Below are 107,504 nucleotides of genomic sequence, written 5' to 3'. Positions count from 1 at the left end.
AGAACTGACAGACAGCTGATTATACTTTGTACTCACTCACCAAGCCTTGTGGGAAAAAGAAAGTAAATTTATATATTTTCTAAGACATCCACTTGGTGTCAGAGAAGATTGAAGTTCCTTTAAATCTTTCTCTGGGAAACTAACATCTGAAAATACTGACTTCCCATTAGATGTTGAGATAAATCAGTTTGCTCATACCTTTAAAGGTAAAGCTTCTCATGAGTCAAGCTTGATTCCTGTTATTTTCTTGGCAGCCATATGTAAGTGTCTTGCCACTGCTTTCTTCCAGGATTTTTTTTTTTCCAATTTCTCCATCTAGTTGATAGCCTAGGCGATTTCCTGGCCTCTCCTCTACATATTAACCAGGACCTACACTTCTTGGCTTCTTTCAAATCAGCCAAAGCCAGTTAAGTGAGGTTACTTGCCATGACAAAGGAATACTATATTTCTGAGTGTAAAAAAGAGTGGGCAAACTTGCAGGCCCAGAGCCTGCATGCTTTGTTTCCCCTGATTTTAAAAGCCCTCTGGAAGCCCCATTGGTTGAGCTACTGGCAACAGCAATCTGTTTTTCCCTTGGCATCTGCAGGGTCAAGAGGGAAAAACAGAAAAGAGCTGGCAGAGGGAAAAGGACAACCCTATTCCTTGGGTGGCAACCCTACTCCCTGGCTGCTCCCACAGTTTTACAGTCTTTAACAGAAATTTTTTTCCAACTCAGACCACTTCAAAAGTGCAGAAAACACATATAATGCAATATTGTAAGGAGTGTGGAATCCATAGTCCTCAGGAGGTTGGGCATTAGGGGTATGCAAAACATTGCAAGTTCAGAATAGATTGCTTTGAGTTTGAAATACTTGTGGAATAGTCAGAAATTAAAACAACTCTTTTGAACTGTTTTCAGTTCCATTTCTATCCAGGGATAATTTGGAATGGTCAGAAGTTGGAGGAGCATTTTGTGGCAGTTTGGGTTACATTAATGAGTCGCCTTTCTATACAAGCATTGGCTCCTTTTAGACTATAAATTTAGAGCACTTTATTGAACATGTGCAGACTAAAAGTTCTTTTCAGGAATGAAAAGAAACTTCTGGAATTACTCAAAGCACTTAAAAGGATGGGCTTATGTGACTAGATATTTTGGACAATCAGACTGTGCTAATAAAAATAATAAGATGACATTTTAAAAACAGATTGGTTTTTGATAATTAAAGCTCAGATTTAGAGCCAGACTTTTATATTTTCACGAACATACCATACAAGCCTATTGCAAATATGGAGACACACCCTTCTATATTTCATGGCTCATACCACAGTATATAGTCTTTCTGAAAAGGGCCTAAATATAAAAAAGAATGAAAGAAATTCAGTTGGTAAGGTTTAAATAGCAGTTGCTTTTTATATAAATGTAAGCAGGCATCTTTGAGAATTAACTCAAGGTACTAACAAAAGTTTTAACAGCTCAAAACATTTACTTTTTCTAAATCCAAGGCGCATCCAATGATTGAATCACTTGACTTTGGACCAAGGATTGGCAACCGGGTATTGCTCAGATGCTTTAAATTACAACTCCTATAATCCCTTCCCACTGACCATGTGGTCTGAGGTTGGGGGGAGCTGAAGCTAGAACAATTGGATAGCAACTAATCATCTACCATTACTCTGTTAGTTGGTGGAGGACATATGAACGAAATATGGTAAATAGAAATTAATACCTCCTTTGAAAACTGCACCAGCTGCGCCAGAAGCAGCAGCACAGACAGCTGACAGAGAAGTCTTTGACCATGTCAAGACTGTCACTGAAGCATCCTCTTTTAGCCCCAACAATGGTGACTCTGAAGCCATACATCCATTACCCCCAAGTATGCAAAGTCATAAACTATACACACCAAGTCTGTTGTTTCTGTTTGGTCTCTCCTCTTCCATATCACTTTTGGAAGTGAGGGTTTCTTGGTTGTAATTATTATGTGCGCCTTTATCTTGAAACAAACTCTGTGCAAAAAGCAATATTTACTGTTGCATAATATTCTTCGTGGAAGTAGAGATGATTGTTTTATTTGTTGTACAAGATAAGTGAAGAATTTATTCATTGCCATCTAAAAATTAGGCTCCCTATGGTAATTAAATGTTGAGTCCATATTTACAATTGTTGCTACCCCACGGTTCCATAAATGCACATTGATGATGAAAGCCACACATTTTTCAGTGATGACAGGAAATCAAACTGCATATCCTCAGTTCTTTTTTTGTACATTTTAAATTGTTTTTACTATACACACTTATGTAAGCACATGCTAATATGTGAGCTTATGCTTGGAATCTTTTAAGTACTCAGCAATGTCCCTGTCCCAAAATGGTACTGGCAGGCATGGAGCAAACCCCTGAGTTCTGGAAGGGAGAAAAAAGGCATCTAATGGCTCCAGTTTATTTAAATAAAAAGGCAGATTAAAATATTAGAAAAAACTAAGAACCAATGGGAAAGAGAAATTGATTTCTTCCCATATGCTCCTCTATAGAAGAGGGAAGTATCCTGAATCTGGGTCAGTCTGCCATCTAGTGGTATAGCTGCCATACAAAGTCTTACTAAAATGTTATATTAAAATGCGTCAAAAGTCAATAAGAATTGTCTTAGGAATGCCCAAATTCTATCAGTTTCTATGGTATTTGTTTTAATTGTTACTTGATACACACATTGGCATAGTCTTTTTATATAACTCATGACCTCTAATTAATAGCGGGAAATTATTTCCTGTGCTGATCCCAGCATGACTTCAGCAGCCTTAATTCCTGATTTCTTTACATGATTTAGGACTTCTTTACATGATGAAGGGAAAACCTCCATGCCCCACTGTTTAGCCATGTGGATGGGTCAATGTAAACTACACACACTGCCATCAAAATACTTTTTTGCAGACAGATTTTAAAAATTAACTTGAAGCAACCCCTACTGTGGCACAATTAAGGGTGTAATCTACAGGAATCCTTAGCCTATTTTCCTTGGATCCAAGAATATAATGTTCAAAAATTGATTTTGTATTTTAACACCAAACCCTGATTATTTAAATAATATTTATTCCATCCTTCAGTAACATTCTCAGAGCGTACAATGAGGAAATAAAAGGAAATGAGATAATAGTAATAAACTTAACAATAATCCAATTGATAAAAAATGAAAAAGATACCAAAACCCCCTCCACACATTTCAGTAGAATGAATTAAAAGCAAGATTTCATACTGAATCCGCATTCCTGAACCATCTCAATAATCCCTAGAACTGAATTAAGATAAAATTATGGTTTTTACACAACAGATTAAAGAGCAAAATGGCAAGATGACCTCTAGTACACTAATGCATTGACTTTTTGGAAGGAAGGAAGGAGGAGGATTGATCGACGGTTTATGAAAGTTGAAAGTTCTTCCTAGTGCATTCTCCAGATGCAGTTGGAATTTAATCCAGAACTTTAAAATCTATATTTCATTTATGTGTGTGTATGTATGTATATGTGTCTATGTGTATGTAGAAGAACAATACATACATAGCATGAAACAGATTCATAAAAAGGAAAAGAATTGTGAGCTACAGAGGACACACGGATAGAAAAAAATTCAGCTTGGATACCATGTTGTCATTTGAGAATACCTCCTAATGTAAGGCAGCTAACCTAGGAAGTTCAGTCCTCCTGTTTTTGCCTTTTCCAAACATACCTAAAGTACACTCCCATGCAACCACACCAATGAAATAGCCTCTTAGCAAACTTGCATAAGAACAAGTTGCACAAAGCTTAAATTTTCATGAAAGACACAAGGTTTTACAATTTCTGTTCCCCTTCTGCTTGCCCCAGAAGCCTGTGTGTGCCTTCAGTGATGAGGCAAAATTTATCTGAGTCTTCCTCTCTGCTCAGCTGGAATGCTATCCACCCATCCTTGTCAACAGAAAACTACACAGACATGACATTTCTTGTCCCCCTCATTGATTCTTATCTCTATTATCTCTGTTTGAAGTCATTGCAGTTATTTAACTGCTCTCCAAGGTAACCGGTGACAAAGCCTAACAGATTTTATACACTTTGAGCCTGCCTTGGATAGTGTAAGAAAAAGGGAGAAAATACTACTTCAACACTGGTACGGCTAAGGATAACTTAAGGCTGTCTCAGTCATGGGCTGGGGACAAGATGAAGACAATAACTTGAGGACACAGCAAGAAAAAGATGTCACCAGAGTAGTTCTGCTGTTGTTAGATGCAGGTGCTGAAAGGGCACCTGTCATTAATTTGTGTTGCCCAAAGCTGAGCATGTACTGTATACCCACAGTAGATATTGCAGCCTGGGCTCCTTTTATGCTTACATTACGGCCTGCTCTTCTATATCCAGCTGTTGATACATTTTATAATTTGAGATTGCAATATGCTCTTTTGCCTAAGCAGCATCAAAGAAAATCTCACATTGGTTCTTCTGCCTTTTTTGTTCCATGTATCTGAAGGAATATATAATGAAGAAATTAGAGTGAAGCAACTGCACTGCAAAGGACTTTTATTTAATCCGATAAACTGAGAACAAGCAATGGATCCTGTTCTATCTTAAAAAACACATTTATTATAGTAAAAATATTCATAGACTAGAATTCATCAGATGCATGAAGTGTTATCCTCAGTTGGCAGTTAAACACAGGGGGAGTAATAAATAGTAGGAGTTCTCTTGAATCATATTAAAAAATTTATTATTCCAGCATCCTACTTCTTACAGGACAGATAACTTCTAGGATACCCAGGAGCAAGACCTAGTAGTCTTTTCCTTCTGTTGCCTCCACACAAATTGTCAGTAGTATAGAAACTATAGAGTCTTCTGATAATGGGATACATCCCGTTATCAAGCTAATAAATGTTGATAACTGTTAACATCTACATATTTCCCTACTCCTCTTTTAAAAGTTAATGTATCATATAGAATTGGAAGAGACAATTTAAGCCAGCAAGTTAATCCAAACTAGTGGTTGTTACCTTACCATAGGATGCATTATGTGAAAAAAGAATTCATTTTATATTCTGAATATAGTTAATCCACTTCAAGGGATAACTGAGTTCTAGCATTACAGGTGAAGAACGACAATACAAAATCAACTAATTATAAAATGTATCAAAATACATGACTATCAACTTCATGTGATAACTTCACCCAGGCCTTTGGAGAGGATGACCAATGCCCCTTTCTTCCTTTCTGTTCCACTCTGGGTTTGTCATCATTGTTCTTTTGTCTTGTGCTGTTTTGTGTTTTTTGTATTGTTCCTTGTTTTTAAATGTTTTAACAACTGTACACCACAACTGTAACAACTGTAAACCACCCAAAGTCACTGGGAGTCAGGCGGCATATAAATTTAAATAATAATAATAATAATTATTATTATTATTATTATTATTATTATTCATGGGTAACCCTACCAAGAGCAAACTGCTAGACTGAAATATAGGGAGCAGGTAACTCCTACCAACCAGAGTTCTCACTCAAGGCACAAATGACCAGGCTCAAATTATCCTACTTCGGACACCCTCTCTGGAAAACGCTCTAATGCTAGAAAAGGTGGAAGGAAAGAGAAGAAGAGGATGACAGCAACAAGGTGGATGGACTCAGTTAAGGTAGCCATGAGTGCACCGTTGGAAGACCTAAAAGATCAGGTTATGGGTAGATCATCGTGGAGAAAACCTATGTGGTCGCTAGGAGTCGAAAACGGTTTGATGGCACATAATCAATAATAATAAAAAAAACTCCTACCAAGTCCCACCTTTTCAGGAACAGCTGCAGGGGGTGCACGAACTGGGCCAGCAGAAACTTTATCAGATTTACACAATAAGCAAGGAAATCAGCTGCTTCCTTAGGCGTCGGAGGGCAAACAACATTACAGCTGGTTGTCCCCAGCATAACAGAGCATCTCATTCTCAGCGATCTCGCCCCACGGTTTCACATGAATAACAGAGCTGAAACTCTGTGGGGGTTAGATGCCGAGATTACATTACGTTGCATTGCCTACGAGCCCATAGCACACAATAAATAAAAAATTCTAGAGCAGACGAGAGAAAAAGCGAGAGGGAGCAGATCAATTAACAATCACATTATTCAGAAGTGTCTGTTTCTCATATGCACGTGATTTGTCCACATGCCTCATCAAACATCCTCTACGTTCAAGCCCTTCCGACATATTACTATCTGCCAAATTAAAATGCGCCCGGTTCGCTTTCCTTTCCACCGATGCGCGTGACTATGGCTCGTTAGTCTCCTTCGTTCCCAGCATTCTTCTCAGGCTGCCACTCCCTCCGTTCCCATTCGAGTTCTGTTTGTTTAACACCTTGCGCGCCGCTCCCTGTGCAACCTTCCATTTTTTTCCCCCACTATTCCTTGCGCACTCGTGCTTTCCGTTCGGCCCCGCCCCCTTCCTTTGCTGAGGAAGGCGAGAGTTGGGGGGCGGTTGAGCCGCCATTTTGTTCCTCGGACGGGTGGAAGCTGCACGCAGGGTTGGTTAGTTCAGTTGCTAGCTGCCCGGGGATTCTGCGAGGGAAGAGAACGGGAGGTGGGAGGGAGGGTTAAAGAAATAGGCATATCTATATTTCGGACGCTGCTTCCTGCTCCCCTGCTACTTCCGGGGACCGTTTTAACGCGCCATGTCTGGAGAAGCTCCCGCCGGCGACCAGGTGAGCGACCAGGGCCTTCCGAGCGCAGTGAGGCAGTTGGCGGGGAGCGTGGTTCGAGGAGGGGTGTGACTGGGGCTCGGCTGATTAGGGCGACTGAGGCTCCGGGAAGTGAAAATGGCGGTTTCTAGGGTGATGAGGAATAGGCCATTTCATATTAACATGCGCGTCTTTGTGTTGGGGAGGGTTGTACCTCTTTCTTTCATTTTCGCCCCCGCTCACCTCAATGCATAAATGTGGTGTGGACCTGCTATATTTACTAAACTTTATGCTCCATGATCCCAGTTGCTGTAATTATTTCCAATTAGTATAGTCTCAAAAGGCTTCCGTAGACACCAGCCCGCTGAGTTTTTCTCTCCTGCTAAGGATTCTTTAGATTAAAGTTGATCTTGCTAACTCGAGAGTCACTTTGAATTTCTCTGCACGCAGGGAAGTTAACCATAAATATGTGTAGGATCATGCTTTTAGCATGCACTCCTAGTAACTCTATTTGGAAGCTGAAGTAATATTTCTCCTTTTAAATACAAGAAGGTGGGGAACAAATGTGTGCTAAATTCTAAAATAAAACAACCTAGAGTTTTATGCATTATGCCTTCATAAGGATGGGTTAAAAGGTTTGTAAAATGTGTCATAATGTAAGTTCTGAGCCCTGTGTACTTAATTTTGTATATTAAAATTAAGGTAGATGCTTTTAGAAATCTAAAACTGATGTAACAGACTTGTTAATAAATGCATTAATGTTACATAAATAATGTGTCCTTTATGAAAGACAGTGTATTTTGTGTCTGTAGGGGTTGAACATCCAAGGAAATTATATGCAAAACCCATTAGGGTCCAAACTCATTGGACTGATGATGGAAGCTAGTTTTTTCACAGATATCCCTTGCAGTTACTTCTAAAGCTACATGTTAAAAGATGATACAACTTAAACTGTTCTGCTGAATTATTTTTACTTAATTGTAGGCAGCTTATATGTGTAAACTTAAATATCACTCTTTTTAAAGTAAACATTAAGAAATTAACATTTTACTGTTTTCTGTGGAAAGAGTGAATATCAAGGATGGCTTCCTCTTTCTGGATGTTTTGTATAATTAGTTTTGAAAATCTTACATACTTACAAAGAGATTTTAAAAACAAACTTGTTTGTCTTCTGAGTTCTCATATGTCCATTTAGTTTGGGGAACAAAAAAAGATACAGAGTTGGGAACAATAAAGTAATATGAGGTAGGGATGGGGTGCTGAAACACACATACTGACACTCAACCTGACGTCTAATTTTTTATATGGGAAGTTATATTCTTTGATCTAAGTGCAAAAAACCAGAGAACTAGATATGGTTATGGCATGCCCCATTTCACTTTCAAGGGTGGTAACAGATCCTCTGGGTGGCACACTTCCATTGTATTCTAAAAACAAAGTTCATCTAGTCCAGCTTCTTGTTTCCCACTGAAGCCAGTCAGATGTCTCCAGAAGTTCACAAGCAAAGCCTAAAGGCAAGAGATCCCAGCAACTAATATTTAATGATATTCTTCCCTAGCTTTCACTAGTTACTGAAAGATCAGAAGTAAGAATAGGCCAAGAAATTATTTCTTAGAGTACTGTTTTCTGCATAAAGATTGGAATTATTAAGCTATTATCTGCTGCCCATCTTGCTGTGGTACATTGAATATAAGCCAAAGGCTTGGCCTGATTGTTCCAGCAACAAAACAGTTTGGAGATGTCATGTTCTGCAGACATTTTTTCAAGCTGCAGTTGCCTCATTCATTACACTAGCACTGAAGAAGACCTAGACATCATCTAAAGAACAAGAGACAATTGAGTCCAATAATGCTTTGAATACTTTCCAGTCAGAGAAGTACATAAAGTTGGATATACAGAAACACATTGCTTAGCCTTATGCTTATTTCACTTTAGAGATTAGGGAAATTACCCAAAACAGGAGCTGTTTTTTGTATTATATTCTGAAAATGTTTTAGAATCAATCAGCTGGAGCTCTTTTCTCCTGAGAGAGGCACTTCTCTCCATTATACAGATGTGTTTTACGTCCACTTCATTGTAAGGTGGGCGCAGAACGTTGTGAAAGGTAGCATCTTTATACAGGAAAGAGTTTTTTTACTCTTTGGGAATATGTGTCTTGCTGAATAGAACATTTTCTTTCATTTTCAAATTAAAAAGACATGGAGAACAATTCTAAGCACGATTTTAGAGATTCAGAACTGATAGAATTCAGTGGAATGTATTTGTAATACATATCTGGAGGATTGGAGTTCTAGAGCAGCGTTTCTCAGTGTTGGCAACGTTAAGATGCTGGCTGGGGAATTCTGGGAATTGAAGTCCACACAGCTGCCAAGGTTGAGAAACACTGTTTTAGAGTAATTTATAATGAAGAAAAAGGGAGTCTTAACAGGGTTTTCTATCGTATACATGAATATGGAATCAACATTAGAGATACATCTTCATGTTTAATTCTGTAGCCCAATAACTTTTTTAAAAAGTCAAGTATTTAAATTTATTTTGAAGAAAACATAAATAGTTATTCACTGATTATGTCCAGGTATCTATTGCTGGAGTAGCATTGGTATTGTATTCCTGGATTCACATAGCATTTGATTGAATGGTATTATGAAGATGTGAATAATTGAGAAGCAAGGAAATGAAATTTCAAATTGAGGGTTTCTAAGCTTTCTCAATATGTGTCACTTCCCATGGTGAGTTTAATAATGGCTCACTTAACCAATTTTATGGGGTCACATATGGGTTTATACAAAGTTAAATGTGTTGTGCAAACTTGGAGTAGTCACCATTTCTGGTTAGCATAAACCAAAATACTTAAAACCAAGCAGAAGTGATAGTTGCTTAAGGTTTAGAGGTACACCTTCACTTTAGGCAAGTTAAAGGAGATAAGATGGCTCCATGATACAGTTTTTGAAATGTACAGAATGGCTTAGTGCATTGTTTCTTAAACAATGTTCTGCTCAGACTAGTGTTGAAAATGTTTGAGCTGATCCAAAGATCCAAGAGAAGGTTTTTAATGTGTTTGGTTCTATTCTATTCTGAAAGAAATCCCTTATCTATGAATGAAAAGGAACAGCAGATCTCTCAGGTATCAAATTGAAATAACTGGGGGAAAAATAATTTTAGATGAAATTCATAGAAAATGTAAGATTTTTAAAGGTCTTACTATCTTTCTCTTTAACATATCTTTATGAAAATGTAATTCAATATAAGTAAGATCAAATATTGAAATAGACCAAACACTGACTCTAAGACTTTTTTTAAGAGATCCCAGTCCAGAAAAATGATGAAATCATTAAGGTTTCTAATCAATATAATTAATAAAAGAGAAAATAAATATATTGAAATGATATTTTATTTTTGGACTTCTTTTTTACTTTTTTTCTTAAGGATAGGGTCATAGGTATTACTAAAACTCGGGGCTTAATATGTAAACCAGTTGATATTTTGTAACCTAGTTGGTATCGTAGCTAAGGTAAAAATTGAATTGAAAACGTACATTCCAAACATCAGTTTATATAGGCAGCAGAACTGTTCAATAGCCTTTCTTGTCTTGCCCATATCTTTTCATGGGATAGCCATACATTTCAATTCTGTAATGATAAAACACAAATGGAGTGCATACAGTATAGCAACATGATCCCTGAGCTTTGTCTCCATGACCTAAATGCCTCTTACAGTTTGAATTATATGTGCTAAGAAGTCTAACTGACTTGAAGAATACTAAAGACAAACTGAAAGGTATAAATCCTCTCAATTCCATTTATGTTCTTCTAGCCATCCTGCAGTTTCTATTGTCCTAAAATCTGCACAAGAGGATTCCCCAATTTTTCATTTCATATATATATCTGGGGGAGGGGCACATGGTTCACAAACCAATATTGTTCCATAATCAGATGGACACAATATGATTTAATCTAAAGCTTTAATTTATGCTTAATTTGAAGTAAGTCCTATTTAATTTAGAATGTTTATTTCTGAGTAAATTTGCATGAAATTATGGCATGCCATTTTAGCAATCAGAGCTGAGCTTCTAATCTGCAAGGGTTTTAGAAGCTGTAGTTTGTAGAATTCTAACATATATTCAGAATCTTAGATATTCCTGATTTTTACTAGGATTAGGGTTAGGGTTTGATATATCTCAAAACCTGTAATCAATGCTGTTCTTAAACTATAGTGTTGAAATATACGTGAAACAAATCAAGCTTGATTCTGTAATCAGAATCTTTGTTTTTAATAAGACATATCTATAAAAGATTTTGATTTGCTAAAAAGATCTGCCGTGCTTAACAGCTAAAGTAGAAGAATAATGTATGAAAATACGTTACTGTTGTAATTACTTTAATATTCAAATGGAACATAAACTATTACCATAAAATTTAATATGTTTGTTTTGTCAGAATGGTTATGTTTAGTTCAGGATCCTCTTTGCTTTTCAAATACAGTATTATTTTTAAAAACATTAACTTGCAAGATTGATGTCAGCCTTGTGGGGTAAACCAGATAGGAATCACAACCAGATGGGCTAATTCTACTTTATTGTAAAGCTGCATTGACAGAATCTTGCAAGTCTGCAAGTGCAGTTCTTTCTCCCCATCCATCCCCCTTACAGCCCAAGAAATTAGGGAGGATCTTTTCTGAGCCTCTTGCCCTACTTATCCGCTATGCTGTCTCTTAACTGACTGTTCCCTTGGCAGTGTCTCTTTGCCCAGTCTCCCAAGGTCTTTCCCACATACCATTACACTTCCAGACCTGTGAGCAGCTTTTTGATTCTATCAACCATAGTAGCCTACTAGAGAGTAGTGGTTCCAGTTCATTCTGTTGTGCCATGTCCAAAGGGTTTTCTCCCCCTGGAAGTGAGATTAACCCCATCCCTCTTAACATTCCACAAGTCCCTCAAGACCTGGATATGTGATCAGGCCTGGGGGGCCCAGGGGACTGGGGAGATTTTGTGATGGCTCCCGTACTGCGGTAAACATCTTCTCCTGTTATGTGTGCATTTATAGTTTTGATAGTTGTAATGATTGTTTTATATGTATTTATGGGTTTTGTTAATTGAGTGTTTTATGCCTCCCAGAATCAATTTTTTGTGAGATGGGCAGCTATATAAATATGCTAAATAAATAAATAAATAAATAAATAAATAAATAAGCGGCATTGATGGTGTTGTACTTTCCAGTTCCTAGGCATTGTGAAAAGGATTCCCACAGAATTCCATTCTTCATCCTATTGAACATTGACGTAAAATTTATCAGAGAGGATATGCTTATGATACCTAGGAAGCAGTTGATACCATTGACAATTTTGTTAATTTGGGCTAAATGGGAGAGAGAAGAAGTTAAAATTAAATCCAAGCATGATGGAGTTACTGTTGGTCAACAGAAAAATAGATTTCGTAATGGATGTTCCTACTGTTTTAATTGGCTTACAGTCCTGAAACAGTAGTTTTGCAGCCTAAGTGTACTCCTTGATCCTCAGTTGTCACTAATTTACAGAGCACATTTCCACAATTATGGCTAACCTTTAAAAATGTTTGGAAGTTGCAATTAGTACAAAACAAAGCAGCTAGACTGCTAACTGGTGTCACATGATGCCTGTACTAAAAAGTCTGTACTGGTTCCCAATTTCTTGAGTTCCTTCTCATTTTATTAGGTATAATTTAGGATGTTGCTGTTAAACTCTCTAAATTACTTAGGACCTGACCATCTGAGGGATCCTTTATGAACTTATCTGACCATTAAGCTTCATGGGTGAGGCCCTTTCTCTGTTGTGAAAGACTCATTTATCTGGCGTGTGGAGATGTATTGCTACTAGGCCATGAAATACACTTCTTCAGAAATTGCATTTGGTGACCCACCTCTTTTCCTTTAGCAGAATAGCCAAGGAACGTGCATTTCTTCAGATTTTTAATTATTAATTTCTTCATTGAATTTCATGTATGTCTTTGCATTTTTATTTTATTGTACATTGATTCTTAACCACTTTGGATGATCAGATTGCAGGAAAGGTGAGGTATAAATTAAATAAGCAATATAAAAAAAATTGCCAAAGAATATTTGGGCTTTTTAGTGCAGATGTAGGCAACCCCTTCTGGCCCAGGGGCTGTACTTCTTGGTTTTTGCCTGCCTTGTGAGCCACACAGAGTATGGCTGGTGATAAGGTGACATCACCTGAGTCAGCAGAACCAACATTTTTAGACTACTTTCCCCCCATTCTTGTGGGGCAGAATTGATTATTTAAGCCATGCATAGCCTAAGGCAGCTGTCGTGCCCCTTTAAATATTATCTAAACATTTGTACTCACAAGAAAGATTGCAGGTTTCAGTCCCAGCTTCTCTAGGGCCTCTGTTCAGTTGAATTTCAGAGGGTATATACAACTTGTAGTCCATGGACCATTCACCTCTTTTTAAGTATGGGCAGTCTACAAAAGGGTTTCTAAGTGCTTATTAATGGTATGGCTGCATGCTAAGTATGGTCAGTTTCATAACTGGTGAGGTCACTTCCTGTACCATTTCAAGTGCAAAGTAATCTCTACCATCTTAGTTTGCTTTTTTCTAGGCAGGTATGTAATGGTCTATAGCAATGGTCTTGGCTATAGTCACATGTTTTTAAGAACCTACATATGAATAAGAGGCATTCTTCTAAATGAAGATGATAGAAGTCAGCACTTTGCTTTGCCACATGCCAGCTTCTTCCATGTTTGGCACATTGTATGTCCTTAGGTACCAAGTTTTAGATTTATACCTGATATAGATGGGTCTTTAGCAGGAGATCCCAACCAGGGCATTCCAGAGGTGCTTTGTATCCAGATTCCTTTGTGCCTGTGAGAGGCACTTAGATATAGTCCCTCAGCTTTGCCAGCCTAGAATAAATATTCTAAATTAGTTCCTCTACATTGTTTTGTTTTTCATAATGAATATTTGCCAAATTAAAAACCCAGTTAATTATCTCCTTTCCTATCCTGCATGAGCTTGCTGAGCTTTGGAAGTAAAGACGGTCCAGTGTGCTCCCCATATTTGCAGTTTGTTTGTTTTTCTCCTTAAAGATCACTTCCTAAGTGCTGTCTCACATATATACAAACTCACGTATATACCCTTTCTTATTGTGTTGACCCACAGACTTTCCAATTCTTTCTCCTTGATTTCTGTAGCTCTCCTTATTAAAGTTAGTCTCCCCATTTCTTCTTTTTTCATTCTTGGTCATTCTGACTCCTAACCACTGTCAGTCTCTCTCTTTGTCCTGTTGCACTAATTTGATTGTGCTATTTTTTCTCGTTATGTTAGATAATCCTCAGCCTCCTCTGCTGTTCCCATGCCTCTTATCTGGCAGTTTAAAGTATTTAAATAAAATAAATTGCATGTATTTGTAAGACAGTTTGTTTATTCAGAGGATATATGCAGGTATTATGTTTCTTACCTTTCCCATTATAGAATTGTTGTAAATTATTATATGTCAGTACAATTGTAAATTGTAATTGTAATTGCTAAGTCAGTATGCTGAAGCAAAAGTTACATTCAAGTCAGTGTCAAATGTTGCTCGCTGCTTGATTTTTTCCAAAATTCTAGCTGTAGTTGATGATGATGATATTATGTGCCATCAGCTTGGTTCAACTCTTAGTGACCACACAGATTTTCATCAGGAGGATCTGTCCCCAATCTGATCCTTAAGCTACCTTAAATTTTCAAGTTTTTTTCCCTCAGAATTCCATTTTATTTGTGCTACCCATAAATGACCAAAGGCAGAAATAGATCTGTTTTAAGTTGACATCTGAATAGCTGTATATGCTTTCCTGCTCTTCTAAGTAACTAGGCAAGTGATTATCAATCAGTATGATACAAATTACATACTATACCATGTTTGAGACAGCTTATAGGAATTTTAAGCTTCTCTCTGCCCTTTTAGGAAATGGGGAAGACTTACATTTAATTGCTGTGAAATATTTGCGTCAACGTGAGGAACAGGTTATTTAAATTCTTTGAAATGGGAGAAAGGCAGCTAGGTGCTTCTATTTTAATGATTTCCTGTGCCTTCCTTTCTTCTTTAGAGGGTTTTGCCTTTTATCTGTAGCTTTATGCTTCATTTTAAAAAGTGCACCCCACCCTAACATAACTGCTCATTCTGTATAGTAGGAGTTGACAAAGGAAGCCAGATAGATAGATAGATAGATAGATAGATAGATAGATAGATAGATAGATAGATAGATAGATAGATAGATAGTCTTTCAATAGAGAAGTGGAGCAGAGGAAATAACACCTTTGTAAAGGAAACAGGTGGTAAATTCTGTAAAGCAAAATATTGAGGAGATCTATCCCAAAAAGGACAACATCCACTCTTGAACTTACATTAGCTTTAAGTTCCACACTTAGCAGCTAACACTGATTGGCTTGTTGTCACCTAAAATTGAATCACCTTGGATCATGGACAGGTTGGTTAGAGCGGTTAAAGTGACCTTTGCTGTAGAACAAGATAATCAAATTTCTGTTCTATGGCTGTTTATATTTAATATGCTTAGAAACCTCAGTTAAATGTGAACTATACTCTATGCAGCAGAAAATTGCTGTTCAGCTAGTCATTTCTATTTTCTTCCAGTTTTAGGGAATTTAATGAAAAACATAGTTTCTAGGCTCATAAAAGAATCTGCTTGAGTATATTATCTGAAATATTGCGTTCTTCAGTTTGTTTTTGGGGTCTCTGAAATACTCCATGCTTAAATAAGAAGCTAATTGTTTGGACAAGACTGTGTTCTAGGTTTCATGTACATACCTTTGTGGCATAGCCTATTCTTAAGAACGTACCATCTCAGAGTTTGAGAGGAGTCCACTTATTTAGCCCATCTTTAGTCTCTGAAATTGGATTTTTTTTAAAAAAAAAAGATTTATCTTGCCATTTAATAAGAAAAACCACTCTTATCTATGGCATCTAGTGTTCTGTACGCAGACTTCTTTTAGCCATAAATAATTTGGTAGTAGGGATTCACAAATCTAGGCCTTAATTTTTTTAAATTTTTTTAGTTTAATGTGATACTCAAACACTCCCCCCCCCAAAAAAACATGGTTTAAAACATATGGATAAATTCACACATAATAACCCCCCAAATAATCTGTATTGTGAATTATGATTTAATGTTAATGTGTGAACCATTGAAATAATTTAAAGATGCACAGAAGACATGGGAGTTAATTACGGCAGCAGAAATTAAGATATCCTTGCTTAAATTGTAAATAAAAAGGTCTTGAAAGAGTTAGTGACACTTGTAAGCCATGAAATAATGAAGAAAAGTTCATTTTAAGCAGGATATAGTTTGCAATAATTAATATCTTCTAAAGGTATTTAGAGCAGGAAAACAAGGGGTTTTGTAGATGTTTTCGTCCAAATCTATTCAGTCTTGGCATACATTATTTTTGGCATTAATTTAGAAGCATAATAGTGCTTGTTGTATTTTATTGGCTCTCAAGTTCCACTCTTTTAAAGTTATTTTCTAGTCATTTTGAATGCTGCAGTAGATTTGATTTAACACTTTAAATAGTGGCTTTAAACATTTCATCCAATGTAGTACATTATGTGTGTGTGTCATGTGTTCCTCTATGTATGTTTAAGTACCATGTGGAAAAAATCTGCCACTTGTTAATTATAGCTATGATTACATAAAGATGAAAGTTACAGGTTGGATTTATCATGTTATTTGTTGGCTCTTAACCTTCTGCTCTGTATTTTCTAGGCTGCTGAATATGTCCCAGAAAAAGTAAAGAAAGCTGAAAAGAAACTAGAAGAGAATCCATATGACCTTGACGCTTGGAGCATTCTCATTCGAGAGGCACAGGTTTAGTGACATAGGATTACATTTCCTTATCAGTGGGTCCACTCACAGTGATTGGTTCTCAAGTAAACGTGAATACATTTTACATCATAAATATTGTAAATATTATTGGTTTTTAATTTTTAGAATCAACCTATAGACAAAGCACGGAAGACCTATGAACGCCTTGTTGCCCAGTTCCCAAGTTCTGGCAGATTCTGGAAACTGTACATTGAAGCTGAGGTTAATATTTTCATATTTTTTTCTTAATCATATAAGAATTTAAGTAGGGTTGAAAAATTATTTCTTAGGTGCATACACAAATTCAGGTAAAAGAGGAGCTGAACATTTCATAATTTATGTAAAATAGGAGAAAAGGGTAATTAAAGTGAATCTAAATATTTGGGTCTATATGATCTGGTGATTGTTGCATTGTGGACTTGCAACAACATTAAAACAGTTTCAATGGTATTGGAGTGCTTTAGCCTTTTATTTACTTGTCATGTGTCAATTTATTGCCTCCTGTGTCATTTATTTAGAGCTCCTTTTTGTGCATGTAAGTTAACAAATGGTTGTATGACCTTTGGGCTCTAATAGTATTCCTAAGCTGATTTCGGTATCTGAAATGTTTATCTGGGGTGGGGGTTGGAGATGCAGGCAATTTTTATTTGGAAAAACAGTGAAATGTGTTAAGTGCAAATTTATCCAGAGTCAAATGTGTAAGTACATACATCAAAATATTTCATAACCAGAACAAGCAAGCATTTTATTCTGTTCTGTTAAAAGTCTAGGAAGACTTGAAAAACGTAAAGCAATATTCTCTGAAAAATATTTTTTTATTCTTTTCTAATTCTTTATCTGGATTTTTACGCCTTTCACTCCTGTGCAAAGGTTACATTTATATACTTTTTTTAAAAAAATGTAGATAATAGCTTATCCGTAGAATAACATTACATTAGTTTATATAATCTGTAAACTGGGTTGAAGATCTGCATTATGTCATACATATGGCATAAAATTAATAAGGTGATGTAAGCTATTTAAGAAAAAATGAGAAAGTATTTATAGAGTATTGTAAGGCATGCAGCTATGTTAAATGCATTTCAGAGAATACATTAAAAGCTATGGTTGACATTGTTGGAATAAGTATATAAAGCACATTCAAAAATAGAGATACTCAGTTACATGTTAATTTTGTAGGGATACATACCCCAACCCAGCCAGCAGCATATATGTCACTCCAGTTAAGAGAATACATTGTGATTAATATGCACTGGTGTTTGTTTATTTATTTTTAGGACTGCTTTCTATTTATGATAACCTCTCCATCCAAGACTATTTAACAGAGTATAATTGTAGTATCCAGCATTTTTGTTCTATGAATAGTAATTTCTCCCATTCCCAGGAGAAAGTGTTAGATACCATCCTATATTCTTTTGTGTACATGAATATGTATGGTTTGTCACAGGTTTAGATCAAATAGACATGCTAGTTCTTCTATTTGTCTTTAGGAGACGTGAAGAGCTGTTTACTTTTTGGCAGGGAATCAATGGGGCATGATATAGTAGATTTAAATCTTGATTACAATAGTACATTTGCCTCCTTAGATAGTATTGGTTTTTTCTTAGTGGAAATATTGGGACATCTGTAAAAGTGAATGGCAAAACTAAATCAAAGTTATATGTATTTCTTAAGTTTTACTCATTAATAACACTATTCAATTCTGAGGGTCTTTTTTTTTTAAATAAGCAGTTGCTAACTTCTGGTAGCCTACTCCAGTGCCTTGAACTTAACTTGACAGTAGAAATTAAGTTTTTTTGCCTGAGCATTTTTTCCTGTAGGTTAAGAAAAAGTTGACTTGCTTTTAATGCAAGTCAGATTTTTGTTAAAAGAGCATGATCAGAGCCTGGTAACTTTAGTTATAGAACAGTTGTAAATGCTAAGTAGGTTGTAATATGAATAGAACCTTTCAGTAAACTGCTGCATTCATCCTAATATGGCATTTGATCAAAGGCCAGGATCCAAAGTACTCTCTATTGTGGTCATCATATTTACTGCCACCTCTCTTGATCATCTTCTGTGATGCACAAAATATCCCCTGAGTCATTACATAGCAGCACTTACAGCATATGAAGGGGAAGTTAGGGTTTTTTCCCCCCCAGTTTCCATGCTTGTAAGAAAATTCTTTGCACATGAACATCTCTGTACATCTCAGGTTCTCAGCCAGTCAGGATATATGTAAGGACAAAAGTCTACCAAGCAGTAATTGAGTTTATATTTTATATCCTCCTTCTCTGATTTGAGGCCTGCCAGATTTGTGGAACTGAAACTGCCATAATTCCTGACCAACTAGATGTTGTCTCTGCTGGTTGGAAATTCTGAGAGCTATAGTCCCGCACATTAGGAAGGAGAGTATATGTATTTCTTTTTTCAATTTGGAAATAGGATTAATAGTGTAAAATCTTTATTTACATTATAGATCTTGGACTTTATCATTATTGTATGTCACCAAGTAGTTTATTGAGTTTGCAGAAATCTTTGATCTTCTTAAGTATAGCAGAAATATTGTTTGCCTTTGCTGCAGATTTCTTGAATTTTTGCACATAGCAGCTTAGCAGCTTCCTCTTTACATAATGAGCACATTGAAAGCTCTGTTGCTTTTAATAAATGTTTTAAATAATTATGACTTGGAAGCAGCTTGAATCTTGAGTTAGCAGAATTTTTAAAAATGAGTATGGTAGTATAGCAGATTGCTAGAAAGAATATTTTGAAGTGATGTGTAATGAAGAGGAGTTTTGCAGATAAGTCCTGAATTCCAGTTGTAGACCAGTTCTTGTAACAGTTCTGTTTTTGTCCTTCTGCAGCCATGATCCATGTGAAATATATTTTCACACCAGTATTTTAAAAACTCTGTGCCCATAATGGTGAGCTGCATTGTTATAAATATTGCAGAGCATAATATATTTCCAGTCTGTGCCAGTGGTTCCCAATTTCCTTCAGATTAATGGTTTAGGGATAAATGTGTCATAACTAGATCTGCAGTGTAATTTAAAATATGCTGTTAGTACAAAGCCAATGCAAATTATAGATAATTTATTTTCATGTAATCTAATATTTAAGGATCTGTTTATGACATTTGAATAGCATTTCCTTAATTCCAAGGATTTTCAATTTGCTCTGAAACCAAAATAATTAGTATACTTTTCCACTTATGAGAACACAGCTGTTGTCAGTTGGAGCAGGTCTTCTGTAAATGACAGCAGAGAGTAGTACCTTTGCCATTTTTCTTACACTGGACACTACGTTCAGAAGAGGGAAATAAAGCAGAACATCACTTCTTCCTTATCAGTCATTACAGTTTCATTGCATTCAGCGATCAGATACGTGACAAGTTCATTTTTTTCATTTTGCATAATATATTGCTAGTAATTTTTCTTTTATTTCTATAATTAAAAAGACTGGATTATGTGTTATAAGCTCCCTGATCATTTTCATTTCTTCAAGGAAGGAATGGGCTATGGCATTTTTGTTTTTTTCTGCTTTTCCATCCATACCTACAGTGGGGCAAAAAAGTATTTAGTCAGCCACCAATTGTGCATGTTTTCCCACTTAAAAAGATGAGAGAGGCCTGTAATTTTCATCATAGGTATACCTCAACTATGAGAGACAAAATGGGAAAAAAAATCCAGAAAATCACATTGTCTGATTTTTAAAGAATTTATTTGCAAATCATGGTGGAAAATAAGTATTTGGTCAATATCCAAAGTTCATCTCAATACTTTGTTATATATCCTTCGTTGGCAATGACAGAGGTCAAACGTTTTCTGTAAGTCTTCACAAGGTTTTCACACACTGTTGCTGGTATTTTGGCCCATTCCTCCATGCAGATCTCCTCTAGAGCAGTGATGTTTTGGGGCTGTCACTGGGCAACACGGACTTTCAACTCCCTCCAAAGGCTTTCCATGGGGTTGAGATCTGGAGACTGGCTAGGCCACTCCAGGACCTTGAAATGCTTCTTACGAAGCCACTCCTTCATTGCCCGGGCGGTGTGTTTGGGATCATTGTCATGCTGAAAGACCCAGCCACGTTTCATCTTCAATGCCCTTGCTGATGGAAGGAGGTGTTCACTCAAAATCTCACAATACATGGCCCCATTCATTCTTTCCTTTACACAGATCAGTCGTCCTGGCCCCTTTGCAGAAAAACAGCCCCAAAGCATGATGTTTCCACCCCCATGCTTCACAGTAGGTATGGTGTTCTTTGGATGCAACTCAGCATTCTCTCTCCTCCAAACACGACGGGTTGAGTTTAGACCAAAACGTTCTACTTTGGTTTCATCTGACCATATGACATTCTCCCAGTCCTCTTCTGGATCATCCAAATGCTCTCTAGCAAACTTCAGACGGGCCCAGACATGTACTGGCTTAAGCAGGGGGACACGTCTGGCACTGCAGGATTTGAGTCCCTGGCAGCGTAGTGTGTTACTGATGGTAGCCTTTGTTACTTTGGTCCCAGCTCTCTGCAGATCATTCACTAAGTCCCCCCGTGTGGTTCTGGGATTTTTGCTCACCATTCTTGTGATCATTTTGACCCCACAGGGTGAGATCTTGCATGGAGCCCCAGATCAGGGGAGATTATCAATGGTATGTCTTGTATGTCTTCCATTTTCTAATTCTTGCTCCCACAGTTGATTTCTTCACACCAAGCTGCTTGCCTATTGCAGATTCAGTCTTCCCAGCCTGGTGCAGGTCTACAATTTTGTTTCTGGTGTCCTTCAATAGCTCTTTGGTCTTGGCCATAGTGGAGTCTGGAGTGTGACTGTTTGAGGTTGTGGACAGGTGTCTTTTATACTGATAACAAGGTCAAACAGGTGCCATTACTACAGGTAACGAGTGGAGGAGCCTCTTAAAGAAGTAGTTACACGTCTGTGAGAGCCAGACATCTTGCTTGTTTGTAGGTGACCAAATACTTATTTTCCACCATGATTTGCAAATAAATTCTTTAAAAATCAGACAATGTAATTTTCTGGATTTTTTTTTCTCATTTTGTCTCTCATAGTTGAGGTATACCTATGATGAAAATTACAGGCCCCTCTCATCTTTTTAAGTGGGAGAACTTGCACAATTGGTGGCTGACTAAATACTTTTTTGCCCCACTGTATAATGCCAAATATGTGTGGATAAGTTGAAAGAGAGAAAGAATTGCTTCACTGAAAGAGAGAGAGAGAGAGAGAGTGTTCTAGGATTCTCTTCTCTAGTGTATCTCTCCAACTCATTTCAGGGAGTTTCTCAATTATATATATTAAAATATTCTAGACATTAAATTCTGAAGTGATAACTCTTATATTTATAAGCTGTATCATTTCTACTTCATTAGTTTGATTCCACCCCTAACCTTAAACAAAGTTGTCACTGTTCCAGATTTGAGGACATGATCAATAATAGCTCATGAGAATTTTTGGATAAGGCTTTATATTAAGAAACTGAGCCTTATTAAGAATGTGGGTAAGATAAATGCATGTCTGAGTTACTAAGGTCAGTGAAGTTGATTGCAGTGGAAAAATACTTCATTATGATTTTGCTTGAACAATAAGGTAGTATTATCTTTTTTGCCCAAGTTAATAAATTCTGTTATCCAAATAGATAGAAGCAACAATGACTGAAGCAATAACAACAGAGATCATTGTTAAAGTTGATGGGGAAGTTTATTAAGTTTGTTCTGACAAAGATTGCATTTTAATTAGCACAGATCATGAACATTATGAGCCCTTTATGCCATTGTGTGCCCATTATAAATGAGAAATTTGTCAGCAGGTCTAAAGTAATAGCCTGCAGTGTACAAACAGTTTTGTACCAAGTCACACAGTTGGTCCAGTACTTTAAATACTCATTGCCAGTGAGTTTTAAGGTTTCAGACAGAGGCTTTTCCAGCCCTACCTGCAGATACCAAGGATTGAATCAGGGATCTTTTTCATATGTATGCTTCAGAATGGAACTAGAGAGATTCTTGGCAATATGATAGGCATGTGATGGTAAAATAGGTCATAGATTTTACTGTCATATAATAAAGGGAGAGTATCTGTTCTGTAGTTTTTGCTAAGAAGTGTTAAGCATAAAGAGGATAGGGGATTAATATCGCTTGTCTTCCAGAATATTACTTCCTTTGTCTTCAGTTTTAATTGCTATCTTTGTATGCTGTCTTGTGCGTACAGTACACAATTACATTGCCTGCTGAAATCACTTTCTTCAAAAATAATGTTTTGCATTGTATCCAAAGAGATTTCTATTTTCAAAATTAATTCTGTTATTTTTCTGTCCAAAAATACTCTCTTGACTCATAACATTATCTTAATTTATAGTTGCTCAAGGTATAGAGTAATATCACTACTGCAAAATCAATTTATCTTCATCTCTTTTTCATCTTCCTCTTAGTAATTTTTACATAGTGATTCTCCAGGGTTCTGCATCTGTGCAGGCTAGGGAGTCTGCATTGGTGAGCTAATTTTCACCCATGCTGGGTAGGGAAAATACCCAGAGGCAGTAGACCCTTCTCAGCACAATAGGCAGAATCTCTTACTGATATGCTTTTACTTGCATGTACAAATGAATAAAGCAGTACAGATTATAATGAGAATAAATATATATTATCAATATGCCTTTGCGAACTAAGTTAAATCATTTCATTGCCTGCCCTCTTGAGAAGAACAAGTGGGGGCCTTTAAGGTATGGGAAGAAGGCATGCTATTCTGCATTTTGGGGTTGCTGATCCAGAAACTCTCTGAAGTAAGTATGCCTTTTTCTCAGTTGAGATGCTGATTATATTAGTAGTGACAGACTCTACATGTTGAGTTCCTGAATAAAGCTTTGTTGAATCATGGGCTCTTACTCAGCTTAGGGAAGCAAAAGAAACTGACTTTTTCTATCCTCTTTGACATACTTCTGTGAACACAACTTCATATAATAGAGCAATCAAATATTCTTGGATAAGCTTCAAAATCTTCAATATTGCTTTGTTCCATTTCTTTGATGCAAATTCCATATGTTGAGGTGTTGACCATGTGGTTGGTATTTGGAATAGGTTTAAGAACTAAATCCACCTGTAAAGGTTTGAAAATTATAATCTTATGCCAATTCATAAATTGTGCCTATTTCTATAATGTTTGAAGTACTTGTAAAAGGATTTAATTACATAAACCTGTTCTTAGAGGCTAACAGTAAGCGTTTATACAAATTCCGATCTAAAAATTAAACTTTAAAGGAAATTGAAGGTTTTTTTCATACTTAGTTTTGGTGTATTAGAGCAGTGATAGGGAAATCTAACTTTGTAAAATTATAAGAATATAAGAATTTTCAATCTGTTAAGTTTATTTTTACTTGGGGCACTATTTTTATATGTAAGGATTTTTGATAAATTGAACAAAGCTGTTAAAAAGTTGTAACATAGTTACATAATTTTATTTAAGGATAGTAACTGAAAGGGAACACTTTAAGTGCTGCTTCCACATTATACACATAACACAATACTTTCAGCTAAAGGAACATACTGAGCGTTTCGTATATCTCCCTGGGACACATGGATGGATGAACTTTCTTTTCCTTTCTCTTGTCATATGTTGTATCACTTTTGGTAAGTTTAATTAAAGTTTCTCATCTAGCAGATATTGTCACCTACCTCACAGGGTTGTTGTGAGGCTTAGTTAAATGTTTCAGGTCCTTGATCTATCTATCAATCTATGAATTTTTCATTTATTTGTGCGGATGTATTTCAAAAGGGACAATAATATATTAAATTGCAAAGCTATTGGTTTGGCTTAATTTTCTAGAATGGATAGATGAATTATTATAGTGCAACACTAAACATACTTAGGAAGTAAAATGATTTTCTACTGTGCAAACAAGTTTCAGTAAACATTCTAGTTCTGCCCCCCCCCCAGTAGCTGTGAAGAAGAAACTGGATGAATCTGAAACCTGACTTGTATTTATTAAATATTTTAAGTTTTATACCATAGAACATTTTGGTTAAACTTTTACAACTGAACATGGTAACTTCTGATCTTTGTAGAGGTGTGAAAATGAAAGACAGAAGTTCATTGGTTCATTCCCAAAGCAGGAAACTATGGTTTCCTGTAAAAATTTAAATTAATCTATATGCATTAACATTGAGAAAACAGATGTTGGTTATTCAGACACTGATACATGGTAGTTAAACTGTCTGGAGGTCTGAGTTTTTAAAATTGCTTTTATACACACACTTGTGCCTGAGTATTACTTAGTGGTAAGTTAGCTCTTTATAATTAGACCATTTAAGGAAATATATTTATTATGAACTTTTATTTGGGCATGATAACTCTTCAGCTACGCAGTAGGTAATGGAAATGAAAATTAATGGATGAAATGTGTTCTTGCTGTAGTTGGCAAGAATGGTTTTCCCTTCTTTCACTGTCCCCTCCCTGTTCATTCCAAATATGCTTTGTAAAGTTGAAAGGAAGTGGCAGTTAAAGTTGGAGAAGAAATCTTATTGTGCATGATATAAAGTAGCACTACTAAATATAATAGGTGATTGAACAGTGCAACTTAGATGAATATTTAATGAAAATCTGACATCCTCTAACTCATAAAAAAACTTTTGTACAATTACATTTAACTAAGTTGAAGTAAAATTTTAATTTTTCATCCTACATGTTAAAGATGTGCCTTTATATGTATAAACTTTTGTTAAAGAAAATGATTTTTATACTCTAGAAACTTAAATCTGATTACCTATCAATTTCAAGCTAGTACTTCAGATTTTAATATCTTTTACAGTTGGGGATATCTGTAACCAACGTTCAGATTTAGTTCAGATAGACTGGTAGGCAGATACTTTGCCAAGTGAAGACATAGTAGATGCTAGAGAAGATTTAGGACTTATGAGTTATTTTTAATTTTTCTTATTTTTTTCTTTAATCTCTTTCCATATGAAGACATTAAGAAAAATGTGAGAAATACATGATTTGGATTGCTTTGTTGTAAAATATTTTCACACTGCTAGAGGTCCTGTGAACTTACATTAATATGATCTGTAATTTACATTTGTCTTTTTAAAGTCATGTGTGGATTCTCTGTACAAAGCAGTTACTCTTCTTAGATCTTTTAAGTATTTCTTCCCTAAAATCTTTATCTTTTAAAAATTGTACCTGTCTGTTTTTTCCCTATTTGTTAATAAACGTTACTTTTTGTCTGTCTGTCATAGTTTTGCATCAGAAATCAGAAGTGATTTGGTTTGTAATGGGCCGAGGTTTTTTAACTGCTTGCTTATTAAGAAATACATGTAACAGTAACTATAATAATTAACAGGTTTATGATAAGAAAATGCTGTTTCTTTGGTTTCTAAAATATACACTACAAAAGTAATTTGTCATGTGAATTAGGGGGATTATTTAATATAATCTAATATATGAGGTAATATTTTCTTCAGGAAAATGAAAAATGTAGCATGGAAGTTGAAATGGCTGCATATAATAGAAAAAGTATTCAGTTTCATTTTTAGATCATGAAGATGTGATCACAGACATTTTTTCCTAAGCATGTCTAATTTTTTATTGTCAAAGATTTAATAAATATGTTTCTAAAAATCAGTCATACCATTGAGTTTGAAGAAACCAAGTTCTGAATTACAGAACTGTTAAATTATCCAGTTCCTTTTACTTTCACATATTACTCTATTTTGAGACTGTGTTGACCCCTGCCCAGCAACTCTTATTTAAATGTATGTAAAGATTTAGTCTTAAGGCTGTTACTTTTCCTTCTAAATATATTTCAGGTTCCTAAAGTGGCTATTAGAATATTTTAGTTGCTAAATGTTATATAAACCATCATAAAAATAACAGTACCATTGAATATATATTTCTTTACCGTTTGCAAAAAAATTTATTTTCAGAACTTCTGGTTTTGATAAACAGTTTTATGCAAGAAAGTTCTGAAGAGATAGGCAGATTGGAGCCACACATTGTTCAATGATAGAAGATGATTATATCTTGCTTTATATCTTCAGGACTATATACCCTTCACTTAACAGCCTAAATTATTTACATGTAACAAATTTGTCAAACATATAAATTAAAAATATGCATGTCCATTTTCTGTATGCAGTCTACTTCAAGAAACTATATATCTTTAAGTCCTCGCCGCCAGTTAATGGTTAACTTTGTCTTCTGAAGATTTATTCAGCATTATTTACACATTGCAAAAACTAGAATTTTGGAAAATGGCACAGAGGATTAAACAATCAGAATGATAAGTTTTAGTGCTATTAGAAAGCTCTGTAATGCCCAAGTATAGATCTAGTAATGCCAGAGAATGTAGTAGGATTTCATTTTCATACAAGTTAATTTTTAAGTAATGAAGTTTTTCAAATCCTGTGATGGAACTGTTTCTCTTTAAAAAGCAGAATCAGTTGGTGCCTTCAGCTGATACTAACAATTTCAGTAGTTTTACTTATTTTAAGAATTGGCAGGAGAGTTGCCAACTATATTTTTATATGGTAACCTACAGATTTAATTACTGAAATGTGAAGTCCTTAGAAACATGAAAACTTCAGCTGTTTCTGAATATGAGAATATTTAAAGGAGCACCTTCTTCTATATGTGTTCTTTCATTAGTGCATGAAATTAAGTTCAAATAAAACAAAGACAGGGTGGTTTCTAAAGATTGAACTTCCTTTATTAATGCCTAAATTACAGGTAGTCTCTGGATTAAGAATGCCTGGTTTACAGATTACCCATAGTAAATACGGAGCCTATTGTACACAAAATTCCAATTAAATACACAATGATTCGAGTTAAATACACAATGGTTCAAGTTAATTACACAATACTACTTATATACAATAATACTGTTCTGGCTTACATACACATTTGATTTAAGGACAGACCTTGGGAATGGAACTCATTCTTAAACTGGGGACTGCCTGTACAGAATAATGTCAGAAGATTGCTTATCTCCCCTTCCTCCATGTACTCCATTTTCAAAGAAAAGATTAACTTTTGTGAAATCATTTATGATTTAGATTTTACCTGTTCAGATAAAATTTGGCTTTATTTTAGAATAATTATTATATTTTGGAAATCTATGGTGGAGGAACATTTATATTGAACTAAATGAATATAAACGAAAGAAGAGATGGATACTTGAAGTTTTAGTGGTGCAAACTGAAAAGGTATCTAAGTCAGGTCATGGTCAAGAATACAAAATGGCACAGATATAGAAAAATAATTTATTTCATACAATTTTTTTGTTTACATAGTTAGATTCTGCAAAGCAGCAAAAGGCTGCCCTTATTTAGGCAGTACAGATTGTCTCCACTTAAGACTGAATTTTGTCCCTTGTTTTCAATATATTGTAATCCTCAATATATATTGTTGTTTTGTTATAATAAACTATTATTTATCTGCAATTATATGATATGCTGAAAGGCTCATCATGAGCTGTATGAATTTCAGATTATCTAGTTGGCCATCAATGGGAACAAAATGATGATTAAGATAATTCTTCTGATTTGGCAAGAAAGTTCTTGCAGTCTACATTCAGTATTTAGAGCCAAACCATTATATATGATTATCATGATTGATAATATGTTCATGTGCAGTTAAGTTTTATGGTCAGGCAGCCTTTTTAATTGCTCATATTCCTATGCTGTTTTTGGCAATACACTATTATTTTATCCCAAGTTTTCAGCTCTAGGCAGTTTGCTTTAGTGTTAAAGAAATTATGGATGCTTAAATATGCCTTATTTAATTGTATTAATTATGCATAGTGTTATGGATGTGATTGAACTTTTTTTCCTCAAAGAATAAAGAGACATTTAAAAAAGAGTACTTATTATTTTGTATCTACTCTTTTATGGTAATTTAGTATTCTAGGCATGAAAGTCTCAGTAATATAAAATACTACCCTGTCACAAATACTTTCCATTTATTAGTGCATACTCCACCATATGTTACTAAGCTTTCTTAGAAGACCCACACAACTCATATTCCAGTATTCTACATGCAGTAATTGAATGAAGGGCCACAGCACCACAGCTATGCTATTTTTGACACTGGGACATATATATATTGAAAATATTAAAAAACTTACGGTTTCAAGGAAGCAGAAGAAAAATTGATGCAGGGCCATAGTACACTATACCTATGCAATACATTTTCACTGAAGGTGGAAAGCTGTTGCATATATAAGACATCTAGTCTTATAACTCATCCCTAGTTAAGGAATGAGATTACCTGTACATTTTAAAAAAAATTCTTGGAATATCAGAACACTTCACTTACAGGAAGGCTATGCACTTACTATATTGTGTTTCTCAGGTATTGTTCTAGGGAAGAATAAAACGTACACTGAACGATCTTTTTCTGATACTTAATGTTTTTTTCATACATCTACAAGTGGACTTTTTATTTAAGCTCAGACATTAGCAGCATCTTCAGCCTGATTGTATCCTTTAGTGCTGTTAATAAAAATTATTCTAGATCTAGTCCCCACTCTTACATTTAAATGCTGTCTACCATTTCTGTTCATATGATTCTATCCAGAGAGGAACAGATGGAATTTCACATCTACCTTTACAACACAGTGAACTCACTTGACAGGATGATGCTTCACTACAGCACTGAGCTATTCATTATGTTAAAGAGTACTAGTCCTTTATGATATGTGAGTTTGCTATAATAAGGAATATTTTATTTCTTGAAATGTATGAGTAGAATCTTGCAAATTCTTTATAAACTATTCCTAAACATTATGCTGTTTGTATTCTTTTTCTCCTGCTTACTGAAGTTTTTGTTTTATCAAATTGTTGCTAGTGATGTGGAACTGTGAGGTTCACAAGTGAAGACAAAACTGAATATATCTGTTTGCATATATCCTTAGCTTCTAACAGAGTGTTTGTTAACCTGAAGTGAAATGTAAGGATAGAGAGCAAAACAACAACTTCCTTTATATACTACAAATTCAAGCCCCCAAATAAAAGTATTTTAAGTAGAGTTGAGGGTGATAATTACTGGAAAAGAAAAGGGTTCTTGGTTCTTTCCTGCAACATTCCTATAGAATCTGGGGGCGGGGGGGGGGGGAGGTTGAATCTCAAAACATGATTATTATTTTTTTTATGCCACTTCCCCCTCACCCCACTGTCCTCTGAAAGTTGTTAGGCCCATTTTTCTCTCACTGTATTCCAGTTTCTTTTTTATGCACAATGCTTTTACATGCTCTTTCTCAGTGTTAAGCTTGCACAATCTGTCCAGTGTTTGCCTCCTCTATATTCTTTACTTTCTCTCTAGACTCAACTACAACCAGTATTCTATATGTCAAGAATTTATCTTGATCTTATTGGGGTGTTTAAAATTATTCAGCTTGCATGCATGTAGACCTCTGTGTAGTTAGGAAGCCCCCATTTATGTAAAATATTCACTTAGACTTCAGCAAGGCCATTTTCTTTAAAGCTGGTAGGCACTGGATCATCCAAATTACTTTAGATGGGGCATTAAGTCTTTCATATATCATTCATTATAGCATTTTGCCTACAGTGTTTTCAAACTATGTTTACAGGTTAAAATAGTGTTCCAGTTAAAGTCCTGAAGATACATATTTACAAGAATGTTTGCACTTGCAATTTCAAATAATTTAGGCCAAGGTTGGGTTTTTTGGGGTCCATTTTATCTTCATCTCTTCATCGCTTATTGTCAGGTTCTTCTCAATATGTTACCAACCCCAAAATTTGTAAGCAAAATTGTGAAACTATTCTGTTTAGGTGGCATTGGTGGAAATTCTAGTTGCTCCATGCTGGCAAAGTGCAACAAATCAGATTTTTCTCTTTAATACAACTTAACATTCTGTTTTTGAGTTGGGTAGGTTTAGCAGCATCAGTGGGATTGGAAGCAGCAACTCAACCTCCTGACTTTTCCTGAGGCTCATAGGAGACCATTCTGTTAATGTCACTTGAAGGGGCATGGGTGAACTTTTTTATGGGGAGGAATTGGAAGGGGAATTAAAGATGAGGGTAAGAGGCAAAGTGCTATGATTGCATCCATTAAAACCCCCCCACCCCTGTATAAAACCGCCAGAGTGTGACTACCAAATAGCCATTTTGCTGGCGGATAGTGAAGGGGGGTGGATAGTTTGTTACATTGGCAAATGTTAACCTAGAATAACTTTGAAGATTAAATTAAGTAAATATACTATACATTTATTACATACATTTTCCAGTATATGAGAATGAGAAGAGTGAGCATTTTTGAATGAAGAGGTGATTCAGTTATTCAACTGCCTTTAATACCCTATATGTTAGTAGGTTGCTTATTCATTATTTATTTTCAATTTGATCTTCAGTGTTAATGTAGGAGTATCTCATTTGTATTAACAGGTCTAAAGAATTTACAAGAATGTATTTATATGGAGAATACAAACTAGGTACCAAATATAGTTTTTCTAATACTAATTTTAATATTTAAAAGCTAACTATAGTTATGTTTTTAAAGCAGTTAATAAGACTGGCCTTTTCTTGATCAGATTAGTTATTCTGTAAAGTCAGGAACAAAATAATTAGAATTACATTCTTGCTTTGACTTCTGTGACCTACATTAAAGGTTTAACCATTCCATATTATTTCTACACTATGGATATAATAGTATTTCACTTTTTGAAATCTTAGTACAGGTATATAATTGCTAGATAGAAACATGAGCAAAGATAACATATATGAAATCATATAGACTTAAAAGATCAAGTCTCAAAATATGAAGAATATTTTATACACAGCTGTTTTATATTGCACTAATAAATAAGATTACTGCTTTTCAGTGTATAGGTATGATGCATAGCAAGATTTCCATCTTAAGAGCTTGTAATGTTGCTTTTACATACTTTCTGTTAATCAAATGGACTGGCTGAGATTCCCCCAAAAAGTAATGCAAGCATGCACAGAAGCTTTCACAGTCATGATGTGACTTTTAATGTTATTTTACTCCCTCTGTTTTCCCAGTTACATAATTGTTTCTCTTCACGTCCTAGCCTTAGGATATTTATTCATGTTATATAAATGTCCTGAAAGTTTCTTTATGTGATTAGAGGTGGTGGTTGTACCAGATTTGGGGGTCCTGGGAAGACAATGTGAAATAATAGACCTTTAGCCTTTCACTTAGAAAAGGAAGATTCCCCCAGGATCCTTTATAAGGGAAGATGATCTTTATGAAGTCATAGGGAGTTCGAGATAGTAGCTGTTAGGATAAGTACTACCTTTATCTCATCTGCATATATAGTAACCAACATACTTCACATTTAAAAATGGTAAAAAAAACTTATGATGACAAGCATGGATTAAAGTCAAGGGGTAATGAAGATCATGCACACATGAGCTAGAGCCAACTTACATACTTCCATTATTTAACTGTTGTTTTTTTCCCCCCAAAAAATGATCTGTTCAAGATTTGGACAATTTGCTTGCCATCAAGTTTTGACTATTGGCATGCTACATATTCCAAATACCAGTATAAAACTATTCGGCTCAAAGATAGTTTAGTTTTATTTTCACTTCTGTTTATAATGAAAGTATCTTATACCCAGTGGCATGTGTGAAAGTGATAATATTTTAATCGCATATTCTGCAGTGTACAGTATTTAACTTTAATGTGAATATAGAGAGATAGCATACATTATAAACATAAAAACAATTTGTGGATTATTACATTTCAATCTATCGATTTTCTTTAGTTATTTTAATATTTAGGATTAATTTTGTGAAATTCTGTGCAACATAAATTCTTTCATTCTCTGTGGCTTTGTTTCAATTAATATTTTAATCAGTCCAAAAATTACTTGGTTAACATTTCCTATATTGAATTCTTCTTACTTAAAACCACACAGCTTATCTTTTTGTCTATTAAACATTTCCGAACAGATTTTTGTTAGGAAATAAATTCCGTACAATTACTGTAGCGTTGAGGATTTTCCATACTTTTGGGAGATCTGTTTTTTAATGAGATGGGTGGTGACAAATTTTATATCTGTATCTGGATTACTGTATCTTCAATGTATCATATGTTGTAAGTTTTGTTATTTTCTGAAAAGGAAGTCTCCATTTCAAATTACAGACCGATTTGAAAATCACAGTTGAAAATTATCTGCCATGCAGCATACAAGCTGTTGTTCAAGAAGCACAAGTTTTTATTTTACTTTATTTCTGTAGTTCCATCCAGGATGTATTGCTTTCCTGAGCAACTAAAGCTCTGGTTGCAAAGGATAATTGTGTGTGGGGAAAAAAATATGTTTTTAAAAATGAGATGCTGTTTACTCTAGTCATATAAAAAAAATATTTTAATTCATATGTAAATTGAATATGAAAGACATTCATAGTTCTTTGAAAATAATACATCTGCAACATCTAAAGGAAACAATAGAAAGAAACTAACATGAAACTTATTTTCCTCAAGGTAGCACATAAATGTAATTAAGTTGAAATTAATTTTAAAAAATTATACAAATTATTTCAAGGAGAGGAATATTCTGGTAAATTTTTACTGCCCTCAACTTAGAAATAAGACTAAGCTTAGATTTAATCCTTTTATACTGTGACAGTTTAGGTTTGGAGTGAAGAAAATGGGACCCTTCAAATATTGCTGAATTACAACTCTCAGCAGCCTATCTAGAGGGCTATATCTAATTATGGATTAAGAGTCACACTAATATTGTCTTGCTGTCTTCATGTCAAGATAACATGGTCAGCTAGTGGGAATTACCTTACCTATGAAGAAAGACCTTAATTCTCTGATCCTTATGTAGCCTAAACCACTTAAAACACCCAGTGAAATATGAGTAGTTTTTAGTGGCCATGTAATGACTGAGAAAGCAAAATCCCACCCAAAAAAAACGGACGTGGGAAGACTTCTGAACATAGTGCTGCAGGTTGCGCATATTATTTTCCTGCAACTGTGTAAGATCCCTCTATTCTGATTCAGTACTAAATGAACTATACTGAAATATATTGTGTCTATACATTGCCTTTTAGTATATGTGTTTTGTTAGTATTCATCAAATGTAAACCATTTTCTATATTTCAGTGCAAGTTTTCACTGCATTGTTAATATTGTTCTATTTAACAGGCTTAGCTTTGTTCTGATCAGTTCTATTTTATACATTTATAATATTCAAAGTAGATTTTCCATACTGCTATGCATATATGTAATCACTTTTGTAAAATGCATTTTAAAATAGAAATGTAACTGCTATGAAAAAAATCCATTAATGTTTTTCAGTTCAGTATGAGCAGCACTTTGTACTGTAAGTCAGACCTATCCTGATATGTAGTATAAATGACATGCTGTTCTACAACTAAAGCTTTTTAAATAAAGTATTTAATTTGAATGTGAGACTTATCCGCTTGGTACATTGATTTTTAATAACCAGAGCCTTAAAATCTGTAAATCCATGGTAGTCAGTTTAAAATCCCAGAAACTTGGTTCATCATCAAGCATAAGTACAAATTAAAACATTGCAGTAAAGGAAGTACTGTTAAAGCACTTCATTCACACACACAAATACCATAAAACAAAATCCACATCTTGTTTTCATTTAATGAAGAGTAAATAGTAGGCCTCACACAATTCTAGAGCAGATACACATATTCAGAATCACAATAAACTTTTTGTCTATTGTATCTCGTTACTATCTCTCTTCTTTCCTTGCCTCTTCTGTCTATATTCAGTTCAAAGGATTAGGTTGGTGCCTTTTTTTTATACTATTTTTATCCCTCTTGACTTCTGTTACTGCTAGAGATGGGGGCAATTGATTTTCTTACTACTGTATGTGAGTTCACTAGATTTACCTACATTGTTGAACTCCTTGCATTCCATGAACTGTAACATACTGTCAAACCACATTTAAATTGGTGTGGGATAAATTACAACTTTCATCTCTGTCTCCTTACACTTTCTAAATTTTAGGCACGATTTATTTATGAGTGCTTTGATGGAAAGAAACACTTGAGTATAGACTGTATTTTGCAAGCTAAAATAGAGGAACAAACAGTATACGTAGATAAAGTTCCTGCTTAACATTTGTTGTGGAAATGTGAAGGTAGAATTAGCCAAACTCTTCCATTCTGTAACTGACAATTTGATTCTAAAACTTTGACAAAAAACATGATTCTGATTCTCCATTCCATCCTTTAACCTGTCCAAAATTTGTTGGCAGTGTCTCTGTTTTATCATAATACTTTTGATGGCACTCTCATTTAGATGTAGGAAACGCTAAAGTAAGTAGTTGTAAAAATTGTGAAATAGGAGATGATTCTTCACATTTCAACCATTTAACAGATAGGGATGGTTCTTCCCATCTCAACTTTGATAGCAATTTAGCTCATGCAAAATCGTGACTTGTAACAAATGTGTTTTGATAAGTATTGGTGAATGAAAGAACTGTTTGCGTATTACATTGATTTCAGGTACAGTATTTTCACTGCCCCTTTCATCTGCTACACACATTTGGCATTGTGCAATTTACTTTTAATAAGGGATTCTCTCTTTCACCATTCATATTCATTGTGAATATTTATCTTGATTATGCCAAGCCTGCATTATTCTGATCACAGTTCTTCTAAATTCCTTAAAGTAATCACTACTGCCAGTTATCATAATTGTATTTTTTTGCTACACTGATAGTTTATAAATGCTAAAGTGCTTTTTTTGCATTTATAGAAGAGGAATTGGCAGCATGTTTTCATTAGAATTTTCTAACAGTGGGAGCAATTCAGCAGTAGAACTGATTAACTAGGGAGGTGGTGAGCTTCCCTTCATAGAAGACATTCTGTCAGAAGATGAAAAAACGTTAGCTTTAATTTAGATTCCTGCACTGAGCAGGAAGTTGGCCTTGGCCTAAATAACCCCTTCCAACTCTGGATTCTAGATACATTTACTATTGAAAACATATTTACTGTTCTATTCAATTTCCTCTGTTTATTCTAATTCTTGAGTAAATTATTTTTTAAAACTATTCTAGAATGCTAATTGGGCATTATAAAATTTTAAAATAATTTCCATACCTATTGTATGAGAAAGACAATTAAAAAGTTCATACAACTAAGTAGAGATGGTATGTAATACCATTTAATCTCTTTTCACAAAGTCATTGGAAGGAGAAAAGCCACCTCCTCCTCCATTTCAGATTATTTATTTTCTTCTGCTAATTGCAGAAAGAGCCAGCAGACTTGAGCAGGTTCACCAAAAGACGAGAGAAAGCATTTCCCCACTTCTCCTAACAAACTTGCTGCAGACTATTGAGTTGCCTTTGCCCTACATCACCCAGTGGATAGCAGCATCAAGCAGATGATCTCTGTTTCCACAAATTGTAAAAATGTAAGCTGTAGAACACTAAAAATTAGAAAATACATATTGGCAGTTATGTTGTTAAAAGGGAGGGTCTAAATTATGACTATAATGGAAGCTTGTAGTGGCAGGACACAACATTTATACATTTTAATACCTTCTGTGCATATCACACAACTCAAGAAACTTCAGTTACTCCCAGTCTTCCTAATTAACAAGGACCAGTTATCCTTTAGAGTAACATTCAGGGTAGACACCATAAATGAGATACATGAACAGAACACATCAAGAGTACTTTATATTTCTTTAATAAGAGTCTGAACGAAGATGGAACAATCACTTTATATTAGTGGCTTTGAATATATATTGACAAAACTTGAAAGATACTTATACCTACTGTTGCAGGAATTAGTCACTCTATTTGAGTATAGAACCGAACAATAACAAGCAAGTTTTCTTTCAGAGTCCAATAATTTCTACAAATTTCAACCAGCTTCTGGATGTTTTTGAAAATGAAATTCTTTAAAAGGCTGCTCTGAATTATTTATAGCCAATGTTAGAATGTTTGAAAATAGCATAAAGAACATTTCATGTAAAATGTCCTAATGTCAAGGGTTATGATCATCACTTTTTGATAGCTTCAGGAATAAATTTCCTGCATTCAACAATTTATTATATTTCTTATGCATAATCTATCTTTATTGCTAAAGATGACTATTTCCATCATGTTGAAGTTCTTAACTTCCCAAATATAATTATTGCTTAGAACGTCATTGCTGCTTGAATCAATCACATTCTACTTTTAAATTTACACACTGTCTTCATAGAGCAAACTTCTATACATTATGCAGTCTATCAGTTCACAGATAGTTTGTAAAATACTCTCTCATTCTATTATGCTAGAATTTATAGCAATTGGATTGTTATATTTGAAAATGTATCTTGGAAAAGAGGTTTCCAGATTCAGCATTGCAAAATAAAATATTAAATGACCTGCCTCAATAAATCCATAAAAAAATGAAGAATGCTAGGACAACTTTTTGTTACAGCTACCTTCACTCTGCCCCTTCTTTCCAGAATCTCAAACTGCAAAAATGAGTATTTTATGGCAATTCTGCTATAAAATCAATAACCCAAGAGAAAAGCTCATTAAAAAAAAATGCAGAAAGGAAACCTAACAATGCTTGTATTAAAATTGAAGAAGTAATGAGTATTGTGTTTATGGTAATTCAGAGCTGAAGAGATAACAGGGAAGTATGTTCTAAACTGATAAAAGAAGAAAAGTCATTAAAAATAACTTGTGCAGGAGAGCAGTATAGCCAAGAAGGAAGCATGTGAGAACATTAGCTCTAAATATAGCAAAATTCTAACTGGACTCTATTTTTACAACATGCACCATTTTTAAAAAATGAAAAAATTATGTGGAAGCTCTGAACATCCAGTTGTCTTTCCTCATGGTAGTTAAATTGTGAAATCTAAAAAAGTGTCAATGTGTCAAAGAAAGAGATCCAGGCTATATTTTATTTTCTTGCTCGCTAAACTTGAAAATACTGTTAAGTTAAATAGCTTTAACATTCAGAAGCTAGATGTATGAAGGAAATGCTATTACTTTACCTGTATTTATGTGTGGTTTATGTACAGACCCGCCAGTACTCACATAAATATGCCTATATACATAAGAACAGACCTGGATCAGGCCAAAAGACTAACCAGATCAGCAATATGTATCATACAGTGGCAATTACACACATCTTGGAAGCTAACAATATGAGAACAAAAGTCTTCATTTAGTTATTTGGAAGTTGCTACTTGACTGCCTTTGTTTATAGAGATAATACATAGTCACCAAGTCTACTAGCTGTATTTTCCATTTATTTTTCTAGTCTCCTTTCAAAATAATACCAAATACATTACATATGGTGGCTACAAATCCCATATTTTAACTAACTGTATTGAAAACTCCCTGCATTTAGTTCTGTTGTAAGAATGGGAGAAAAATGTATTTTATGTAATACATTATTTATGATTACAATTTTACCTAGCATCCTCTGGGTTTCTAGAAATCAACTTTACACGGGGATAAGAATGGTCATAGGGCAGTCTAACTGTGCCAGTCCAGACTGCTTAGATCATAACAATCATTATGTTTAATTTGCTCAAGCAGAAATCTGGTTTAGTTACTGGAGTCTTCTGTAACATGCTACTGATTATTTGCTTTAAGTCAGCAGGTGATAGTGTTTTGTTCCTCATAATGCTTACAAACCTATTAGGGCAGATCTATGTTGAGCTATAACTATCACTGAAATTGAAGAACTATAAATTATAGACACTAGATCTGAATAAGGAAGAAAATTAAGGACAAGTAAATTTGCTAGTAATTCAATCTGAGTATTAAGAAATGGAACCAAATCTTCAGGTTAGAGCATCATGATTCCCATTCATAATGAGTGTTTAAACTGTAAGAATGGCTGTTGATAAATCTGCATTCAAGTTCAATTAGTTTAAACATAGTTTCCAGATATAAGCAGCATGCAGTTTCCAAACATAAGCAGCTCCAGAAGAGAAGAGCCAAGTTTTGTCTATGGACTTTTGTCTCTATTCAATTTGCTCCAAAATCATATAAATAACTGAAGAAGCTATAGGGAGTGTGCCACTGGAATAACAAATAGTTGCCACTTGCTTGATTCTTCTTAAATGGAATGACCAGAAATACATGGAAATATGTCAGATCTTATTGTCTTGTAATCAGCACCTTTGTTAGGTCAAAACTAGGTTGCAGGTGATTAGAAATACTGTACTTGCAGTAGAAATTACAATAGGTGGGGAAATAGGATGCAGCCAGGAATCTACCTGCGGAATATAACATAACTGCTACAGTTATCAACATAATAATTGTATCATCCTTGTCAGCAAAAGGCTTAATCTCCCATAATTGACTTCCATCAATCAGGGTTCAGGGCTTGTTTTTGTACTGTCAAGCATAAGAACAACCTTTTTATTGGTGGTAAATGAGAATAAAGATGCCAAACATTAGATTAGTGTTGCCGTTAGAGCACTGACATTCTCTGGTCTTTTTAATATGTGAGCAGGTTTCAGATTTATTACTATTACAAGAGGTTAAAATACAGTAATTTCATAGAAATGTCATAGTTTTATTAGTCCATTCATCACTCCAAACAGCAAAGTTCATTGTTCATATGCAGTAACAATTAGCATTTAGAAACTACACTCATAGTAAGATCTTTAAAGTATGTAGAACTTTGCAATCTTCAGTGTGATTTAAAAATCACCTGTTTTCAGTCATAACTCAGCCCATTTTATAGCTTTAAATAGTTAATGGTGTGGAAGAGGCAGCAACTGTGATAATTGGCTTAAGACAACTTCCTATTTCATTAGCCAAGCAGGCTGTTAGCTGAAGTTGATTCATACATCTCCAATTTCTTTTTAATCTATTTAGCTGCATGAGTGTCCAGAGATTGAATCCTAATAACATAAGAATCTTTTTAATTCAAATGTGTTAATCAAACATGATTGCAAGTGTAAAGTTTTGAACTTTGGCAGTAGCCAATGAACAGGTGGGTTTCAAATAGCAAACTAAAACAGGTGCAAAGTAGTGGAGAAGAAGTGAGACATGATATACAGTAGGTGAATTAAGGGTGAGAACTATGAGATGGGGCAATTAACTAATCATTAATATCCTTCCCAAACTGATCACAGACAGTTTCTTTTCCGAACACTCAAATCTTTTATAAATAGTTTCCCACTGGTTATCAAAGTTATCTTTATCCATTAAGGAACAAGTTACCTAAGGACACGGGTCTCTAGATTCCCTCTAGATCAGACTGGACATTGGCTTTGCATCACCAAGCCAATTATAGACTTTTAGATTCTTTGATTTTGAAAGAGAGACAAATATCTTCTCACTAATTTAAAGGCTGGCTGCAAGTAATAGCCACAATCAATCAGTAATAACTTTGTAGTAAAGGAGCAATGTTGTGTGTTTCACTATAGTCACTATGCAAAACTTAACAAATACTGAATTTTCAAATAGTTGCAGTATATAGTTCTGGAACCCAAAGTTCAGCTCTTTTCCAACTCTCCATAGTAAATTCAGTGTTGATCCAGATTTTCTGTATCAAGCATCTGATAAGTATATTAATCACATTTCCTGAGAATAAAATGATATATCATCCCAATAATATCTAGGTTGCAAACATAGTTTTCATTCATGATAAATTGCACAGCTTTTAAACTTAGTTTTTAGTGTGTTTCCACAGGAAGAACGTAAGGACCCCATATTGCAGTGCAGTGTAAAAATGGGTAGTACCAAACTTCCTATCTTCTAATATCTTAAACCCTACTCAAATACCTATTTTTACAAATACCTATTTCTTTTCCTCAGCTCGGTTATTTTGTTGTAGTCACAATTTAAGGTGTCAAAAAACAGCAACAAAACCTGACCTGGAATCTCACCCAAAAGTATGAAATAGCTCAGTAATTGTTGAGGGACAGGCTAAGGCTATATTTTATCACTATTGGTATACGAAAATAAGTTTGTTTGCATCATGGCAATAACAGCAGTTTCTTGGAATGAGAAAGTTTTCCACTGGTACACCAAATATGGCTGATAAAAGTTCCAACAAACGCATATAAAAATAGGTCTAATAATTTATCACTTTTGATTTTAATTGGGAAAAAAGTTCAATAAAATATTAGAATTATTTTTTGAAATAGTTCGTTCATTCAGACCAAGTGCTTACATATCTGAACCAAAATTAAATCAGGTCTGTGAATGCAATTATTTAACTTTTAATTTTTTCCTCTTTTTGTGTGTCTGGGAATAAATCCTATCGTACTGAATGGATTTCAGTTCAGATACACTCAGATGATGCACCATAAAATTTAATAGAGCTTTTGATGCTGTTCAAGCAAGCTACTAATTCATATGTGGAAGCCTATTTATTTATAATGATTATCCCTGTAAAGAAACTTAACTGAAATCCCTTTGAATTTACTTTCTTTGGGCTGACACTGTCAATATCTGGTGCAGTTCCCTCTGGCAATGTGCTAATAATGCTTAAACTGATCATATTTATTTTGTCAGTGAATTTCTTCAGTATTCATTTGTTTTCTAATATTATTTTTATAATATTTCTGACAAAATTAGTTTCCCTGAGATCTACAAGTTCAGCTTCAATTTTACTGTTCTTGTGAAAGGAGTTTTGTGGATGTTGCAGATTTACAATTGACCATTCTTCATAAGAAGCACTTCAGTGACTATCACTTGAATATACATGTGCTGAATCTACTTTGGCAGTGTAATTTTGGGCCCACTCTGATGTTTCCTATCGTGACTAGATTCATGTGCAATTAAGTAATTTTCTCTGAGGGCAGGAAGATTACAAATTTTATTTCCCCATTCTTTCCCTTTTTTGCTATTTTCAGATGAGCTTTTTGAGCAGAAAACTACACGCTGCCCCGGCACATAGCAAGAAAACAGCAGAATATCCAGTGCTCAGATATAAATCATATTTGGCAAATGGTGGAAAGCAAACAGTACTTCTCTAGTAGCATACATCTAATGAATAATGGAATGCTAAAAACAGGGAATGAACCAGTAGTCACTATTCTCTGTTAGCCATTGTCTAGGTGCATGATATTAAGGGGCAGCTTAATTAGTAATACAAGTCTTGCTACCCTTCAGTATGTGTCTACATTAATATTCAGTAAATATTAATGTAGACACAGAATAACTTTAATAATATGAGTCATTCGTTAACAATAAAAATGAACATTGTTTGATTTTCAGGGCTTAAAGTAAAATAGAAATGATAAACCATTAAGGTCCTCAGAATCTTGTAATCAGAGGAACTTTATATTTTTTATAGTAATTATATTAAAGATTATAATTACAACAGAAAAACCTAATGCAAACTGAAAAAATAGAATAAAAAGAAAGAAGGTGCAGAAAAGAAAGAAAAAAGGGAAAAATAGGAAAGAAAAGAATATAGTAAAGAAAAAGAAAACTATATAAAGAAGTGACTTCCCACCTTCATTACAAATATAAACAATTTTAGTAATTTATCACCTTCTCTTAAAATACAAGTGATCTCTTCTTCCCATATCCCATCTCTTATCTATAAACAAATCTAAAAAGCATTGTCATTTCAGTCCTGATGTCAGCAAAAGTACACTAAGGGTTACCAGAGATAACAACATATCTATTTTTACCTTGATCAATAAAACAACCTTATATTCCTTCCTTTTACTTCTAACAATCTTGTCCTTTAGTCCCTTCAAATAATGTCCTAGAACTTGATTTCTTTTCATGTTTTCTTTATCCTGTCTCACAAAATTCTTCAAAGCTTTAACAAGTCTCTTTTGTAAATCCAATATAGGAAAGCTATCCAGGTCAGTCTTTTGGTTTGTTGTTTGTATATCCCTTTTATTATTAAGACATCAGACATTTTCTTTTGTATGTCCAGTGTATCATTTTTTCCATGTCATTCTTGTAGAAATCCACTTTCAACTCAGTCTTGCTCTTGTCAGGCAGAACTTACTCTTCTTCCACAACTTGTTTTAGACAGTCTATCTATAGAGGCAGACACCTCTAGTGTCCAATTTTTAAATCTTACTGTGTTTCAAAACAAAAGCATGTTCCCATGGAAAGGATTCTTTATAATTAATTCCAAAATTTTATTTCAAATTTATCTGGACCCTTAGTTGGTTTGTAACTCTCTAAAATCAAAGTTTTAATCACCCTTTTGCTTTTTATTGCCCCCCCCCAATTAAGTTCTTAAACTTGTAGTTAAAACTTCTTTCACTAAGGATTGAAAGAAACTCACCTGGTGCTGACACACTTGTTGATCCAAAGGTTCCTAATATCTGAAAAGCAGTTAAGCGATTTCCAAAAGTGATTAGAAAAGGAAGTATGTGAACTTAGTGCCCTTTCAAAGGCGCCAACCGCTGTTTGAGCAAGATGGCTATTATCTCCTAGAGCTCTAAACCCCTGGAGATAAATATCTTGTGGTCTCCTCGTGAGGAGCAGCTGTCTGGAGCACTTGTATGCTTACTCTTCTTCCACAACTTGTTTTAGACAGTCTATCTATAGAGGCAGACACCTCTAGTGTCCAATTTTTAAATCTTACTGTGTTTCAAAACAAAAGCATGTTCCCATGGAAAGGATTCTTTATAATTAATTCCAAAATTTTATTTCAAATTTATCTGGACCCTTAGTTGGTTTGTAACTCTCTAAAATCAAAGTTTAGACATCTCAAGTCCTCTCCTTGCCCAGAAAGGAATTACCAAGAAGAGCCAATCTACTCACCGGCCCTTCATTCTGCTGTGGTTGTCTTCAGTCTGCCATTTCTTTCCCAGAAGTTGTAATCAGAGGAACTCTATACATGGAAGGTGAATTTAGCCATTATAGCCAATAGGCCCTGATTTTAAAATTTTTCCTGAACTCTTTTTCTTAAAAAATAAATGTAAAAGACATCTGATCTGCATACCACCATTAACTCTTGTAAGTGAAGATCAAACAGAAAACGGTTTAAGTTTGTATTGTTGGGATGGAATGTGAGGGTGGCCTTGGAAGATGGGGGAAAGAGATACCACCTAGGGAACAATCAGATAAAAGAGAAAGGAGTCCACAACAGGGTAACGGTCAAAGAAACTTAGGAAAGTCCCGCCCTAACTACTCAGGCAGTAAATAGGGAGGGCGGGAGATTTGTGCTTTCAGACTTGCAAGATTCTGTTAATGTAGCCTTACAGTAAAGTAGAATTAGTTCATCTAGTCTTATTTCCTGTCTGGTTTACCTGGGAGGGCTGATAATTGTCTAATTATGCCTTAGCTTATTATATCAAGTTATAAACATATCTTTTCCACATAACCAGGCCCTTCAGTTTTCCTTTTCTGGTAAGCTATGTTAAACTAGGAAGCTTTTAACCATGGTTTCCCATTTTATTACTCCAGAAAACTATGGTTACAATTTTCAGAAAACAGCTTAAAATTATAGTTTAAGATCCCTGTTTCCTGATGTTAAGAGAATAATGAATTTTGATTGTCTGAACTGAGTAGATATATTTTTGTAAGAATTTCTCAAGTGGTATTACACAGATCTAATATATCCCTGTTAGAAATCATAGGAAAATGGGAGTAGAAAACAATCCATACTTCAAAAGAAAACCAACAAGCCTTATTTTCAAGGTCTGAATACATCCACTGACATTCTAGATGATATAGGACATGTTATGTGTTTTAATTACTATTTTATGAATCTGGGATGCAAAAATACAGATAACAATTAGATGGCAGCAAAGACTCCCACTAAACCCCAACTCTTTGCTGCCAACTAGTGGTAATCCAGCTTCTTCCATATGGTATACCTACCACTACTGGCTTCAATTTAAATACTGAGCCATTATTTTGAATTTTAAAAGAATTGGGTGTATGTGTGAAAGCCTGTTACTTAAAATTCAATTTTGTTGAATTTTAAACTGATACAATTAATGAGACAGGTAGTACAAGGAATAACAGGAACAAAACTAATCAATTTAATTTCATTTAAAATATTAAGTTTTGAATACTTCAGAATACTTCAGAATCTTAGAACACAAACTAAAAAATCAAGAAGGAAAGAAAAAATGAAAAAAGCTAAAATTGTGGGAAAAAGTTATTGATACCAAAGCATTATGCTTACACAATGAGTTAAAAACCACAAGGAGCCATAATTTTGGATGTATAAATAGCTGTATAAGGGAATAGTGCATTTTTCAAATAAATAAAAAATTACAGATTTATTTTTTTTTGGAAAGACAGTATGAATGGGTAAAAAGGAACATTCTACTAGAGTTCTTCAGTTCTCTTGAAACAGTATTGATACACTTTTAACACAATTGGCATTCATGCCAGTGGAAACAAAATGCTCTTTGGAATGTTGCCCCTATCAGTATATCATTTCCTTACATATAAAAAAAAATTGAAATCAGAGCATTTTTAATTTAGTGCCTAAAGATGTATTGGATTGCAGTTCCCGTCATTTCCCGAAAGCAGTGGAATAATCAGAGTTTCTTTTTTGCAATTGAGAAATTACTGCTCCAGGTCATTATTTACAGCATAAATAAGCAGATAGTGTTTGCAGAGGAATTGTGTTTTCTTGATGTTAGATATTATTCCTAGTTCTTTACATTGATGAGTGAAAGAACCTAATCACCCTGGTGCATACTCAGCTTTCTAAAGTGAATTTAAGTTTGAAACATGTTTTGTTTTTAAATGCCTGCAGATGATGTGGAGTATCCTGCTGCTTTAAATGCTATAGCAGGTAATTGTTTACCTTGCTGCTTAATTGTCACTGAAGCCTCAGCCATAGAACATGTGGTTTGCACGCAGAAAGACCCAGATATCCCAGCAGCTCCTTGCAACGCTAAGTGAAAGGCCTCTGTCTGCAACCCTGAAGAGCCATTGCCAGTCAGCCCAGGCAGTGCTTGGCGGAGTGAATCCGCACTCCGCCTTGCCTTCCTGCGCTCTTAACCTTCCCCAGTGGCAGCACCATTAAGGTTACTCCATCCCTTCACAGCAATGCCTTTCCATTTCATTAGCTTCTGCTATTTCACTTGTCTTTTTAGACATTCAGTATTTGCTCCTGGGAAGCCCAAGGTGGTTTAAAGATTCTGGAAGTACTCCTGTTTTCAATAGTATTCCCCCTCACGGCTTGGCCTTTAAAGATTACTGTGCTGCCCGAAATAAACAAAAACAAAAACTGCACGAGCTCCTAGGTCTTCACATTCCTTTGCAATGGTACAGCCAACTAAAGCATTTGCATTCATTTCTGCACTATTACCTTGTTCATACCAAAACCAACATTGCAGAACTCCAAGAAGTGCCATTGATAGGGCATCCTATTATTAAATTCCACAGTAATTTCCAAAGCCTGTTACTTTTATTTTGAATTGCACCATCCAAATCAAGAAACCATGTTTGAAACCAAATACTGTATGGAAAGAGTTCTCAGTTAGGATTTTTATTAAAACATTGAAACAATATGCTGAAATAACTATTCTAAAAAGATTTGAAGCCATTTGAACATTACATGGCAGAGACATTTCTGAATATTTATTTTATTTGTGTATTAGATTAATGCTGTAACTCAGCAGCTTCTTTTTTTTTAATATCTGGTTCCACGTCCTGAAATAAGCTTTGAAGGGATCTCGTTTTGTATGATGGTCATTATATTATTAATGAACATCGGAAGCTGATTTGGCTTCTGTAATACTAGCTACAATGAAATGTCTTAATCAGCTATCAGAAAGTCACTAAACAGTTACAAAACAACATAAATTTTGATCTTATATCAATATTGGAATTTAATCTAATAAAGGATTATTTTCATCTTCTATGCTAGCTGGGATCTGAATATAAATTCTGTAACTTACTGTGAAACATGACTTCTAAAATTGCCTTCCATGTTAATACAAATGTGTGTTATTTATGCTTATCAGGAGGATAACATATTCTTGAGCAAATCTTTATATGACTCTGAAGTATAACATGCCCTAATCCTCCTTGTGCTACTGAAAGTAATACTATCTTTTTCAAAAGCCTTCATTAACTTGCAAACTATTTTGCAGTTTAATAAAAAAAAGCCAAATCTATTCCAACTAAAAAATAAAGGAATACTTCTCCATATTTGATGAAAGGTTGACCAACTGTTTGAGGGTTTTGTTTTGTTTTGTTTTTCAGATAAAAGCAAAAAATTATGACAAAGTAGAAAAGGTAAGTTTTTATGTATAAATTAATTTTAAATGGATTTAAAAATCAGAATAGTAAATAATTAGAATATGTATTTTCTCCAATGTGAGAATGACAGTTATGTGCCTACCTAGAGCTAAGTTGTCCTACCATTTTTGAAGGTTCATGAATGAAATGTTCCATATGGCTGTTGGTTTGCACCAAAAAGTATGAAAGTGAGAAACAAAGGAAGATCTGTAAGGTATCCGTAGAGATGTTTAGCATGGATACAGATATAATGGGACTCTCAGGAATGCATGGGCTGTCATTGGACTTGTTACTCCTGCTATGTGTGAAATCAGTACCTCCACATGTTATATCTGATTTCCATAAGTAATGCAGTACAAAACATTGCTTGTTCAGCCAAATCAGATTATGCAATTATATCAATCAAGCTACATACATGTTCCAGTTCTCACAAATGGTGCCTCTGTATCAAAGTTGCTATCTTGCAAGCTCACATTCTAGTATGAACCCATGGCACTCCTGGAGTTACTAGCCAAATAACCAAGATGGTTATGGAAAAAGTTTTTTTTTCACTATATATCATTAAGTTGAAGAGCCTCAGTGGATTGGGAAAAAGAAATGATGGTTGACTCATAAAAGCAGTAGGCAACACAGCTTAGAATGGTCTCTGCCATTGCTTATAACAATTTGCATACAGCAGTAACTGTTAGAGAGCCAGTTTGGTGTAGTGATTAAGGCATCAGGCTAGAAACCAGGACCCCATGAGTTCTAGTCCCGCCTTAGACACAAAGCCAGCTGGGTGACCTTGGGCTAGTCACTCTGTCTCAGCCCTAGGAAAAAGAAGGCCATGGCAAGCCACTTCTGAAATCTTGCCAAGAAAACTGCAGGAACTAGTCCAGGCAGTCACCAGGAGTCAGCACTGACTCAAAGGCACCAAAAAAAAAACTTAAACACCATAGCTTTCTAGATAAATTGTCATTCTGAGACCTTTCATATGGGAGCACATGTAGTAAGAAGCTCCTCTTTTCAAACATCAAAACAGCCATGTTTTCTTCAGATCCTTGGGGCTGCATCAAAACTCGTTCCAATTGTCTGTGCACATACACCCACTTGGCTTCATGTTTTTCCCATGCATGATGGAAACAGCTGCACAAGTTGGAAAAACAAAGGTGCCTTAACAATTCAAAAAGAGATGTTTTGTATATGCTTCCTAGTTAATATGCAAGCAAAACAGAATTGGAGTTGTTTTAGCATTTTAATGGGACACTGTCAGGAAATCCCAAGAAAATAGGCTACACTGGAAAACTTAAAAAAATAGCAACAGGGGAAGGCAGTGGCAAACCACTTCCATGTTGTTCCCAATAAAACTACATATGCTTAGTCTATAATTGTGATCATTGTTCATAATAAATATAAACATTAACATAAATACAACATGCTTTAATAACATTAAAACTATTGGATAGATGAAGTTAAATGTCTGCCGCAGGGTGACATTTACCTGGCATAGAAGTAATATCAAGATTGGCTTCATATAAATCAGTCTTATAATGCATTTGATTTTTTTCTACAAATTTAGTACTGTACATTTCTGTTTTTCTACACTACTTTGAATCTAACTGGACAAATGAAAGTGCAGACATTTAAATAGAGTTCTACCACTGAGAAGGCCCTGCGTATCTGCAGCATGTACAATCTTATAGTCTAGAGAGGGGCATGAATTAGGCTCGCAAAGCCAAAATAAGGATTTTGAATTGGGCCTGGAAACTGACTGGGAGCCAGTGAAGTTGATGAAATATTTGTTTTGGCCTTTATATCACCCAGTCCCAGTTAGAGAAGACAAGAATTTTTAATGCAGTCAATGACCAGCCCATAAAACACGTTGCATACATGTAGATAATATTGATTAGCAAATTAGCTGAACTGATCAATCAAACTGCTACTCATCTTACATTGAAAAAGTTTTTAAAAAGAAAAAGTTTTAAATAAAATTGGCCAGTGTGACCAGGATATTTATTAGGTTTGTGGTTAACAGCTCGTGAGTGTTGGCATAAAATGAACAGTGCAATAAAACATGGTGGTTTCAATGGCTCCTTCACCACAAAGTCTGGAATTGAATGGGATGCCCTTGTATCTTTCCTCAAAAACTGCTGATGGAAGCGCCCTCAACTATGCCAAAGTTAAGGGCCTCCTTGATTTGCGGACAGTGTTTGGTTTAGATCAGTGTTTCTCAACCTTGGCAGCTTGAAGATGTGTGGACCATGGGGAATTCCCCATGGGGAATTCTGGGAGTTGAAGTCCACACATCTTCAAGTTGCCAAGGTTGAGAAACACTGGTTTAGATACTTGGCAGGTCTGTAAGTATGTCGGCTACTATATTTACTTAGGGTTTAGTAAATATGCAGCTGTGCTCTAAATTAGCATCTAGTTTCTGGCCTTCCTCCAAAGATATCCTTACTTATATTGTACTACAGTCATCTGAATAACAGGTACATGTGTTCTCCTGAGTGCCTCTGATGCTTTAAGATGTATAAAGTACAAGTCCAAACTGGAAGGTATTCCATTAGGGAAAGAAGAACATGTAAGGCTCCAGTACTGGATTTTGTCAATCTTTCCTCTCAAATTGCTGCAGTTTACGGTTCTAATATTTTTAACACTGGTATGAAGACACTGAGTTGTAATTCATGAGGCTTTGCCCAAGTTTCCTAAAAAGAATGTAGGGGATGACCATTATTTTTTGTTCAAACTTGAGAAGCAAGAATCTCCTCTGACCTGTTGATGGACTCCCATTTCTTTTTCCTCTCAATATAAATAGCTGTTTCAGCGGTGCCTTATGAAAGTCTTACACATTGACTTGTGGAAGTGCTACCTTTCATATGTGCGAGAAACAAAAGGGAAGCTACCCAGTTATAAGTAAGTTGATATGGTTTGTTGATAACTTCTTCTGAGCCTGTGATTTAAAGGGAGAAACAGATAACTCTGCCAAGGTCAATTGTTCACATGGACATGCCAAGACATAAATTGGTGACTCAACACTGTAGGAGGATTACTTAGAGTGTATTGGTGCTGGTCCAGAACTGGTACTTCCCTCTTCCTCCTCTTTCTCATCTCCTGCTTGCAGTTAAAAACATTGTTTTTTTCCAATGTAGAAGCAACAATAATCTTGGAACTACCCTCTTGCTCAGTGGCGTTTCTGGTATAAGGTTACCCACAGAGATAATTTGCTTGACTTAGTGGTTTAAACTGTGACAAATTGTTGTACATGGTTATTGTCTGTGAGCATCTAGCTCATCTTCACTCCAAACTACTATGAATTTTTTGCAAGTGTCTTGCTCTTTAGAGAATCAAATGTCCAGATGGCCATCAGTCTAAAGCAGTTTGAAGCTAACCTGAAGATTGTTTGAGGAGTAATCATTCTCAGTGCTTTTTTTAAAATCTTATTTCACTTTATTTTGCAGTAAGGTAGTCCTCATTTTGTGACTGCCTTGTTTAGCGACCATTTGCAGCTACGACAGTGTTGAAAAAGTAACTTTGTGATCAGTCCTCCCATTTATGACCTTCACAGGTCTGTAAAGCAAAGGAAAGCTGAAGTAAGATTGCAAGCAGTTGCAGTTTCACTTAGTGACCATTTGCTTAAAGACTGAGTTGCCAGTCCCAGTTGTAGTTGCTGAACAAGGATCACCTGTATTTTCAATTATATGACCATAATGTAATCCCAGAGTAAGGTTGCAATGAACAGCAAATTGTCTTAATACTATTAAGGCTGCTTTATTTCGCCTTCTAAAGAGGTTTAGAAGCCTCTTTCTAAACACTAAAAGAGATGCGTTATTTCCCAAAGAAGTTCAAACTTCAGTGCACTTTTAAAAAAAAAGTCCATTTAGAATGCAACATGTAGGTTCCTTGATGAGGGAATTCTCCCCAAAAGTGTAGATCCTCTTGAAGCATGCCAGACTGAAAATAGTATTTTCATATATGATAACCTGCTTGAAAGTAATTGAATTTAGAAGTATTTTTTCTGTGAGTTTAATTGTTTGTGTATTTTTTTACAGAGAAAAAATGGCTCAAGCATATGATTTTGCTCTAGATAAAATTGGCATGGAAATAATGTCATATCAGGTAGGTTTGTAAATATTTGTTTGTTAAATGTCAAACAGTTAAGTACTGAACAGTAATGACAAACTAAACTTTGACTGCTTTTTACATAGATCTGGGTGGATTACATCAATTTTTTGAAAGGCGTGTAAGTACAATAATTCTTTCTTATGTGTTAATTAATGCAATGTTGATATTCATACAGGTTGCAAAGTGTAATTGCTGACATGTTACTGTCTCGCCTCACCTATTTAGTGAAGCAGTAGGGTCCTATGCCGAAAACCAGAGGATAACAGCTGTCCGCAGGGTTTATCAGCGAGGCTGTGTGAACCCTATGATCAACATTGAACAGCTCTGGCGAGATTATAACAAGTATGAAGAGGTAAATGAAAAGATGCTAGCATTCCAACTTGAGTGACTCTAACACAGCTATTTTCTTGCCTCTGCAGCGGGGAGCTTTTTCTGATAAGACAAGGTGAATAGACTCTTGTCTCATATTGTTCAAAATTAAAATCAGTCTTCTGCATTTAAGATCAGCCATTGATATTTCTCTCCCCTTTTGTTGTTTTGTTTATCATCTCGAGTCATTAACAGTCTGGAGAATTTGAAAGCTAACACATTATTTGGTAAAGCTGAGTTAGCTTCAGAAAGGCATTCATATTTGCAAGAAAGTAAGTCCTATCCCACTGAAATCTCTGGGATCCTTGTTTGACTAGGGATTAATTTAATACCTGATCTCAATGATGCAAGATTTACATATGGAGAATATTGGATTGCAGATATAATTTTGATCATTTTGCCCACAAGGCTTATGTTATGTGATAACCCTAATTTAAGAATAGCTGATGAATCTTTTGGAGAGCAAACTTACTTTTTCACAACATAAACAGGTAGATTTTAATTTTTTTATAACATTCAGATCTGAATTAGATTGACCTCTGAATGTTTCTTCAAAGTTTATTGAACTTAAGCATTTACTATCTGGATCCCTTGATCATGGTGCTACTTCTGAAATTACTTATTTTTTAAAGACCTTGTAAGAATTAACTGATGTTCCCAAGCCAACAATTTACCTTTATTAAAAGTGGAAAGAAGTAGATGGAATTAATATGAGTTGTTTATGTAGCAGTTATAATAACAAGTATGAATACCCTGTCTTGATAAGCCAGTAGCTGGTTGTTTTAAAAACTGAAAACTGTGAAACTAATTTATTTTTCATCTAAAAATGTGGCTAATACCACAGAAATCTTCCTTCCTTCCTTCCTTCCTTCCTTCCTTCCTTCCTTCCTTCCTTCCTTCCTTCCTTCCTTCCTTCCTTCCTTCCTTCCTTCCTTCCTTCCTTCCTTCCTTCCTTCCTTCCTTCCTTCCTTCCTTCTTATTCCTCCCAAATGTTCAACGATGGTTGGTTATATTCATCTTCCTGGCTTCAAAATGTTGTTGTTGTTCAGTTGTTAAGTCGCATCCGACTCTTCGTGACCCCATGAACCATATCACGCCAGGCCTTCCTGTCCTTCACTGCCTCCCTGAGTTTGCTCAGTTCCATGCTCATTGCTTCAGTGATGCTATCTAGCCATCTCATCCTCTGTCCCCTTCTCTTATTGCCTTCAGTCTTTCCCAGCATCAGGGTCTTTTCCAAAGAGTCCTCTCTTCGTATTAGGTAACCAAAGTATCTGAGCTTGAGCTTCATTGTCAATCCTTCCAATGAGCAGTCAGGGTTGATTTCCTTTAAGATTGACTGGTTTGACCTCCTAGCAGTGCAGGAGACTCTTAAGAGTCTTCTCCAGCACCATCATCTCGTTAGTGGAGATGCAATTTAGAGGTTGATCATATGATTTGAATTTCTGCTATTGTCATATTTTGACTGAAATTCACTGAATTGTAAATATGATGTTAGAGTGTTCTTTGCTTGCCACAAGGATGCATATATTCTTCTTTACTATGCCCGTTATACTTGGAATTGATTAAGGAATCAGTAATGTGGAGCCTTCATGCATGAGAAATGGCCAAAATAATTATTACCATAGCAGTAGATTGCCAATAAGTATTGTTTGTTAACATTTAAATTAGTCTGTCTGTCTATCTGTCTCTCCCTCTCTCTCTCTCTTTTCTTTTTTGGATGGAGGAGCAAGAAATCTGGTCTGGTCAAATTTTCTGAGGATTTTTTTTTTTAATTATGTACATTTCTGGGCATTTTTCTGTTCTTTTTAATTTTTACTTCTTATAGAGTTATATATAATGTATATAACTTGTTATATAAAACACTAAAGAGGTCTCAATGAGCTCAGTGAACCTCTGCAAGTACAGGTTTTCAGAGTTTAACAGTTTGTTTTCTTCTTCCAGGGAATCAATATCCATTTAGCCAAAAAAATGATTGAAGATCGTAGTAGAGATTATATGAATGCTAGACGTGTTGCTAAGGTACGGATGTTGGTTAATTTTTGTTCTCTTATTACAAATACATTTTGGTGAAGCATTGAACTGCAATATGTGATGTGACAGAACAACTTTCAAATATTAAAAAAAAACACATTAATGAATTATTTGTCTCTTTTTAATCGTTTTAATATCTACCTGTCTTTTAGGAGTATGAGACTGTGATGAAAGGCCTGGACCGTAATGCTCCCTCTGTCCCACCACAAAATACTCCGCAAGAAGCGCAGCAGGTAGACATGTGGAAGAAATACATACAGTGGGAAAAGAGTAACCCTCTGCGTACTGAAGACCAAACCCTCATTACAAAGAGAGGTAACTCCATTTTTTGTTCTGCTTCTCAGATACTTTGATAGAGTCTAGGCTCTAAATCTAGAGCACTGGGCTGTGTGCTAACTCTTGCCTTACTGGCCAGATCACTTCCACGATGGGAATAATGCAAAGCATTTGCAGACAGAATCCAATAATTTTGGCTTTGGACAGTAAATCTAGCTTTGCTTAGAATGCAGGATACAAGGATGATTCCTTTGTGTGCTAAATACATATGATGTTGCTTGGGCTACCAACAATTTTAAATGTCGATAAAACTACTGAAAATACAAAACAACTAGTACATTTTTAGAATGCCCCCAAAATGTAGACTTATTGGTGGGCAGTAAGATGTGATTTTTCAGAGTTGTACATACATACATAAGGTGGAGCTTGAAGAAATGTTGTGTTTAGGTTTGTGAACTATTTGTTTTAAATAAGTAATGATTTGTTTTGCAAAGTGCTACATGCTACAAATAAATATTGGTTCTATGTCTTCTCCCAGTTATGTTTGCATATGAACAATGCCTCTTAGTGTTGGGTCATCATCCTGATATCTGGTATGAAGCTGCACAGTATCTTGAGCAATCTAGCAAGCTGCTAGCTGAGAAAGGGGTAAGCAAAAGGGTTAAAATATCTACATGTATACTACTTTTCATTACACATTGTTATTTCATACTAACACTGTTAATTATATTAAAATGATAGTCTGTTTATATGCAAACAGTGTTTTGGCTCAATATGTTAATTGAGCCAAATTAACATATTGCTCAATAGTTTTAAATAAATGAAAAATTTAGGAAATTAAGGAAACAAAAGTAACTGATACTGTACATAAATTTTTGCAGCCAATATATATAATAAGCTCAAATGTCTAATTAGAATTCAGTCAAATTTGCTACTTATTACGTTCTTGATATGCAGTCCAATTAAGTTTACAATGCTCTTATAAATTTTTCAGAGAGCAAGTTTAAATGGCTGAAAATTGTTTTCTGAATATATTTTCTAATTATTTTCTCTGACAAATTCTCATTATTTTTTTCATTATTTTCTCTTGTTTTAGGATATGAACAATGCTAAACTTTTCAGTGATGAAGCAGCAAATATTTATGAAAGAGCAATCAGCACTTTATTAAAAAAGAACATGCTTCTTTATTTTGCATATGCAGATTATGAAGAGGTGAATCAGCAAATTTCTTTATTCTCTCAAACTTTAATGAAATCAGCTTTTCCTCCCCTATATAACCTTGGTTAGACATCCTAATCTCCATAAAGATACAATGAGACCATTATGCTGGTCATTTTGAGCCTAAACTAATCAAAAAATTTTTGTTTAATTTGTGCAGAGTCGGATGAAGTATGAGAAAGTGCACAGCATATATAATAGACTCTTGGCTATTGAAGACATTGATCCCACTTTGGTATGTTTAATCTATAGTACTTCACCTTTCTGCCTAAAGAATAAAAGATTGCAGTTTGTCCAACTTTGGTTCTTTTAGCTCAGTTCCTAACATACTCCATTTGAAGTCAATTAGCTCTTTCAGCATAATTAACTTTTTTTTTTTTTGCCCTTTCTGTGCGCTGATTTTGTATCCCACATTTTATATAATCAATTATATGTTATGTCAGCTATTTTGTTGCTATGATAAGGATTATGTTCTTGTGCTTGTAATTATGGAAATAAGAAAAATATTATACATTGTTTCAACTTGAATTTAAGAATAGTAAGTAGAATCACTGTTAAGAGTAATTTCCTTGGCACCAATAGCATTAGGGTCATAAAGAATGCTAGAATATCCTGGCCCAAAAGAGTTCTTACCAAGAAATAAAATGAGATTTTCATAACATCTGGATCTCTTTTATTTGCACCTTTTATCATTTATTGATTTTATTATAGTGTCTTGTTGTGAGCGGCCCAAAGTCATTGAGAGTCGGGCAGCCATACAAGTTTAATATATTGTTGTTGTTGTTGTTATTTCACTTGGGGTGATACATGCATGTGTATCACAGCTGGTTGAAGAACCATACTCAAAAAGAAGATATAACTTTTTCAGCTGTTTAAATGATAAATATAGCTCATAAAGTAGTAGTGTTACATGGTGTACTGTGGTACACTCATAACTATTCATGCCACTGCATTCTGGAGAAATTATAGCTTCTGGATGGTCTTCAAGGGAAGGCCCATGTACAGCTGCAGTGGTCCAAGTGAGAGGTAACTAAGGCATGAGTGACTGTGAACAGTGCTTCCTGATCCTGGAATGGGTGCAATTGAGGCACAAGATGGAGTTGGGCAAAGGCTCTCTTACTCACAGCTGCCACCTGCTCTTCAAGCAGGAACTGCAAGTCCAATTAGGCCTCCAAATTGTGCACCATTTTTTTCTGGGAGAATGCAACCCCACTAGAACTAAAGATGGAAAATCTATAGATGCAGGGGTGGCTAAAACCCACAGCCACTCAGTCTTGCTTAGATTGAGCTGAAGCCCGTTTTTTTCCCATTCAGACTCCCCACCCTCACCCCAGTCGACAGACACTTTGAAAGAACCTTGCTACCATAATTTGGTTGGCCCAGGGTAGAACTGTAAAACTATATATCATCAGCATGCTGATGATACTTAAACCCTTGCTGATGGATGACTTGACTCCGGCTTCATGTAGAAGTTAAATAGGAGCAGAGGGAGGGTAGAGCCCTAAGGAAACCTGAAAAGCAGAAGTCTAGGGCTATATTTCTCATCAAAATGAACTGGAACTGACCTTGGAGGAAAGAGAACCAATACAGCACTGTGCCCCCCACACCCATTCCCCTAAGCCAATTCAGAAGTATACTGTGATTGATGGTATTGAAGGCTGCTGAAAGATCAAGGATGGCCATGGTGGATGCATCACCCGCATCCCAGTCCTGCTGTAGGTCATCTACAAGGGCAATTAATGCTATGTCAGTGCTATATCCCAGTCTGAAACGCAACAGAAAAGGGTCCAGATAATCTGTTTCCTCCAGGTCCTTCTGGAGCTGCAAGCCTACCACCTTCTCAAGGTTGGAGACAGGGTGAAAATCTTCCAGAACTGTTGGATCCAAGGATAGTTTCTTGAGGATGGGGTGGACCACCACCATTTTAAGGGCGGCAGAACCATCTCCTCCCTCAAGGATGCCTTCACCACTGCCTGGATCCAACCACAGGTTGTCTCCCAAGAGGCCTTAACCAGCTAGAAGGGACATGAATGTAAGTTACAGGAGGCCCCAGGTTCCTTGTCTGTGTCATTGGGACCAACAAGCTTAAACTCTTCCCAGATAACCACACTTGACTGTGCTTCAGGCAATTCTAAAGGACCTGCACAGCTGGAATCAACTCAGAATGGATTTTAGTGACTTTATATGCATCAGATATCTTTGCAGTTGTCCTGCAGATGTTCCTCAGGCCTATCTCTACCTAGGAGGGACTGGGTCACCTTTAATAGGGCCTCTAGATGGCTATCTGCAGACAGGATAAGAGAAGAAAAATAATCACATTCTTGATTGGATTCATTCTTAGTTATCCTCCAGAGGCACTCTAGGCATCTCTGCTGCTGTTTTATTTCCTGGAGCTCCTCTGAAAACTAGGGAGATTTCTGGGATCCACAAGCAGAAAGAGTTCACACATGTACATTCCAATCCAGAAGTGTTGTTGCCCCCCTCATTTCAGACAGCAGCTAAGGCCTCAGTCAAGCCATGCATCGGAGCTTCACAATCCCATCAGGTGCCTGAGGCAGACTGATCAAATGGGTCCTTCCCCCCTGTGGCAGGGAATAGCTATGGAGACCTCTAAGGACAGTAGAGGGTGATTTGACTGTAACAAGGGTCTATAGTAATATCCCCTAGCTCTTCATCATGTTGCCACTATCCTGAGACAGAAACCCAGTTTAACATGTGCATACTTCTGTAAGTCAGACTTTCAATAATCTGGGTCAGGTGCATGGTGGCCATGAACTCCCAGGCTGCTTCTGACACTGTACCCAGGGGACGCAGACTGAAGTCCTTCAATGTAAGTCTGGGAAACTCCACTGCCAATCCAGTTATGGCACTGAGCAGCTCAGAAAGGGAGGTTGATCCAGTAGCAGCAATACCAATTGATCCCTGGAGTCCAACTTGATCAATAGGGCCTCTGAGAGCGGCTAAGGTCTTTCAGGTGACAATAGCTACTCTGCTACCCCTACCTTAAAGTCATGGCTGGTGCTACACTTGAAACCCAGATGGGCACATTTCTGAGAGGGGAACTCGCCATGCTCAACCAGGTTTTAGCAATAGATGCCAGGTCCATTTCAGTAAATTGTGACAGATACCATTATTATTAACTCTGATCAGAATTATGAGATTATGAATTATCTGTTATGAAAAGAAGAAAGTCTGATTTATTTCACCTCACTTTCCATGTCTAAGTAATTTATTGGCAAAATTCATAGCCCTAAAAGATGACTGGCAATTTGAATGGCATCTGGAGAAGAAGAAAGACAAACTGGGTTATATTTCCAGCTCTAGGGCCAGTCACTTGAGCAGTATGGTAGTGGAAACTTTCGGTCAGTGAATTGTATATAAGCATTATTTGCTGTGTTGTGCTGTGCTTGACACCCAAGGAATTTGAAAGCCAATATAAGTTTAGACAATTTATGTGATGTCAGGTTTGGGATGTTTAGGAACTAAAACATGTTAAATATATATGCTCCCTTATATTTCAAAATGGAGAGAATGTGCAACAAAGCCACATTTTAATGAAGTGTTGATCTCTTAATACTGCACTGCAGCTTAAAGATTATCCCATTCTTCAGGTTTACATTCAATACATGAAGTTTGCAAGGCGAGCAGAAGGTATAAAATCAGGCCGAATGATATTCAAGAAAGCACGAGAAGATGCCCGGACCCGTCATCATGTCTATGTTACAGCTGCTCTGATGGAATATTATTGCAGCAAGGTAATTCTTCATAGTGAGTGAAATGGTTATATCAGTTTTTTAGATGTTTCATTTTTTACTTGATTAACAACATTTTTAAATTTACAGGACAAGTCAGTGGCTTTTAAGATTTTTGAGCTGGGCTTGAAGAAATATGGAGACATTCCAGAATATGTCTTGGCATATATTGATTATCTTTCTCATTTGAATGGTAAGTCCCAGGAACTCAGAGAAGTCATTGAATTGGAGGTCATAATTCACTGTCTCTTTTTTCCCATTAGAATGTTAACAGTATTCATTTATTTTATTTCTTTTTAACTACCCTGAATGCAGTGAAAACACTAGAAAGCATTTTTTTGTATAAATAAAATAAATGTTTTCCCCAAAATTGAGCATCTAATTTGTAAAGATGTGGGGAGAGGGGGAAGGTTGATAATTGTATAGGAATTCTAGTATGGTAATTGTAAAATTTAGTGTTTATTTTTTTCATAAAGTTTATTTCATCAGGATTTGTGCCAGGAAGGGTTATAATCTGACTTGGAAGAAAGTGTAGGCAAAGGCTGATGCCTTGCATAAAGGATAAGTATATAGCAGAGCACTAAGACGGTGAACTGGGAAGACTTTTGGTTAAATCTCCCCTCGTAGACAAACATACAGGTAGTCCTCACTTACCAACTGCTTCATTCAGTGATTGTTCAAAGTTACAACAGTGCTATAAAAATAGGTTTACAACTGGTCCTTGAACTTGCGGCCATCTCAGTCCCCCCATGGTCAGGTGATCGTGATTTGGGTGCTTGGCAACCAGTGCGCATTTACAACAGTTACAGTGTCCTGCAGTCACGTGATCACCACTTGTGACCTTCACAGCCAGCTTAAAAATGACAGTTCTACAGATTTATCTAGAATAGATAAACTGAATGAAAATTTCAGATGAGAATAAGGAAGGCAGAAACTAAATGAACCAAAGGTCATTGTAATCCTAACAAGAACTAAACAACTGCTTCTGTTTGGTCCTATGCATCCTGCTGCTGTCAACAATTGTAAATTGACTTTTAAATTCTTATGTTAAGATTTGGACTGTTTTAATATGATACAGTATCTCTATTTCTATCTCTCTTAAATGTTCATCTTTCAAATAATTGTAATGAATGTGTAGTTAAAAATTAAGTTTCAATAGAAGAGAATACATATAGCTCAGGGTTGAACTGTGGAGTCCTTGGTGCTCTCTGAGCTTGGTTGTTTGCTTGCAGATGTTTCATGACCCAACTAAGTAACATCATCAGTACTAATGAGTGTGGGGTTTGCTCCTCACACTCAAATGCTTCAGAAAGCATCCAAATGGGAGGCGGCAATCGCTTCAGAAAGCACATAAATGAGAGAAACAGGAAGCAAATCCCATTTTCACTAGCACTGATGATGTTACCTAGTTGGGTAATGAAAGGTCTGCAAGCAAACAACCAAGCTCAGAGAGCACCAAGGACTCCACAGTTAAAAGTTAAATTTCCATAGTTTCTTTTCAGCCTTAAGCCCCTTTTGCTGAGCTTTTATGATAGGAAAGGTAACCATTTATATCTTGTTCTATCCATAAACAACATGTGGAGTAAATAAGAATTTTCAAAGAATCAAAATGATTTTTTCTATAATTTCTGTTTTAAAAAAATAAGGCAAATATTTGAAACATGTTTTCATCTTTCTTTTAAACTCTGTTTTAAATAGAGGATAATAATACAAGAGTCCTGTTTGAACGTGTGTTGACCTCAGGGAGCCTTCCACCAGAGAAATCTGGGTAAGCCTTGCCAAAGCTCCTTTCTACAAGTGATCTCTTGTAGTTTTGTTGTAGTTGAAAGTAAGGAGATAGCTGCTAAGAGGAGCAAAGAACATAGGATATTCTGTGTATATTCATTCTCTGGTTACCTGAAAGTGCTTTGATGACATTCTGATCTGAGGAATATAGACCTGGAGTGCTTTGGCACTTTGGCCAATATGCACACACACATAGCATCAGTAACGATCCTACCTCCCCACTGGCTGTCTCCCTATGTTCTTCCCTGTATTTACTCACTGGAAACTATTCCCTTTAGCCAGTAGTTTCCACTTGGAGCCTGTACTTTGGAACCAAAGTGCTGGGGAATTATGTAAATGGTGTATTTCATATTTTGTCTGCCACTTTGCTCCCAAATGTATGTAGGTATGTACAATCTATGCATGCAACTCATTTTGTTTCCACTCTCTTCTCCACCATGGCCCCTCTTTATACATAAACTGACTGGCTGCCATTAGTTTTCAATCTGAATCAACATAAGTACAGAATCATTTTTTTTTTTTGGCCAGAGCAACATGTAGAGTGAACACTGTTGTCACTCTTTCTGGATCTAAAATAAACATTTTCAAGAAAACGGAGGCAGCTAAAACTAACCTGTGGGCAATTGTTGTGAGTTTTGATTATAGGGAAAAAAAAGGCATTTGTCTACAGTTCCTATAATTTAACATGTAGAATAGTTTCTCATGCAGTGACAGAGTTAGTTGAATAGAGTAGCAAGCCAGTGGAGAAAACAAGTAAAGGGTTATTTTTTTAGTTAGTAAACATGCAGCTGGTGAGTCTTGCAGTATATTGGACTTGAAGCCTGTTGCTTACTAAACAGTTGCAAAAGACATTGGAACTGTTTTAGACAGTGTATTTGGAATATCCTTAAATAAGTATGTTTTCTATATTTTGATTTTTCTGACTCTTGTTGAGCATATGAATTAGTTGTCATTGGAATATTTATTCTCTTTCTGTATTTTCCTATACAGAGAAATATGGGCTCGATTTTTAGCTTTTGAAAGCAATATTGGTGACCTGGCTAGTATATTAAAAGTTGAGAAACGAAGGTTTACAGCTTTCAAGGAGGAGTATGAGGGCAAAGAAACAGCTTTGTTGGTAGACAGGTATAAATTCATGGATCTGTACCCTTGTTCTGCCAGTGAACTCAAAGCCCTTGGTTATAAGGTAAGTTAGCAGAGGACATTCCACTATGTCCATGGCATACTTTGAAAATTTAATGATTATTTATTTATTTATTTATTTAATGACATGGATTCATTTACACTTTTGTTTTTAAATACAATTTCCAGGATGTTTCTCGTGCAAAGCTAGCAACCATAATTCCAGATCCTGTTGTGGCACCTTCAATAGTACCTGTGTTAAAAGATGAAGTAGACAGAAAGCCAGAATATCCGAAACCAGATACCCAGCAGATGATTCCATTTCAGCCAAGACATTTAGCACGTAAGTTCATTATTAAATTTTGTCAGAATAAAAAGAGATATTCTCTGCTATATTCTGACTGATGCTTTATTTAAAAAAATGTTTTAGTTTACCCTTACGCATATATTCGTTTAAGAGCGTGTAGCAACTTGTATAGCACAAAGTTAGAGTTAGTGTAATTTGATCTCAGATTTTTACTCATTGTGTATGGTGCTTTGTAAGGTTCATCTCCAAAATCAAAAGCATGTAATTCTAATCAAGGCTTATCTTGTTACTTTTGATGTAAGAGTGGTAATAGTTAATTGTGTTTTATTATCCACCAGCTCCTGGTTTACATCCAGTTCCTGGTGGTGTCTTTCCTGTCCCACCTGCTGCTGTAGTTCTAATGAAACTTCTCCCACCTCCTGTGTGCTTTCAGGTTAGTTGTAATATAATGAAATCTTCTTTAGACTTTGCAGTTTGGTAGTTTACTGCTTCAGTTGATTAATATTACATTTGTTTAATTATAGTGCTTATATGACCATATTCCTATTAAATAGCTAATCTTTTTTCTCTTGCAGGGTCCGTTTGTGCAAGTAGATGAACTCATGGAGATTGTTAGAAGATGCAAACTTCCAGACAGTAAGTTGTTTTTCCTCTGGCCCCCATTATGGGAATATCCAGTGGTAGTACATTATCACTTGTGTTGTCCCTGTTCCAGTTAGGAAAGCAGCTAACTGGGATAATGGGATGGGGGAGAAATACTCTTGATACGGAACAGGGACAAGGCTGGTGATGCAATAGAACTTTGCCAGGATTGCCCTGGAACAGAAGGCAGTTCTTACAGAAACTGGATGGGGGGGGTCTGCGTGCCAGAAATTGGAAACTTTTGATCTGGTTATGGTGACCACCAGTAAGGAGGTTTGACTGGGTTGGTGGCTGAGTGCGTGCAGATGTTTCATTACCCGACTAGCTAACATCATCAGTGCTAGCAAATGTGGGGTTTGCTCTCTGTTTCTCCCATCTGTGTGCTTTTTGAAGCATTTCACGCCCATATGTGGTTCCAATAGGCTGAATGGATTAAGGGTGTTGAATGCACAGGGTCATCCTTAACTTTGAGGAATGGCTGTTTGGGCAAAAATATTTGGACAGTATTCTGTTCCTTTCTCAGGAATTACTAATGAATGTGGTTCATCTATAATATCTCTGAATGTATATTAAGTATATGATCGCTATTGAGCAAACCTTTTTTCACAAAACAAACTCTTTTCTTTCCTCTTCCACAGCTGTGGATGAAGCTGTACGGATTATTACGGGAGGCTTGACTGACCTTTCAATGGAAGGGAATGGACCTTTGGAAAATAACACCCTTCTCAATAAATCTGTCAAAAGACCAAATGAAGATTCAGATGATGATGAGGAAAAAGGTTCAGTGGTCCCTCCCATTCATGACATTTACAGAGCACGACAACAGAAGCGAATCCGGTGAAACATGTTGCAAATTCAGCTGTGAAAATAATGGACTTGTAATATTTTGTCTTTCAACAAATCAAATGTTTAAAAGAAATTGGAAGTTTCTAACATGCATCTTGCAACTGAGGTTGTTTTGTTACTGTGGTGCCTCTTTTTTACCAGCTGTTTTTTCATCAGAAAAGGAAAAAGGCAGATGAACCTTAGAATGAGCAAATTTGAGCTCTGGCAGAAACTACATCTTGGAACACAAACCATGCAAAATGTTTGATATGTATTTGGTTGGTCTTCAGATGTATCCTCACGCACCAATTGAATTCTTGTGGGGATTCTGACAGTTTTATTTTTAAAAACTGGAAAGGTTATAATGGGGAAATATTTTAAATTTACATTTCTGAAAAACAAACTGTTCTCACTTTGCTCATGTAGTGTCTGTCCTGCCTTATTCTTCATTTTTATTTATGGCAGAATGAATGGAAGCTGTTTTGTAGTTTAAAATAGAAAAAAACCCAGTCCTTTCAAATAAAGGATCTCCATAAAGTTATGTCTCATGGAGTTTTGTTCTAGCTGATTCATAGATTAATCATCAGTACCTCAAAACCACTAATCATCCTAGATCCTGGAGTGAAGTTGGCTGGCTCTGCCAGTATTTCTTTTCCTTGGATCAGTGTATATTTAAAGTTTTGTCTTCAGCATTATTTTTCTAAGTGTCATTCCCTGTGCATCCATCCTTATAGAGTTGATTGTTAAATGACAAGGTGACCTGAAATAAACTCTGAAGAGAAACTGAATATTTGAAATTCAAAGATGCAATTAACGATATCACGGTATTAAGATACAAATAAGCAATTTGTCCAGAGTATGAAAATAAATACACAAAAGTATCTAGAAGGATTCTGCTAATAAATAATTTATAGAAATAGAATTATTATTCTGCAGAAATATAGAAATAGAAGAGGGTTTGAGATCCTTTTCAACTGAAAAGTTCCAACATACAATGACACTCAAATTAATGCTGGTCAGCAAATACTCTGGACACACTACACTATTCACTGATAATTTAGGGAAGATACAACTGGCTTTTTTGTCAATCACAAGATTAACATAAGTTTTGTTTCTATTATGTAAACTCTATGCAGAAAAGGTTTCTGGTATTTTTTTAAAATTATGAAATTTATTTTATTTATTTGACTTATCTCTGCCCATCTCCCCCTACTGATAACTCCTATTTCCCAGCATACAAACCAGCTTCAAAATAAGGATGATTTTAAGAAGCCACTTGCCTGATACCTTTATTTGTATGGAAGGTACTAATTACAATGTAAATCATAATTTCAAACTTAGTATTTCTGCACTCAATACAACTATTTATAGGATTTGTCTTTGCAACCTAATATTTTGCCCTTTCTCAGTACTTTTAATTCACTCAGGTAACAGTTCACATTTCAAGTTGAAGTTTGCAAAATGCAGTTTGATATGAAAAGTGACTCCCTCTATATTGCAACAGAGATCTGTGTGTGTCTTATGATAATTTAAGTAGAAGAGCTGCCACGATAACCGAAGAAGATACATACATTCCCTAGCACATGTCTTATTGGGATTTTGAGAGGAATGATAAGACCTTTGTAACTTAGCATCAGTTTCCACTTCATCTGCTCCATGCAAGAAACACACTCTTTGGTCTCTCTGGAGAGATGCTGGAGGAACCTGACCTTTGGGCCTTCCTATATTATTTGCCCTGGACTAAACTGGAAGAAAGGAAATGGCTTGGACAATTTGAGAGAACGTGCATGAAAGTCTTTATATGCACATGTACACTAAATTTTTAAAAATCCAGATTACTGTGGACATAAAACTCAGTTGTGAAAATATCAGAAAATTGTATTAGAATAATGTCATCATCACCACTACTTGTTATAGCAATTAAAGATCAATTGTAATCACACGAAGAGTTGTTTGTAGCCTCAGCATCATTAATGCATAATGCTATTTACCATCAGGGACTAGCACATTAATGCAGTAATGTGATTTAAAGATACCCTTTTCCCGTTGTTTTTTCCATCACCTTTCACTGCTTTTTAGGCAAAAGGTCAATAGACTTCAGGCTTGCAGGATTCTTCTTGTTATTACACCGAGATCAATCCACGAGCACCAGGCACACAAGGTACACTTACAGAAAGAGTTCAATTTGTTGGGCCAAACCTGAATGGAATTCCAGTTCTTCAGTACTCCTTGTCATCCCTGTTCCCTCCCCCTTTGTCACTTCATCCCACAATGTGGGGATCATTTTAGAAAACCTTGTGTTTCTTGAAGAGTTGCCAATGTTATATGCAGTGTTTTTCTTCTAGGGTGATAAAAAAAATAGGAGGAGGAAGGAGTATTAGGTATGTTTGTCACCTTGAGTTATTTATAAGGTGGGATAAAAAAAATCTAAAAAAACCCAAACCCAAAACAAAACCTACAGCAAACATTTGTGAAGTAAACAAAAGTTTAAAAATGATGAAAATAAAACAACAAAAATGGGGTAAATGCTAATTACTGGAAACCACAACATACATATAGCATAAAAATTATTGATTTATTACAGATGAATTACCATCTCATATTAAAGATGCACATACAGCATAGACGACAGCAACACTGAGGAAAAACATCGAGTTTGGAATATTAATAATTGAAGGAATCCCATAAACACAAACATGTCAGACAATTCTGCTAAAATACTGAATTTCCATTAATAAGGGTTTTTTTCCCCACTGCTTCCTAACTTAAAACAATAAAATTGGTGGATAGGTAAATCTAAAGATCAGATAACAGTTATATATCTGAAATCTTACTAATCTTAATGAAAAAGTTTTAAAGTAACGGCTAACTTTCCTAGAATTCACGAAACTGAGTGATTAAGTTTGGCTTCACTGTCTGTGACCATTTTCTTTTTAATGTTAGAAATATTAGTTTTAGACTGATACTTTACATAAAACAAAAACATTTGGATTCATATTTTTGCTTATTAAAACTCTGCAAGCATTAAATTTCAAAAGGAAGGCATTTGTGGCAGCACTCTTTAAATTAAAAACAACAAACCCTTCAAAAAGGGTTCAATGATATATATTGAACATATTGCTGGACAATAATAATAATAATAATAATAATAATAATAATAATAATATAATTTAAAAAATTAAACTTGTATGCCACCTGACTTCCAACAACTGTGGGCAGCTCACAACTATCAAAGAAATTGCAATAAAATCAATAAAACATTCCAATACAAAATAATTGATTTGGTTGCACTGAGTCAGAGCAATTACTGTTTAGTTATTTAGAATATGATCAAATATTTTGTTTTTAAGTAATTCCAATCACTAAAGGGATTATTTAAGTGAAAAAAACTGAGGTCTGCAGTCTATAATCTTTTGATGTTTGGCAACAAAGCTCAGTCCTATTTAACAGACAGCCACTAAACGTTCAGACCCCATATTGCATCTGTCTTCCCAACTGCTTTATTATTCCTGCTTCTGAATATAATTTTTATTCTAACAAATAACATTTTTTTAATTCAGCAGCCTTAACTAATACAAAAAATAAATAAATAGAATTTATTCTACTAAACTTTGACACTGGAAAGCAATCCACAGGTAATTCTGCTTCAGAAACCCAGTTATTTTGTTAAAAACTCAGGATGTTATATGTTTACAAACTCTTGAAAAAAAATTTTAAGACAGCCAAGCAGTTTCAATAAATTTCTTGGAATATAATAATTGTATAAGAAATGAACTACCTTAATAACTATCTGTAATATGTAAATCAATAAATGTTGACAAATGAGTGTGCTAAGCCCTGTATTTGCAACTATATGAAAATAGCAATTGAACCGGGAGCTTTATATTTTTATTACTGAGGATGATACAAGCTAGGAGTTTGGTCCATCTTCTCTTCTAATCCCAAGCTTTCTATATGTAACTAAAACCGAGCAATAAGATTCAGTGGATCTGTATTTATTCAACTTCTTCAGCTATAAAGGTTTGCTTGTCTTTAGCAGCATTTCATACCACACTAATAGAAAACCAAGAAACTGCTCTTTTCAAAAGAGTTCTCAGACATCAAAAGACAAACACCTCCTTGATTCTACAGGATAGCATTTTTATGAATAGAGAAATAAAGAACTGGAAAATACCCTACAAAAATATATATGATTTTGATCGACTATCTGCAGATACAGAAACAAATGCTATAGAAAACCATGGCTCACAGAAACACAAAAGAGCCTTGGCTCGCAGAATACATATAAAGTGCTTTAACTACCAATATTCAAATTCTGAATATGTGGAAATTTAAGTTGAAATTTTTAGAACAGCTTTAAGAACCATATAAAGAACCATATATATTAAGAACCTGTTAGCATGTACTTTTGCATCGTGCTAACAGGATGTTTTCCATAATTATCCTTTTATGTTGCCACAGGCCATTATGGCCAACGAAGTTAAATACTAAGCCAATATATGTTTATGTATATTTTACATAATGATATTTGATCACTGCTATTGAATTATTTGGAAACCTTTGTTGGAAAGCCTTTTTTTAAGGTTTCAGTGTTTCTACAATAGATAAAGTTAACCACAATGAGCCAACAGTAATGATCCAAGCATAGATTCAGGACATTTTCCCATGTATGAAACAGCTTGGACAGAATACAGCAAACCACTTGAAGCCAGTCGCTTGTCTGTATCGCTAAACTACTGGCTAGAATGAACAAGTGGCATGAGATGATGCAAACTAACCATACTGGGGGCTTCTAGAAAAGTCCCACGGAGCATGATCAGCACAATTCTTGATATACTGCATTTCACCCTAATACCTAAACTAATCCGTCCCACGTAATGTTTCAAAGACGCTTCTGAACAGCACTGGGCTATGCTAGAAGAGGTGACACAGAAGGGTACAGCACATGGCAGGACTGATTGTGGGGATCCTAAATGAACAACTGGTCTCTGAAGGAAGCTTCCATTTTCCAGCCCTGATAATTCTGACAAAAAAAACAAGTGTAAAAGCAGAATGAAACAGGCGTCTGTTATCTGGCCCTGGACTGAAGCCCTATTGTTGAGGGACAGCACACAAATGGGTTTGGCATTTTTCAGTTTTCTTCACAGCTAAGGAAACTCTTTATTCAGTATTTTGCTGAGAATTGCATCATAATAAGGACTGAAAACCATCTTGTTGTAGTCAACAAGGCGAATATATTTGATAGCAATCTCCTCCAGCTCTCTCTGAATAGGGCCCAGTCCACCAGGCGCAGGAGGAAGGGATTTCTGATGACCACAAGCAAGGTAATTCTCCAAAAACAACTGGATCCTTGAATCTTGAGAAGAAAAGTTAATAAGTTAATAAGACATCTTAAGAGGTCCTAATTTATCTTGTAAAAGCCAAACTAAGCTTATGTATCAAACAAGTCAAAAGATTGTGCTGCTTTCTGATTCAAGAAGCCTAGCTCAATCATAAGTAATAAAAGTTCATGCAGCATAACTGTCTTTTCACTCCAAACATCCCGATGCATCTTTGCATCTAAAGACATAAAATATAAGGGGCCATATCCTGTTTTCTATACCTCTGCAATTATCTCAGGATAAAATCCTTAATCTTTTAAAACTTTTGTTTAGTTTAACCTCCATGTTCACTCTGCTAAAATAAACTGTTTATGGATACTAAAAGATATGGTCTATACAAAGGGTATCTTTACCCAATTAATTTTCTCTCTTTTATAACATTAACATATGGCATGTTCTCAAATATGAATTTGACTTGCAGACATTGTACAATTATTAACACTGGGAAACTCTCTCCACAAGAACTCATTTTATCTACAGTACATACCTATCAGTTTGCATACAGTGTTATCAGGATTGGCAAGAGCTTGGATTTGTCCTTTAAGCACAATCACTTTTTCAGGTGTGAAAGGTGCGAAGCCATGCTGGGAAAGGCAATTGTTAACTTCGGCACAAATCTTTTCACTTATGACAGCCAAAGTTTCATTCAAGTTGAAGGAACTAAGGAAAGAAGATTAGATCATAATCATAATCCTTGCCAAAAAGCAAACACAAAAACAAAAACAGCAAGAAACCCTGCAGAGGAAAATGACATTAGTGGAAACTGTCCCAACATTTTTATTTCTTTTAAATGTAACAGGAAATTAAACTCATAAGGAAATGACAGGAAAGTAGCATTTCCGGTTCACACTAGGAGTTAATCATGATTCAGGGAAAAATATCAACCCTGCACTTTTCAGAATACACATGTGAGTTCATTCACAGCTTTAGGTTAGCTGGCTGGCAATAAAGCATCTGCAGACCCAACAGACAGACATCTAAAGACTACCAACTTGGGTAAGGTTGAGGTCAGCTGATTTTAAACAGGTTCCTTGTTCCAAGTTCAGAAATGTCTACCGAGTTATTTATAGAGAACAATATTCCCAATACTATTGTATAGTTCCAAACTTCCAGCTACTTTCCCAATAGTTCCATTTACCAATGGAAGTGGGAAAACATCTGGATCCTTTCAAATAGGTAGACCTAAGCTCCAAATTTCACATCAATACCTTTCTGCATCATACTATAAGAGACCAAAATCTGCATGGTACTCACGGAATGTGTAGCCCTGTCAGCAATACTCGTATAGCCATTTTGAGCTGGTTGGTAAAAGCTGGCAAATCTGAAAGAGCTGTGCCTGCTGCATTGAATGTTACCAGAAGAATAGCGCCAGTTAGAATAAGCTGGTCCAGTTCCAACTGCATTTCCTGGAAACGGCTCTGGTCCATTAACACAGTCTGCAAAAAATATTTTCAGCATAGAAAAAGGATCTAAGTTTGGAATATAAAGAATGACAAGGTGTGGTAAGAAAGAAATGGTGAAACCCCACAGCCTAATGCAAGTGGGTTTATTCAGAGTTCTTAATACAGTTAACTTCCAAACTCTATTCTAAGTGTCAGCCTCTCAATCCTTTTGATCTTAAGCTATACTATACATACATGGATCCTTTTCCAAAAATCTCAGTGCCATCGACTTCATAAATAGCTCTAATTAAAAACCTAGTGAATATAAAACTTCCAGAGAAATAAGAAGAAAAGCAAATATACAAATTATACAACACCCAAGGATCAAATGTAATATAATTCTTTCTGATCAATTACTATTACATCTCAATTCAAGACACTCTTCTCTAGAATGCACCACTGAGCTTCTTCAATTAAAAAATATGAGAAAGCTTGAACACTGCCAGGTTCACAGTACTATAAAAGACATTGAACCCCATCGCCTACCTCGAGGCTGTAAATCTGCTGTACTTAAGTCATTTAGTGCAAAGTACATATACCAATGAACTGAATGTTCCAGTTTTTAATTAGCTGATTTTTAAAGATACAGTATGAAAAAGAAACCAATATAGATAGCAATTTCTCATAAATCAAGACATTTCACATGTATCAAGATAAGAGAACAATCAAAACAACTAGGGAGTCATTCAAACATAATTTATTTACAGCAATTCCTGTGACTGATGCAACTCATAAATTCTGGTTTTTAACTTTAAAATCCTAGGTGGCTTGGGACCAATTTTTGGCCTACATAAACTAAACCATATTCTAAGAACTGATTCATGCATTAAGCATTGTATTTGGTTAGGCTCATATGACTAAGACAAAACATTATTTTGGTAATGGCTCAGAACTGTGGAATTCTCTTCTTCTTGATTTGTCCCATTGTTGAGGTCCCTTTTCAGTGCTGCTTTGAACTGCTCAAGTATTTTATTTATTTATTTAATTTCTATAGCCACCCATCTCAACCAAGTGACTCTGGGCAGCGAACAATTCTAAAACAATAAAAACAGTTAAAAACAATTCAAAAAATAATATATACAGCAGCCAAGAAAATTATCATAATTATCAATAGAGCCAAGAGACAGGGCCCTTAACACATTCAGGGCCCCAGGCCCGAACACAAAGCCAGGTCTTTAAAGCCTTATGAAAGGCCAACAGGGTCGGGGCCGTCCTAATCTCTGAAGGGAGGATGTTCCAAAGGGCAGGGACTACAGGAGAGAAGGCACATCTCCTGGTCCTTGCCAGCTAACGTTACTTGGCTGATGGGACCCGCAGCATGCCCAACCTGCTGGACTGGATTGGACGGGTAGAAACTATTGGAAAAAGACTGTCCCTCAGGTAACCCAGTCCCAAGCCATGCAGGGCTTTAAAGGTAACAAACCTTTACACAACAGCTTCTCAAATAGCCAGTAAGCTTACTAATACTGCTATTACATCTTTCCATTTTCTCAGATGAATACACTGCTTTGTGAAGGTACAGCTTTTTAAAAACAATCCAAGAAACATAATAAAAAAGCAATCAGTTCTTGATGAAAACAAAAGGATTCTGTATAAATGCCATCTATATGTAATTTCACATAGGTTTGCTCCCTAATGAGTACTACTACTAATATTAATAATAATTTATTTGATTTATAAGAGTGGAAAATCAGAAAGACTCAAGGCAGGGTATAGAATTAAAAACATCATAAGAACACATATCCAGAGACAGAAAAAGCAACACACTGGGGAAATACAGAAAATTCCAATCACTTATCAGCAGTCAAGTGAGATTACAAATTGATCTCTGGCCTGTTGAAAAAAACATGCTTTTAAAACTTTTCCAAAGAATGGCAGGATTGGGACCAAATTGGGGAGGGGGGGGAATAGTATTCTGGAGGGCAGGAACAGCAACAGAGAAGGCATACCTCCAGGATCCCATAACATAACACTGCTTAACTGAAGGAACTCAAAGCATGTTACCACTGTCTGATCTTTTAAGACTGGTGGAGACAACTGGAAAAATACAGTTCTGTAAATAGTAGCCAGGGCCTGAGCCATTAAGCCCTTTGTAGGTGATAATCAGCACCTTAAATTGTAACCAGAAAATAAATGATACCAAGAACAGGTGTCACATGGGCATACCGAGGTACACTCATAATTATTCACATAGGCACATTTCAGGATCATCTGTAGCTCCTGAGTGGTCTTCAAGGGCAGCGCCATATAGAGTACATTACAGTAATTCAAATGAGAAGAACCACTAAAAAACAGTGCCCCCAATTCCCAAACCCCAGAGTCAGTCCAAAATAATACCATGACTGATGACATTGAAAGCTGCCAAAAGGCCCAGAAGAGTTACATCACTCTATCATGGTCCCATCAGAAGTCATCCACAAGTATGATTACTGTTATTTCAGTGCTATATCCTCACTTGAAACCTGAATGAAAAAAGTGCTGATAAACCACTTCCTCTGGAGCTGCAGTCTAACCACCTTCTCTACACCATTCTCCAAAAAGGGGAAGCTGGAGGCTGGATGGAACTTGTCCACTAGTTAAAAAAGAATGACTCTCTGTGCAAATAACAAATCAGATTTTACATAATAGGTTGCCAGACAGTTAAAAAAAACCGCTTTCCTTCCACTGAAAAATGTATACCAATTTTTTTTTAAGTAGAAATGGATGAGATATACCAAATCATAATGTTTGCTTACACAATCAAGATTCTTATGATTTCAGGATAATTCTATTCATACACAAACGTAACTGTCTAAAAGGTTTCAGCATAATCTTCTCTCCCTAATTGCTGAATATCTTAAGTCACAGATCAAATCAAATCAGATTTATTTAATTATGGTCAATGACCAGCAAAATAAGAAAAAAAAATGTTAGAATGATCAAATACATCAAAGACAGTATAAACAATCATACAGCATTCTCACCGTTAGTGCTTCACAATCCTTCCTTTCATCCTCACAATAATTCAGTGAGATTCTTAGATTAGGGTGGACTAAGGGTAATGCCATGCCCAGGTTCAGGCAATAAGGTTCATGGTAGAGTAGGAATTTGAACCTCAATCTTCCTATCGCAGGTCCAACATGAACTCTACTGGCTCTTCAGGGACAAAATGTTCATATTACCTAATACACTTTCCAGTGATGCTGTAGCCAATCTTAAGGTTTTAGCTAGTCCAATAATCTAAATCAGCCATATAAATCAGTCCAAAAAAGTTATATGACTTTTATTAACTAATTAATTCATGTTCCCTATTTCTGTTCAAACTGAACACTCAAGGTAGTTTACATCTTTAAAATAATATATGCATATAAAATAATGTGCAAATAAAAAGTCCAGGATAAAAACAAATCAAAACACATACGGTAAATTTATTAACATTTAAAAGGTTAATAAGGGGAGTGCAAATTCAAACTCTCCCGGGAATACATATCAAATCCTAAGAGTTTGAAATGCAGGATAAGGCTGTTTCCATGTACCCCCAAATCAGGGTTCTAAAAGTAAAAAATTCTTGAGGGAAGCCAATGTAGAGGGAAGAGGGTATCGCCTTGAGGGACAGGAGGAAGAGCTGCTACAAGACAATGGTTAGATAAAAGAGGCCTGAGTCCAGGGCAGGAATGTAACCTGAATAAATGTTTCAGGCAAGCCCCTCCCTAGTTCTCATGAAGATAAAGGGAGCAAGGTGCTAAGCGCATTTAGACTTGCAAGATTCTGTTATTATAGATTTACAATAAAAATATTACTGACCTACATGACTTTGGATTCCTAGTCTGATCTACCTTGAAGGGCTGACAGCCTCTCCTATAGACCTTCATTATCTGGACAGATTTGAAAGAGGAGAGGCAGTCTCTCAGAAAGACCCAAACTAGTTAGGGCTTCAAAGAGCAACTCCTGAAATTGTGCCTGGAAAACTAACCTAAGCATATCCTTCAACAGAGACGTCATGCGATTCCAATATTTTGCACTGGTTAGCGGCCTATCAACTCACTTTTATGCCTGCTTCCCTTGTGAATAAAGAATATGTTAATTTAAAAAGAAAAAGAAAAGAAATGCAAACTCTAAAATGTAGTAGACTAGTAGAGAATATTGAGGTCACTTGGTTCCTCTGACGAAGAGTCACAGGAGGCTCTGGCACCAGCACATCCAACACAAAGAAAGCAATGGGCTTGTCTGGAAGAGGCATGGCACTTGGCCAGCTGGATGGATGTCCATCCTTGACATGGAGGAGGAACAGGGGAAGATTTACATGGAGTACAGAAACAAATTATTTTGCCTCTTCACTGCTGGCCTCCTGTTTCTAAGCTAGACATCTGGGAGATCTGTCTGGTTTTTATCAATCGCAGCAGCCTGAAGGGGAGAAAAAGCGAGGAAGGAGAGTATCTTTTCTCGACAACCACTTATGAGTATTGGTGCTCTCCTCCACAGCTATCCTAGAAATAAAATGGGCTATCAGATGAGAAATGGAGCTTTCCATGTCTCCATTGGCACAAGCAAGTAATGGATTCTCCTGTACACCCAATAAAAAAAACCACAACAATTTTCTGGAGGTAAGCACTCTTCCCCCATCATCACCCACTCACATCTAGGAGACTACCTTATTCCCTTGGGTGAAATTCTGCATTGCCTTAACAGGAGGGGCTGATTTAATAACAGCAAGGCTGATTTAAAATCTGCCTTAAGATTCCAAGCAGTTGTTGTTATCTAGACTTCAAAAATTACAGATATAGTTACTTCTGGAAAAGGTTTCTGCAGATGATTCCACTTGAGCAGTTGAATATATGCATGATTTTGGACAGCAACAGAACACAGTGCTGGAACTCCACTGGCAACATCATTATTACTAGCACAGGCAACTCTAGATTGTAGGTCAGCCATGGCTTCTTGCAGCCATTCAGTCACAAAATCTAAGGAATCTATTTGAGAGAGAGAGAGAGAGAGAGAGAGAGAGAGAGAGAGATTTTTTTCTTTCAGTCATCTCCCCAGCAATTTATTTATTTATTTAAACCAAACTTATATTGCCTTTCTCCATAACTGAGTCCAGAGTGATTTACAAAATAAATAAATGCAATACAGTATAGTATACGAAAACAGTCCTAATTTTAAAAAGTACATTTTGGAGCTTAAAAATAAATGCTGGCTTCAGGTAGATTTCCTTTGGAAGGAACTAACCAAGGCTCAATAGCTAAGAAAGCCCACTTCTTAGTCATTCTATATTCATTTCTAATGGTGCAGATACTTGAATAAGGGCATCAGAAGATAACTTAAAGGTCTGTGCTGATTGTATTTTCTAGCATTTCATCCAAGGAACTGATTTTTCTGGACTTCTAAATCAAAAGAATTTACTGGATTAATCAGTTGGCTGTTAAATTGGTTAAAATGGAAATATATGAACACATATTCTATATTATTATCATTGTTACCTTAAAGAGCTGTACTCTTTAAACAACTGCCTACAGACCCAGTCAAGAATCTGTTCTATTCACAAGTTGTTGAATACAGCTTGACTGACAAGGCAATCTAACATATTTTTCATCAGGATTTTTCCCATTTATGTGGACTGGTTCTAGCAAATTTCTCAAGTTAAATAGCTACAAAAATATTTTCAAGAATCTACTGGACTACTCATTAGCCCAACTGTTTAAGAGTAGTTAGGAAAAAATACTATAAAGAATTCACACCAATTAAAGAAAAATAACTCTTCAGCTTGTGCAAAATCTCAAACACTTTAAAGGGCCACTTTATTTGGATTAAGGCTTCAAAGTGCTCCATTGATGTGGTTGTATATCAGAGATGCTGTGCTGTGTCCAACTGGCTACTTTGCTGGCCTTCAACAGTCTTCCGTGCACACAGGAGTACACACAGAAGGCATATTCCCTGGAGCAAAGGGCCCACCTTGACACATTTGATTGGAGGTATGTAAGCAAACCCCTTGCTTTTCCATGTTGAGACAAGGCCTCACAAAGTAGATCACATCAGTGCCTGGAGTTCAGACAGCTCCAGAAAGCAGCACCACTTTGTCTTGTGGAAGATCAAATCAGAGTTTAAGTCATGGCAGCATTTTATTTATCACTGTTTGGCAGAAGAGCTGTGATTAAAGTGGCTACTCTTCCTAAAATGTAAACCCTGTTTCAAACATTTCCAACATCCTTATGTAGTTTAGTACATTACAAAGAATTATTTATAATAAATAATTATTTTAAAATCACCTACAATCAGGAAGCCATTTGGTAGAATAGAAAGTTAGGCATGTTAAAAATACAATTTTTGTTTTTTAATTGAAACAACTCACATTTTTTTGAAACTCAAAAAGAATTCAGTGTGTACAGGTTGAGCTAATGCTGGACTCTCAATCGGCCAGCAAAATATTCCTCCCTGACACTAAGAAATTAAACACTATCACAAATCCATGTTTAACACTTTTTAGAAGCTTTGAAAAGGCAGAAATAGGTTCAGGGCCTGGATTCTTCTGCTCTTCTCCAATTCCTTTATCACCTGAATTTTAAGTACACAGATAAATATGATCAAGGAATGGGAAGACAGAAGATTTAATTAAAATGCTTACTGATGGGAATTCATTGCAAAGTCTAACTTTGTTTCATCTTTACTTAAGTTCATGAGATTTTATCAAACAAGAACATTAACGATGTCAGTAGAGCGACTTATATTTAATTCATTTAAACTCCAAGTAATCTCAAATACAACAAAATATCTCTTCAAAATATGGGATGATGGTTTGAATCTGATTGGAGTAGGCAGTCCTACAAGTACTAGGTGCTAAGCCATAGAGTTTTATAAATCAAAACTAGCACTTTAAACTAGTTTGAACCTCATCCAGACCCCACCAGTCTCCAGGACAAGACATGCACCCTAAGTCCCCATATAACTTCTCCTAGTGGCTTCATACAGATGTTAATTACGGGGGAAAAGATCAACTCATCTGATATTCCGCCACAGGAACAACAGTGGGCTATTTTCTCCTCCCCTATTACCACTGATAGGAACTGACCACTGAGATAGAAATGAAACCACTAAAAAACAGTGCCCCATTCCCCAACCTCCATAGGTACTCAAGGAGGATAATAAGGTCAATGGTATTAAAAGCCACCTAGGGGTCAAGTAGGAACAAGAAGGGTACACTCTCCCATCAAGGTCCCAACAAACATCACCCACTAGAGTGACAAATGTGATCTCTATCCAATACCCAGGCCTGGACCATGATGGAAAAGTGCAGATAATCTGCTTGATCTAGATTTCTCTGCAGCTGAATATTCACCATGAGCTCCAGAACCTTCCCCAACAACCTAAATCCAAAGAAAGCATTGATAATCTCCCAAATCCAGGTTATCACACACACCCAGCCCCACAAAGGAATCAGGAAGGGCTTGAATCAAGCCCACAAGTGATAGGGATCATATGTTGGAGTTGTCATAAAACTGATAGACTCATACCCATTTAGTTACTCATTATCATAACTAAAACACAACAGGCTTGAATAATTACTGTTACTGATCATTATTGTCCATTTTTCCCAGGACATTTACAATGGTCCAACACAAGAGATTAATTCTACTTTTGTGAATAGCTACCAGATTTACTAAAGCAAAGACCATGAAACCTGGTGTAATTTTTTTTTTTTGAACTATGATATATAAAGGTATAGGAAATCACATTGCTATGCATGCATTTGGTGTTATTTTATCATTTGTTTTGACCTGTATAATTTCAGGGGGTGGGGGGACAGGTGGCATGTCTTGTGTGCGTGTGTATGTGTGTGTGTGTGTGTGTGTGTAATGTTTTGTTGATTACTGAATGGTTAAATAAGTTGTTAAAAATGAAATTGAATATTTATCCTGAATCCATAATTTTCCATTTTAACAACAGAAGTATATCATTTAGTAAAGGAAGACAAGAAAAATCATACTTGGCTGTTTTTCATACAGTTCCTGAAACTTCTTTCTTTCATATTCAACTGACTGCTGCATTAAATGTGGCCTAATGCTACTGACAGCAAAATTAGCCATGTCCATTTTCATCAAATCCAACACAGAGAAAATTGCTCTGTAAAAAATAAAAAGACATTAAGCTTTTCAAGATTTAGCCATACTTTTAAAAAGCAAAATAAGCCTTGAACAGTCAAGAAAACTAACTATGCATGTAAGTTAAAAGGAAATGAAGAATTTCTGGATTAGTCTTCTTTCAAGGAAATTTTATGGAAATAATAAAGTAATATCCACACAGTAGTTATGTTGGAATAATGCTTTATATAATATATATTATCCTTTATTATTATGCTTTAAATCATTTACTAGAAGTGCTTATCTTGAATTCCCATAATACAGAGATAATATCACTTTCAGCCTTGGTGGTTGGAAATTACTGTATGGGATCTGAATTATAACATATCTGGAAGGTACCGGCTTGGAGAAAGCTTCATTACTTTACAAATTATCTTTAAACTGCAATCTTATACCTACATTCTTGAGAGCAAGTTCCACTGAATCAATTTGGATTTATTTCTGAAGAAAGACTAATAGCATGATTTTATCCATATTTACTCTGATAACTGTAGCCCAATTCCTACTGGTATCATATGCCTGTCTCAGAGCAGTACCACTTCTGAATGCCAGGGAAGAGGATCTGTCATGATCAAATGCTCCCCATCAAATAATTTCTTCTACACAGAAAAATGGCACATGAAGCAGAACCCTAAGCTAGTATGGTTCCTCCCAACATGTAGTTTTTTTATGTGGAAGGAATCCACATTTAGTCAGAGGAGCCTTTAAATAAGTGAACTCACTGGGGCTGGGAAAGAAAAGGGTGTATTTCAAAACATCACTAACAAAGAGCAGATGGATGTTGCATTGCTGAGCTTATCTGGAAAAGGACAGTCAGCCCTTAAGGTTCACATTCTGGGAAAAAGAGGTTCAAACAATTCACAAAGAGCCCACTATTATGAATTCACTCATAAATAAGGGCAGGAGTTTTGCTTCATTTCCAAGATTCTGTATGCTAACCTCTTATTTCTTGACCTTAAACCTGATTAATGAAACTCCAAATGAATCTTTATTTCCTGGTTGTGGTCTGCTGTAAAAGGCTTGATCTTTCACCTCAAAGAGTTAGAAAGACACCTTACTGCAAAACATTACAAGAATTATCCTTCACCAAAGAATAATCTTCCTTTATTATTCCAAATTTCTGCATTCTCATCATAGCATCCCCATTAAAAAGCAAAGAAGAAAATATATTCAAGTGATCCACAGAGCATTCAATGCCTATCAAAATGATGCAGCTGTTTAAGCCATTTTGAACTGAAGAAATATTCCTTTTTTTCTCCCTCTAGCACCTGAACAGGGGAACAATTTCATGAAAGTCTTTCAACTTCTGTATTTCCTCATCTCTCGCTGGAGCACAGAGTGTCCCCATCATTCCAATGATGAATTCCACCAGCTTAGAAATGTCAAGGGCACCATTCTCAGCCTCCTGTTTTATCAGCTCCAGATCAAGAGCTTCAGTAATCTGATTTCTTAATCGAGTATGGCCAGGCAGCAAAAAAGACAAGAGAGCCTGAAAGAAAGTAATGCCCTTTTTATTAGTTCCTAGTACTGCTGTCATCACCATTTTGAAAATAAAAATCACTATGTTACTATGAAAAGCGGTCACATAAAAATATAAAGTCAAATGTTCACAGATTTCAGAGTTTTATTTACTGAAACACCCATATAGAAATTGGACATTTCTCCAACTATATTCATGATGCTGTCGACTATAGATTTTTGCTCTACTGTTTTTCTAAAGCCTCTTTTAGCAGTTCAATTGGGGAAAACATTGAAAAAAATCAAACAGAACAGAGGAGGGTTAAGCACTTCTCCTTCTGCACGCCCTATGCTTTTTGCAAGACCTTCCTCTCCCAATACTATGCTACAAAGAAGCAATAGACAGGATTTCAACATACAAGGTAAAGGCCGACCTAAAAAGCCAAAAGGAAAAATCTTGTTCAGACAAGTGACAGAGTACAATGACCAGCATAATGTCTCAGTAGCGTTAGGTCTCAGTAGCGTTAGATCATAAATCAGATTAGGGGAAAATAAAAAGTCCTAGAATATTCATTTTAGAGCAGTATATGGCAGATCTTAAAGGAGTGAGAGAGCAAAGCAACAAAATGTATCTCAAAACTACATATAAAGGATTTGCATCACCCAACCATGTCTCCAAAAGACAAGAAGACAAGGTACTAGGTTCTAAGAAAGTAAAATCTTCTTTAATGGATCAAACCACAGTTCATCTAACTTAGCATACCATGTTCCAAAGTGTTCCATAAAATGCATCTGAAACTCACAAAGAAACACAAAGGCCCACATTTACGTTATTCGAGTATACTACCCCATCTTTTCTGAGTACTTTAAGAGTGTAAACAGGATCATTTGGAACATAACACATACAGGTAGTCCTCACTTAATGACCATTCGTTTAGCGACCATTTGAAAGTTACCACAACACTGAATGGACTTACAATTGGTCCTAAAAGTTCTGGCTGTTGCAGCACCCCCATGGTCACATGAAAAAAATTCAGGCCCACCCACATTTGCAACCGACCCTCCTGCTGCTGCTGCTGCCCCCCCACCCCCAGCTGACCATCGTCTTTGCCTGCCTCCCTTCTGCTGGGCTCACCATCCCAGCCATATGTGGGTGAGGTGCTATGGAAACCTCCTGCAAGCCAGTGGATGAGAGCTACAGGCAGGTGGGTGTATGGCATGCCGTGCACCACTACTGGACAGATGCTTCTTTTGCGCACCAGCCAGGATCTCCTTTCATGAAAGAAGGACTCAGCCAGTGCCCAAAAGGAGGTCCTGGCCGGCACACAAAAAAAAGGCAGTGCACAAGAAGGCCCCAGTTGGTAGGGGCAGGCATAGGAGCAAGCAGGGCCAGGAAGCAGGGGCAGCTGATGGCAGTGGGCAGGCAAGCAGCCAAAAGGGCAGAGATGGGGAGAAGATAAGTGGATGGGGGGAGTGGAAGTGGAGGCAGTCCCTTACCTTCCTTCAAGAATGGCTTGGATCCGGGTAGGTCCTCACTTAACGACTGTGTGGGATTCGCTCAATGACAGCAACTGGGATTGCTGGAACTGCCATCGCTAAGCGGAGTGGTCACATGACATTTTGCTTAACAACCGCGTCACTTAGCGATGGAGTTGCCAGTCCCAATTAGGGTCAAGTGAGGACTACCTGTAGTACAATGTAAGAACACCCCTCATCAAAAAATTGGATAAACCTAGATCTTCTATTAGATTTGTGATTAATTTGTAAACTCATTAGAAAATAAAAATTATTTCACAGATTTACAATGGAAAGCAGGAAATAATGGGGATCTTCAAAAGTATGTACAGCATGGATGCATGACTTTTTATGGTGTCAAGGGTTCTGCATGGGTCTCTTAGAATGTGTTAAGAGACAGATGTGAGTGGGACAGAGGGAAGTAGGCATGTCCAGAATAAGTATTCTATTCTATTCAATCCCATCCATTTCTTTATACACTGATTTTTTTTCACATTCTCTATTCTCAAAGTCATTATGTTTAATTATAATTTAATGAATACCAGTGGCCAATAAAAGGAGGATAGTGATCTATCCATAAAACCTTGGAGATCACTAGTTGTACAACCAGCCTGTATAAGGCTGCTGCTATTTCAGTCATTCTTAAATAATCAGATCTGTGGATAGACAAGGAACATTCAAAGTTTGCATATGACAACAAATGCATTTTATCTTACCTCTTTAATTTCTCCTACAAGTTTAATTGCATGATCGTATGAAGGTGGGTTTTCTTTTAACTGTGTTTCCAAGCAATCCCAAAAAGCTTTGTGGACAATATCTCTTACTCTTTTTTCAAGGCTGGTAAGACAGATAAAATAGACTAAAATATAATGTTAATATAAAAATAATCAGCATATGGGGCTTAGAAGAAAAACGATCTGATGAGCAGTTAACTGAGAAACACATTATAGCAAAGGCATGGGGAAATATCTTGCCAAAGAGCCCACATAGATGATGTAACCAAGAGGGAATCCCAATGGAGGAAAAAAGGCAAGAGAATTTCTTGCTAGGCTCAGTAACTATGATGGCAGTAACAGAAACTCAGTGGGCTTTCTTACTCATTCATATATATGGAAGGGAATAGCTGCCAGAGAAGCTGAAGAGCTTCAGTTAATCCAAGTTTTGAAAGCGCCATGTATTATATATAAAACAAGTTCCCTTAAGAGTTGTTTGCCTTTATCCCATGCTTGTCTCTATATGGAGTTCCCTTAAAAAAATTCATATGCCCTTTTCACTGTTGCTGGCAGGTGCTAAAACGATAAAGTGTGCTATCGGAAGGAAATAATGGAGCTCTTGGCTTGGTTTGGGAGACAGTACTCTGGAAGGTATCACCTGTAAACAAAGAGTGGCACAACTTGGAGTGCATGATTTTGAGGAGACACAGCTTCTTTATTTTTCTATATATCCATGACAACTATTTTACCTCCTCCAAACCAATCAACCTTTTGGCAAGACTTACGTAATTCTTACTGAGTTTTAATATTGAGGATTGTTACTTGTGTTATTTTTTTTACTGTAAATTGTATATTTTGTAATTATTATTATATTTTTGCAGTTTCAGTTAAAAGAATGAATAATTATGTCCTAATATATCTGCCTTCAGTCTTACTGTTTTCCACAGGTATTCTTCCATAAAAGAAAAATATGCTCTAAGACTGCAGTCTAATAAATACTGTAGGACATTTCAGAAAAAAATTCCATAGTATTGGTCTGAGCATGTTGTTGTTGTTGTTGTTATTATAATTATTACTACTACTACTACATTGGATTTATCTCCACCCATCTCCCCTAATGGGGGACTCTGGGCGGCTCACATAGTACAACATCTAACAATTACAGTTACAATTACAATTACAATTACAGCCCTACTCTATTGTGGCCAGCAGCGGTCGCAAGGGAGTCAGCTCATCCGGGCTTTCTTCCACCGATGATCTTTTCCGCCCATCGCATCAGTTGCGTCCAGCGTCCGGCATTTTTTCTGCCGATCGGGTCCAGCACCGGTTCCAGCTTCCCCGCACAAAGTGCCGCCAGCGTTTCCTCCCACTGAAATGGGAATACCTATTTATCTACTCGCAGATGGTGTGTTTTCGAACTGCTAGGTGGGCAGTTGTTGGAAATCTACTTCTTAATTGCAGTAGTGACCTCACTTTTGGAGCCACTGGTCATGCCTCTTTCTGTTTAAGAGATGAACTATATTCTAGCCCTAGGTTTTTTCAACCCATGATAACAAGCCTCTTACCTGTTTTCTGGCAAGTCAGCTGGCTTAATCTGAAAACCTCCATTGACAACAATCTCATGGGCTAAGGCCATGTTTGTAACACCTTTTGCTGTATCCATCAGTTCCTCCACTGACACAAACTGAGGAGGGCTAGCTGTAGAGCAAGGAAATATGCTTCAGCAAAGTATATCTTACTGGTTGAAAAATGTTCAAGATACAATCTGATCATTCCAATCAGAGCTGGACCTGAAGCTGTAATATAGTGTTAAGCATACATATATACATACCCATCATGCCATTCTCTTTCAGGATAAAGACTCTTATGCAAGGTGGAGAACTAAGAAATACTAAATAAAAGAAAATTAACGATATCAGTCAATAAAAAAGAAATGTATCTAAATCTAGTTACTGTATACCAACATCTTTCATACTTCTCAACACATTTCTGTTTTTCCAAACCATCCTAGTTTTTATCACATCTACATAGTAATTCACAGACGATCTCTTGTTCTTTAAATTTCTCACTACTATGTTTTTAAGGGTCTTATAAATTCCACACACAAACAATGTTCTTGGTCTTCTTCCTCTCATTCCACTCACTCTTTCTTCATATATTTGTTGTACAATTTGATCCTCATTCACTCTTTGTATATGATCAAACCATCTCAGATCTGGCCTGCGCATCCTTGCCAGACATAAAGCCACTCGGCACTTCCCAAATTTTACTCATTTGCTCAATCAGAATTTTGCCAAACACCTTCCCAAACACACTTAGCATACTAATCTGTAATTTTTACATTAATCTTGTTATTTTTCCTTTTGTAGAGGGGAACAATAAAGGCATTCTTCCATTCTTCAGGCACAGATACAGCCTTCACACATGTTAAAGAAATTGCACTGCCATTCATAAACAAAGCATGTCCAAAGTTCAATGTTTTGCTAGTTACAATATCTATACCTGCAGCCTTACAATTTTTCAGCATTCTCACAGTGCTTATCACTTATTTTTTATAACGTTCTTTTCTTGGACACTAACACTTGTAGTTCATTTCAATTTCACTCTGACATGTCACTATCATTCCCATTCAAATCTCTAAAATTCTTTCACTTTACTATTTTATCACTTTTATTCTTAATTCCATTCATCCTGCTGAAGGCTCCATTTTAGCCTTTTTCATCTACTTCCAAAACAATTTTTATTTCCATCCAAATCACTTCACATTTTCTCTGCCTCTTTTAATTAACTATTTTTCACTTCCTTTATATATCCTTTGCAACTATATTTATGTGTGTGTGTGTGTGTGTGTATATATATATATGTACACACACACACATTCAGAAATTCCAACCTTTTTTTCACATCATTCTGTCATCTATCTTTTGTCTGTCTATCTATCGTATTAGCAAGATAGACGTCAGACTTACTGACATCATGAGGATTATAATCGGATGCATTAAAATCACTCCCACCTGTTCTGAGCCATTTAGCACTGCCAGTTTTGCAAAGGCAAGATGCATTAGTGAGAGAATATAGAAAAATCATGAACAACCCACTTCTTCCAGTGCATGCTGACCTTCCCTACTTATCACTTGGAAGGCTTAAATCTAGGAAGCCCCCATTGGTACTTGCACAACATTTGCATAACAACTTCAACATTGAATCCCAGTGGAAAGTTAAATGGGTCGTTGAATGCCCAGATACAGGAAGATATATAGATGACCCTATGCAAAAGGTAGCCAGGTTTTTATCTATTTCGCCAGCAATCGACAACTTTGAACAGGATTCACTGCATAAACGGGGTATGGCATCGTCATCTCAGTGTGACTGCGGGGCCGCACGTCAAACTATAGATCACATTGTGACCATCTGAAACCTGAGGGCATAAAATGGCCCAATATCTGATTTTTTTAGATATAAATGATGTTGTGCTTCAATGGTTAGATGTCCTAGACACTGGTATTTGAATTTAGATCTTTTTAATATTCATATTTTAAAGGGCTTTTAACTTAGGCTAAATGTTAGTATTTAATGTAAGTCCATGTATGAGATGCCATATGCTAAATAAATAAATATCTATCATTTATCTATCTTCATCCACAGCTCATTACTTATTTTACTTCTTGAGCATCCTTTTTTATACATCCATTAGCTAAATTCCACATGTTTTTGCAGCACTCTGTAAAATAATTATTTTCATTCTATTCTAAGCATCTTGTACATCATCCTTTCTTATATTTATTTTTTATTCATCTATCTTTTAATTCAGGACTCATATTTTCTCTTCTTAAAGTCATTTTATTTTCACTCCCATTTCTTTCTTTGCCTTCCTTTTCTCCCATGTCTATTTTTACCCCAAACTCACTCTTGATGTTACCAGATAATGGTTTGTCCCAAATTCTAAGCCTCTCATTAATTCCTTGTATCTTTCACTAATTCTCAGTCTTTCATGATAAACAATCAGATCAATAATACTTTTTAATTCATTCTTTCTTCATGCACATGCATGAATAGATATACGTTTGAATCACATATTTGAAACAAACAGACCTTTTTAAAGCAGATACTTATCAATTAATCACCATATTCAGTCATTTTGAAGTCCAAAAATGACCCAATAAATTTTCTGTATTCCCTCATCTAGTGTAATGGGAAGTAGGAATAACCCCAGGGAACAGGAGGAAGTGACGCAACCAAGGTAACAGTCAGATAAACAAAATCTGAGTCTGGGGCAGAAATGTAATTTGAGAAAGTGTCTCAGACATGACCTTCCTATTTCTAATGAAGATAAAGGGGTGGGGGGTGGAGGAGAGCATTCAACTTGCAAGATTCTGTTACTGTAACCTTATCATAAAAGTAGTATTGACCTCTACCTCCCATCATCACTTTAGACAATCAAGACTTTCACATTATATTTTTTAGTAATATAGAGATGTAGAATGTCCTACCAGTCTTACTCATACTGTATTAAGAATCCCAAGATATCTAGATCCTTCTGTCATACAGAAATGTGAACTTTTCTTACTTCCCAAGGTATTGAAAGCTAAGAGTAGTACCATTTTAGTAGAATATTAAATAGGTAGCCTCAGACCCCTCTATTTGAGACATTTATGTATGCAGTTAAGCAATTTTGTTAAATGGTACCTTGTTGCTTGGGCTGACATGAATGTTGCAGACACCTTTGTTTTTCATGTAACTGTCCTGTTCATGAATGAAATGTGCATGGAGGAAGCCTCTATATTACATGGAAGGAAAGAGGCACTTTCCTCTCAATGCAGTTTTAGATCTGGAGAGAGCGAGAAATACTGGGGAAGTAGCTACATGGGCTCTATCCCCCTGCTAATAAGCAGTCACCCAACCATTGCTTTATCTATGCAGGGAATAATGGTGTTATACAAAATTAACAAATAAATTATAGACATTAATTAACAAATATAGCTGAATCCAGCATATTAAGTAGAGCCTGAAGTGTTTTAGGTGTTTAATTCCTAAGAAATTATTATTTTGTACAGTTATCAGGACCAATATTTTGGGTGTTAGAGGGAAAATACACTACAAGTACAGCATTCTAAGTATAAAGAAGTCTTCAATTCCAGCTAAGCCAAGTAATTATGTTAATATAGTTCCAACAGGATCCAATTCAAATTTTCCATGCTCAGTCCACACAAGATTAACTTCACTACATTTGAAATGAAACAAAATTCTGGGTTGCTAATAGGTGGTTTTCTGTAAAGAAATCTGAGTCTGTTCTTAGCAAACATACTATTTTAGCAAGACAAATACACATTAGGTTTTTTTCAACATTTACTGGAACATAGTGCAGTATCATAGAGAAGGTCCTAATGTAAAAATAATGCATTTTTATTAAATACGTGTTTAATTATGATCAAGACCAAAATATCAAACACAATACAGTCAGGAAAAAACAAAAACAAAAGAAAAAACCTTCCCCAGGAAATTAATAATATTATCAACCATCAAGGCAGAAATAAATCTGTCAGCAGGTGTTGCCAAAATTAATCTAAAAGTTGTCATATAACAAGTATAATCAAACAAACCCTAGAAATCCCTGGACATTTCTGTAGAAATTTTTTTCATCAGATCAAATCAATCAAGAAATTAGTAGGAGCAGTAATTATTAATTATTAAGTATTAATCAACACTATTGCTGATTAAAAGGGCAGTGTAACAGAACATGTAAGACTGTCTTGATCATTCTGTTTGGACAAGGGCACAGGGGATCTTGTAGTGGTATACTGTTGAATCTTCCCTCCAGGACCATAAATGGCAAGGCATTTAATCTGGCTAATGAAAAGATTCTTCTATAAAGGTAATTAGGTAAAGAAAAAGGGTCCATCATGGATTCCACCATTGCAGTAAAGAGGCTTTGCTCCAATCCCTGTGCAGATCCAGGTAATTTTCTTGGAAAACACGTTCACAGTGAGTGGTTTGTGAAGGGTGGGGTTTTTTTTGGTAATGTTTTATTTATCAGGAGAAGGCTATATAGCTGTCTAGAACAGAAAGAAACTTCAGGGCAATATTTTGCTTCTGATAAAAAGTATTCTACTGGAATAATTCTGCTTACCCTCAGGTGTGTGGCGTCTACTAGGACTTGGTGTGTTCTGTCGAATCTTCTTTCGGACAGACTGCTCTGTGTTGTCCAAGTGCTCCTGTTGGTTATCCTGTGACACATCTGATTTTTCCTCATTTACACTTGGTATGTTTGGATCCTGAGACATCTTCAACTTTTCGGGTTGAGAAAGATGGAAGGAATTAAACTTATAATTTAATCACTGTTACCAAATTCTACACTAAACTGTTATGCAATACAAACCTGCACCTACAACAATTGATCTAATCTTTACAGGCGAAAAATATAGCATATTAAAAGAACACCCTAATAGTTATAATAATCATAATTTCAAATATTTTTTAAAAAAATCAGCATGATGTATTTACTTCTGTAGATTAGGAATTTTTCTAATTTTAAACATGTATTCTTTTATAAATTTTCCATTTTCCTAAACAGTAGCATGGGAATGGAAAAGAATATGTCAAACTGACCAAGTATAATCCACTTTCTTCAATTCTTTCTGTGTATATAATGAATATTAGGGCTATACACACTGGATTTAAGGGCAAAAAAGTGCCATAGAGTATGCATAACACCAATCTGCAAACCCCTGAAACTAAAGGTATCTTTTTCCAGGATCACACAGCAGTTAAAAGTAGCTCTTTAAGTTGCTGCTAACAGGTGCTTCACTTACAAGGGCTGAGGGAGAGGAGATGGTTACAAAGTGATTGAGTCACTTATGAAAATAGTCTGTGTGAGAGGAGAATGGTTGATGATTGTAGATGATGAATCCATTGATTTAAAAATGGGGCACCTTATTTTATAGGCAATCCATTTTAATCCACCATTATTAATAAAATTAATAGCATTTTTTGCCCTAATCCTGCTTTTCTTTGGACTGTTGCTTTCTGGCCAGTGTAACAAGCATACTCACACAAAAGTTGGGCAAAGTGTTTTGTTGGGGAACAAAACTCAAGGATTGCTTTCAGATGAAACTAACAACCATAGGTAGACAAAGTGGGAAAGAGGGACACTGTACGTTTTTGTTCATGATTTTTTTCGTTCTATTTTTCCTTTTGGGGCAGGGCATCTGAAATTCAGCACCACGTTCTTTTGAGATAAGTGTAGTATCAGGAGTCACTTCCAATGAGGAATGGCCAACTGACATCCCACGCTCCGTGGAAGACACTGTGGCTGAAAGGCAGCTGGATGCGGGATTCTGTAATGGAATGTGAGAATCTGGTCGTGTTTCCTGTCTGGTTTACTTTCTACAAAATTTCTAAATTCCTTGAGACCTTCCAAGAAACTGGACTCAAAATTTATTGGCCATTTCCCAGTGATTAAGCAAATCAATCCAGTGGCTTTGCGTTTTCAGTTGCTGGCATCAATGAAGGTTCACCCCATGTTCCATCAGTCTTTGCTTGTAAAGGTAGCTTCTTCCTGCACTCTACGTTCACAGACAGTATCCCCCCTTCCATTCTAGTAAACAGGGAGGAAGAATACGAGGTGGAAGCAGTGTTAGATTCTAGACACAGAGGGAAGCAGGTTGAGTACCTGACACACTGGAAAGGCTACCTAGAGTCAGAAAGATCATGGGAGACAGCAGCGGATGTGCATGTGCCACAACTGGTGCACCACTTTCACGACCAGTACCCCAGAAAACCCTGTCCTTGGTAACTACTGGCCTTGCAGGAGTCAGGCACTGACCAAGACGACCAGGAGGAGTTTTTCTGTGGCGTGGAGGGGGCCTCAAGAATAGCAAGAGACCAAGTAGGAAGAAATGAGTCAATTCCTTCCACATCAGGCATGCAGGATTGGCGAGGAGGAGACCAGCAGATTCTGAGGGAGGGGCAGTTGTCACATTGACTGGAGATGATTTACGGGAAACCTCGTGTGATTCAGGAAGTTGCCAGGAGAAGAGAAGAGCAACACACCTGCATTTCGTTCTCACAGCCCACAGCCTGCTTCCCCTGGGAATGCGGGAGGGGGGATGAGTCTGAAGGGGAGGGTGATGTAATGGAATGTGAGAATGACCTTGGAAGATGGGGGGAAGAGATGCTGCCCAGGGAACAATCAGATAAAAGGGGAAAGGATCTGCAACTAAGTAGTGGGCAGAGAAAGAAACTTAGAATGGACCTGCCCTAACTGATCAGGCGGTAAATAGGGATGGCAGGAGATTTGTACTTTCATACTTGCAAAATGTTGTTAATGTATCCTAACAATAAAGTAGAAATCGCTCATCTGGTCATGTTTCCTGTTTGGTTTACTTGAGAGGGCTGACAGATATAGACTGCCGATAATTCTCTCTGGATAAAAGAGAGACCTTGAGGTTGCTCTCGTGCACTCTGGACAGCTGGTTTTTTGTGAGTTGACAGCAAAAACTAACATTTTTGCGGTCGCTTGCAATCAGCTTGGAGTCACAGGTTTCATTATGCTCTGAGCCGGTAATGTAGCCTTTTCATGCACTCAAAATTCGACCAAATCTCATCTTTTTAATCACGTTGGAATTTAATGTTTTTCTTATTCTTTAATTTTGAAAAATCTTTGGAACTGCAAGTTGGGCATTCGCTGGGTGAGCCTCTCTTCAATCTGTTTAAAAAGAAAGAAAACTACATGTTTCCAGCTTGGTAAGAACTTTATTTTTTGCAATATATAACAAAAGGGGAATTATAGTGTTGTTTTTTGGAAAGTTTTTAAATGCTAAGGATTTGGATGAAATTGTTTTAAAGAAAGACTTTGAATTTAATTAAAAAGATCTTTTCATGTCAGAAAAAAATCATGTTTATATTTCAACCTGAAAAAAAGCTTTGAAGGTTAACTAGAAGGTACTAGATGGCTACTTTAAAGGAAAGGTTTTATAAGTTGGCTCAAGAAATGCTCGGCCTATTTAACCCTATATTGGAACCAAAAGCAGTTATTGAGGAGAAATAAGTCCCTTAGAAGATAACTGAAATTTTAAGATGGACTTAAAAATTATAATCTATAAGAAAGAGAGGGAAATATTGGATTTACAAATGGAATTGGATGATAATTTAAAAATTTAAATACAAATAATGTATCAAAACAGAGATGTGGATTACCCATTTAAATTGGAATATAAGAAACTTACTGAAATAGCTACATTGAAATTACAAATGGACTTTGATAAAGATGACAAGGATTTCAAGAGAAGTGATAAGGATAGTAGAAGAAAGCAGGTGTTAGAACTTTACCTATGGGATTGAAGGATTGATGGGAGGAAGAAGAAAAAATACAAAATTGGTTTATTTGATTATGGTTAAGTAATAGGCTGCTATCACTGGTGGTGTTTAATGGCTACTTTGGATAGGTTTTTGGGCGGTTTTTTGGAAATGTTCAATTGGGTATAATGGATTAGTTTGTAATATCTATGTTACTATTTTTGGTATATAAATAAGGGATTATTATTTCTGATAATGTTTAACAGTTTTTATTTTTCTGTAATGTTTAATGGGTTGCTATCTCTGGTGATAATTAATGGTTATTTTTTTATTTTTTGTAATGTTTACTTGTTAATTGGGATTAGATTTTAATTATTGAGAGAGGGATTAGGGGGATTATATTTAAATGGAAAGGGGAACTAAATACTTATGTTGTTAGTTATGTCTCTTAATTTTTACACTCTTTGTTGATTAATAAGGAGAGCTGAGATTTAGAGATGGGTTTATAGAAAATGGAGTGAAGTATAGAAAGAAGATGTATTTGGCTGTGTTTTAAGAGACAGTGATAAATTGTTAATGTTGAGTATACAGTATTTGCTGAGGATGAAGGGGAAAGTTTATCTTTTTTGGGGAGGACTTTTTTCTTTGCACTTTCTTAAATTATTTTTTTTCTTCTTTTAATGTATTTTTGTATTAGGTTCTTGTTCTAGTTTTATCTGTTTTATATTATCTTTAATAAAATTATTGGGAAAAAAAAGAGAAACGTAATACCTAATACACTAAGTGATAGAACAAGCAACATTCACCACTCAGTGAACTTATGCAGTACTGAAGTAATATTCTATGAAGTAAATATGCTGAAGATCAAACAAACCACAGAATTAACTTCTAAGCTGAATGGCAATGTATCAATGGCATGGGTCAAACTGATCCCAATTAAACTAGAAAAATGTATTATGTAATAGCATCTCTCATCCCTGCAACAGGAATTCTTGCCTAGGCCTTGCATCTGTTACCTCAGTCTTATGATTAAATATCCATTTAGTTGCCACAAAGATCAATAATTACAATCTGAATGCACTGACTGCTAATGGAGACACAAAATCCTTCTTGCAAGCCACTGATTTCTGAGCAGAGTGTGCAGAACAGTGCTTTGTCATCTTCCTGCCTAGCACAGAATGAAGCAACTCATTCCTCCTCTGACAGCTTGCTGCATTTCCATGCTGGCTGGTGGGACAGCACCCTGCTTTGTGTGTAACTTGGAAACCAACAGACATGATGCTAAGGGAAAAGTGATGGAGGTGGGTCATATGACCAATCTGTTGTGCTTTTATTCTAGAGAAATACGGTGGGGCAAAAAAGTATTTAGTCAGCCACCAATTGTGCAAGTTCTCCCACTTAAAAAGATGAGAGGCCTGTAATTTTCATCATAGGTATACCTCAACTATGAGAGACAAAATGGGGAAAAAAATCCAGAAAATCACATTGTCTGATTTTTAAAGAATTTATTTGCAAATCATGGTGGAAAATAAATATTTGGTCAATATCAAAAGTTCATCTCAATACTTTGTTATATATCCTTTGTTGGCAATGACAGAGGTCAAACGTTTTCTGTAAGTCTTCACAAGGTTTTCACAAACCTTGTTGCTGGTATTTTGGTCCATTCCTCCATGCAAATCTCCTCTAGAGCAGAGATATTTTGGGGCTGTCGCTGGGCAACACAGACTTTCAACTCCCTCCAAAGGCTTTCCATGGGGTTGAGATCTGGAGACTGGCTAGGCCACTCCAGGACCTTGAAATGCTTCTCACGAAGCCACTCCTTCGTTGCCCGGGCGGTGTGTTTGGGATCATTGTCATGCTGAAAGACCCAGCCACGTTTCATCTTCAATGCCCTTGCTGATGGAAGGAGGTGTTCACTCAAAATCTCACGATACATGGCCCCATTCATTCTTTCCTTTACACAGATCAGTCATCCTGGTCCCTTTGCAGAAAAACAGCCCCAAAGCATGATGTTTCCACCCCATGCTTCACAGTAGGTATGGTGTTCTTTGGATGCAACTCAGCATTCTCTCTCCTCCAAACACAACAAGTTGAGTTTAGACCAAAACATTCTACTTTGGTTTCATCTGACCATATGACATTCTCCCAATCCTCTTCTGGATCATCCAAATGCTCTCTAGCAAACTTCAGACAGGCCCAGACATGTACTGGCTTAAGCAGGGGGACACATCTGGCACTGCAGGATTTGAGTCCCTGGCGGCGTAGTGTGTTACTGATGGTAGCCTTTGTTACTTTGGTCCCAGCTCTCTGCAGGTCATTCACTAGGACCCCCCATGTGGTTCTGGGATTTTTGCTCACCGTTCTTGTGATCATTTTGACCCCACAGGGTGAGATCTTGCATGGAGCCCCAGATCAAGGGAGATTATCAGTGGTCTTGTATGTCTTCCACTTTCTAATTATTGCTCCCATAGTTGATTTCTTCACACCAAGCTGCTTGCCTATTGCAGATTCAGTCTTCCCAGCCTGGTGCAGGTCTACAGTTTTGTTTCTGGTGTCCTTCAACAGCTCTTTGGCCTTGGCCATAGTGGAGTCTGGAGTGTGACTGTTTGAGGTTGTGGACAGGTGTCTTTTATACTGATAACAAGGTCAAACAGGTGCCATTACTACAGGTAACGAGTGGAGGACAGAGGAGCCTCTTAAAGAAGTAGTTACAGGTCTGTGAGAGCCAAACATCTTGCTTGTTTGTAGGTGACCAAATACTTATTTTCCACCATGATTTGCAAATAAATTCTTTAAAAATCAGACAATGTGATTTTCTGGATTTTTTCCCCCATTTTGTCTCTCATAGTTGAGGTATACCTATGATGAAAATTACAGGCCTCTCTCATCTTTTTAAGTGGGAGAACTTGCACAATTGGTGGCTGACTAAATACTTTTTTGCCCCACTGTAGCTGGCATACCTGCACACATAGGACAGAAATATACTGACTGGCAACAGACAAACAGATCTATATCTCTGCCACCAGAGAAACGCAGATAAGGCTATCTTTATGGTTGTTGAGCACTGAAGCTAAGCTGGCCAGTGAAATAGTAATGGTTGTCTATGCATTGTTTTCTTGATTGCTTTGTTGTACGCGCCCAGAGTCACATATGTGAGATGGGCAGCTATATCAATCAATCAGTCAATCAATCTTCCACCAACCTGTATCATTTCTTGTTTACAGTTGTTTTTTACTAGGCTATTTTATATTAAAAAGAGGCTGGAAAAGGAAGGATAGTCTGTTAATCTTTTCTAATCTATGAGTGAACTGATCCAGATAATTTGTATTTGCACATAGAGCTCTGAACATTATAAGCTTAAAGGTTGTCTATTATGAAATTTCAAAGAATATTTTTGTGCATAACTATTATCAAATATAAGCAGTCCCCAGGTTAAAAAAGTCTGAGTTACGGACAACTCATATGAACGGGCTGCCTGTTACTAAAAATGGCAGATGGTGTTCTCCTTCCTGGAGCCGGTGAACCACTGAAGTCACACATTTTAAATATACAGCCTGTTTTCAGTGGTTCATGCAAACATTGCATGGTTTCAGTGGTTCGTCGGCAGGAAGGAGAACACTCTCTGCCATTTTCCATAACAGGCAGCCCGTTTGTAAGTACGAGTTCCGACTTACATACAAATTTGAGTTAAAGACAGGCTTAGGAACGGAACTCGTTCTTAACCCAGGGACTGCCTGTAGATATTGCAAAATGGTACTTTACTTCCTGTCCTCAAAATATTGATGTCCCAAGATATACTCCTTTTCTGAGTGACTATTAGCACATGTGTTTTGTTTACAATCTAGAGTCACTTATAGCTAGGGTAAAGACAGCAAAATCAGAATAAACATTCCAATTCACTGCAAATCTTAGCACAAGGCAGCAAATGATAAGAAGTAGGTGACAAAATTTAGCCCCTCAGACATTCTAATCATGGAGAAAACAGACAGAGGTACAGAACTATTTCCAGAACAAAGACCTTTGAATAATATATCAATTATGAGTATTCTCAAGCAAGCCATTATGAAGCTTAATTGGTTTAGGTTGTGGTTTGTAAATGTGAATAGCTCCCTTTGATTTAATCAAGTTTAAATAACTGTAGTTTAGCAAATCTGAATGGCTAAATTTTGAAAATCGCTGTGTGAATTATTAAATTATTAAGATTCACAGAATCAAAGTAAGGGCTTGTTATGCATTCAGTGTTTTGAATGTCAGTATCACTGCTTTTATGCATCTTAATTTTGAGTGTCAACAGTATGCTATTAATCTTGTAGGTTTCTTTACAAGACTACACTATCTACTTTGGCACTGGAGGTTAAGCAGACCTAGTCTTAAATCTTGTACTAAGATATGTAGTTAATCATGTCCTTGTTGAAAAATGCTTGCGAAAAAGAACGTTTAATAGAGCCTAACCTCATAGTACATTAAGAAAATCAATGAAGACATACAGAATGTACATAACTTTTCCTGTAATAATTTCCTGTACTTTCAGGGGTACAGAGGAATACATGTGTAATTCATATAATAAAAATTATACATGCACCCACTTTATCACATTAGGAAACTTTGGTTTGCAGAAAGTTTTGAACCTTGGTATATGATCAGCACATAACAATCAATAACAAAGCATCTTGACACACATATACTTATGTGGGCAACATGTTTTGTATAAAATGGTTGTTTGTCCCATCTCAAAATTAAAACTTGAACCCATGTTTCGATGCACAATTTTAGTTCTAATTTTATTCTGAGAAGCTTATATTTTTACAACAAGGAAGTCCCTTATTCTGAATAGACAACAGGAGAAAATCTCTTGCAAGATAAGTAAGTTTGTACTTTTAACAAACTACACATAAATGCTGAAATACAAACGCTGGATGCAGTATGGTGTAGTGTTTCAAATACCGGAGGCTAAAAACAATCTGCCTCAAAACTTTGCCCTATTTTAATTCATTGTTTCAAAGCTACATCAGGCTTGTCAAAAGAAACAGTCTTATATAATCCAGAATGCAATGTCCCTCTAGGAAGCGGACATAAATAATGTGAATTATATTTCACAGAATCTCCTGCACAGATAGTGGTAAACTGTATCATGAACAAAATATTAAAATTGATGGGGCTTTTTATTATAGTAATAAAATAAAATTTAATTTTAAAAAGGCCTTTACTTCTACAGTCAATATCTGAATAAAAGTCAGACTATTGAAATCAATTTTCCATATCACTCCATATTTCTGTTTGCTATACACTTACTTTTCACTTTAATGTCCTTGTAATAAGTTTTGAATATGTACAGGAAAAAAGTCAGCAAAGCAAGATGATAATTTCAAGCCAGCAAAGACAAACAGGATCAAGAGTTCTGCAAGACAGACATACCAGAATTAGATTTTAAATTTTAAAAAAGGCAACAAAGGATGAAGCTGAAAATATGCATAACAAACCCTGTTGCTTAAATGCAACTTTCTCACAAGTAGACAGTGCTAAACTTAGTATTGAGATTCATAGGAATTTAAGTTAAAAGCCACTAGCACTTTCTCTCAATGACTCAATGAATTTCCCTAATCATCCCACAAAACTGATTTTATGAATGATCAAAACTGATTATATGGAACTGATTTAGGGGATTTTACCAAGCTAAATACCCAAGAAACAGATTCCAAATCTTCCTGCCTATTTATAAAGCAATGTTTCCATAAAATTTCTTTTAACACCCCTACCCACAAGAAGTCTGATTCTTGAGATTTTGTGATGCTAAACAGATTTGAAGGAATGTTTATAAATACTCTTATATGTAATTACAGAAACTGACATACCAACCCAAATTTGCTTTTCATGTGAAATCAGGTTCATCGACACGGAGAGGTCAAAATAGTAAATACGACAGCCACAACTGCATGACTGAAACCACACCCCTTTTTACATGTCTACACATACAACATGTGTAAAAATGGGTGGGACTTTGACCATATGGCTACAGCTACCATACTATATCGACTTTAAAAAAAAAAAATTATTGAAAGTTGTAAAAATAATAAAAAATACAAACCAAATTCAAAGAGAGAAAAGAAAAAGAATAAAGTGCAAGGAAAGAAAAGAGAGAAAGTGGTTAAAGAAAAAAAGAGAAATAATTAAAGAAGTGACTTCCAATCTTCATCACAAGTACAGTCAAACTTAATATTTCTTCCCCCCTTATAAGGTTGCATACATATATCTCTTCTTCCCACAGCCCATCCCTTATCCATTCACAAATCCATAAATCATTAACATTTCAGTCCAGTTGTCAGCAAAAAGTCTGTAAAGGGTTCCAGAATTTATCAGATTATATCTTGTTTTAACCCTGGTCAAACAAATCAGCTTTAAATTCCTTGCTTTTGCTTCTAACAGTCTTAGTCTTTGATCCATTCAAATGCTGTCGTAGGTTTTAATCTTCTTCCTTTCTTTCTCCCATCTTGGAAGTTGCTTCAAGGCCTTAGCAACCCTCTTTTGTAAATCAAGAAGTTGTAATCCAGATCATTATCTTGGCTTGTCATTTGTATTTCCACTTTAACTGCCATCTCTATCTTGTAATTCACAATTTATTTTCTAGTAAATCTGCATAAGCTTGTTTCACCTCTTCATCCTGTAGATCTTTCAAAGCATTTTCTTTGACCACTTCTTCTTTTGTAAATAATACATAAGTAAACATTATTTCTGCCATTGTAGCTACAAGTCTCTGTGTCCATTCTTCAGAAGTGTCTTGAAATGACTCAAATTTCACAGCATTATCTGTCATTTTGTACAAACCAATGCTTACTCTCCAATTCAAAAGTGAGAGGCAGACATTTTTCTTTTCTTGCCTGGAGTCTTTAGTCCCCTCTAGTGTCTAATTTCTGAAATCATAAAGGCTCGAATCTCTGTTGTTAGTTTGACAGACTAAACAAAATTGTATTCCCACCATTCATTCATTCATTCATTCATTTATTTATTTATTTATTTATTTATTTATTTATTTATTTATTCTGGTATCCTTTCTGCCCACCTACCAGTTTTCACCTTTCTGATGCCCCCCTTCTTGTTCTATCCTCCTTTATTTTCTGCATAGCTTTTCTGATTCTTCTCTGTCTACCGCCACATGCAGCTGGTCTGACATTGGTGCAATCCCAAAAGTTTTCCACTAAGTTATCCTCCTTGGGCCGCTGAACCAATGTTTTTATAGCTCAGCTACAGGACAATCTGAAAGGCAAAACTTGAAATTTACTACTCTGAACTCCAAGGTATTGGAGGATGGGAACTCTTGCTTTTTCCTGCCACCTGCAAGGTGAAGTCAGAAGGTCTAGCAGATGTTGTGGTCCACAGTATTATTATTGATTCTTATCCTGCCTTTTATTTGTGTGTGTGTGTGTGTGTGTGTGTGTGTGTGTATTTGGTCAACTCAAGGAGACACAGTTTGGTCTAGTGGTTAAGACTCCAGGCTAAAAAACAGGAGACTGTGAGTTCTAATCCCACTTTAGGCATGAAAGCTGGCTGGGTAATTTTGGGCCAGTTACTCTCTCAGCCTGCAATGTCAGCCTCGGGTGACAAGCCAGTCAGTCAATTCCTGACGCAACCAACGGATCAACATTTGGTTGATCCAAAAAAAAGCAGACCCTGCATGTGTGGAAAAAATGCTAGGAAGAAAAAAAATTGGTCAACTCGAGGCAGCGAACATACCTGATGCTCCTGCCTCCTATTTTCCTCACAGCAACAATCCTGTGAAGTGGGTTGGGCTGAGCGAGAGTGACTGCAATAGAAGAGAATACATGTAGCTCAAGGTTGAACTGTGGAGTCCTTGGTGCTCTCTGAGCTTCATTGTTTGCTTGCAGACATTTCATTACCCAATCATCAGTGCTAGTGAGTATGGGTTTGCTCTCTTTTATATATAGAAGCTTGCCCTGCCAAGGGATTTTCTCCTGGATAGTTCCTTGATTAGGGTATTGTTTTCTGCTTGATTGTTTGTCTGGTGTTAATTCCTGCTTATCTGGGTGTAGACTACTGGAAAGTGACCGGCCCAAAATTACCCAGTCAGTTTTCATGCCTAAAATCAGTTAACCTGATCTTAATCCTTCTTACTAGTTGTGTGTGTGTGTGTGTGTGTGTGTGTGTGTTCCTTCAAGTCAGTGATGACTCCTAGCAACTGCCTGGACAAGTCCCTGCAGTATTCTTGGCAAGATTTTGGAAGTGGTTTGCCATTGCTCCTTCCAAGGTCTGAGACAGAGTGATTGGCCCAAGGTCATCCAGTTGGCTCTGTGCCTAATACAGGACTATAACTCATAGTATCCCGGTTTCTAGCCTGGTGCCTTAACCACTACACCAAACTGAGTCTCACTAGTTCCATAATCCCTGTAAAAAACTACCCATCTCAATTTTTCCTATTTATATAAACAGCACGTACCATTTTGCTTCCCAGCTTCTGATACAAGCAAGCTATTACTTCTCCCCTCCCCGTGATGCTTGGGCACCAAAACTCTACACTGCAACTTACAACCATGGTTGCAATTTTTAATGGGAATTTATATGTAGAATGAGATTTTGGTGGCCAAGCAGCTTTCCTCTCATACTAATAACTCAGATGTTTTCCAAAACAGAAAAATAACATGGGGGAGGGGGAAATAAGTGCTGGATAGCAAGTTATTTTGCCTTTCTGTGTAGAACAGGGGTAAGGATATTTTTGTTTATCTAGGAGCTGCCATAGCTCAATGCATGAGACAGTGGCTGAGTCATTTTCAAACTCTTTTTGACCAGAGGAAGTACCAATTTGTAATGTTCCCATCAATTTTTGTTGTTCAGAGATTAGCAGGACTGAAGAGGATGGCCTGACCAATTTATGATTTTGTGGAGAGACTGAGGAAACAAAAGTGCCATAGGCCTCTTCCTTCCTCAATTTTAGTCTTTCCAAACTTTTCCTTTTTATTTTCTTCCTTTCATCCAACATTCTTCCCTGCAAGCACCAAGCCTTAATCTAAGTCAGAACAACACAGATACATCTATCTTCAGAATACAAGAAAAGATATGCAAACAGTCTACCTTCTCATTTGTTCTTTCACAAGCCCAGGAACTAGAGTACACAACAACTTGGAGATAAAGAAGAAACCAATAGAGGTGAATATGTGTAGCTCAGGGTTGAACTGTGGAGTCCTTGGGGTTCTCTGAGCTTGGTTCTCTTCTTGCAAACGTTTCATTCTTGTATCTAATGATGTCTAACCTCCACCTCTTCCAGGTAAAACTCCTCCTTCTTCCTCTACCCCCAATTTGCTCCATAGTATTGGGACTGCCCAAACAGTGGGAAGCTGTAGAAAACACTGTTGCTGACTAATATTGTGTGTGTGTGTGTGTGTATTATACATGCGCGCACACACACACACACAACATTCCCCTAACATTAATCCAGAGGCACCTAAAAGATTAAGACCTCAATTGAATATCCAGGGAAAAGGGCCCACTGAATTCAACTAAGTTTTTATGTCTCAGTCAAACTGCATTTCCCATTTGCTGGTACAATGGCAGGATTCTTTCAAAATAAACTGAAGTAATATGCATGCTATCCTTTCCTTAGCACTTCAAACAGTGCTAAGGAAACACCAGGTTCCTACTCCTCCCAGGCATACTGTACTGTGGAGCTGGATAAAATGCCTCATCTTCTCCAGTTAAGACCCGGGCCACTTATTTTCTCTCGAGGCCAAGAATGTGCGCCTGAGGAGAAACGCATGCGTCTGAAAAAAGCCCTTGGCCACCCCGCCAGAGCGACTGGCGAGGAAATAATTCTTCTCGCCATTTCTGCTGCAACGACAAGATAGTTTTTTTAGGGTACCGTTTGACCGCGGCATCGAAGGGACTTACACCCCGGCTAAGCCCTCGTTGAATCTGACGCTGCTTCCAGATAGCGAGGTGGGGGGGAGGAGGCCTTTCCTTTCCGCAAAGCCACTCGCGCCCTCCTGTAGCCGCACATAACCAGCCCTTGTGGTACGTAGGGGTTGCTGGGGGAGAGGACTGGCAGGCCCCCCAGCCCTCGGTCGTTCTCCTTCCACCCCCCTCCGCCCCATCTGCTTGCTTACCTACGCGGGCGGCGTCGTGGGAGGCAACTTTTCACCTCCCCCCACCAGCGACCGCTCCCAAGCGAGGCCGGGATGGAGAGCGGAGGGGCGAGGTAGGGCGCGGCGCCGGCGGCGCAGTACCAGCAGCAGCCACACGGGAGGCCACCCGCGGAGCTTCTTCGCGGTTCTCCTCACGGCCAACCGGGGGTCTGCAACGGGACGGAAGGGGCTGTCAGTCCCCTGCAGAGCGCCGCCATGTCAGCGCCCCGCCGAGGCGAGAGCGAGGGCCGCGCAGGCCGAGGGGCAACTGGAGCCCCGAGACGCGCGAGGAGTCCAGAGGGACAACAGCGAGGCGGCGAAGAGCTGTCAGTCACGTTGCTCTCGGACGGGGCGAGAGGTGAAGATCTCTCTCTGCGGAGCTTTCCAGAGGAGACCGGCCCGGGTCCCTCCGGGGCCCATTCCAGCAGCTCCGCACCCGGCATCCAGTCCCCCACCCCCATGTATGTGCGCTCCTGGGGGCGGGGAGATGTGCGTCGCAAGCAAAACGACGCTCCCGCCCGTCACGCCGTCCCCCAAAGCCCCGGGAACGGGAACGGAGCACCTTTGTAAGACTTTTTAAAAAAAAAATAACCCACCGATTTTTTTTTTAGCCCAGTGCCTTTGGCTTTTAAACTGGGAGAAAAAGAAGAAGGCGAGGAACATACTGCTAGTAATGATGGGTTAATAAAGCTGGATTTTTTTTTTAACGATCCTGTGAAGCAGGTTATTGGTAAATGCTAAGAAGAGATGAGAAAATGTGGCTTTTTTCTGTGCAAGGCATTGGCAGAAAGGAACATTGCTGTATGTTTAAAAAATGTATAAGAGGTTGTAAAGCTGATTCCACTACAGATGCAAGGATTCGCAGAGTGATGAATGGCAACGAAGCAATAAAAGTCACCAAAGTCTAAATGAATAGAATCTCGCCTAAATTAGCATGTGTGAACCCAATCCATTTTATTTTATGAATTCTAGTTATTCACATTTAGAATTGACAAAATATTTAATTGGTGGACACTACTTCAGACACGAAGGATTAATACTGAAGCTCAACCTCAGATACTTTGGCCACCTAATGCGAAGAGAGGACTCTTTGGAAAAGACCCTGATGCTGGGAAAGATTGAAGGCAAAAGGAGAAGGGGATGGCAGAGGATGAGATGGTTAGATAGCATCACTGAAGCAATGAGCATGAGACTGAGCAAACTCGGGGAGGCAGTGAAGGACAGGAAGGCCTGGTGTGATACGTTTCATGGGATCACGAAGAGTCGGACACGACTTAACAACTGAACAACAACAACTTCAGACACATTATGTGAAGATCAAGCTCTCTGGAGAAGGCTCTAATGCTGGGAAAGGTGGAAGGAAGAAGAGGAAGAAGACGACCAATACCAAGTGAATGGACTCAGTTACAGTAGCAGTGGTTGTGCTGTTGGAAGATCTGAAGGACAAGGGTGGGAATAGATCTTCCTGGAGAAAATCTACGCGGTTGTTAGGAACTGGCAGCGATTTGGTGGCACATAATCAAAATAAGCTGTTCATAGTGTTGTATTAGAAAGTGGCATACAAATGCTAGTAAATAAATAACAGTTCATTCTATAATTAGGGAATCTAAAGCTCAAAGAAGACGCTTTCCCTAGGTTATCCAGTGAGCTTAACCAAGTTGAATAGGGCAAGAATATATAGAAGGAGCCAGTGAATGAAGCTTTATCAGTCAGGAAGCCTATTGCTTGGTCTTGGGTTTGTCACTCTCCATTTATCATGTTTCAAAGAAGAGAATTGCACATCCCAAACATATTGGCAGAAAGATGTTTGTTTGTTTGTTTGTTTATTGTCAGAGGCCAATTTTTTTTAAAAATGCATACAGAACAAGCCAAATAAGTTAAAAACACATATATGCATCAGTTGAAACAATGTAATAACAAAATAGTGATAAGCCATGAGGCAGTAGCTGACATTAGAAAAATACCATTTTAGTCCCCCTGAACAGTGGCTGACCAATCCACACTGATCAAGCTTAAGCCCAATGACTTTTTATTGAATTGCAACGGAGAAAACGTATGATTTTTTTAGAAGCTTCTGTGAAAATATCTGCTAGCAAGAACTGTACAGTCTTGGACTTAATCCAGCCTCTGCACCTAGTACAAAGTGGGTGCAGTAAGGTAGGTCACCAGTCCTGCTCTAATGGGCATTACAACCGGGCTATTGCTGTGATGGCTGCAGCGGTGCTGTGGGCCTGTGATGCTCCACAGTGTTGCTCCCCATGGTTATGATAAGGAGAAAGCTGAAATGTTTTCCTAGCTCTTATTTGTAGCTATCATCTAAGAGTTAACCTTTGGGGAATAAGACAAATTCAAGCTCAAAATCTGCTATACCTCTCTAGTGTGCATAATAGGGTGCAGCTAGGATACAGTGATGAAAATTATACATCTCTTTTTTAACATTACATTTTTACCTGTACGGCATTTGTAATTTAATAGAATTAAACATTCAGCTCCCATACCTTGCTGCCAAGAATAACACATCTTCTATTTGGAGATGCAATATGGAAAGTATGTTCTTATATAGTCAGGTCCAGAAATATTGGGACATCGACACAATTCTAACATCTTTGGCTCTATACACCACCACAATGGATTTGGAATGAAACAAACACAATGTGCCTTAACTGCAGACTGTCAGCTTTAATTTGAGGGTATGTACATCCAACTCAGGTGAACGGTGTAGGAATTACAACAGTTTGCATATGTGCCTCCCACTTGTTAAGGGACCAAAAGTAATGGGACAATTGGCTTCTCAGCTGTTCCATGGCCAGGTGTGTGATATCCCCTCAGTACCCCAATTACAATGTGCAGATAAAAGGCCCAGAGTTCATTTCAAGTGTGCTATTTGCATTTGGAATCTGTTGCTGTCAACTCTCAAGATGAGATCCAAAGAGCTGTCACTATCAGTGAAGCAAGCCATCATTAGGCTGAAGAAACAAAACAAACCCATCAGAGAGATAGCAAGAACATTAGGCGTGGCCAAAACAACTGTTTGGAACATTCTCAAAAAGAAGGAACGCATCGGTGAGCTCAGCAACACTAAAAGACCCGGGAGACAATGGAAAACAACTGTGGTGGATGACCGAAGAATCCTTTCCCTGGTGAAGAAAACACCCTTCACAACAGTTGGCCAGATCAAGAACACTCTCCAGGAGGTAGGTGTATATGTGTCAAAGTCAACAATCAAAAGAAGACTTCACCAGAGTGAATACAGAGGGTTCACCACAAGATGTAAACCATTGGTGAGCCTCAAAAACAGGAAGGCCAGATTAGAGTTTGCCAAACGACATCTAAAAAAGCTTTCACAGTTCTGGAACAACATCCTATGGACAGATGAGACCAAGATCAACTTGTACCAGAGTGATGGGAAGAGAAGAGTATGGAGAAGGAAAGGAACTGCTCATGATCCTAAGCATACCACCTCATCAGTGAAGCATGGTGGTGGTAGTGTCATGGCGTGGGCATGTATGGCTGCCAATGGAACTGGTTCTCTTGTATTTATTGATGATGTGACTGCTGACAAAAGCAGCAGGATGCATTCTGCAGTGTTTTGGGCAATATTATCTGCTCACATTCAGCCAAATGCTGCAGAACTCATTGGACGGCGCTTCACAGTACAGATGGACAATGACCCAAAGCATACTGCAAAAGCAACCAAAGAGTTTTTGAAGGGACAGAAGTGGAATGTTATGCAATGGCCAAGTCACTCACCTGACCTGAATCCCACTGAGCATGCATTTCACTTGCTGAAGACAAAACTGAAGGGAAAATGCCCCAAGAACAAGCAGGAACTGAAGACAGTTGCAGTAGAGGCCTGGCAGAGCATCACCAGGGATGAAACCCAGCGTCTGGTGATGTCTATGCGTTCCAGACTTCAGGCTGTGATTGACTGCAACGGATTTGCAACCAAGTATTAAAAAGGGAAAGTTTGATGTATGATTATTATTCTGTCCCATTACTTTTGGTCCCTTAACAAGTGGGAGGCACATATGCAAACTGTTGTAATTCCTACACCGTTCACCTGAGTTGGATGTACATACCTTCAAATTAAAGCTGACAATCTGCAGTTAACGCACATTGTGTTTGTTTCATTCCAAATCCATTGTGGTGGTGTATAGAGCCAAAGATGTTAGAATTGTGTCGATGTCCCAATATTTCTGGACCTGACTGTATATTATTGGCAGCAAAGCTTGAAATGGTTTGGGAGCAGAATGTTCTACTTTTTTGATTGATTTTGGCTTGATTTTGATCAATTTGGCCTGATTTTGATTGGATTGATTTTGAAGGATGAGCCTTCTTATGTACTCTGTGAATACAACCACCAAAAGAGTCTGGAAACTCATATCTCAAATATTGGCAATCAGCAAGGAAATTAATATTTTAATGTTGTTAGCAACAAAGGAAGGCAAAGGATCTCTCTTCTAACAGTGCCAAGCTCCAGTGTGCATGAGAACACAGTCTAATAGTCTTATATAACAAACTCTGATTCCTGGACATACCCTACAGATTCACATATTCATTCCTTCCCTCATGTGTGGCAATGCTTTCCCTTTTGTGCTGGTTTCAGTGAAAATTGCAGATCCTGGGCTGTCTCGAATAATAAATGCTTACATGTGAGTGGAAGGAGGAATACATGATCCCAAAACTCCTTGATTGTTCATTTATGTCAACATAAACTTTGTTCAAATTTACATCTAAACCACCATTGGCCACTGTATGACATTGCAATGAATTAGCAAGAAGATGCTACAAATCTGTATGTGCCTTGTATGTTTGTACTAACAGTACAAAAGGGACATCAGTACTTTTGGAAAATAAGTAACACATTTGATTTGTTACAGGCAATGGACACTACCAGTCTATCCACAAAGTGTATGGCCTCTTGCTTAGGAAAAGGATGGATATAAATACATTTTTGGCTTCTGGAAGTGTCAATAATCCAGCTCAAAATCTACACAAATGCATGATGGAGCCAGAGCTCACAAGACTTTGCATGCTAGCCTTTACATTTGAGCTAGCTATCTCCTGTAATATCTTGTCACCATGTGTGATCTGTGCAGCTAAAAATCAGTTACTGATCTTAGTGGACTTTGCTCTCTTTGCTGGCACAGCAGTTCTTTAGAGCCCAAGCTGCTACAGACCCATTCTAAGGAGCTACTCTAGACATACTCAGGTCAGAGTTTATATACATTTTCTCACCCTGGAAAAATACTTCTATCACAAATTAATCTGGAGTACACTTGGCTACCTCAAGATCATATTACCCACTACACATTGGAATGACTACAGCTCAGTGACACATTTACTTTATATATAGAAGAGGTACCTTAAACGTATCACTTTTTCTGACAATGAGGCTAAAATTTTTCGGCCAACAGAGTTAGTGTTGAATCTTAAGAAAACTCCTCTATTAGGCAGTATAAAAGTACCACAAACATGATCAATACAGCAGAGGTGGGCAAACTATATATCGAGGAGACATGTTTTTTAAGAATTATTTCAGATCTGTAGGAAGTATGGAGCTGATGTCATTAGAGGTTGCAGTATTCACATTTTCAACTTTGAGGGGCATTTAGAAAATTTAAAGTAGACTTCAGAGGATTAACATGCCTGTCTCCTTTCTATTGGCAGCAGTGACTTGGGAGCTTTGAGGGCCAAACAAGACAGGGTATGCCTGTGGTCTGTCAACCCCTGAAGTAGATGGTCTGCCTGAGCATAAAGACAGCATAATGGAAAATCTTTGTGCTCCAAGTCATAGATACATATTTACGAATGGAAAGGTACCAGGTATGTTTTCTCACCGGGTGAGAAAAAAAATGGCATCCAAATAATTTTCAGTGGTTTAATGTTCTTGGAAGGCTTTTTCCTAATATGGTAATGATGAACTTGGGTTTGAAATAGTGTTATCGGTAAAAGAAAGTGTAGCAACCCATTTGTTTCTCATATTTCATTTAACATTTCCAGCAACTCCTTAAAAAAGCTGTGTCTTTTCCTGTGATTGCATAGGAGAAGCCATACAACCCTAGGAAAATATGGGTTTAAGGATATGGCAACAAGTGCAACACGCTATGTTCCAAATAACTTTTTTCTTTTTGAATCCAGATCTCTGCCTGGCTCTAGTAATTATTAACAGTTCATATTCTTTATCAAAGCAAGTGTTTGGATATTTTATTCAAGTAACGCTTGTGCTTCTCTCATTTTAATATACTGCTAAAAACAAACCTGTCAATTTTCTTCCTGCAGGAGATGCTCTTGGAGAAATTGGTATAAAGTCTGCAAAACTACTACTGTATGGAAATAGCCAAAACTCAACTGAAGCAAGTGAAGGATTCAACTAGAATATACATCTATGCTTTCCACATCTAGTTTAGTCCAAAAGTAGAAAAAGATCAAAAT

At 36.6% G+C, this 107,504-nt stretch overlaps 2 protein-coding genes across 5 annotated transcripts; one reads left to right on the top strand and one right to left on the bottom strand.

Moving 5' to 3' along the window:
- Nucleotides 1-6,456: 6,456 nt before the first annotated feature.
- CSTF3 (cleavage stimulation factor subunit 3) lies at nt 6,457-63,565 on the top strand. Its single transcript, XM_007426989.4, has 21 exons — nt 6,457-6,670; nt 16,400-16,501; nt 16,625-16,720; nt 46,564-46,596; nt 49,394-49,491; nt 50,628-50,694; nt 50,784-50,818; nt 50,926-51,052; nt 53,011-53,088; nt 53,253-53,415; nt 53,915-54,024; nt 54,473-54,589; nt 54,756-54,830; nt 58,207-58,350; nt 58,438-58,540; nt 60,046-60,115; nt 61,123-61,318; nt 61,444-61,597; nt 61,900-61,994; nt 62,137-62,197; nt 62,842-63,565. Exons 1-21 carry the CDS (start codon nt 6,641-6,643, stop codon nt 63,042-63,044), a joined length of 2,157 nt encoding a protein of 718 aa, XP_007427051.1. The 5' UTR covers nt 6,457-6,640; the 3' UTR covers nt 63,045-63,565.
- Nucleotides 63,566-65,185: 1,620 nt separating this feature from the next.
- Nucleotides 65,186-101,602, bottom strand: TCP11L1 (t-complex 11 like 1). 4 transcript variants are annotated; one of them, XM_025165914.2, is made up of 12 exons: nt 101,052-101,602; nt 96,235-96,340; nt 90,150-90,352; nt 87,776-87,935; nt 83,214-83,346; nt 81,652-81,772; nt 79,231-79,451; nt 77,809-77,945; nt 74,619-74,800; nt 69,664-69,845; nt 68,897-69,069; nt 65,186-68,384 (listed from the first exon to the last, which is right to left on the bottom strand). In XM_025165914.2, exons 4-12 carry the CDS (start codon nt 87,927-87,929, stop codon nt 68,176-68,178), a joined length of 1,512 nt encoding a protein of 503 aa, XP_025021682.1. In that variant the 5' UTR covers nt 87,930-87,935; nt 90,150-90,352; nt 96,235-96,340; nt 101,052-101,602; the 3' UTR covers nt 65,186-68,175. The 4 variants fall into 4 exon arrangements, with proteins under 4 accessions (XP_025021682.1, XP_088001998.1, XP_088001997.1 ...); XM_088145871.1 differs by lacking the exon at nt 90,150-90,352 and adding an exon at nt 98,671-98,740 and having other exon boundaries at nt 65,187-68,384; nt 101,052-101,601; XM_007426990.4 differs by lacking the exon at nt 90,150-90,352 and having other exon boundaries at nt 65,187-68,384; nt 101,052-101,601.
- Between the last annotated feature and the right edge of the window lie 5,902 nt (nt 101,603-107,504).

Source organism: Python bivittatus, unplaced genomic scaffold, assembly GCF_059951505.1.
Source record: "Python bivittatus isolate LINGU-HERP-01145 unplaced genomic scaffold, Pbiv_v1 ctg000480_np1212, whole genome shotgun sequence".
Taxonomy (NCBI): Eukaryota; Metazoa; Chordata; class Lepidosauria; order Squamata; family Pythonidae; genus Python; species Python bivittatus.
The sequence above is the reverse complement of the archived record's forward strand: the minus strand, read 5'-3'. Positions and strand labels throughout refer to the sequence as shown.

Coding starts and splice junctions, on each gene's coding strand:
- CSTF3 (XM_007426989.4), top strand. CDS start 6,641: ATGTCTGGAGAAGCTCCCGCCGGCGACCAG. Junction 54,831..58,206: donor AAGACATTGATCCCACTTTG/GTATGTTTAATC, acceptor CCCATTCTTCAG/GTTTACATTCAATACATGAA. Junction 58,541..60,045: donor TTATCTTTCTCATTTGAATG/GTAAGTCCCAGG, acceptor TGTTTTAAATAG/AGGATAATAATACAAGAGTC.
- TCP11L1 (XM_025165914.2), bottom strand. CDS start 87,929: ATGTCTCAGGATCCAAACATACCAAGTGTAAATGAGGAAAAATCAGAT. Junction 79,452..81,651: donor TTGTAGGAGAAATTAAAGAG/GTAAGATAAAAT, acceptor ACTTTCTTTCAG/GCTCTCTTGTCTTTTTTGCT. Junction 68,385..68,896: donor CACTGTATGCAAACTGATAG/GTATGTACTGTA, acceptor TTTCTTCTCAAG/ATTCAAGGATCCAGTTGTTT.